At 36.5% G+C, this 144179-nt stretch overlaps 1 protein-coding gene, 3 long non-coding RNA genes, 1 other non-coding gene and 1 pseudogene across 12 annotated transcripts; 3 read left to right on the top strand and 3 right to left on the bottom strand.

Annotated features, from left to right (window-relative positions):
- Window positions 1-33820: 33820 nt before the first annotated feature.
- LOC133876830 (uncharacterized) lies at window positions 33821-122621 on the bottom strand (annotated as a pseudogene).
- LOC133878025 (uncharacterized) lies at window positions 60854-63680 on the bottom strand. Its single transcript, XR_009901832.1, has 3 exons — window positions 63092-63680; window positions 61352-61503; window positions 60854-61132 (listed from the first exon to the last, which is right to left on the bottom strand). It is a non-coding gene; the product is annotated as an uncharacterized LOC133878025 (long non-coding RNA).
- Window positions 73419-75650, top strand: LOC133878024 (uncharacterized). Its single transcript, XR_009901831.1, has 2 exons — window positions 73419-74037; window positions 75422-75650. It is a non-coding gene; the product is annotated as an uncharacterized LOC133878024 (long non-coding RNA).
- Window positions 106015-106476, top strand: LOC133878026 (uncharacterized). Its single transcript, XR_009901833.1, has 3 exons — window positions 106015-106032; window positions 106174-106294; window positions 106403-106476. It is a non-coding gene; the product is annotated as an uncharacterized LOC133878026 (long non-coding RNA).
- Window positions 106937-114659, top strand: LOC133878023 (uncharacterized). Of its 8 annotated transcripts, none has more exons than XR_009901828.1 (4): window positions 106937-107162; window positions 107857-107918; window positions 109667-114269; window positions 114380-114659. XR_009901828.1 is itself a non-coding variant. In XM_062316503.1 (3 exons), the coding sequence occupies exons 1-3, from the start codon at window positions 107002-107004 to the stop codon at window positions 114461-114463; spliced, it is 333 nt and encodes a 110-aa protein (XP_062172487.1). In that variant the 5' UTR covers window positions 106940-107001; the 3' UTR covers window positions 114464-114659. The 8 variants fall into 8 exon arrangements, 2 of the variants coding, with proteins under 2 accessions (XP_062172487.1, XP_062172488.1); XR_009901829.1 differs by having other exon boundaries at window positions 114377-114659; XR_009901827.1 differs by having other exon boundaries at window positions 114366-114659.
- LOC133878723 (small nucleolar RNA Z247) lies at window positions 113378-113516 on the bottom strand. Its single transcript, XR_009901970.1, has one exon. It is a non-coding gene; the product is annotated as a small nucleolar RNA Z247 (small nucleolar RNA).
- Window positions 122622-144179: the final 21558 nt, after the last annotated feature.

The raw sequence follows: 144179 nt of genomic DNA, 5'->3' as shown, positions 1-144179 counted from the left end.
TTAGATGATGACACGTGTATGGAAGAGACTCTTATTTTGGCCACAGAGATATTCACAGAGATTTAAGTTCGGTACCGTTGCTTGAGATGGAAGCGCATTCGCTGAAGAAAATTGAGAATGTGGTAATCCGTCTCTAGGTTATGCTAAGTGTATTTTGATTAATTAGTTGACGGGGCAGGCCTGCGGCCACAATTACTTGTCTTGGTCACAGCAAAGATGGCGCAACCTTAAGTACACAGGGCATAATAGTGTACATGAGTCCTATTATGATAAATCAGTTTTAAGCATATTAGTATCATTATATGTTCCATATAAAAGAATATGCCTTAACTTAGTTTTATTGAGAATTGAATCGCATTTAATTAACGATATGACACAAAAAGTTTGGAAGGGTTTTTAAGAGAGTCAATGTTTTAAGAAAGGATTTTAATAAGAATGTTATATTGTGTAAACAGTGATATGTGTTAATTGTGCCTTAAACTGCGACAGGAAATAAATTGTTTTCGAGGTTTTAAAGAAAATGAATTTAACTCAACTGTTTTATGGTTGAGGACTACCTTACTGAGCATTTCTCGCTCACCCTTACTTTGTTTTGTTTTCAAGTTTTGAGCAATGAGACCTAGGCGGCTAAAAATGGGAATTTAAGCTAGCAGTAGGAGCATTGCATGACCCTTTTGTTGTCACAAGTGCACTAACACGAACTTATGCCCTTTGGGCTTTTATCTATGTTGTCAGACTTAACTGTTATTTTGATAATCATTTCCGCTTGTAATGAAGTTTATGAATTAAATAATGTATGTTCACTTTATAAATCATGAATCCTAGTTGAGTGCTTTGGCAGACCTTATAATTTTTGCGTCTCTGAGTTTATATAAGGACGACCCTAACCCTAGCCAGTTTGGAGACATTACATATGGTGTGTGCTTCTTCAATCCATCATATTTGTGATAAGGTATGCAATTTATATACATGTTAGACTAAAAATTGGCTTAGTGACTACTCAATGGGTATCGTCAAATGTTGCTTGAGATGCATCGTCTTGGGTCACACTTACCTCGAGAGTTTTTTTTTTTTTTTTTTTTTTTTTAATTCACACGTGATGTTTCATGTTCAAGCCTAACCCCCTCACTAAAATTAGGTCTTAATCTTGCCAATGGAAAGTTTCACACACCTCATAGTGTCAAAGATTTTCAATATATATGTATGGTGTATGCTTCTTCAATCCATCATATTTGTGATAAGTTATGCAATTGATACACATGTTAGGCTAAATTGGCTTAGTGACTACTCAATGGGTATCAAATGGATTGTTTTTTTTTTTTTGGTACATATGCATTTTGCATGTTGGCATGTTTCATGTCCCTTTTTCCTTCATTACAAAAAGGGGGAGAACATTTTCTTACTACATGGGTGATTAAATATATGTTACCTATTTTAAATCCCCATGCATTTTATGAGTTTGTGGATGATTTCAAGAAATAAAATTGGAAGAATTCAAATCTAACCTCGTTATGTGGTTTGTTAGATTTAGGTTGAGTCATTGGCTTAGATATTGTAAATCTTCTTCATTTGGGTTGTATATGGTTTTGTCACCGAATAGCCAAATGGAGATTTTGATGGGTTTTTGTTTTTTGGGCCAAATTGCTACTCAAAACAAGTTCCTTAATGTAATTTGTCTTCAAGAAATTCAAGTACAAAGAGTTGTGTTCTCAAGCTCGGCCGTAGATGTTCGAACTGTTTGGTCAGGCAATTTGTCTCGTTTGTTGTTTCCAAGTTGTTCGAATAGATTGTTCTGACAGAAGGTTTCGTTCGCATGTTCGTTTCCACCTATCCGAAAGTTTTGGAGAAACAAATGTTTTATCTGCTGAGGCGTTCGCACATGTCCAGACACTTCAGGGATACATAAACTCTTGTCCACAAATGTCCGAACGGCTCACGCTTTAAAGGCTTGTAAACCTAAAAATGTGCATACAACTAACTTACATGCCTAGAGATACTATACATTGAGCGCTTAGCCATTTATTCTGTTATAAGAGAAACTTATTGTGTGATCTAAAATTTTCCATTTTCTTAGAGTTGATCAAACCACGGTGCTCATAATCAACAAACAATTGGAGTCTACTGATGGGTTGGTAAGCGAGACCGAGGAGAAGAATTTCTCGGACAGGATCTAGAGCTGTTGCAGTTGGAGGCAAGTCAGATCTAGAGCTGTTGCAATTAGAGGCAAGTTGATATGTGTCTCAACGACACGATACATGGATTTTAAATTTATAAGTTTTTACCACTCGCAATAGTACGAATCAATTTTACTCTAGTAAGAGTTATCGAACCACAAAGATTAGGTGGTTATTTTGCGTAACGAGATACTTAAAGAGCATATTTAACTTAACTTAAAACAAGAAAAAGATAAAGGTTGTAAAATTGAAGCTACAACAAGTAAATGATAAAAACAAGAAAATGAAAACAAACTTAAAGGAAAAGTATTTTGGGTAATGATCTTATCAAATCCTCAACCAATAGAATGCTTAAAGTCTAAATGGATCTTCCTAACATACATGATATGAGCGCGTAATGGGTGTCAACCATTACGACAACATCGACATGAAAATACTTTAGTTAAGATGTAATGATAAAGTACCTAGTTTCACATCAAACACTTACCATGTAAAGATTTAAACTACAATTAAAAAGCAATTATACTACCAAAGGTGTGGGGGATTGATGCTCCCTAACTTATTACTCTATAAAACATCCTAATAAGCATACACAATACATGAAAATCCTAGTTAGGCTAAATGATAAGGTATCTTAGTTTTACACCGATCTATTCCATATAAATATTAAACTAAAATAGAAAGACGTTTTACACTACCAAATGTATGAAATGACCGATGCTTCCTGTCATACCCTATAAGGTAACTCTAATAAGTAACACATATCATGTCAAATAGAACCATTGCAAAAAAACATTGTTCTCTTTCAAGAACGTTGATTTTACTCAAGAAAGCAAGAAAACTCATAGACAAGTATAACTCTTTTTCATGAATAAATGGATTAGAATATTGAAAACAAAACTTTTTAGCATGAGTTTTAAGATCCTCTAACCTTACACAATCATCAAACATATCAAGAAAAACTCAAGAACATCAAGAACACTCTATAGTTTTCGGAAAAGATTTGATCAAAACTCTAAGAACGGATTAACTACACATAAAGAAAACTAATCTAAGCATGAATTGTAATGAAAACAGTAAAGAAACAAAAAAGAAATGAAGAACACCAATTATATTAAACTTCTAAAATTCGGATTACAAGAAAAGAAAGGAAAAGAAAAGCAAACTAAGTTAGAAAATGAAGAACAAGCTAAACTATTGATGCTTTGGAAAATAAAGCCAGAAAAACATCCTATAAACTAATGATGCCATTGGAAAAGAGAAACCAAGTAATGCATGAAAATAACTCTCTCTACAGCCTCCTATTTATAGAGAAGAGAGTTTACAAATATCTAAGGAAGAGATAACATAAGAGATATTTTATAAATTTTCTTACAAATCGATTTGTATGAAATTTCTGTCTTTTAAAAAATGTTTGCATTTATAGTAAAACTGACTATCAGCAAGAATATTATTTGATTTCTTCAAAACATAAAAGCCATACTAAAAAAATTCAAAATTCAAAATAAGAATTTTTTATTTTTATTTTTTATAAACTACATATTTGTACATAATTGGATTTTTTGTTTTTTGTTTTATATTTTTGCCTAAAGAAGAGGAGTAGAAATAATAAATTAATAATTGGAGTTACGAAAGGAGCTCCCAGGAAAAAGAAAAAGAAATAAAGGTAAGAAAATGATTTCCAATTGAGGAGGGGCGTTTCTGATTGGGGTAGCATTTACAGCAGCTTCCTTAAAAGGGATATGTTCCTTAAGTTTTAGAAAAAATTTTAAAAAAGTTACAAAAACCTATCTACAGTAGCTTCTCAAAAATTTTCGTTTCCCTGGGAAGCACTATTCACTTCCCGATGCATTGAGAAATACTATTCACTTTTCATTTAATTATTTATTCCAAAAATATATTATCTCTCTTCTATTTTATCTTCTTTTTCCTACTTTTAATTAAAGTAAAAGTAAAAGTAAAAAAATAATATTTTAATGATATAAAAAAAAATGAAGAGAAACTATTATGGAGTGTTTTTTGATTGAAAAGTAAAAAGTAGTTTTATTTCTTATATTTATGCTCCGTTTGTTTCGATGTAAAATAATTTCTGCATTTTTCGATGTTTGGCAAGGCGAAATATGACGCATTCGACCCATTTTAAACAATACAGTCGACCTTCACGTTCAAGCAGTTAACCATCACCGAAATCTTGCCTGTACCAAAATCCGACAATATCAGGTCAATGTCGCAGGAATTCAGCGACGAAATCTGGCCATTTTCGCAAGAATTCGGTCGGCCCAGATTCCGACGACCAAAGTGGTCACACTCCGGCCATCTGGCCATCTTTGTGCCAATGAGCTGTCGCTTCGTGCTCACGCGGGTCATAGCTTGCCACGCTTTGATGGCTACTATTTTGTCACGCGCTCTTCCACGGTCCAATCCGTGCGGAATCTCATACCGCTTGTCGCACCACAACCTTCCTTCTCGGCCTTTCTATTTTCGGTACCCCAACCCATGTTTGTTTTTTTTTTCCTTTCACATCTTGGATAAAGAGGCTAGTGGACCGCACTTACCTTCTCTGTCAAAAGAGGGGTGTTACACATGTACTCCTCATCCACTCTTCATCCTCCATTTACAATAAAAAAATCATAGACCGAATGAGAAGACCGAAGAGACAATCACTTTTATCTACTCCAAAATCCAACATAGATCCTTTGAAACATGCGCAATGAGACACTGAGACAAATCAAAGAATTATCTTTTCCCTTGTTTGGTTCGTTTATTATTGTTTTTAAAAAATATTGTTTTTACAAGGATATACTCTGGATACTAGAGAAATCCATAAATTACAAAGAACCTGCAACAAAATCTTAATTTACAGCATAGTCATGGTTTTTACCTCACAGAAGAAGAAAACCCAGTTGGTATGAACCATCATCACATTTACAGAAATTATTTGGTAATTTTCAGAAATTCTATTGACAGAGAAACATAAACAAGAACTAAAATGAGCTTAAGGTGACAAAATAATAAGAAACAATCACTATAAAATTGATTAAAAGATAATTACAAATGCCCATTTCACAATATTCCCATCTCGAACCCCTTCAATTCAACCCTTCCTTCCCCACACCTTTTTCTTCTGAAGGAAAAACTAAAAATGAAAGGAAAAAAAAAAAAAAATTACAAGAATATATAATTAGTGGAACGAGCCGGAAATCAGAGCCTCAGAAGTTGGGCTTCTTGTATGCCTGGACCTTAGTGATCAAGAATCAGGTGGGTTGTAGAATTTGAGTTGAGAAAGCCTCCACTTCAGGGCTGATTTCGTCCAAACCCACCCAACAGGTACCCGATTGTGACCGCCAGCCCTCTGAAAATTTCACGTTTGATCCTCCCTCTCCTCGGCGGCGACGGGAGGCTCTCTTCGTATGTGTTCTTGGGTTTCGATTCTGTGATTGTGGAATTTGAGTTGAGAAAGCCTCCACTTTCAGGCTGATTTCGTCCAAACCCACCCAACAGGTAACTGATTGTGACCGCCAGCCCTTTGAAAATTTCACGTTGGATCCGCCCTCTCCTCGGCGGCGACGGGAGTCTCTCTTCGTATGCGTTCTTGGGTTTCGATTCTGTGATTGTCAGTTTTGGGAAGTGGGTATCCATAATTTTGAAGCTAAAGATGGAAAGTCAGAGAGGGTTTGAGAAACAGAGGAAAATCGCTAAGAAAAACAGTGTATGAAGAGAGAACGAAACTGTGGAGTATCAATGGCGAGTAACCGAAAGGTGTTTTTTATAGTGGAGGATGTACCTAGTCATATTTCTTTACTTAGAGAGTAAGTTTATTCCTAAACCCTTATTCCTAAACCCTTTTAGGGGTTGGTTTCTTATCAATATATATGGAATATTTGTTAAAAAAAAAATAAAAATAAATGATAACTCCAAATAATTTGTGTAAAATGATGATTGAATGCCGCGTTCAATGATGTAATAACTCTTCTTGTAGGGTGCAAAATGCACTTTATATATATATATATATATGGATAAAAGGATTAATTTCATTCATCCACATAAAGATATAACATGATGTTCCAATAAGAGAACAATGTTACAAATACAATTATAAATTTCTTTCATCCTGACTTAAACTATGACTTGTTTATCTGTTGTTTTGACAAGTTCATGGATAGATAGAAAGATTTTCATTTCTTCTTGACATGACCAATTTGACAGTTGTGCATGAAAGTAAGCACCTTTCATGTATTTTCTACTAATTGATCATATTTACTCTAATTACGGCCTGCGAATTTCACTGGTCACTTTCTTAGTATAATTTTTAAGAATATTTGTGGCTTTTTAGGTCTTAGACTCGTGATCTCTCATCCTCCATTTTATATTTGTGGTGAAAGGAAATGTTGTTTTAGTGAGTTCATTTTCCATGTAAGACTATAATTACCTTTTACCAAAAAGTTCATTGAAATTTGAAGGTGCAGTTTCTAGCTCTAATAAAAAGTGAACGATAATTGTAAATGTTATTATATATTTTTCATTAAGAAAAAAAAAAAAAAAAAACTAAAGCATGTAATTGCTCCTGGTTGGATTATCAAACATCCTCCCAATTTCACGCGTTAACGGTATCTTCCATGTTCTCCAATCCCACTCCGCCACGCGTTTGGATTTAGATTAGGTTTCTGGTCTGGCAACCCACTTGGCCACTTGGAGTGGAGGTAAGCGGTGAGTCATGGGGATAAGGAGGGGATTAGGATGTCCAAAAATTTCAAAAAATAAATAAATTACGGTATTTAAACCGTTTCTTTATATCAAAATACTTGAAAAATGTCATATATTAAAATTGTGTATGTTATAGTTAAGAATTGAGTATATTTTTATCATGTTCTTTCTCTCTATATTTGTAAAAAACCTTTAAGCAAAAAATTATTTTTTGATTTTTTAAATAAGAAGCATCTTTACAAAAGTAAAAAAAAAAAAAAAAAAGAGAATTTTCTGATAACATGCCACAATTTTAATAGGTAACATTTTTCAAGCGTTTCGATGTAAAGAAACGGCATAAATTTCATAAGTTGAGAATCTACAATTTCTTGAAAATTATAAGAAATCTTAATTCGTAAAGAAGAGAAGACTAAGTGAGATAATTCCAACACGGAATTAAAACAAAAAAAAAAAACATTAAAAGGGTAAAAATTTGATTTTAAAACAATTATAAAAATATTTTGAAAAAAAAAAATTTGAAAATTTTTTTGAAGCCCCAAAGACTTTTCGTAGTTCCGTCCTTATCCCGGGGACATGAATCAAGATTTCTTAATTAGGGAGGTCAAAACATGAGTAAAGTGTCAAATCTAATTTTGATAGGGCAAAGGTCCCATTTTCAGATGATTACTAAACCATTTAGTGCATGTTTTTTTCGCTAATCCCTTAGGAGCTAGCTTACTTTTATTTGATGGATCTAGCATGCATTTATACGTACTAAACTCGAAAAAGAGAGCTAACCTAATCGGATTAAGATTCTCTTAAATTATTCATCTGAATTTAAAAAAATTTAGACAAATAATTATAAGAGATCACTTATAAACCAATTCATCCAAATAGTTGATATCCATCGAAATTAGGACTTGTTTATATCGAAATGAAAAGTTTGATTACAAGTAACGCTAATATCATGGCATTAAAAACAAGAGTTTAGTATTATTAAGTTAGAGAGTTGACTTTAAGCGGTAGTAGAATAGCAGTTGCTCAGTTTCTAGAAGTTCAAATATATCTATGAATTTTCAAACGTGCATTACTTAATTTTGCCACTTAGCACGTTTAGCCCCTATAATAGCCCCCTAATTGGGTTAATTATGAAACTTTATAACTCAAAAAATATCAATTTGTTTTGGTAAGATTCATGGAAAAGTAATTTGAATATAGTCTCCAAGGGGTAGCTCAATTGGCTGGGGATCACGCCTCATGAAGCGGAGGTCACTAGTTCGAATCCTTCCTCCCTCTCTTGTGTGAACATGTTAAAAAAAAAAAGAAAAAAGTACTTTGAATATAGGGATTGGAAAACTACAATTTACCCCCTTAAAGTTTTACCCAAATTGCAATGTTGCCTCCAAAGTGAAAAAAACTTGCAATGCACCCCAATCAAGTTTCCTAATTTTGCAATGTAAGAGCATTCATGGCAGCTTTTCTAAAGGGGGTCTGTTCCTTAAGTTTTAGGAAAAATTTCAAAAAAATTACAAAAACTCCTCCACAGCAGCTTTCCTAAATTTTTTTTTTTCCTAGAAGTGAGTAATGCTTCCCAATCACTTCTCATTCAATTGTTTATTCACAAAATATATTACCTCTCTTCTACTTTATTTCTCTTTCCTACTTTTAATTAAGGTAAAGGTAAAAAGTGTATTATTTCTCTCCTACTTTATTTTATTTTTTTATTTTTAATTAAAGTAAAAGTAAAAAAATAATATTTTAATAATATAAAAAAAAAAAAAAAAAAATGAAGGGAAGCTGTTGTGGAGTGTTTTTTTTAAGGGAAAAAAAAGTAGTTTTTGTTCTCTACGTATAGGGAAAATGGTTAAGAAGCTATTGTAAATGTTCTAACTAAAAAGTTTATATATATATATATATATATATATATATATATATATATATATATATATATATATATATATATATGTATATATATATATATATATATATATATATATATATATATATATATATATATATATATATATATATATACATATATATATATATATATATATACATATATATATATATATAAAAAAAAACGACTAAAAAAAAAACAATATTTTTTGGGAAGCATTTGGCGGTGGCCGGCCATCCTCATTTGCACATGGGAGTGGCTCGACCACCCTCATTCGGCCGGCCTAGGGGTGACAAACCACCCTCATGGCCCATGAGAGTAGTTCAACCAGCCTCAAGTGGCCACCCCCAATAGGCCATGGAGGTGGCTCTTGAGCCATCCCCATTCGGCTAGCCTAAGGTGGCGAACCACCCCCATGGAGCCACCCAGAACCACCCCCATGGAGCCACCCAGCTCCATGTTGCCACCCCCATTTGGCCATGAGCGGCCACCCCCATTCGGCTGGCGTACGGGTGGCGAACCACCCCCATAGCCCATAGGGGTGGCTTCGAATCGTTAGGGTTGGCTAACTCCCAAAATTTTTTTAACTCATTTTTTTTTAAAAAAAAAATTGATTTTTTAAGGGATATTTTCAAAAGAATTGACTACATTGCAAATTTTTAAAATTGGGTTACTGTGCATTGAGTTAGACGAAAAAGGGTGCAAACTCAAGTGTAGGTTTTCGCAAGTAATAATTCTCGGTAAGTACGAGGTCAATCCACAGGGAGTGATAGATACTAAGTAAAATTCTTATTATTGTGCATAAAAGTAAATTGAATTAATTTTTCTACTAAAAGTGGAGCAATGGATAGATGATAAACTCAAATAAATTTAACTAAACTAAATTAATAAAAAGAAAAATTAAAAGAAAACACCAAGACTTCAGGGATCTGGCTAGCAATTTATTACATATTCTTGAGACATATATTTTTAATTCAACTAGGTAGAGAATCAACTCTCCTAATCGAAAAATAAAACAATTAAGCGCAAGGTAAATATAAAATAAATTAAACATAGGTTGATTGAAAATTTGATTTCAAAAACAGGACATAATAAATTAAGCATTCAATATATTTTCAAATCATTACAAATCAAATAAAGTAAGCATTTGATATAAACAAAAATCATAATAAATCAAAATAAACTTGTTTCATTAGATTACTCTCAAATAAAAATCATCCCTAAATTTAATCTTTAATCTATGAAGAACAAATAACATAGTCTTAAGAACACCTAATAAAAATACTAGGCTTCACCCCTATCCTTAGCTAAAGATTTAGCCACTCATGTTTATGAAAAATATAAATAACGAACAACAAAATCGGTTGAGAGCCTCTATAACTGCCCCTTTCTCTGTGTCTCCTCTTCTCCTCTCCTCTGGCTTACCCCCCTTTTGCATAAGCAAAGCACGATATATATAGACTGATTTGCTAGGTCTTTCGATGCCGCACACAAGTTTGGCCCTTCATGGAAAACAAATAACGTATCTCGACAATTAATGCAGCGTGATGAGTGCCAAAAAGTGTATATTTGGACCCCTTAATTTACATTAGTTAAACCTTTAACTTTAATATTTTATGATGTTTTGGTTAGTTTTGGTGTTTTTGCAAGACATTAAGAGAAAAAATGGTAATTTTCAAGTGAAAATACATAAGAAGCTGGAAATTCGGAATTGCTGGGAAGTCGATCGATTGAATCTCAAGTCGATCGATCGAAAATTGCCCGAAGTCGATCGATCGATTATAAAATCGATCGATCGAAATTATGCGGAGCTGGAATTTCAGAAACCCTAGTTAACTCTATAAATACCATTCTTTTCTCATTTTTAAAAAGAGGAGGCCGCTTGGGAGCGCCCTAGGCGCCGTTCTCACTGTAGTTTAGGGTTTTTGGGTTGATTTTGACATAGAACTTCAATTCTTTGTAAGTTTCTTTGATTTTTAATGCATTCTTGTTGTTTATTTATGCTTTCTTTAGTTATGTGTAGCTGAAATTTCGTCTAAGGTTGAGGATGAAACCTCACCATTGAAGAGAAACTGAGTTTCCATGCTTGTTTATACTATTTGAGTTTATGGGTTTTGATTTCTCATTGTTCTACTTCAATTATTGAGATTATTGTTGGATATCTCTTGTGATTTTCGGATACAAGTGATGATTTGATATAGTTTCATTAAATTGATGGCTTGGGTTTTCATTTATCAAAATGTTGGATATTCGTTGTGTTTCATTCCATGGATACATTTGATGATTTAGTCAAAACTAGATATTTTTTGTGATTTGTGCAAGTATAAATTCATCGAATGATTTAAACAACTTTTGAAGCAAAGTAGAGCATACCTAAGATTTGTATAAGAGAATTCGAAATATGTGTGATGAGCATGAGACTATGTTGTTGTGATTTGGTGGGTGTGGACTCCAAAACCCTAGACCCCTTTATTTTCATTATTTTTGTTTATGTTTTCTTTTGTTAAAAATCACTAAATTTGGAACTAGGTTAAAATAGAATTAGTTTAAATAGAGATTAATTTTTGCAACACAATTCCCTGTGGGATCGACCTCGCACTTGCAAAACGCTATATTGCAAACGATTCGTGCACTTGCGAGTACATTAAAATTTTCACAACAAGTTTTTGGCGCCGTTGCCGGGGAATTGTTTAGTTTGTGAAAATTGATTTTTTTTTTTTGAATTGATTTTATTTTTCTACTAGTTTAGTTAGATTTTTGTTATGTAAATTTGATGTTTTGTTTTTGTTTTATATTCTAACAAAAAAAAAATTATATAGAAAATTGTTTGTGTTTCCAGTTCTGTTTCTGCAGCTCTTGCACTTTCTGAGTGCCTTGTAAAATCGATCGATCTAACCAAAAGTCGATCGATCGAAAATAGATCGATCGAGTTAACAGTCGATCGATCGATCGAACTTAATTTCGATCGAGCGAATGTCTGAAGTCAGCAGGAAACCAAAAGTAGCTAAGTAAAAAAAAAAAAAAAAAAATCAGTTTGTTTTTAGTTTACTTTGTTAATATTTTGTTTCTGTTTACCTTATTTTATTGTTTGTTTTTCTTTGTTAGTTTATTTTAATTTTCAAAAAAAAAAAATTGGTTTATTTCTTTTGTGGGATATTTGCATGCAATATGGTGCAAGTGAAGCATGGATTTTTATTTTGATAATTATAGTGATTTTTCTCCATAACATGCTTCGCCTAGTGGTAGGACACCCGCTCCAACCAACTACCCTCACAGTTTCAACCCACACGAACCATGTTCATATTGCTTCGATCCTTATCATAGTGCCAGTAATTGTCCATCTTGGGGAGGACAATTCTGCAATCTTACTTGTGAGCAAATAAACACCAATTTCTCCAGCCCTAAGTTTGATTCAAATTCCAATTTTTACAACTCGGACTGGAGCAACCATCCTGATTTCTCGTGGCAAGCTCAAGCCATTGGAAATTGTGCTCCCCAGTTTCAGGAACTGCACTATCTTGATTATCCACAATTCGATAATCAATCTTCCCATCCTTCATCCTACAATTATCCAGCTTCTCCTTCACAGTCCATTTTGGAAGACACTCTCAAGGTCTTCATGGAGCTCACTGGCCAGGCTATTAGTGACGTGAAGAATGTTGTTATGGAAAACACTCAAGCGATTGCCAAGATAGAAGGACAGCTCGAATATCTGGTTGTTGAAGTCACCAGAATAGAGGAAGAAGAGCTTCAGAGTCAGCTGATGGCTGGGCACTACATGATTGATGAGGATGATGCTAGCCATTCTCGTCATGAGCATGTCCCTACCATCACTATGTTTGAGAATGAGGAAATTGTGGATAGCAATGAGGAGAAAGAAAAAGAGGAGCACTTGGAGCACACAGCGTCCCCGCCAAATCCAAATACGTCCAATGACAAGGAAATGAATACTGAAGTTCATTCCTTTATCACCATCCCTCTTGAGACATTTCTTGAGCCCCAAACTTCAATTCTTAAATGTCTCAAAGAGCCATCTTATGCCAAAACTGTCAAGGATCTATGCACACAACCGCGCAAATCTAGGCACCATTGTGCTAAGAAGATCCTTCGAAGCAAGCAAGTTGGCTACATAAAATGGCGAAAAATTCCACCAGAGGGATACTAAATTTTCAAGAGGAAATGGTGGAAGGGATTGGTTGGACATCCACATGATCGGGGAAGGCGCTGTAAATTTTCTTTTCCCTTTTTACTTTCTGTACATTTAATTTCTTTCATTTTTCATTTAATTTCTTGTTATGTTATTTTTACTTCTGACAACAATTAACCTTTTGATGTGTGTTTCTTGTGAGAAAATATTGCTGTTAGTTTTTTTCGGCAGGTGTTTTGGTGTTTAAGTTTGGGGGACGCCTTGACCTTTTTCACACCTTGATGTTTCCTTACTTCTGGTAATGTATTTCTACACTACACATTGGGGACAATGTGTAATTCAAGTTTGGGGGTATGAAAAAACACTTGTCTGTTTGTTTGTTTATTTATTTTTTCTGTTTGTTTAGTTATTTTTAGTTGTCTTTTTGTTCTAAAAAAAAAAAAAAAAATTTGTTGTCAAGTTTGGGTTAAGCCATAGCTGTGGTTCGCATTTCATTGACTTGCTTAAAGTTTTAAACACATCATGTCATTAAGAATCTGAGTCTTTTGATTTATTTTTGAGCTAGAGAAACTTCACTTATTTTGAGTTAAATTATCACGAGCACATTAGCATGTAATCTATGGGGTATGAATTTGTGTTTAATTGTGTATTTTGAGTGTTGTTGGATAACCTATTGATAAATAACCTTGGCTTGTAAGATATATATATATATATATATATATATATATATATATATATATATATATATATATATATATATATATATATATATATATATATATATATATATATATAACAGAAAAAGAAATAAAATAAGATCATTTTGAGTTTTTCACTGAGTAACTGGGCCTCTTGCCTCACTAAGCATTGAGTGTTCGCGTCAAAAGGTGAGAATTTCAATTTGGTTAATTGTATCGCTAGTTTGGCTTCATAGCTTTTTTAACTTGAGTAATTAAGCCCTTAGGGATGTTTCTACATCTAGTGCCTTAAGACCATCAAGTTTGGGAGTCACTGGCCCAACACTCGTTACATGGGTCAATTAGAAAGCTTAAGGGAGCCGAGCATTGCACATCCTACACAAAAAAAAAAAAAACAAAATATATATATATAAATAAAATAATTTGCAAATCTTGCCTTGGTTGTTTTATTTGATAGGGAGTCCAATGATTTTTGAGGTACTTATATTGAGATTAAAATGAAACCTCATGATTGCATGTTAATTTCACTCTACACTTTTGAGAAAATATGATGTCTTAATTGTCCATTTATGAGTGATTTGATGTTGGATCCTCTGTTGATGTTGATGATGGGTTTGTCTTTTTAAGCATGCTAATGACATATGAACCATGGTTTGCGTACAAATTCTTTCTTATTAACAATATAGTGTTTCAATGTTTGTGGGTATCATTTCTGACAAACTCTCACAAGACTTCACTCGTCCACTAGGGAATCCTATGGGTTTAAAAGGCTTGTTGCATACGCTAAATGCAATCGTGTCTCCCACGAAAGAGGACTTATGTTTCATGCTTTGATTTTGTTTTGCTAAGGGACTAGCAAAATGTAAGTTTGAGGGTATTTGATGAGTGCCAAAAAGTGTATATTGGGACCCCTTAATTTACATTTGTTAAACCTTTAACTTTGTTATTTTCTGATGTTTTGGTTAGTTTTGGTGTTTTTGCGTTTTTGTAGGACATTAAGAGAAAATGGTAATTTTCAAGTGAAAATACATAAAAAGCTGGAAATTCGAAATTGCTGGGAAGTCGATCGATCGATTATAAAATCGATTGATCGAAATTATGCGGAGCTGGAATTTCAAAAACTCTAGCTAACTCTATAAATACCATTCTTTTCTCATTTTTAAAAAGAGGAGGGCGCTTGGGAGCGCCCTAGGCGCCGTTCTCATTGTAGTTTAGGGTTTTTGGGTTGATTTTGACATAGAACTTCAATTCTTTGTAAGTTTCTTTGATTTTTAATGCATTCTTGTTGTTTATTTATGCTTTCTTTAGTTATGTGTAGCTGAAATTTCGTCTAGGATTGAGGATGAAACCTCACCATTGAAAAAACTGAGTTTCCATGCTTGTTTATACTATTTGAGTTTATGGGTTTTGATTTCTCATTGTTCTACTTCAATTATTGAGATTATTGTTGGATATCTTTTGTGATTTCCGAATACAAGTGATGATTTGATATAGTTTCATTAAATTGATGGCTTGAGTTTTCATTTATCAAAATGTTGGATATTCGTTGTGTTTTCATTCCATGGATACATTTGATGATTTAGTCAAAACTAGATATCTTTTGTGATTTGTGCAAGTATGGATTCATCGAATGATTTAAACAACTTTTAAAGCAAAGTAGAGCATACCTAAGATTTGTATAAGAGAATTCGAAATATGTGTGATGAGCACGAGACTATGTTGTTGTGATTTGGTGGGTGTAGACTCCAAAATCCTAGACCCCTTTATTTTCATTATTTTTGTTTATGTTTTCTTTTGTTAAAAATCACTAAATTTGGAACTAGGTTAAAGTAGGATTAGTTTGAAAAGAGATTATTTTTGCAACACAATTCCATGTGGGATCGACCTCGCACTTGCAAAACGCTATATTGCAAACGATTCGTGCACTTGCGAGTACATTAAAATTTTCACAAGTTTTTGCGCATGACTTCTCCATGTCTCAAAACATGTGTTAGTGAGTTATGCATGGAAAGTGTTGATTCGGCGCTGATCCTTTCATGGAATGATATATGTGTAAGTTAGGTCCCCACAAATCTATTAGGTAACGAAAGAAAATCAATTTGCCTTGTTATGGAAAGAGATCATGCTTCTTCTTATTTTTCATGTTTTGTTTTCTTCTACGTGGGCCCCACGAATTTATTCTTTATTTTATTAGTCTTCCACGCGTCTTTCTCCTTTCTTTCCTTCTTCATTTTGCTTTAACTTCCATTTATTTGCTTGGCTTGGCTTGGCTAGGCTACTTTTTGTCCACTTCTTTCCTTTTATTTCTTCTTTTATTTTGGTCTTCTCTTTGGTCCCACCAAATGGTCCAGCCGCTTGAAAGCCACAACAATTCTTACAAAAAGAAATACAATTTATTTGCATTTATATCAATTTAAGCTCAAATTTAATAATTAAATAATATTCCACAATTAAATATTAAATGCCAAAATTAAGAATCACATTGCAAGTTTTTTCCCTTTTTTGAGATAAGATTTCAATTTAAGTGAAACATTAGGAAGGTATAAACTATAGACATGAGAATCTGAGATTCTTGACACTCACAAAGGGGACCCAAATTTCATCTACTCACGTCTTTAAACATTTTGAGGACAACAAATGCTACCGACCAAAAAACAAGGATAACTATGTACATATGTACAAAGAAAATAAAAAAATGTATATATATATATATATATAATCTTTGTACTATATAAAATTAATTTACTGTATACATGTTTGATGTTTCTGTAAAATTATCAAAATATGATTATGAATGATTGAAACGAACAGTATACAAACTAAAAATAGTTCGACTTTGGATTAGTTTTGTTTTAGGAACGGTTAGTATCAGATTAATTATATCAGTACGTTCTACCGTCTGTCAAATACCCTTTTTACGTAATTATGGACAAAATGAATAGTGTAATTGATTGTATATTTTTTGTACCTATCAAATTTTGTAAAATATAAAATTGATTCTTAATTAATTTGTTATTTTTGCATTTAAAATAGTGCATACATATTTTCATAAGAATTAAAAACGTACATGATATTTTTTTTAGAACTTAGACATATATATTGTATATAAAGAAGAATTAATTAGTTCAAAATCAAACCACTATTTATTTAGGATTTGTTGCAAAACCTTATTGGAAATTTCAATTTACCATATGTTTGGGTATTAACTGGAGACACTATAGATGATTTATAATCCTATTTTTTACTGAAAAATCAGCCGCTAGCTCACTCCTATGGCGACACACAGTCAAAACATGTAAATTTTCTGGGTATTATTTTCTTTACCTTTTCATTAATCACATTTTAAGAGACTTTTGATTGTCATTCTTAAAAGAGTCAAAATACTTGAAAATATTTATTCTCTCTCAAACAACTGTTTAAACTCTTCTGAAGATAGGTTTTTTTCTTCTTTTAGCTGCAATCTACATCAACTTAATTAGTTTGGAAGGTAAGAAATGCAGTGGTTAAACACTCTTGTCCAGAGTAGAACTGATACTCTCCAATTGTCCGCGCAAGCCTGTACTGTTGGATTTCCAGGAAAGCCTTAAACCAAGATCTTATGCCAAACCATTGAAGCAAATAATGAAAGAGAAGTATATGTAGCCAATGAAAACAAAGAGTACAACAGTTGCTCATCTTTCACGTACAGAATCCTCTCACTACAAAAATTGCAGAAATTTGCCACGTGCATTTCGGCACGTGTACGGACATTGTACATGTGTCGACCAGTTTGCCACGTATAAATAGCCACGCGTGCGACTCGTGTTAGAACTGGAAGTCACTAACTACACATTTTGACACGTGTATCTTAATAACTACACATTTCTTCTTTTATCATTATTGAGAAAAGGCATCCAAACTTTAAAAATTGTCAATTTTTAATTAGAATTTTTCGTTAAATTTTGTCAAAATTTTCAAAAGACTTCTTCGTCTTCTTCTTCTTTTTTGTTTTTAGGAAAAAAAATTGTTAGAATTTAAGTATTGATCAGAATTTAACAGAATTTACAAAAATACTCATGTTTGAATCTATGAATTAAAAAACAAAACACAGGGGTGTAGTATTTTAAGAATTTTGATAAGATTTAACAAAAAATTCTAACGGATAGTTAAAATTGATAGAATTTTAGGCATTTTGACCCTATTAATTAATGATAATTTTGAAAAGTGAAAAAATGATGTATAGCACGTCTCTTCTAAGATATTTAAATAGTCAATACAACAAATTATTATCCAGCATATCCGACCTAAAGTCAATTACCAAGAATCTCCCATGACTTTATTTCCCCACATGGTTTCATTTTACAATCTGACATTTAACAAATGTCAATGTATGACCCATTAAATCCATTGTTCTTCCTTTCCTTTGGCCCTTTTTTTTTTTTTTTTTTTATTATAATAGTAAAAGTTGTAATACCCTTAATAGAACACATATTATTAGATTTTGTAGTAAAAATTATAGTAACTTAAACACTTTGATGTTTAATTATTTTACCAACTATAAATTATGATGCAAGTTTGTAAAACATTTTGTAGTAAAGGTTTTCGTTTAATATATATATATTCTTTTTATTTTTTCTTTTTAAAACAAAAACATTCACATAAACTCCAAAAATTAAAAACCAAGACGTTTTCAAACAAAAAATAAAAAACACCGTCTTTAAAGCCGCAATTAAGGAAGCCAATTTCAATATATATATATATATACACACAAAAACGAAGGCGTACGTACATGTACATGACCAATTAAGGGGGAGGTAAGCTGAGAGAGTCAAAAGCTACGCAGCTTCCACGGCATTGCGTTGCTTTTACGATATATATATATATATATATATATATATATAATGCCGTAGCTTTTACGGTATATATATATATATATATATATAACCAGTGCCGGCGTGCCGCCTTCTTCGCCATATATATATCCGCGTCTCCCTGGAAAAAAACACTTGGAATATTGTCTCCTTTATAGAAGACAAGACAAATCTCACTGACGTCTTTTTTTTTTGGATGAATAATCTCACTGGCATATTTCGCCGCAAAAGGTGGACATCGAAAGCTATAACGATCAAACGGTCTGTTTAAGTGCTACCGACACAATCCAGAAGCTTCTTCAGGTTTTCTTATATTAATAAATAAAAAAAATAAAAAAGTGTGAGGATAAGCACAAAAGGCAGGCAGGCAGGCAGGCCGGGTGTGATCAATGATCATCAGTTTGTCAAAAAAGGTTAGTGTAGTAGTAGTGTTGGATACGTTTGTTGTTGGGCTAATTGGAACAAAATGATTACGCCAGTTGCGCATGATGAAAGGAGTGATATAATATTTAGCTATATATATGTGTGTGTATGAAACTACGACCAAATTATATCACTAATCTGATCAGGATAGTCAAAACCTAGGAAACTTCGGCTGCATTTTGCACTAAAGATGAGCCGCCTCCAAAGTCCACGAGTTGGATTGTGTTCTTGGAAAAAGAAGTTGGAATATAATATATGTATATATGTCGTCCCATTTATAAACGACAGACAAATTACCTTGTTCAGTGATGTTGTTCTTTCGGCGTCAAAAAGCTTAGGGACGTTACGTTACGTTACGTTGAAATTAGAGAAGCATATCGAGCCGCCCTTGAGAAAAAAAAAGAAAAAAAAGAAAAAGAAAAATAAAAAGAAGAGAGGTGTTTGAGGAGGAAGGAGACGCCTCCGATGGTACTTTCTTCCTAGTTTTTTTAGGGCTATGAAGGCTTTTTGTTTTTCCCTTGGCTTAGATCCGTGGAGTTTTTGTTCTCCTAGTTCTTATAGGGTTATGAAACTTTGTGTCTCCTAGTCATTCTAGGGCAATGGAACTTTGTTTTTTTTCTTGTTTTTAGTTTCTTTAGGCAGGAAGGCTAATACAAGACATCTCGTAGGGAAGTAGCCTCTCCATCTGTGTCGCCAGTGAAAGTTTGGCTAAGCTTTCTTCTTCTATATCTACTTTTGAGGCCAGATTTATATTTTTCCGCCGGTTCCTGTAAGACACGCACAGTTTTCTCTTTCGATGTTGGCTTGTGTTGGGTGCTTTCTGTAGTTTTTTTTTTTTTTAGAATAGTTTTTGAAAGTCTGTTTGTTAAATTTGCAAATTTTACTAGACTTTTTATGGCTTGTTAGCTAGATCAACCATCTTTTTATAATTTATAAAAAAAAATTATAAATTTTCCTCCCTCCGTTTATTCATTTTTTTGAAAAAAAAAAAAAGGTTTGTGTTTTTTTTTAGAATTTTTATTTATTTATTTATTAAGGATATTTTAGTCATTGAGTGACATTTTCAATTTTTGGTAGTTTGGGAGAGACATTGTTCCAATTGAAAGTTTGGAAAAAGGTCATTATCAATTAGATGGTTATTTGAGGGAATATATGAACTTTCCCCTATAATTTAAGTTCTAACAATTTTACCCACTTATTATATGGGAAAGTAGTTTAGTTTCCTATTTTTATTATTATTATAAAAAGAAGAGATGTGTTTAATATATATAGTATTCTCTTTGTCCATCTTTTTACTTAATGTATATGTTGAATTTGCACGTTCTTTTACGACATGTGCAAAAGAATAAAACCAAACAATTCTCTAATAAGAATAACAAAGTAAAAATATAGTTTGCGGAGATCATCTGCAGCTATTTTCAAATTCAACATATAGATTAAGTAAAAAAAGTAATTCTACATATACATTAAGTGTCTATAAAAAAAAGATGTGGCTTTTAAAATCATCATTTGATCAAAATCATCATTTGATCAATTACACGCTCAATAGTAATTTTAAAAGCAACCTCATTTTTTGATAGACACTTAATGTACATATAGAATTAATCCAAGTAAAAGCATAAAATAGTTATATTTAGATTAACTCTTAATTCAAGTTTGTTTTTCTGTGTATTATGTACAATGAATTAGGTACATACCTAATGTGCACGTATAAAGCATGCTTGCAATTCAATTTACATACATAATTACATGATACATTGCACACACATGACCATTATGCATTGTAGTCCATGAACGCAGAGTGCAAAATAGCTGTCAGGAGCAGGCCATTCTAAGCCAAAGATGTTTTGAAGGATAAGGTTAGGTGGAGATAACCCAAATGGTCAGACCATCCAGCCTTGCAAAAGCTGGCCGCCTACGCCTTCTTTCCCATGTCAAGTTTCTAACTCCATATATATCTTGCACATTTTTCTTTTCCTTTTTCTTTTTCTTTTTTCTTTTTTTTTTTTATTCTTTTTTTTTTTTTTACAAATTTATTATTAAATCTCTCAAATTCACATGTGATCCCACACATTCAATGGTAGATTTGTACCTCTTTTATACGGAAATGAGCAAAAAAATAAAACCAAACATTTTTCTTTAACAAAGAGATACATACAATCGAGTCGAATGTCTCATTGGAGGATAATATTAGAATGACAGAAATTAGCTACAAACTGATTTGTAGAAATTAAGATGTGAGAAGCACATATTTTTTAAATACCATATTCTTTTCACATGTTTTTTAATAACATTGATAAGAAAACATGTGAGAATCATATATTAGGTTGTAGCTAATTGCTACAAACCATTTTGTAGCCAATTTCTGTTCATATTAGAAATCACATTTTTATCTCATAAATATCTTAGAATGTTGATATGGCAGTTCTATCAATCTTTTGAACTTTTTTTAGTAACGTTTTACTTATATTTTTATCTCATAATGTTGCTGTCTGAACTAAACTTGAATCAATTCTTGTTAGCATTGTGGAAGTGTCACGTTAACATTGAAAAATAATTATTAAATAATAAAAATATGATATATAGCATTATAGAATAGTTGTAGAACATTGACAATGGGTATGTGTATTTTTTTTAAAAAAAAAAATTGGAAGAGAATTAATTTGAGTGTCTACCTCCTAAAAAAAATATATATATTTTTAATAGATTTTTTAAATTTTTAAATTTTCTTATTTCCGACCACAAATAACGCAATATTTATTTTACCCAAAAATATCACAAAATCAAATTACACAAACTAATAATTAGTAACGTATTTGTTAGCTATGCAAATCTTTACAAACAAAAGATAATTACACAAAATATCTACAAATCCGAAGGGTGTCCCTGCGAAGCACGAGGTATCGTCCCAGGCGTGTTCTCGCCAACTGGCGATTGCTGCGCAAGGGATGGTGTAGCGGGCAAAGGTGTAGCGACAGGGGAGTGCTGGCTCAGCCGTCGTCCAATAGGCGACAACGTACCAACCGTTGTCGCATTACCTGCAAGTAATATAGACAATTAAAGTATATAATACTACTTGCATAATTAAAGGGGTAATGAAAATAAATTGAAATTAATTTTGTCCTATACACAATATAAATCATACCTGCAGATACACTACTAACTGATGACGTACTACCTACGTTTGCAGGTGAAGACTGAGCACCAAGACATGGTTGTGATACTCCCATTGAGGACATGAAGACCTCGAACTGTCGCATGCGCTGCTCCAACGCGTCAAACGATCTCGCTCAGCCCGTAGCTCTGCTTGGATTTCTTCCATCTTCCGGGCGTGTTCGGCCCAATCCCGAGACGTGCCCTCAGATGGTCCCCCCTGTGAGCGAGGCCTGTATGAGAAACATGTCCCCCGAACAGGTGTAACGTTCGGCCCAACCTGCCGAACCCTCCCCGCGTACTCAGGCCTCCCAACCGCCTGTTCGTACGCGTCGTTTGGTGCCCAACGCACCGTATCTACTGAGACGCTCTGCGTGGCGGCTGGATCACTGGATAAACTCTGCGTCATCCTCTCTTGTACGTCGTCAACATGAAATACTCATATACTGAATAATGACATATCACACACATAATTTAGAAATATTAGTAAAATAGATCAGTAGCATACGCATAGGACCCGTGTACGTTCATTCAAGTAAGTGCCGTCCTTCCTTGTGTGAGTCTTCACGAACGACGCGGCGTGAGTTGGGGGCGTGCCAGATGTACATGTCTGTCGTCATTCAGTTGAAATATATAACAAACTGAGAGCGAGAAAATAGTGTAAGGAAAAAGAAAAACAATTAGCAACAAATATTAAAAACATAAACATATATTTGTTCATACCTCATCGTGATTAAATCTGACATAACTTTTGGATCTCGTACAATAGGGAAGGTTATTCTGCTCCCGCAACCTCTTCATCCGTTCAGAGGTCGCCTACGCATTGAACATGAAGATAAAAATGTAAGCATTGACATACTTAAAGTAGTAATAAAATTAAATGAACTATTATAAAAAAACCACAACATTTTTTTGTCACACAATAAAAGACCTACATACCCTTTTTTGCTCAGTGCACCAATCGCTCAGCAGGAACTCTACATCTTCTGCGTCATACTTCGCAAAAATATCGTCCGGCACTCTCGCACGTATAATCTCGGGCGTGTCACTGTCTTGAATATCTAGCTTGGTTTTGAACCTCGACTTCCACAAGCGGTGCTTACGGCCAATATCATTCCACGATTCCTGTTGTGCCTTGCGCTTGTCTATTGATACAGGTAGATAGAACTCCTCCTACACATTCAATTTAAGCATTATAGGTTTAATTCGAATAAATAAATAAATTAGATTCATAAACATACCATCAGCGCGTCCCACATAGCTTGCTTAATCTGCTTATCTTCCTTCGCCCATTCATCCCGCATATGTATGTAGGACCCACTTCTGATAAGCATGCCCTCAGCCTGCCTAAAACGATTGTAGGCTCGTCCTACAGGTTGTAGAACAGTATTGTACTGCAACACAACCTTTTTCCCCCTCGGGAGCACCCAATTTCTCTCTGGGTCCCTAATCACCTCATAATATATGGTTCCGTCTGGGTTGTACCCTAATGAAAAAAAATATACAACATTTAATTGGTTAACACTAAAAAACATAATTATATCAACAAATTGTAAATTCAATTTATTTTTCTTTCAAACTTAATATTTATTTTTGGTAACATAATATGAGTTTTAAGGATGTCTAAATATGTACTTACCCATCAACCGAATCTGGTCAATTTGTATGTGCTGAGTCGCCTGCGACCTCCTCGCCAACCCCTCCCGTTGGTGGAGGCTGCTGATCATCATTTGAAAGCATATCCTGGGGGCTATCGGGGGCCAACAGATCGGTACCCAACATCGCAACGTCCCCCTCATGGAGAATCTGGCTCCCCCAGATCTGGCATCTGACTCTCACCGGAAAGTTGTACCTGGATCTCTCCAGATATCGGCCCCTGGCTCTCCCCAGATAAAGGCACCTGGCTCTCTCTAGGCCCCAGGCCCTGACTCGCTGCCGATGCTGGCATCTGTCTCAACCCCATAATCTGGCCCTGCATCGCTGCCTGTGTCGGCATTTGTCCCAACCCCACAGCCGGCATTTGCATCTCCCTGGTATGTGGCAGAGGAAAGCTATCATCCTGTGTCTCACTATCAGATCCACATGGCATAGGTCCAGTATATGTATACGGAAAGTAAGGCGCATAACCATGTGGCCCCATCCCTTCTCGCACCCACCATTGAGCCACGTTTATCTGAGATAATGTCGGCAGCTCCGAATATGGAGAACTGGAACATCCAGCTGTGCTGGTCTGCCCGTGATCTGACGTGGGCACGGCCACTGTACCCGGCAACAATGGTCTATAAGCAACATCTGGGTGGTGTGGCCACGCCGCAGTATATAATGCCATCGAATCTGTGAGCGTGGTCATGGGGGGCACGGGTGGGCGGGGTGCTTGATATGCACAAGGAGGGGGTCTCTGGTCCATCGATACCTGCGAACAAATGTAGACAAATTAATTAAAATTTGTATTTTATATATTATTAATGAATATACAAATTATATAATGAAATTTATGCAAATAAAAAAAAGTGTATTGAGTTCAAGCGAATTGTACCAACAATAAATATATCAATCATTGTATCACTGGAGATTCAACCAGATCAATGTCGGGCCTGTCTTACTCGAATTCATCATTTGTTTCGGGTAGGTCATTAGTGGCTAGTACGAGCGGTACACACTCATGATAGGTTGTACCTGCCTCATTACTCCCTCCCCCTGCCCAACGTCGTACACGTTGCGCGGTTTGGTCCTAACTGCACAAACCTAATTTGGGTTCCTTCCATCTTCAATGTAGAATACTTGATCTACCTAAGATGTAAGCACGTACGGCCCTTCCTTAATCAGTTCTCCCCTGTGGACGAGGTGATTGAAGTTGACAAACACTAGGTCATACTCGTCTATTCTGAATCCTTTGTCCATCGTAGGGTCTGTCCAATTGCACTTAAATAGGACGTATGTAGTCCTGTCATAGTACTCGACCTCAACTATATCAGTTAACTGCCCGTAGTACGTTTCACCTTCAACGGTTGTAACACATACGCTGCTGTTCTATGTCCTCCTTCCTACATCATGGGCAAGCGTGCAAAACAATTTCTCATTTACCACGTACCTGTTGTACTTGACTGCTGTCTCCTTTAGCCTTCTACAACGCATAACCAATTTATGGCCCAATTCCTCCCTACGTTGATCGTCCAGGCCATCGACCTATGTTATAATTACAATTATTAAATATCACATTGGTTAATTACACTGAACACGCATAAATTTTGCCAATTTCAAAATTATCACTATTTCCTTACATATGCACGGTACCATTCGCAGAACTGCTCATGATGTTGTGCTTCAATAAGAGCCTCCGTAATGCGACCCCTAGTGCATGATTGCCTATGCGCGTCTTTGTGCATCCTACAATCAGCGTATACAATTATGTAATAATTGTTATTAATAATTTTATTCGAATTCTGTTAAATATATAGATAATACTTACATCCGCAAATTGTGAAACTCTTCTGAGTTGAACACAATATAACGATGAATCTGGTGCATTGTCAACTGGTTCAGGGTAACTCGCGTGCCCGCCTCCTTGGATCCATCAGGATTTCTCTGAGGTCTGTTGTGGAATGTTGGTGCGTTATCCAGATACCTTGAACAGAACGCTACCAACTCAGTCGCTATGTTCCCCTCTGCAATGCACCCCTCAGGAGCCGCTTTATTGCGCACATTAGACTTGAAACTCCCAAGACTCCTGGTGTACACACATACACGACATTTTTATTGTCGTCAATTAGGGAACCAATTAAATCAAAATATATATGTATATATTACGCGAAATTTTACCTCTCTGCCGGGTACATCCACCTATACTGCACGGGTCCGCCGAGTCTACACTCGCGCACAAGATGCACAACCAAGTGGACTATGCTGGTAAAAAACCCTGGTGGAAATACCTGTTCTAGCTTGCACAAAGTGATACAGACGTCATCCTACAGTCGGTCCATCTCTTCTTGTGATAGCTTGGTTGTGCATATGCCTCTAAAAAATGCAGAAATCTCCACAAGAGGTCTAACAACTTTATCTGGCAATGACTGACGCAATGCAATTGGGAGAAGCTGTTGCATCAGTATGTGGCTATCATGGCTCTTCAACCCGGAAATTGTATGGTCCTTGAGCCGAACACACCGTGAAATGTTCGAGGCGTATCCGTCCGGGACCTTCACATTTCGAAGAACCTTCAGAAAATTTTCTTTGTCCTCCCTAGACATCGTGTGACAGGCAGCGGGAATATACATCTTACCATTTGCGGCTGTGAACATATGCAACTTAGGTCTCAACCCCATTTCCTGCAAGTCCAATCTAGCTGCCAGATTGTCCTTTCTTTTCCCTTTGATATCCAAAATAGTGCCAAGTATATTATCCATGACCTTTTTTTTCTATGTGCATAACATCAAGATTGTGCCGAAGCAAATTGTCTTTCTAATACGGCAATCTGAAAAAAAACACTTTTTTTCTTCCACATAACATCATCAGAGCTCCCTGCACCCTTCTTTCGCTTCTTCCATTTCTTCTTCTTACCCTCGTTCTCATCCCCAAACGAAACTCCGTCTAACTGTTGGAGGATCTCGTCTCCGCATGGCACATTTGGCGCGCTGTCAAATTCTTCAGTATCGTCAAATGTTCTTCTGTTCATCCGCCACAGATGTTCATTTGGCAAGTATCTCATGTGCCCCATATAGCAAAATTTACATTCGTTCTTTAAATGTTTGGAACGTGTCGATTGCATAAAGCAAGGACATGCCTTCACACCCCTGTTAGGACAACCAGATAAATCTGCATACGCTGGCAAGTCGTTTATTGTCCACATCAACTGGGATCGCATATTAAAATTTTCCTTCTTTGAAGCATCAAATGTTTATACCCCTACATTCCATAGTTCCAGCAACTCATCAATCAATGGCTGAAGGTAAACATCAATATCCATACTTGGTGAGCTCGGTCCAGGGATAACCAGTGACAGGATGAACGACGTTTGTTTCATACACATCCAAGGTGGCAAATTGTACGGCACAAGCATTACGGGCCATGTGCTGTGGGATGTGCTCATGTTCCCAAAAAGATTAAATCCATTTGTTGTCAAACCAAGCCGGATGTTCCTACTGTCTGCCATAAAGTCTAGATGTAAAATGTCAAACGATCTCCATGCCTCACCGTCGGCCGGGTGCCTCAATACGCCATCCCTAGTGCGGCCTTCTACATGCCATCTCATATGGGGCGCAGTATGCTCAGACATGAATAACCTCTGTAACCATGCATTTTTTCCTCGCTAATATGACCTCACCATCCTCATCTATATGTGTATCAACCCTTCACTTAGATTCTCCACATACGGTACATGAATATAATTTTTTATTGTCTTTCCAGAATAACATACAATCATTACGGCACGCCGGAATCTTCTCATACCCTAGACCCATGAAACTTAGGAACTTCTTCGCCTCATATGTATTAATTGGCAATGTCTCATCACAAGGAGGCAACAACTGATTGATAAACTCGAGAATGTCTGAAAATTTTTTGTTACTAATACCTACAACGTACTTCAAATTGTACATGTGTACAGTAGCACTCAATTTACTATGCCTGGTACCAGGGTGAAGTGGCTTCTCGGCAGTCTTTAACAACTCTTGGTACTTCAATGCGTCCCCGCAAGAGGTTCCTTCGTCAACTTGTTGCGGATCTATACTGACGGCTTCAGCAACATCATGCATGCCGAAGGCGTCACGAAACATGGCGTGCATGTCATCATCCTGTTCCAGGCCCCCTGTTCTATGAATTCACCCTGTTCAGTGCTACAGGCAGCGGAATCTGTGCCACTGTGATGACTCGAACACTGACTACGAACAGCAGACCCGCTTGTGGTCTCACCGTGCATATACTACAAATTGTATCCCGGATTCATCCCCCTACCTCTTGTCAGGTGGGCAAGAACATAATCTGGAGTGTGACGCTAGTTATTTCGACAATACTTGCATGGGCAGTAAATTATGCCATCTACAGCCGTACAGTTACTAACGGCAAATGCCACAAACGCCTTACACCCGTCGTTATACTGTGTCCTACCCCTACGTGCTGACATCCAAGACTTGTCCATATTTCTCTGTATAGGGTTAAGAGACCGAGACAAATCATACTTTTTACAATGTGAACTTGTAAAAAAAGAAAGAACATGGGTTACAATTTTACGGTTATGGTTTTAGGGTTTACGGTTTAGGGTTTTGGTTTTTGTAAACTTTTTTTTTAAAGGGTTTAGGGTTTAAGGTTTATGGTTAGGATTTTTGTTTGTGTTTTAAGGGTTTAGGTTTTATTTTTTTATTTATATTTTTGGAAGGGTTTAGGGTTAGGGTTTAGGGTTTACTTTTTTATTTATATTTTTTTTAAGGGTTTAGGGTTTTTTTTTTCTTAAGGGTTAGGGTTTAAGGTTAGGGTTTGCGTGTGTTTTTTTTAAGGGTTTAGGGTTAGGTATTTTTTTTTTTCTTGAGGATTTAGGGTTAGGGTTTTTGTTTTTTCTTAAGGGTTTAGGGTTTTGTTTTTAAGGGTTTAGGGTTTAGGATTAGGGTTTTTTTTTCTTAAGGGTTTAGAGTGTTTGATTATAAGGGTTTAGGGTTTAGGGTTAGGGTTTAGGTTTTTTTCTTAAGGATTTAGGGTTAGGGTTTTTGTTTTTTCTTAAGGGTTTATGGTTCTTGTAATTCTTTTTTTTTTTTAAGGGTTTATAGTTTTTTGGGTTTTTTTTTAGTGTTTAGGGTTTAGGGTTAAGGTTTTTGTTTTTCCTTATAGGTTTAGGGTTTTTGTATTTTTTTTAGGGTTTAGGGTTAGGATTTTTGTTTTTTCTTACGGGGTTTAGGGTTTTTGATTTTATTTTTATTTTTTGAAGGGTTTAGGGTTAATTTTTTTTATTTATATTTTTTGAAGGGTTTAGGGTTTTTGAATTTTTATTTTAGGGTTTAGGGTTAGGGTTTTTGTCTTTTCTTAAGGGTTTATGGTTTTTGTAATTTTTTTTTTAAGGGTTTATAGTTTTTGGGTTTTTTTTTTTTTGTAGGGTTTAGGGTTTAGGATTTTTTTGGTTTTTTTTTAGTGTTTACGGTTTAGGGTTAAGGGGTTTTTTTTTTTTTTTTTTTTTTTTTTTTTTTTTTTTATAGGTTTAGGGTTTTTGTATTTTTTTAGGGTTTAGGGTTAGGTTTTTTGTTTTTTCTTACGGGTTTAGGGTTTAGAGTTTAGGGTTTAGACCTTTGTTATGAATTGCTCAATAACATATATTATTGTAAATGGTAGACGGTGGCAAATTTGTTTCAAATTTGTTTTTGTTTTATTGATTATAATTATTGAGGTTAATTTTCGTTGAAATCGTTGGGTACGATCATTTTATTATTAAATGAGGGAAAGTTTGTTTGAAAATCATTTTTGTAAAAATTTGTCAAAAAGGATAATAGCAACACAAATGTACAATTAAACTATGTTATTATTTTTGTAGAAAAAAATGCTGAAATAGAGTGTACAACATGGTTGTTGAAATTTGATTTTAAACAATTCCACAATTTATTTTAAGGTGATTTTGTATATGTGAACCATTTTTAGAATTCATTTTTTCATATTTGGATTTTTTATGAATTTGTATATGTCAACCATATGTGAAATGCATATATTGATTTTATGTTGCTTTTTTAAATTTTGTTGTTAAGGCGAATTGTACTGAATGCTTAGAAAAAATAGGTCTTCTCCTCACACCAATGTTTAAAGTGACAAAATGATATTATAAATTTTATAATACGAATAATGAAGTAAAAGTGGACGGTCAATTTGTAATCGTCGGTTTCCCATGCAAAACCATATTCGTAGTACAGTAAAATATATCAAAAAAAAAAAAAGATAAAAAAAAATGTACGCATATTTCACATGCAAAACCACAAAAAAACTCAAAAAAAAAACACAACAATATATATACAAACCCAACAAAATCAATAGCATTGCATGGGGAAAAAAAACTGTCTAGTATTAATTGCTAAATCCACGTTTATTATTAAAAAATATTAAAACAAATAGAAACATATTTTAAACAAATACATTTAAATGTACCATGTTTATTATAGCAAAAAATCGATGACAAAAATAAGGGAGAATTACTCACAATTTATGCTCATATTTGTTGTGGTGTAATTTATGCTTCTTAAGGATTTTGTACCTGCATTGTTGGAAAAAAAAAATTAATAAAACAAAAGAAAAACACAAGTCAGAGAGAGAGAGAGACAGAGACAGAGAGATATTTAGATAGAGAGGTCCGGACCTGAAGCTCACCGGAGTGTTTGGAGCCGGCTGGAGTTCAGAGAGAGAGAGAGAGCGACAAATATAGAGAGAGATAGAGACAGAGAGAGAGAGAGAGGGAGAGAGAGGGAGACTTTGTTATAATGTATGGAGAGAGGTCACAGCCGGAGTGATTAAATCGCCGGTCAGAGTTAAGGGCCGGTACTGTTTGGGTTAGAGAGAGAGAGAGAGAGAGTGAGCTGGCCGAAGGTGCTTTGATGGAGAGGGAGCTGGCCGGAGGAACGGCCGGACGCGCGGAGGTCGGTGAGGTGGCCGGTGACGTCGACGGAGAGGGAGAGAGAGAGTGAGGTTGAGAGAGAGACAGTAAGAGTAAGAGAGAGAGATATGATTGATGGGTAGCTTCCTCTGGAAGCTAACCATTTAAATATATATATATATATATATATATATATATATATATATATATTTAAAAGAAATGGCCAGGTGGCGCGCGGGAATTGTCCTGTGCTATGCACCTGGCCAAATGTTGGCCACGTGGCCAATTAGGAACGTGTACTAAAAATTATACATATAAATATATAAACCCTAACCCGACCCTAAGTTTACGTATATACTATACTATATATGTACATAAACCCTAACCCTAGGTATATTTAATATATATGTACATAAACCCTAACCCTAAGTGTATGTACTATATATAGCTATAAACCCTAATCGTAAGTGTATGTACTATATATGTACATAAACCTTAATGATGTGTGTTTTAAATAGTACTCGCAAGTGCACGAATCGTTTTGCAATATAATGTTATGCAAGTGCGAGGTTGATCCCACAGGGAAATGGTCAAATATTGGTATCTTGCTTAATCAACCTCATCTTAACCTAGTTCCAAAGGTTTGAGACTTGATTCAAGAACAAAAGACTAAATGAAAGAGATGTAATGAAATATGTAAAATAAAAGGAACTAAGGTTAAGGAATTCACCAAACCAAATCCTACAACTCACACTCTTGGTTCCCACTTGAACACCCAAAGAACATTAAGCTTAGGGTGTTATTCAAGTTTCTTAACCATAAACCCAAGGACCATTAAATGAATCCAACACATTGACAAATCACAAAGAGTACCGATTGAAATCAAAACATCCAATGTATCATTCAATCACAATGGATATCATCATTCAAACCGATAAAACAATGTATTGGTCGGTTGAAACACATAAAATGTCCTCTATCCACCACTAACCACATTCATTGCAAAAGATAAAGCTTTAAATGATTGGAACTTGAACAACTAAAATGATATATCATTAAATGTGCAAGTGGTACAGCAAGGTTGTGAGTGTTATCAATGGAAAGGTTTCATCCTCAACCCTAGTTGAGGTTACTAGCCTTTTATGACTAAGAACACCACAAGAAAATGATGAACAACCATGGAAATGAAAGAAAAGCTCTACAAAGAGAAAGTATCTGAAAATAAACTACTACAATAAGCACGAAATTAAAACTAACTACAAAGTTTCTGCTCTATCCTACTCTCCATTCATCTTTTTCAACAAGGGGAGGGCTATGGCTTTTATAGAAGCAAGCCATGGCAAGAAATGACTCATTTACCCTCCTCTAGGGTTCCTCTGCAGCTAGAGACAACCACAAACACGAAACCAGCGTGTTCTGCAGCGGAAATCAGAGGGAGGACTGCTTTTTGGCTTTTGATTGGGCGTTCTGGCGCGCTCTGCAAAAGCAGTTTCTGGGAAAATTTGATCGATCGACTTCGGGCAAATATTCGATCGATCGAATTTTAAGTTCGATCGATCGACTTGTCAGGGTCTCCGAATTTCCAGCTATTTCCTTATGAAATTTGTCATTCCTCTCTTATTGTCTTGCAGAAACAGAAAACACAAAAACTAACCAAAACATTAGAAAATAACAAGGCTAAAGGTCTAACTAGTGCAAATCAAGGGGTCTAAATACACAATATTTGGCACTCATCAAATACCCCCAAACTTACATTTTGCTAGTCCCTTAGCAAAAAACAAAATGAAAAACAAAATCAAAGCATGAAACATAAGTCCTCTTTCGTGGGAGAAACGATTGCATTTAGCATATGCAACAAGCCTTTTAAACCCCTAGGACTCCCTAGTGGACGAGTGAAGTCTCGTGAGAGTTTGCCAGAAGTGGTACCCACAAACACTGAAATGCCGTATTATCAATTGAGCGAAAATCATCATTCAAACACATGGTTCACACATCATGAGTATGTTTAACAAAATGAATATCACATTATCATGTTATCAAAAATCGATCAACTCATAGATGGAAAATTGAGACAACACATGTTCAAAAGTGTAAAGTGTGAATAACATAGAATCATGGGGTTTCAATTTTCCTCAAAGCATATATATCCAAAAATTCGCAGGACTTCCGTCAAATAACCAAGGCTTATCTTACATTTATTATCATTTATTATTATTTTGTGTTGGCTGTGCAATGTTTGACTCCTTTAAGCTTTCTAATTGACCCATGTAACGAGTGTTGGGCCAGTGACTCCCAAACCAGATGGTTTTAGGGCACTAGATGTAAAAACATCCCTAAGGGCTTAATTACTCAAGTCAAAAAGGCTACGAAGTTAAACTAGCCAAACAATCATCCAAACTGAAATTCTTATCTTTTTACGCGAACACCCAATGCTTAATGAGGCAAGGGGCCCGGTTACTCAATGGAAAGTCAAATTGGTGATATTATTCTAAGCATTTTTTTTTTTTTTGAACAATAAGCCAAGGATTCATCAACAAGTCATCCTACAAATCTCAAGACATATAAATTTTAATTCAAATCTCATACCCCACAGAAACAAATGCTAATGTGCTTGTGATGAACAGTTTAAACATGTCAAGTCTCTCTAATCCAAAGATGAGTCAAAAGATCTCAGATTTTCATGATATGCAAAATTCAACATTTTAATCAAACCAATGAGATGCAAACCATAGTAAGATGTAACCATGCTCAACTAACAATGAGGTAAAATATATATATATATATATATATATATATATATATATATATATATATATATATATATATATATATATATTTTATAAATAAATATTAACAAGGCAACAAAGCAAGAATTAAATGAAAACAGACAGAAATGTCTACCCCACCCCCAAACTAGAATAACACATTGTCCCCAATGTGGCTAGAGATACAATACCGAAGGGTGATGCAAGTTGGGCACACTGTAAGAGAAGCGCTCCCCCAAACTTGAACGGCAGACACTGTCCTGAAAATAACAACTAAAACACAAAAAAGAAAATCAAATGATAGGGAAAAAATGATGAGGGTTGCCTCCCACAAGCGCTAAGTTTTCAGTCTTCAGCCAGACTCTCCATCCTGACGACAATCACTCCGAGTAACTCGGGTCCTCTAAAAGGGTCGTTTCAACCTCCGAGCTCTGTAAATCCAAAAATGGCTTCAGTCGTTGCCCGTTCACCTTGAACGTGCTGCCATTTTTTGGATCCTCAATCTCAATGGCCCTATAAGAAAACACTGATCGAACTATGAAAGGGCCTGTCCATCGAGATCGGAGCTTCCCTGGGAACAGATGCAGACGGGAATTGTAAAGAAGGACTTTCTGACCGGGCTCAAAAAATCGTCTCAATATGTTCTGGTCGTGAGTCTTCTTCATCCGTGCTTTGGACATCCTAGCACAGTCATAGGCATCGTTCCTCAGCTCTTCCAATTCATTGAGTTGGAGCTTCCTCTGTGAGCCAGCCTTTGTGAGATCAAAATTCAGCTGCTTAATGGCCCAGTAGGCTCTGTGCTCCAACTCCACAGGCAGATGGCATGCTTTCCCGTACACGATACGGTAAGGTGACATGCCAATCGGTGTCTTGAACGCTGTCCGATATGCCCATAATGCATCGTTCAACCGGAGAGACCAATCTTTCCTTGACGGGTTCACCGTCTTCTCCAAAATCCTCTTGATCTCTCTGTTTGAAACCTCCACTTGTCCACTCGTCTGAGGGTGATAGGGAGTGGCAACCTTGTGCGTGATGCAATATTTCTTCATCAGCTGTTCAAAGACCCGGTTGCAGAAGTGCTTTCCTCCATCACTAATAATTGCTCGAGGAGTACCAAAGCGAGCAAATATAGTGTCTTTTAGAAACTGGACCACAACTCTGTGGTCGTTGGTCTTGCAGGCAACTGCCTCTACCCATTTGGACACGTAGTCCACAGCAACCAAAATGTACAGATAGCCGAAGGAGTTTGGGAAAGGTCCCACGAAATCAATGCCCCATACATCGAAAATCTCAACAATAAGAATCGGGTTGAGGGGCCTCATATTTCGACGTGAAATACTCCCTAGCTTCTGACAGCGCTCGCATGAAACACAATAAGTGTGAGCGTCTTGAAAGATGGTAGGCCAGTAGAATCCGCACTGCAAAATCTTTGCAGCGGTCTTCTTCGCACTGAAGTGGCCTCCACAGGCATGATCATGATAGAAGGAGATGACACTGGATTGGTCAGGCTCGGGAATGCATCTCCTAATGATCTGATCGGGACAATACTTGAACAAGTAAGGATCGTCCCAGAAAAAATTCTTCACCATGGACATAAATTTGGACTTATCTTGCCCTCCCCAATGCGAAGGCATTTGACCGGTGACAAGATAGTTCACTATGTCAGCAAACCATGGTGAGTGAGTATGAGCAATATGCATCAATTGCTCATCGGGGAAGGTCTCAGAGATGGGGGCGGCTTCTTCCGTGAAGTCCACGGTAATCCTCGAGAGATGATCAGCCACCACGTTTTCGGACCCCTTCTTGTCCCGAATCTCAATGTCGAACTCTTGTAAGAGCAAGATCCACCGGATGAGGCGAGATTTAGCATCCTTTTTGGAAAAAAGATACTTCAATGCCGCGTGATCTGAGTAGATGATGACTTTCGATCCTAATAGGTAGGATCGAAACTTATCCAGAGAAAAAACGACTGCCAGCAGCTCCTTCTCAGTGGTCGAATAATTCAGCTGGGCGTCGTTCAGAGTCCGACTTGCATAGTAAATGACGTGGGGAAGTTTGTCAATGCGCTGCCCCAACACAGCTCCAACGGCGTAATCGGACGCGTCACACATGATCTCAAAAGGTGTACCCCAGCTCGGGGGCCGAATGATGGGTGTGGACGTCAGAATTGCCTTCAAGGCCCCAAATGCCTTCTTACAGTCCTCGTCAAAAATAAAAGGGGCCTCCTTCACCAATAGTTTGCACAAGGGCCGGGCGATCTTGCTGAAATCCTGAATGAATCGCCGATAGAATCCTGCATGGCCCAGAAAAGAGCGAACCTCTTTCACCGTCCGTGGGGGAGGAAGGTTGGATATCAGATCTATCTTTGCCTTGTCGACTTCAATCCCCCGACGAGAGATGACGTGCCCGAGCACAATTCCTTGTTGTACCATAAAATGGCACTTCTCCCAATTGAGCACTAGGTTCTTCTGTTTACACCTCTCCAAAACCAATGTGAGGTGGTGCAAACATTCCTCAAAAGATGACCCAAAAACCGAGAAGTCGTCCATAAACACCTCCAGAAAACGCTCCACCATATCAGAAAAGATGCTAATCATGCACCGCTGAAATGTAGCGGGTGCATTGCATAAGCCAAAGGGCATGCGTCGGTAGGCGAACGTTCCGAACGGACAAGTGAAGGTCGTCTTCTCTTGGTCTTCAGGGTCCACAGGGACCTGGTTATATCCAGAATAACCGTCCAAAAAGCAATAATATTCGTGCCCAGCCAACCGCTCCACCATTTGATCGATGAACGGAAGAGGAAAGTGATCTTTCCTGGTGGCGGTGTTCAGCTTGCGGTAGTCGATGCAGACTCTCCATCCAGACTGTACTCGAGTTGGAACCAACTCGCCTTCCTTGTTCTGCACGACTGTAACTCCAGCTCGCTTGGGCACGACATGAATGGGGCTCACCCATTTGCTGTCAGAGATAGGGTAGATGATGCCAGCATCCAACAGCTTGATGACTTCTCCTCTGACGACTTCTTGCATGGTCGGGTTGAGCCTTCTCTGTGGCTCCCTCGATGGTTTGGTGTCTTCCTCCAAGTGTATCCTATGCATCACCACCGAGGGGTTGATTCCCTTAATGTCTTCAATGGTCCAGCCTATAGCCTCCTTATGCTCCCTCAAGACATCTAACAACCTCTCCTCCTGAGCGGTGTGAAGATCTGAAGCTATGATTACAGGCAAAGTCTCTGCTGGACCGAGGAACTTATACTTGAGATTGTCCGGTAGGGGCTTAAGTTCCTTCTTTGGAGGCTCAGGTACTGCTGCCTCCTCTTCCTTCTTGCTCTTCAGAGGAGCAAACTCCAAAACAGCATTTGCTTGCTCAAGCAGGACATCCAAGTCCAGATCCTCTCCAAATTGAGCAAGGCATGCTTCCAGGGGGTCTTGTATGCTTGACTCTTCAATGCTTTCCTCCAGGATTTCCTCTATCAAGCAGACATTGTTGATCTCATCGCACTCCCTCGGCTGTTTGCTGATGGTGAAAATGTTCAGCTCTATCGTCATATTGCCGAATGAGATCTTCATGACTCCCGTCCTACAGTTGATCAGGGCGTTAGCCGTATCTAAGAATGGTCGCCCTAGGATTACCGGTATCTGAACTCCAACGTTCTGTACCGGCTCGGTGTCAAGCACTATGAAATCCACGGGGAAGTAAAACTTATCCACTTTAATCAAAACATCCTCCACTTTCCACTATTCCCCGTGGTATCTTAACTGACCGATCAGCCAATTGCAATGTCATGGAGGTGGGCTTCAATTCTCCTAATCCTAATTGCAGGTAAACTGAATAGGGTAGGAGATTGACACTGGCTCCAAGGTCAAGCAGGGCCTTCTCAATGTGGCTGACTCCTATCGTGCAAGAGATGGTAGGACATCCAGGGTCCTTGTATTTGATGGGCAGCCTGTATTGGAGGATTGAGCTGACTTGCTCGGTCAAACAAACTTTTCTCGGGACATTGTTCCTCCGCTTGACGGTGATTAAGTCCTTCAAGAACTTGGCGTAAGACGGCACTTGCTGGATGGCATCCAAGAATGGAATGTTGATCTGCACTTGTTTGAATACCTCCCGAATGTCCTCGAATGTTCCTCCTTTCTTGGGCGCGAGAAGTCTATCAGGGTAAGGCGCCCTAGGTATAAACGGCCTAGGAGGAGGAGTCTCTACGGTCGGAGCTAATGTAGATGGCTCGGCATCTTTCTTCTCGACGCTCCTGCTTCCTTGTTCTCCTTATGCAGCAGGGTTCTCTTCTGGATGAACCACTTGGTTGTCCACTTGTTTCCCTGATCTAAGTGTGACAACGGCTTGCACATGCTCCTGTCCATGCACTGCATTTGATGATCCTCCCTCGTGAAATTGCAACTTCGGATTCGGCACAGGCTGACTAGGGAGCTTTCCCTTCTCTCTCTCCCCCAGGTGACTAGCAATTTGCCCGATCTGGGTCTCCATCTTGGCAATAGCTTGAGTGTTCACCATGGTAGCATTCTTCACGTCACTGATGGATTGGCCGGTAATCTGGATGAAGGCCTTAAGAGTGTCTTCCAACGATGATTGTGAAGAAGAGGCAGGGGCTTGAGTGGGGGACTGGTATGATGGTGCTGGCTGGGCTGGACGGCTTTGATGGTGAACCGGCTGATGAAAACCAGGGGGGTATTGAGTATGAGATTGGTGAGGAGCTCCCCCTTGAGCCAAAGGCTGGTTCTGCTTCCAAGAAAAGTTAGGGTGGTTCCGCCACCCTGGATTATACGACTCGGAGAAAGGTCCACTGGCTTGCTTTCGATAATCGTTGAAAAGCGTTCACTTGCTCCATTGGTGATTCGACAAAAGTTGGCAATGATGGGCAAGTCTGTGCTAAGTGCAAGGGACTAGCACAGATGGAACAGCAGTCAACATGGAATGGGTTGGCAGCATTCATGGATTTGCTAACAACTAGGGCTTCGACCTTTTTGGTAAGGGCATCTATCTTCATTTTTAATTCTACATCCTCCTTAACCTCATAGATGCCTCCCTTTTTCTGAATGCGAGCAGCTCTATCTCGACAGCTTGAAAAATCCCACTGTTGGGAATTGTCGGATAACTGATCTAAGGTCCTATATGCTTCCTCTCCCGTCAAACTCAGAAATGCGCCTCCGTTCATCGACTCGATCATGCTACGATTGGATTGAGTTAATCCTTGATAGAAAAATTGCACCAGTCTCCATTTCTCGTATCCATGTGGGGGGCACTTAATTAGCATATCTTGAAATCTCTCCCAACTCTCTGAAAATTTCTCATCTTCTTCTTGAGTAAATGAGCTTATCTCCTTCCTACACTCATTGACTTTTGACATGGGGAAGAATTTGTTGTAAAACTTGTTTAACAAGTTCTCCCAAGAAGTGATGGAACCAGGCATGTTTGAATCTAACCATGCTTTGGCCCTATCATGGAGTGAGAAAGGAAATAGCCTAAGATGCACAGACTCTTCAGAAAAATTTTGAAATTTGAAGGTGGCACAGATGTCCTTGAATTTCTTCACATGGCTATAAGGATTTTCGAGGTCTAAGCCATGGAATGCGGGTAGGAGTTGAATGACATGAGGCTTGAGGTCAAAATGAGTGGCATTGGTTGGGGGTAACACGATACATGAAGGAGAATTTGTTGCAACGGGTGCAAACAAATCCCTAAGTGTTCTAGTATGATCCACGTTTTCTCCCCGATTCCTCTCATTTTCATTTGCTTGCATGTTATCTCCCATCTCAACAGAATTTCTAAGATTTCTCCTAAGAGTTCTTTCAATTTCGGGATCTAACGATGTCAAGTCTAAGTTCAATAATCTTCTACCAAGCATACACCAAACATACACAAATGTTTAACCAAAAGACAAAGAAATAAACAAACCAAAAATAAAGAAAACAATTTGCTAATAGGGAACAAAGTTCTCCAAAGTACAATCTAGGCTAATTCCCAGGTAGGTGAGGGGGGTCACAATGGACACACTTAAATCCCAAGACCAATCCTTGCCAGAATTTACCTTGTCATTGCCCTTAGATTGCTAAGTAAACCCTTACTAGCAAAATATTTTCTCTTTTCTTTTTTTTTTTTTTATCTTTTTATCAAGGAAAAATAACACAACTAAGATACAATATAAAGACTAACACAAATGCAAACAATTTACACTAAGATAGCAGTAAAAGTAAAGATAAGAATACTTACAAGTTGGGACCAAAAAGAATTTTTGGTAAAAAAATTTTCTGCTACTGATCTTATCCAGGAGCTGCCTTCTGAGTTGAGGTCGATCGATCGAATTTAATGGTCGATCGATCGAATGTCGATCGATCGAACTAATATTCGATCGGTCGAATATTCGAATTTTTGCAGGGCCAGGAACAGAAATAGAACATAAAATCTTCTCCTTTTTTTTTTTTTTTTTTTTTTTTTTTTTTTATGTTAGAACAAAATAACACAAATCTAGGATAATATAAAACACAAACTAAACAGAATTTGAACTAAATTATAATGAACTAAAAGAAAATTTAAACAAACAGCAAAATACTATTAAACAAAAACAAATTATGAACAAAAAAAGCACAAAATGGACTAAAAAAAAGGTACTGGAACAGTGATACTCACCTAGTTTCGAGCTGCTGCTGTGCAGGAAATTGTTCGATCGAAGTATATTTCGATCGATCGAAAGTCGATCGATCGAATATAATGTCGATCGATCTTCTTTTTATAGTGCAGATTCTAAGTCGACCGATCGAAAGTCGATCGATCGAATTTATTTTCGATCGATCGATTCTTCAGGGCACCCAGTAAGTTGCAGAAGCTGCAGAACAGATCCGGGAAAAACAAAGAAAAGACTTAGAATGCAGAACAGAAGCTAAACAACAGCAAAAATGAAACAAAAATCTATCTAACTAGTAGAAAAACAAAATCAATCAAACAAAAACCAATTTTTGAACCGATTTCCCCGGCAACGGCGCCAAAAACTTGATGTGTGTTTTAAATAGTACTCGCAAGTGCACGAATCGTTTTGCAATATAATGTTATGCAAGTGCGAGGTCGATCCCACAGGGAAATGGTCAAATATTGGTATCTTGCTTAATCAACCTCATCTTAACCTAGTTCCAAAGGTTTGAGACTTGATTCAAGAACAAAAGACTAAATGAAAGAGATGTAATGAAATATGTAAAATAAAAGGAACTAAGGTTAAGGAATTCACCAAACCAAATCCTACAACTCACACTCTTGGTTCCCACTTGAACACCCAAAGAACATTAAGCTTAGGGTGTTATTCAAGTTTCTTAACCATAAACCCAAGGACCATTAAATGAATCCAACACATTGACAAATCACAAAGAGTACCGATTGAAATCAAAACATCCAATGTATCATTCAATCACAATGGATATCATCATTCAAACCGATAAAACAATGTATTGGTCGGTTGAAACACATAAAATGTCCTCTATCCACCACTAACCACATTCATTGCAAAAGATAAAGCTTTAAATGAATGGAACTTGAACAACTAAAATGATATATCATTAAATGTGCAAGTGGTACAGCAAGGTTGTGAGTGTTATCAATGGAAAGGTTTCATCCTCAACCCTAGTTGAGGTTACTAGCCTTCCATGACTAAGAACACCACAAGAAAATGATGAACAACCATGGAAATGAAAGAAAAGCTCTACAAAGAGAAAGTATCTGAAAATAAACTACTACAATAAGCACGAAATTAAAACTAACTACAAAGTTTCTGCTCTATCCTACTCTCCATTCATCTTTTTCAACAAGGGGAGGGCTATGGCTTTTATAGAAGCAAGCCATGGCAAGAAATGACTCATCTACCCTCCTCTAGGGTTCCTCTGCAGCTAGAGACAACCACAAACACGAAACCAGCGTGTTCTGCAGCGGAAATCAGAGGGAGGACTGCTTTTTGGCTTCTGATTGGGCGTTCTGGCGCTCTCTGCAAAAGCAGTTTCTGGGAAAATTCGATCAATCGACTTTTAATTCGATCGATCGATCGACTTCGGGCAAATATTCGATCGATCGAATTTTAAGTTCGATCGATCGACTTGTCAGGGTCTCCGAATTTCCAGCTATTTCCTTATGAAATTTGTCATTCCTCTCTTATTGTCATGCAGAAACAGAAAACACAAAAACTAACCAAAACATTAGAAAATAACAAGGCTAAAGGTCTAACTAGTGCAAATCAAGGGGTCCAAATACACAATATTTGGCACTCATCACTTAACCCTAGGTGTATGTATTATATATGTACATAAACCTTAAGTGTATATACTATATATAACTATAAACTCTAACCCTAAGTGTATGTACTATATATAGCCAGGAATAATAAACGTAAGTGTATGTAGTATATATAGCCATAAACTCTAACCCTAAGTGTATGTACTATATATAGCTATAAACCCTAACCGTAAGTGTATGTACTATATATGTACATAAACCCTAACCCTAGGTGTATGTATTATATATGTATATAAACCCTAAGTGTATGTACTATATATAACTATAAACTATAACCGTAAGTGTATGTACTATATATGTACATAAACCCTAACCCTAGATATATTTAATATATATGTACATAAACCCTAACCGTAAGTGTATGTACTATATATAGCTATAAACCCTAATCCTAAGTGTATGTACTATATATAACTATAAACCCTAACCCTAAGTGTATGTACTATATATAGTTATAAACCCTAACCGTAAGTGTATGTACTATATATGTACATGATCGCCTAACCCTAGGTATATGTACTATATATGTACATAAACCCTAACCCTAAGTGTATGTACTATATATAGCTATAAACCTTAACCCAAAGTGTATGTACTATATATATCTATAAACCCTAACCATAAGCGTATGTATTATATATAGTCATAAACCCTAACCCTAAATGCATATACTTGATATAGCCATAAACTCTAATCCTAAGTGTATATGGCTATATATATATATATCATTTTTATTCCCCTTTTTTTTGTTGGAAAATTTAATATTGTATTTATAAAACCCACATATAGTACATAAATTTAATGATCGATTTACACATCTCTTGTACAAACATGGATAAGAGATGTGTAAGAGAATGAAATTAAACATTTCTCTTTAAAGAATGAGAAAAATCAACATTTAGCTTTTTAATTTTTAATTTTTTAATTGTTTGAGGAGATTCTCTTTTTAACTTGATTGAATAAAATTCGACTTAAACGCCTTAAAAAAACTATAAGATATACGCTATAGTTTTTTTCATTTTTCCAACTGTTTAGATTTAATATCACAATCTTTCTCATACAAATTTAGAGTAAATATACTGTAGTTTTTTTTAACAACACATAAGCCAAATTCATTCGAATTTCTATAATATCGGAACAATCTAATTATAATCAATCTAGGATTTAATGTTATATTTAAGAGTGTACAATAATGACACGTGAAGATTATATTGACATTATTATTCATAAAATGTAAAATCAATTAAATTATAACCCATAGCCCTAAGTGTATATATATATTATATATACCTATAAACCCTAAAACCCATAACCCTAAGTGTATATACTATATATAGCGATAAACCCTAACCATAAGTATATATATTATATATAGCTATAAACCCTAACCCTAAGTGTATATACTATATATATCGATAAACCCTAACCCTAAGTATATATATTATATATAGCTATAAACCCTAACCCTAAGTATATATACTATATATAGCTCTAAACCGTTTACATGCATGCATATCTATATATATAGTATTAATTATAGGTTTTTTAACTTTGTTATGTTTTAATTTTAAATTTTTTTTTTTTTTTTTTTTTTTTTTTTTTTTTTTTTTTTTGTGTTTCTAAACGTAGATGGTGTACAAAACTAAACCCTAATTTGAACTATTTGGTTTAATTATATATATATAGCACCAAATTTGGTTTAATTATGCATATAGTACAATATGTAAATTAGGTTAGGGTTTACGTACTTATCAGTATACCATATTTATATAAATAAGGAACTCAACATGTAAACTCCAAGTATAGAATTTACATATAGCATATAGCCTTAAAACCTAACCTTATGTGTATATGCCATGTACACCATAATTTCACAAATTTATATAGTTAATAAGATAAGGAGTTTTTTTTTTTTTTTTTTTTTTTTTTTTTTTTTTTTTTTTTTTTAAAATGAACACAAAACAATTTTTTTTTTTTTAATATATATTTGGAAAAAAATAACAGTTGGCCACGTGTATTTATTACACGTGGCAACAGTTGAACACGTGTATTTTATACACGCGGCCAATTGGGGTGTTTATACAACTAGCCACGTTGTCAAAAAGACACGTGGCTAATTGGACGCGTGTCTACAGTAACCGGTACTGTAGACACGCGTCCAATTGTAGGATTTTTTGTAGTGTCTCTCAGTGTCTCACACAGTGATGTGATATGTATGAGTGGGTGCTAGAGTTTGGAGTAAAGACCTCAACCACATATTTACAAAGCCCAAATTCCATATTGGCCCATCATAATAAAATATAATTAAAAGAGCCTTTAAATTGGTCTCTACACATAAGAAAAATATTATTGCACAACAATATTGAACAACTTGTTTACAACACAAGATACATGGGTAGAACCCATGTGAGTTGGACACACCACATGAGTCCCACTTCATATGTCTTGTATTGTGCATAAATTGTGCAATGTTGTTGTGCACCAATCACTGCTCCTACACATAGGATTTAGCCCGCACCACTTTAATGCACTGTGACATAGCAAAAAATTGTGCTTTTGGAGATGTGTTAATGACATATTACTATGTATATATATATATATACACACACAAATGAAGTCCTTTGAGACTCGATTATATGTAAAGGTTTAGTTTGGATCTTTTATACCAGTGATTTGTTTAGAATGATTTTAGTTAGTATGAAAATTCTTATTAAATACTCTAGTTGTAATGATTAATGTTGATAGAAATATATTATGTTTTCGCTGTGTAGTATTCTCTTTTTGAGGAGTAGAGACTCCTAAGTCTTATTCCTTGTAGAATGGGACTCGAATGCGAACTGTGAAGTCAATTACCAGTTAATTAATTTCTCGGGGCATTACATTTTCAATGGCCACTCCTATATCAATAGGTTCCTCCATTAGCTCGTCAACTACCCCACCCACCAACCCTTCTCTAGTCATTTTCACGAACCAAATATGAACCCATCTCTTCACGTTAAGCTCTCCAATGGAAACTTCCTCTCATGGAAGACTAAAATTGTTGCTTATCTCCGTGGTTAGGAAGCTCATCCCGTCCTCCACCTCATACCATTCCCAACGTACCCCATATTTGAAGATGGTGCCCCTACGTTTGTGTCAACCCTGCCTTTCTTAGCTGGTGCCAACGGGATCGAATGATCGATAGTATAATGATTTCCACCCTTTCTGGACACTTGGTAGCCAATGCCATTTATACACAAGGTTCGATTTTTGATCATAGGTTTTTCTTTTTCTTTTTTAATTCACACCTGATGTTTCATGTTCAATCCTGACCACTCACTAAAATTAGGTCTTAATCCTTCTCGTGGAAAGTTTCACACACCTCATAGTGTCAATAATTTTCAATATATATGTATGGTGTGTGCTTCTTCAATCCATCATATTTGTGATAAGGTATGCAATTGATACACATGTTAGACTAAAAATTGGCTTAGTGACTACTCAATGGATATCGTCAAATGTTGCTTGAGATGCATTGTCTCGGGTCACACTTATCTCCAAAGGTTTTTTTTTTTAAAAAAAAAAAAAAAAAAAAAATCTAGACGTGATGTTTCATGTTCAAGCCTGACCCCTCACTAAAATTAGGTCTTAATCTTGCCTGTGGAAAGTTTCACACACCTCATAGTGTTAATGATTTTCAATATATATGTATGGTGTGTGCTTCTTCAATCCATCATATTGTGATAAGTTATGCAATTGATACACATGTCAAGCTAAATTCGTTTAGTGACTACTCAATGGGTATCATATGTTTTTTTTTTTTTTTTGGTACATATGCATTTTGCATGTTGGCATGTTTCATGTCCCTTTTTCCTTCATTACAAAAAGGGGGAGAACATTTTCTTACTACATGGGTGATTAAATATATGTTACCTATTTTATGAGTTTGTGGATGATTTCAAGAAATAAAATTGAAAGAATTCAAATCTAACCTAGTTTTGTGGTTTGTTATATTTAGATTGAGTCATTGGGTTAGATATTGTAAATCTTGTTCATTTGGGTTGAATATGGTTTCGTCACCGAATAACCAAATGGAGATTTTGATGGGTTTTTTATTGGCCAAATTGCTACTCAAAACAAGTTCATTAATGTAATTTGTGTTTTCAAGAAATTTTAGTACAAAAAGTTGTGCTCTTAAGCCCAGCCGTAGATATCCGGACTGTTTGATCAGGCAGTGCGTCTCGTCTGTTGTTTCCTTCTAAGTTGTCCGAATAGATTGTTCTGACAGAAGGTTTTGTTCGCATGTTCGTTTCCTCCTATCCGAAAGTTTTGGAGAAACAAATGTTTTGTTTGCTAAGGCGTTTGCACATGTCCAGACACTTCAGGGATACAAAAACTCTCGTCCACAAATGTTTGAACGGCTCACATGTTAAAGGCTTGTAAACCTAAAAATGTGCATACAAATAACTTACTTGCCCGGAGATATTATACGTTGAGCGCTTAGCCATTTATTCTGTTATAAGAGAAACTTATTGTGTGATTTGAATTTTTCCATTTTCTTAGAGTTGATCAAACCGCGGTGCTCATAATCAACAAACAATTGGAGTCTACTGATGGGTCGGTAAAGGAGACCAAGGAGAAGAATTTCTTAGACAGGATCTAGAGCTGTTGCAGTTGGAGGCAAGTCAGGGTGCTTGTCTGCGTACAAATGTCTAAACCGTTACAAGGGTTATAAGTGTGTTTTGCTTATACATCGAATTCTACTTAATGGTTGGTTTTCTGAATTTGGCTGTTCTGGAGTGGTTTTACCTTTGGTTTATTATTCAAAGGGTTTTCACTTCGCCAACAAAATTGTGTGTTGATGTGTGCTTGATTGGTTTATATTTTTGTGGTTTGATATACTATTTTAATTGCCTTTGTTGCTTCATAATTATTGGCATATTGTGTTGGGTTCTAAACACTAATTCTTTAGTTCCTATGTTGTAAAGGAAGATAGTGTGGCATTTATTATTTTTGGATTAAGACCTTGTATTGTTATGTTAATGAAATGATACTGAGGATTCTTGATTGTTATAATAATATTTGTGCTTGTTATATAGTGAAAATAATAATAAAAAAAATCGGCTACAGTCTCCCCAATCGCTTTGTTTTCTGAAAGAGGCGTTAGGCTGGGGCGCAACAAGAGTATTATTTCCAGTCAAAACATTTTTTCATCTATTTTACATGAAAAATGTTTTTCTGTTCTTCCGAAGTTATATTTCAAAATCATATTGTTAAACTATCTAGATCGCATTCTACCCATTCTTATCGATTAAGTTTGTTTTGCTGAATACGCTTTTTGATTCTATAGAGATGCGGGTTTTACCGAGCACTTGCTTTTGCACCTTTTGTTGAAGATGAAACTATAGTTACTGAAATGAAATTATCCATGTAGCCTATGAAACATGTGCTTTCATTTAAAATATTTTGGCTTTTTCATAGGTTGTTCACTTGTTCATACAAACACTAACCTTTCAAGTTTTGGTGATTTTTTATGCAAGTTACTTATTAATGCAATAATAACTTTCTTCGAAGCTCATAACCCAAGCCACGGAAAATTTTTGTTTTTTCCTTTCAAAAAATAAAAAATAAAAAGAATGCCACTTAACTATGATCTAAAGTTTTTATTATTATTTATTTTTAAACAACATTCCATTTGGTCTATTTAGATAAACTTTTTTTATGCAATGACCTATGACCTAGTATTTTGCATTGCTTTAAGTATTGAGTCACTATATTTATTCATATCCTTGATCAAGTTTATTTACTATATTTACTTCAAATGTCTCTTTATCTCTCACAAAAATCCTTCTTCTTTTTTTTTTTTCGTAAAATTCTTCATTTCCATGAAAATACGTGCTTTTTAGTAGAAACTTCATATATTGTATCTTCATATATTAATAGTTTAATGATTGCATTTTAAATATACAAATATACATATTTATCATACTTTTCAAATCAATATATATATATATATATATATATATATATATATATATATATATATATATATATATATATATATTTTAATTTTTTTTGTATTGGTGTCTTGATGTAATATATCATGACAAGGGGATTATCGACTTCACTTGTCCATTTGAAACTAATTATGTTCTTACTAGTACACATGCTTTTCTACAGAGACGGAGCCAGACATTTTAATGGGAGGGGGCTAAATAATTTTTTTTCTTAAGTAGGGATTAAAGTATATGTATAAAGGCAAATTTTAAGTAAATTAAACATAACTTAGTTTTGATATTTTTATTATTCCATTCAAATTAAAAATCAATAAGCAAAAGTAAAAAGAGATTTTAGAAAGAAAAAAAAGTAAAGAAAACCACTGTCCAAAGATTCAGAAAATAAAAAATAAAAATAAAAATAAGAAATGTCTCAGTTATTTTTTCCACACATTCTTAGGAAATTGAGCTTGGTTAAGCTTGTGACTCCTCAAATCTACACCTGTCTTCTTCCAATGCACTACTTTACTAAACCCTTTTTCGTTTACTTTGAACACAGTTTCTACAACTTTGTAAAGATATTTCCATTGTTAGATTCTTAGGCATGTCCCTTGTTACCCGTGAAATATTAAAGAAAAAAGTTTTGACAATAGTTGAAGAGATAATAAAAGGAAAGGGGGCAAGGAAAAAAAAAATCTTGCTAGGGGCTAATAAGCAAAAAAAAACCTTAATTTGATTCATCTAAAAAAAAAAAAAAAAAAAAACCTTAATTTAATTTTTTTTTTTGTTTTACCTTAATTATTTTTAACTTTTTAATTTTTTAATTTTTTTTTAATTATTTTTTTCTCTTTAGAGTTGAGGGGGCCCATGGCACCACCGCCCCGCCCCCCCCCCCCCCCCCCCCCCGCGTCATTGCTTTTCTAAAAACTACAAGTTAACATATAAAAATATTTCAAAATGAATTTTGAAATCCTAGCAAAAATAATTACTTAACCGAAAAGGCACTTTACTTAAAATCAGTTATAGTTCTCAAAGTCACAATTATTAAACAAGACTTATTGGAATCAAATTACTTTAAGAATAAATCTTTTTTTTATTACTTATTTTACTTTAAGAATAGAACAATAATCAAAATCAAAACATTCTCACTTTTTTTTTTTTTTACTTTTTTCTATCACATTAATAATTTTTTTATTAATATTCAAATAAAAAAATTCACTACAATGCAAAATCTTTTCACTTTTCTATATAAATTCTTTTTATTTTATATTACATCATCACTTTTTACTAATTCTAAAATTAACAATTCACTATTATGTTCTGCACATGTATTTGCCAAACAAACAAGCCCTTAATCTCAATGCGCAAACCAATAATATGTAAAGAAAAAAGTACAATTCTAGAAGCCAATTAATTACTTACAAAAAAAAAAAAAAAAAAAAAAAAACCATTGAAGCCAATTAATGCAACAAAAGTTTCACCGACAAAAGATTGTTTCTTTATGATACTAGCAACCTAGATACTTTATAGGTGGAGCCCTTCTTTAAATATAAATATAAAAATTTTAAAAAAAATTTAAAAATCACAAAAAATATTTACTTCAGTTTCTTTATATAAAAAACGATAAAAAGTAAAAAAAATTAAGAAAAAAATAAAATAAGAATAAAGAAAGAGTATTTAATTGATATAAGAAAATATAAGAAAATCTATTTGATTTTTTTTTTTAATTTTTTTATGGAAAAGCATAAGATAATTTTATTTCTTAAATTTTAAAAAATAATTAAATATCTGCAGCTAATACTCTTAAAAAAATTATCAATAAAGAATAAGAAAATGATTAGAGCACACCTTCTACGTAGCATTGTCATTATCAATCACAATTACATTTGATTATTTGGTAGTTATAAGGGGTTAAATATCACATCAACTTATAATTTGACGTGTCAGATCATTTAAAACTATTACGTTAATTATAATTAAATTAAATTATTTATTAATTAACGTAGTATCTGATGAATTGGTAATAGTTAAAATTATCCAACAGTCTTCTGCAGATGTGATTGTTTCAGGGTTTTTTTTTTTTTTTTTTTTCTTTTTTTTGGGGTGTAAGGTAAACCCATGACTGTTGTGAATTATATAATTTTGTTGTGTTCTTTTTATTTTTTTTCATTTTCTTTTTCAATTGTTGGATTAATCAATTAACGAAAGTTATATCCTTGTTGGATAAACTTTGAGTAATAATGTTTAAGATTTTTATTGATCAAGATATAAAACGTCGAACATAATGATCTAACATAACAGATTCATAAATATAATTTGGAATAACCTCCCTTCATGTCTCATCAATAACTTGTCAAACAGTCTCATTACCAAAGCAATAGTTACAGAGTTACCTTCTCATTTAACATGGCCAATCTCTCCTAACATTCTTCACTATTTGTCCAAATATTTTCCAAACTCGCCCCGAGGAAAAAAAAATATTTTTCTTAATGGAAGAAAAGATTATCGTATAAGAAAATAAAGGAAAATGCGGAATGAATAAATATACACAAGAATTTACGTGGTTCAATTTATGACTTACATCCACAAAATAAAGTCATAATGACTACATTATTGCTCTTATTCACTTGATGAGCTGATTCAACATTGTTGTTTACTCTGATCCGGTTGAGGTGGTTTTCATTTCCTAGCATGTAGGTGGTCTAAGTTCCTATGACCGAGTCTTCACTGCAAAAAAAAAGGACAATTATGAACGGCTTTTTTCTCGACGGTTTCTAAAACCGTCTAGAATTAAAATTTTACAGAAGGCTTTTAAACAACCGTCTCTAAACAAAAAAAATATGGACGGTTTGAGTAAACCGTCCATAAATGTATAGACGGTTTTGATCAAACCGTTTGGAATTATTGATATTAAAAAAAAATGGTGACAAAAATCGCATGGATTAAAAAAAAAAATTTATTAATTATGGACGGTTTGAAAAAAAACCATCAAAAAATGTAAAATTTTCAGACGGTTTTTCCCAAACCGTCTATAAATTTACAGATAGTTTGAAAATTTACATTTCTGGACAGTTTGTTTTAAACCGTGTGAAAATTCATAAGTAATCAAATGACACAGCTCAACACCCTCAGCCGTAGATTGGAACACTATCAACGACTTAAACACGTTTAAAGAAAATGACGCGGATCTGAACCCCACATTGCATATTCCCCAAGCAAAGATGGCGTACAACCCCTCTGAAGCCCCCGTTGAAAATGTGAACCCCAGCCGGCCGAACGACAGCCCTACGGCTGACTTTTGCATTTGTTTTGGATCAAAATGGTCTTTCCTTTTTGAGTTCGTTGATTCACACGAGTGACAGGATCTCGACAGAACGGCGGGATCTGGACGACGGGAGAGAGTGTCAAAGATGGAATGCCGGAGATGGAGTGCCGGATTTGTGAAACCCATGAAGTTCCGTCCAGATCTGGCGAGGTCGTTTTCGGCCGAATCTAGCGAAGTTGTCTGGGTTTCCGACCAGATCAGGCCGAAACCCACGCTCGGTATCTCTCTCTGGCTGGATACAAAGAGAGACCGGCCGGAATACCACGTATTCCTGCCGGTTCACTCTTCCTCTCTATTTCTTTGTCGCCAACCGGTGTGCATGGGTGACGGATCTCTTTTCCTCTCTCTCTTTCTCTGTTGCCGTTCGGATCTCTCTTCCTCTCTCCTTCTCTGTTGCCAGTCGGCATATGAACGAATCAGACCATTTTTTTTTTGTGAAAGGTATCAGGCCATCAAAAAACTAATTAATATAAAAAATAATCGAAACAGAAAAAAAAAAAAAAAATAAAATAAAATAAAATAAAGAGAAAAGAAAAGAAAAAAAAAAAAAAGTCTGGACGGTTTTGGGCCAAATTGTATCGAATTCCGAACAGTTTTACCCAAACCGTCCAAAAATTCATTTAGTGATATTATATACTGGACGATTTTAAACTGTCCAGAAAAAACCGTATGAAATTAATTCTAGACGGTTTTTCTGCATTTCTGAACGGTTTTAAATCGTCGAGAATTTACTTTTTTTTTTGTAGTGCTTTCTAGCCCGGCCCCTGTAAGTAATACAAACAGTTTTGATGTCTTTTATTATAGATCATGTGATTTTATCTTTAACACTAAACACTTTAGCAAAGGCTTTTTATGTGTTGTTTTTTAGGAAAAAGAGAAATACAAAAAGAAGAAAATTAAAGCCACAAAGACAACAAGTTGATCAAACATCTGCAGATCCATGAAAAAGAGACATGACGCGGAGCGGCGGAAGGAGACGAGAAGTTATCAGAGCGTTCAATCTTGTGGTTTTGGCTTCCACGGCAGGCGACAAGATGAGGGCCCCAGAGAGTGACAACCATTTCGTAATGTTGGACGTTAAATAAAAGGTTTTGCGTTGGTTGAAAAAATGTTTCTTAACGTGTTTTAGGGATATTTTTATTTATTTATTTTCAGTTTGAAAAAATGTTCTAATGTAATAAAAAGTTAAAAATAATTTTTAATATTTTAGGTTTTTATTATTTGTTAATGTTTTCATTTTGAAAGGGAAAAAATATACATAACCTCCTCAAACTACCACATCATTATTAATGTTTCCTCCAAACTACTAATTGTGATAATCTCCCCCTTAAACTACCAAAAAATGTCAATGTTTTCCTTAATGACAAAAATGCCCTTCATAAAATTATTAAATTTTTAGAAAAAAAACTAAAAAAAAATATTTTAAAAAATCTAACATAATAAAAAGTTATTTAAAAATAGAAACTAAAAAAAAAAAAAATACGGGCTTTTTTCTCGTTTGTTTTTTAATTATTATTATTATTCTTTTAATTTTCAATTATTTTTTCGTTTGTTTTTTAATAAAAAAAATCGTTCTTTTTCATTTTTTATTTTTTGTTTTTTATTTTTTTTGTTTTTATTTTCGAATTTATAAGGACATTGTTATCTTATTGAAAAAAAATTTGTGGTCATTTTTGTCTTTTGTTGGTCTTAGGGGGAACATTGATATGTTTTGCTTGTTTAATATGGAACATTGAAACAATTAGTAGTTTGTGGGGATATTGACAATTGAGTAGTAGTTTGAGGAGGATATGCGTATTTTTCCCTTTTAAAAATACAACAAATGGTGTGTTAGTTCTTTTTCGTTTTTAATTTTTTTTTAATTTCATTTTTTAGTTTTTTTTTTTTTTTTTTTAGTTTTTTAAAAAGTTTCTTTTTAGTTTTTTTTTTTTTTTTCAAATTTATAAGGACATTTTTGTCTTATTGAAAAAAAAATGTATGGTCATTTTTATCTTTTTGTTGGTCTTAGGGGGGACATTGACATGTTTTGATACTTTGAGGAGGAACATTGGAGCAATTGGCGGTTTGGAAGGAACATTGACAATTAATGGGTAATTTGAGGGGGATATGTATATTTTTTCCCTTTTAAAAAACATAAAACAAAAAACAAATGGTGTTTTAGGGAAAGCTTTTTGGATTTGTGTGTTTTTTTTTTTTTTATTAGTAATAAGAATTAATTGATATAAATTATAAAGATTTTTTTTTTTTTTTTTTTTTTTGAGAGAAATGGAAACAAAGACGGAGATGGTTGATTCAATAGTTGATATAAAAAATTAAGAGATATATATTATATAAATAAGAGATATAAAAAAATCATTTATCTTTACGAAATACATTTATAAGTAATTACGTAAAAACATGGTTACGGTAAAAAATATTTCGTCAGTTCTCGTTTACATTTTATAGATTTAATTGACATGGTTAGTAATAAAAAAGATAATAATATTTATAAAATGTTTCTATTTATGTTAAAACTGATGTGACTTTCATTATGAATATTATTTATTTTCTTTAAAACAAAAAAAAATATAAATATAAAAATAAAAATAAAGAATTTTTTTTAAAAAACTTGGCACAGCTAGTCTAAATAGAAACATTTTCAGTATGAAAATGCAGACTGTCCACACTGAATGAGAAAGTAAATTCATTGCAAGTTTTATAATAATGAATGTGTCATTATTTGTTTATATATATTGGTTACTTGCTTATCTTTTAATTAGCATTGATATTGTGCATGGAGCTAAAAGATCTCTTGCATATAATTTTGATATAAAATAAATAGGTAGAACTAATGTCATATTGGACATTAAAGTTCTTAGAGATAATGATTGCATTATTTTATCTCAGACATATTATGTTGAAAAGATATTTAAAAGATTTGAGCACTTTGATTATCTGTCTATGTCTACACCATATGATTCAAAAATTACATTTGGTAAAGAATCACGGTGATGGTGTATTGCAAGAAAAATATGCACAATTCCTTGGTAGCTTGATATTTTGACAAACTGTATATGCCTGATATTGCATATATTGTTGGCATGTTGAGTAGATATACTCATAATCCTGGTGTTGAGTATTGGGATGCTATTTTTAAATTGTTGAGATATTTAAATGGCACAATTAATTCTGGTTTGTCATATTGTGATTATTCTCCTTTATTGAAAGGATATTGTGATACTAATTGAATTTCTGATTCAGATGAGCTAAAGTCTATATATGACTTTATATGTTTATTCTGGCTGGATGGACTATTTCTTAGAGGTCCTCAAAATAGACTTGCATAGCAAGGTTTACTATAGAGTCAGAGTTAGTTGTCTTGGAGAAGGCAGGAACTGAAGATGAATGGCTAAGGAGCTTATTAATCAATTGATTTGCCTTTATATACTAATTCAGTTCCATTTGTGTTTTGATTGTGATTGACAGGCTGCCATAGCTCGAGCAAGGAGCAAGATCTATAATGAGAAAAGTGCACAATATTGTGAGGCAGCTTATTGAGACCGGTATAATGTCCATGGACTTTGTGAGGTCAAAAAGGAATTTGCAAATCCTTTGACCAAGCCACTAGCAAGAAGGCTGGTGAGTAAAGCATCGAAGGGGATAGGACTAATACCCAAATTATGATGACACTGTGATTGATACCCAACCTTTGTGATTGGAGATCCCATGAATGAGGTTTAATGGGAAACGAAGTCACAAGGGATCATGTTGAGGTACTGTCATTCTATGTTTATTCATTATTTTATTGAGAAGATAGTGATGAGTCCATCCCTATGGTGTACGACAGTACAAGATGCAGAGTGATTAAGGATGAGTTTAAAAACTCTTAATGGATCCATAGTCCCTACATGTTGGGATGGGGTATTCCCTGCACACACTCTTGATGGATGCCACCTATGTGAGTGTGGAGGTGGTGCCGCCTCCTATGAGACTAGGGTAGGTCTCTAGAGCGCTCATGAAACCCAGGGGCGCATGGCCTGTATAAGGCGCCAACCCGCTATAGAACAATCCAAATTTTTTTTTTTGGAGAAAGTTATGTGGGTGATAAGTTTGGTCAACTTATGAATCTGGTTAAAAGAGTTTAACTCTACTACGATTCATTAAGTTCCTTCTTATTTATCCTAGGTGCGGTTAACCACATTGATGCATGCTTTCAATCTCCTTATATTATAGTGTTTGTAACATGTGGGGGATTGTTGTATTTGTTACAAACATTATTTCTTTTTTGAAGTATTTAAAACATATTACCGTTTCTCAAAATGTTTATGAGTTTTTATGAGGAAGAAAAATCAGTTTTATAATTTGGTCTTAAAGTGTTTTTGTTGGAAATAATTTTGGATGGTACACAAAATTCTTGTTGAAATATATAAAATAATACCAATATGAAAATTTACAATTAAATAAATAATTGTTACACAAATAATTTATTGAAAATATTATTGTTGATGCTAGACCATATTAATCCAAAGTTATAATATTAAAATAAATACAAGACAAGAGATTAAAAATAAAGTAAGGAAAGATTTCACAATGCTATAGAATCACGCAAGAGCGTTGTCCTTAAAGGTTGATTCGTGCCTCCCGGAGTGTATTACTCGGTGTGATCGGATCTCTTGACACGCAACCTCCCAGGATTAGACTATAGGGTCTATCTTCGTTAATGACACACTTCCAAGAACGAAGATCAAATAGAACAACCCTTTGATCAAAGTGGATGGGGGACTTCAAAATATTTTTTCTTGTAGAAAAAATATTAATATAACTAATAGCTTCTTGGCTTAAAATAAATTCACTCTGGAATAAACTACACGCTGGAAAATATGTTGGAAGCCAAAGAAGAAGTAAGTTCTCAAATACTCATTGGGAACTTAATATATATAAAAAAAAAATGAGCATAAGTTTTTTCTTTCTCTTTAATGACCAAGACAAGAGTTTTAATCACCAACGGTAAAAAACGTTTAAAATATTAATAGTCAAAACCGTTTAAAATGTTAATGCATCTTAATGACCAAACGGTTAAAATAAGATTTAATGATTTGTAAACACCCAACGGTTATATTTTGAGATTTTATGACTAACCGTCATAATTCTTTAAGAAAAAATAAACGGTCAAAACTGTTGTATTTGTTTTTTTTTTTTTAAGGGAACATGTAGTCATTCCATTAATTCACTAAAGGGTAACAACATTACAGACAGAGTCACAACTTGACTCAATACCATTACAGGGACTCACAGAAGAACACCCCATAACAATTACCCTATGACACAGATTATATCCACAGTTGCTACAAATATGCCTAGCCAACAGAAAGGTGCCTCTGCGTTGACATAAAACCTCTACTTGCACTATGGAGTCAGTCACAAACAATCTGCGCTAAAAGCAATGACTAGGCTAAATCCAACCCAAAGCACACTGTCAAATACAATCTGACTAAATACAAGAAAAACATCCAACACAGAAGTTGCCGGCAGAAAAAGCACTACCGGTGACAGCGCGTGTACTACACGCGCCGCCACCTGCCCTTCCCCTACAACAGCCTAACACAAAGAAACCCCCGAGCACCACCAGGAACGGCAAAAGATGCAGAACGTGCCCATCACGCGCGGCCTAAAGTGTAGAACCCCCTGGCGCGTGATGACCACGCGCCGACTCCCAATGAGCCTTCCGTCCGCAGCGAACAACGGCAGCACCAGAGGCCGAAGACGTGCATGGCTGGGGGGCGCGTGTCAACTAAAAGGCGGTGGATCAGCACAGATCTAGCTTCAAAGAATGATACAAACTGAGGCACAACCAAATCTCTCCACCAGAACACGAGCGGCGAGCTCTCCTCCGCTGGAGCTCCTTTGGAGTGTTTTCCTGCCACGAACAAACAACTAAAAGAAACTAGAAAACTATACAAACTTCCATAGACCAACCGGACTAAGAAGACTAAAAACCACCACCGGAAAAGTCCGGGGGACTCAAAACTCCACAGTCCTAGTGACTAGGAGACTCTAGCCTCCACTGGAACAACCAGGGAGGAACCAAAAAACCTCTCTTAGCCCTTTGAGGGCTAAGAGAAGAAGAAAAAACCGGGAGGAGGGAGGTTTGGAACCTCCCTCCCCCGGCCAAGGACACCACTGTAAGGGAGAAGGTTCTGGAGAAAAGGAAAACAGAGAGAGAGAGAGAGAGAGAGAGAGAGGATCTTTGCTGTCTGTCTCCTGTTGTATTTGTTACAAACATTATTTCTTTTTCAAAGTATTTAAAAATATTACCGTTTCTCAAAATGTTTATGAGTTTTTATTAAGAAGAAAAATCAGTTTTAATAATTTGGTTTTGACCGTTTATTTTTTTTCTTCTTAAAAAATTATGACGGTTAGTCATAAAATCTCAAAATATAACCGTTGGGTGTTTACAAATCATTAAATCTTGTTTTAACCATTTGGTCATTAAGATGCATTAACATTTTAAACGGTTTTGACTATTAATATTTTAAACGTTTTTTACCGTTGGTGATTAAAACTCTTGTCTTGGTCATTAAAGAGAAAGAAGAAACTTATGCTCATTTTTTTATATATATATTAAGTTACCAATGAGTATTTGAGAACTTACTTCTTCTTTGGCTTCCAACATATTTTCCAGTGTGTAGTTTATTCCGGAGTGAATTTATTTTAAGCCAAGAAGCTATTTGTTATATTAATATTTTTTCTACAAGAACAAATATTTTGAAGTCCCCCATCCACTTTGATCAAAGGGTTGTTTTATTTGATCTTCGTTCTTGGAAGTGTGTCATTAACGAAGATAGACGCTATAGTCTAATCCTGGGAGGTTGCGTATCAAGAGATCCGATCACACCGAGTAAAATACTCCGGGAGGCACAAATCAATCTTTAAGGACAACGCTCTTCTTGCGTGATTCTATAGCATTGTGAGATCTTTCCTTAATTTAATTTTAATATCTTGTACAGTATTTATTTTATTGTTATTATTATTTCGGATCAATATGGTCTAGTATCAACAATAATTTTTCAACCAATTATTTGTTTAACAATTATTTATTTAATTGTTAATTTTCAGATTGATATTATTTTATTTCAATAAGAATTTTGTGCACCATCCAAAATTATTTCCAACAATATTTGCCTCAAGTGTAAAACACAAAAATTCATCTGTTTGATACCTGATAGTCTTCACCTAGTTATAGACGAGGCTTTAACTGTCATTCGTGAATGGGTAGGACCGTAGGAGTTGATTCTAAGATTTCTAGGATCAAAAGCTAAATATCGGGATTCAGAGCGTTTCGGGATGTTCCGGTAATCTCGAAACTGATTCATCCCATAACTTCCTTCATACATATTGGGATATGATATTATATCAGTTGAGATCTTCTGCAAAGTACCTGTCTCCCGCATAAGGTGATGAGCAAATTTTTCCGAGTACTCTCGAGATACACCATTCTTAAGTGGTTGGAGGAATATTTCCCAACAACCGAAATCGGTGAGTCCCTATCAAAATTAAATTGGACCTCTCGTTCATGTTTTGACGTCCATGACTCCCCACTTAACTGCAGTACTCCAAATGGGTTGGCTGAGTAGAAAGTTTATCTCAATCTCCAAACGCGTGGCGGAGTGGACTTGGCCCACTTGGAGAATTTGAAACATATCATTAACGCGGTATTGGCAGGGAGGACGTTTCATGATTCCCTCAGGTTCAATTATATGCTTTAGTTTACGATTATATATATATATATATATATATGGAAAATAGACTCACTCAAATAACATTTCCTTTCACCACAAAATATAAAATGAAGGATGAGATCATGAGTCTAACACCTACTGTCTGTATGTTTAATTATATATATATATATATATATATATATATATATATAATCACGCAACACTTATCCTCCCCAAACTAGGGAAAGAAATTAATAATTGTCATGTCAATATGATTCTAGGTTTCCGTGCATGAATGGCTTCCCTTACTCTCATTCTCATTTTAAGTACATATTTTTTTTTTAAGTAGTATTAATAATAATAAAAAAAATGTTTGAAGAACACTTACTTTATTTGTCCTATTTCTTTAGTGGTCTATTAATCTATGGAACCTTAAAGTCGGATCCTAATCCCCTCAGATTTTTGAAAATATGAGAATCTTAGATTTTCAAATCCTCACTGTCACTTGCATCTAACGGACCAAAATATGTTCTAGATGTTTGTACCATCAGCAATCTCTTTAAAATTAAAATTAAAAAAAAAAAAAAAAAATCAAAAATCAAAATGCAAAACCATTTCAAAACAAGCGTTCTCTTCTATTCTACACCAAATGAAATTTCATACCCAAAATTTCCCCACATCTTTAGAGCTCATCCCTCCCCTCCATCCCCCCAAGATCGACCATATCTAGGCGAATCGATATATCAACCACCCAATAGAAGTCGAGTCAGGAACCACCGTGCATCGCCGAGTTTTGAGCGACCCCAAATCGTGGATGAAGATCACCATACGACGCCAGGTTGTGACTCGTATGCCCTAAGCTCCCAAGAATTGTACATCCTCGAGCCCACAACTACTGTACATCCCTGAAGAACCACCACACGCTCATTGGCGACAAACCACTACGGTTATGTTGAAAAATGTTACATTGCTGAAGAGCTTAGTAATTATGTAAAAAAGTGGTTATGTTGAAAAATATTTCTTTGGTCCCTTCCAATTTGCAAATTATAGTTTTAAATGATATTGTTACTACTAAAAAGAATGGAAATTTCATTACTGCCTTCAATTCATCACACAAGTTACAATGTCTCCCAATATTTCATTTAGTTATGGAATTTCACCTTATCGATCTATTATTAGAATTGCAATGTTCTCATTCTATCTTAAGAAAACAAAAATACCCATAAAAATCTGAGAAGAAAAAATATTAAAAAAAAATTAAAAATATATAAAAAAAAATACCTGTCTAGTGACCTACGACCGCCGCATGGATTTTAATTTTTGATAATTTTTTTAAAGAATTTTTTATATTATGAAAGTTATTGTTTTCGGTTTTACTTGTGAAAATGGGACATTGCGACTCTAATGGTAGATTAATAAGGTACGTTAACCAAATTGAAAGATCATGAAACATTACAAATTAGGTGATAGCTAGATTAAAGATGATAAGTATAATTTTTTGTGAAGAAAGTATAGTAATATAGAACATAAATTTCTTACAAACTGGTTTGTAAGAAAAATTTTACAATACACATAAAAATGACATGTCTTTTAAGCATGTGAGAAGCATATATTTTTTATTAGAGTAGTGATTCACTACCATCTAAATATACAACTTTTCACCACCTTGTCTATGTGGCAAGGTGGTCCCCCACTTTAATTTATTTTTAAAAAATAAAAAAACTCAAAAAGTAGTGAGGGACCACCTTGCCACATAGGCAAGGTGGTGAAAAGTTGTATATTTAGGTGATATTGAATCATTATTCTTTTTATTAATGCTATTTAAGCATATGTTTTTTATCCCCTTTTGAGTAGTACTTAATTTTTCGAAGTGTCTTCATTTGTTTCTATACATGAAGAACATTGATGCGATTTAAGGTATAAAAAAGGAAGCACGATTTCAAGGAGATTTTTTGAAATAGGAGTGACAATTATTACAAGAGGTGATAGCTAAAGGGGGGCAATTATTATCCCTAGTGATATGAGTAGGATAGTTAAATTAAATTTATTAAATTGACATATATCCTTAAAGTATATGATTTCTGAAAGTAATTTTAATAAAGCATGTAATTTTTCATTATGAATCCGCCATGCAATATCAGAATTCAATCCACATATAATATATACAAGAAACTTCCTTGCATTCATGCCACAACTGGAATTAATAAAGAAGCATAACAGTAAACAAAAATGTGATTCTAATGCAAATCTTTCCACTTCAATTTGACTACATACATACAGTATGATACTGCAATCAATTTACAAGAGCAAATGCATTGCCACAGGATGCCAATCTCACGCATCTGATGATGCAAAATTAAGACCATATAGTAAGAGACATTGGGGAATATTTCAACAGCTATTGAGGATCACCTTGAGATTTTCCAATATTGAAGACAGTTTCAAACCAGTGATTTGTAGGTTTGGATTTGAGTGACCATCCACAAAAATGTTTGTTATCTGCAAAGTGCAAACAAAGCACCATTACTTAATATACAGCATAAGATCTTATTTCCATACTATGTAGCATTTTGTAGGTCAATTTCGTGCAGCCTAAACTTTAGCAGAGGCATTAGATGTTTGCTTTTAAAACGATCACGATCACTGTTTCAAGAATAGACATAATTCTGATCATGATAATGAAAATTTACTAGGAGGAGAGTGACAAGGGATACAAACCTGAGTGCATCCAAAAGCTCACCCTCAGTGATAAACAACCATCCACAATCAAACCCAAATTCTCTCCTGTTAAATTCCGGCACCAAGATAGATCCAAATTTATCAAATTTTTTATGCTGTGTAGCAAGTGACATGGCTGTCTTGTGGCCAACCTGGAAAATGTCGTATGTCATTAACAAAGAAAGAATTAATTATCAATCATCTAGAGGATTAACTAGGCCTGATCCCCGCAGACCCTTCAACCCAAGGACTAGTACTAAACATAAAATGAGTGCATTTGTTAGCCTAAAAGTGATCAAGAACTGGCATACAAGCAGAATATACAAGTAGATGTTGCATTCTTGCAACGCGAGGCTATGGCTAAAAGCGTATGATGCAATTTTAAGTAGCAATGAGGTGAAAAAAAAAAACTTTTAGACAAACAATTACTTATAGAGAGAGGGATTATTAAGGTACCTTGGTCAATTAAAATTCAAGTGTTGATCTAATGGCTAATCTTTATTGTCTATCATCCAGTTGTATGAGAGTTATACAAGAGTCTACTAAATAGAATTAGGCTTAAAAGTTTAGCAGTCATTGCAACTTGCGTAATAATTTGACGGGAGTACGTGTACTTTTGCTCGACTTTTTTTTTTGGTTTTTTTGGATATTTTTAATTTGAGGTGGATCTAATGTGAGATTAAGGTAATAGCAAGTATATATATATATATATGGTGGTGAGGCAAGAGGCGTGGGGCTTGGGTGATGGGCATTAGGGATGATGAAGTTGTGGACCAGAGTGTAGACTATATGGCTCATTAATATTATTTTTCTTTCCGCTGGACATCAAAAATGAATTCGTTATCCCAGTTGCTTAACAAATCACCTCTCAACTCTTCATCTTTTTTCCTTTTTCAACAAAAACCTTGTATCTTGATTGAGTTTTGAAAAATCCTCTGTAATCTAGTCTAAATTTCTGTTTGGTTTATTATATACATATTGCCTTTCATTGTTTTACTTAACACATGAGACTTCTGATTTCATCAATTAAAATCCTAAACGTTCATATCTACTCCTACTGCAATATGTCATATGATCAACGGCAAAGAAATCCTCGAATTCAACCCTATAATTCAACCCTCTTGTATTCCTGGCTGGCCCACTTTTTTGTTTACCTAGCTTGTCAGGGCAAAAGCCCACTGCCAATATTCATTCAAAACTCAAATTAACACCTACCCATACCGAGAAATCAAGAAAAACCCATGGATAAATCACGCGCAAAGAGACACTGAGACAAATCAAAGAATATTCTCTTTTCCCTTGTTTGGTTCGTTTATTAATGTTTTTGTTTTTTGTTTTTACAAGAATATACTCTGGATACTAGAGGAATCCACAAAGCCCAAAGAACCTGGAACAAAATCTTAATTTACAGCATTGTCATGGTTTTTACCTCACAGAAGAAGAAAACCCAGCTGGTATGAACCATCATCACATTTACAGAAATTATTTGGTAATTTTCAGAAATTCTATTGACAGAGAAACATAAACAAAAACTAAAATGAGCTTAAGGTGACAAAATAATAAGAAACAATCACTATAATATTGATTAAAAGATAATTACAGATACCCATTTCACAATATTCCCATCTTGAACCCCTTCAATTCAACCCTTCCCCACACCATTTTCTTCTGAAGGAAAAACTAAAAATGAAAGGAAAAAAAAATAAAAAATTACAAGAATATATAATTAGTGGAACGAACCGGAAATCACAGCTTCAGAAGTTGGGCTTCTTGTATGCCTGGACCTTAGTGATCAAGAATCAGGTGGGTTGTGGAATTTGAGTTGAGAAAGCCTCCACTTCAGGGCTGATTTCGTCCAAACCCACCCAACAGGTACCCGATTGTGACCGCCAGCCCTCTGAAAATTTCACGTTTGATCCGCCCTCTCCTCGGCAGCGACGGGAGGCTCTCTTCGTATGTGTTCTTGGGTTTCGATTCTGTGATTGTGGAATTTGAGTTGAGAAAGCCTCCACTTTCGGGCTGATTTCGTCCAAACCCACCCAACAGGTACCTGATTGTGACCGCCAGCCCTCTGAAAATTTCACGTTGGATCCGCCCTCTCCTCGGCGGCGACGGGAGGCTCTCTTCGTATGCGTTCTTGGGTTTCGATTCTGTGATTGTCAGTTTTGGGAAGTGGGTATCCATAATTTTGAAGCTAAAGATGGAGAGTCAGAGAGGGTTTGAGAAACAGAGGAAAATCGCTAAGAAAAACAGTGTATGAAGAGAGAACGAAACTGTGGAGTCTCTCTCTGCACACAGAGAGAGAGAGAGAGAGAGTATCAATGGCGAGTAACCGAAAGGTGTTTTTTTATAGTGGAGGATGTACCTAGTCATATTTCTTTACTTAGAGAGTAAGTTTATTCCTAAACCCTTTTAGGGGTTGGTTTCTTATCAATATATATGGAATATTTGTTAAAAATAAATAAAAATAAATGATAACTCCAAATAATTTGTGTAAAATGATGATTGAATGCCGCGTTCGATGATGTAATAACTCTTCTTGTAGGGTGCAAAATGCACTTTATATATATATATATATTTGGATAAAAGGAATTCATCCACATAAAGATATAACATGATGTTCCAATAAGAGAACAATGTTACAAATACAATTATAAATTTCTTTCGTCCTGACTTAAACTATGACTTGTTTAACTGTTGTTTTGACAAGTTCATAAATAGATAGAAAGATTTTCATTTCTTTTAACATGACTAATTTGGCAGTTGTGCATGAAAGTAAGCACCTTTCATGTATTTTCTACTAATTGATCATATCTATTCTAATTACGCCTGCGAATTTCAATGGTCAATTTCTTAGTATAATTTTTAAGAATATTTGTGGCTTTTTAGGTCTTAGACTCGTGATCTCTCATCCTCCATTTTATATTTGTGGTGAAAGGAAATGTTGTTTTAGTGAGTTCATTTTCCATGTAAGACTATAATTACCTTTTACCGGAAAGTTCATTGAAGGTGCAGTTTTAGCTCTAATAAAAAGTTAATGATAATTGTAAATGTTATTATATATTTTTCATTAAGAAAAAAAAAAAAAAAAAAAAAAAAAAAAAAAAAAACTAAAGCATGGAATTGCTCCTGGTTGGATTATCAAACATCCTCCCAATTTCACGCGTTAACGGTATCTTCCATGTTCTCCAATCCCACTCCGCCACGCGTTTGGATTTAGATTAGGTTTTTGGTCTGGCAACCCACTTGGCCACTTGGAGTGGAGGTAAGTGGTGAGTCATGGGGATAAGGAGGGGATTAGGATGTCCAAAAATTTCAAAAAATAAATAAATTACGGTATTTAAACCGGTTCTTTATATCAAAATACTTGAAAAATGACATATATTAAAATTGTGCATGTTATAGTTAAGAATTGAGTATATTTTTATCATGTTCTTTCTCTCTATATTTGTAAAAAACCTTTAAGTAAAAAATTATTTTTTGATTTTCTAAATAAGAAGCATCTTTACAAAAGTAAAAAAAAAAAAAAAAAGAGAATTTTCTGATAACATGCCACAATTTTAATAGGTAACATTTTTCAAGCGTTTCGATATAAAGAAACGGCATAAATTTCATAAGTTGAGAATCTACAATTTCTTGAAAATTATAAGAAATCTTAATTCGTAAAGAAGAGAAGACTAAGTGAGATAATTCCAACAGGGAATTAAAAAAATAAAATAAAATAAAATAAACATTAAAAGGGTAAAAATTTGATTTTAAAACAATTATAAAAATATTTTGAAAAAAAAAAAATTTGAAAATTTTATTTTAGCCCCAAAGACTTTTAGTAGTTCCGTCCCTATCCCAGGGACATGAATCAAGATTTCTTAATTAGGGAGGTCAAAACATGAGTAAAGTGTCAAATCTAATTTTGATAGGGCAAAGGTCCCATTTTCAGATGATTACTAAACCATTTAGTGCATGTTTTTTTCGCTAATCCCTTAGGAGCTAGCTTACTTTTATTTGATGGATCTAGCATGCATTTATACGTACTAAACTCGAAAAAGAGAGCTAACCTAATCGGATTAAGATTCTCTTAAATTATTCATCTGAATTTAAAAAAATTTAGACAAATAATTATAAGAGATCACTTATAAACCAATTCATCCAAATAGTTGATATCCATCGAAATTAGGACTTGTTTATATCAAAATGAAAAGTTTGCTTACAAGTAACGCTAATATCATGGCATTAAAAACAAGAGTTTAGTATTATTAAGTTATAGAGTTGACTTTAAGCGGCAGTAGAATAGCAGTTGCTCAGTTTCTAGAACTTCAAATATAATCTATGAATTTTCAAACGTGCATTACTTAATTTTGCCACTTAGCACCTTTAGCCCCTATAATAGCCCCCTAATTGGGTTAATTATGAAACTTTATAACTCAAAAAATATCAATTTGTTTTGGTAAGATTCATGGAAAAGTAATTTGAATATGGTTCCAAGGGGTAGCTTAATTAGCTGGGGACCACGCCTCATGAAGCGGAGGTCACTAGTTCGAATCCTCCATTCCCCTCTTGTGTGGACATGTCAAAAAAAAAAAAAAAAAGTAATTTGAATATGGGGATTGGAAAACTACAATTTATCTCCTTTGAAGTTTCACCCAAATTGTAATGTTGCCTCCAAAGTGAAAAAACTTGTAATGCGCCCCAACCAAGTTTCCTAATTTTGCAATGTAAGAGCATTCACAACAGCTTCCCTAAAAGGAGTCTGTTCCTTAAGTTTTAGGAAAAATTTCAAAAAAGTTACAGAAACCCCTCCACAGCAATTTTCCTAAAATTTTTATTTTCCTAAGAAGTAAATAATGCTTCCCAATCACTTCTCATTCAATTGTTTATTCACAAAATATATTACATTTCTCCTACTTTATTTCTCTTTCCTACTTTTAATTAAGGTAAAGATAAAAAAATGTATTATCTCTCTCCTACTTTATTTTCTTTTTCCTATTTTTAATTGAAGTAAAAGTAAAAAAAATAATATTTTAATAATATAGGAAAAAATGAAGGGAAGCTGTTGTGAAGTTTTTTTTTTAAGGGAAAAAAAATGGTTTTTGATCTCTACGTATAGGGAAAATGGTTAGGAAGCTGGCCACCCCCAATTGGCCATGGAGGTGGCTCTTGAGCCATCCTCATTCGGCTGGCCTGGGGTGGCGAACCACCCCCATGGAGCCACCCAGCTCCATGTTGCCACCCCCATTTGGCCATGAGCAGCCACCCCCATTCGGCTGGCGTAGGGGTGGCGAACCACCCCCATAGCCCATAGGAGTGGCTTCGAATCATTAGGGTTGGCTAACTCCCAAAAAAAATTTTTAACTCATTTTTTTTTTTTTTGTAAAAATAAAATAAAATTGATTTTTTTAGGGATATTTTCAAAAGAATTGACTAGATTGCAAATTTTTAAAATTGGGTTACTGTGCATTGAGTTGGACCAAAAAGGGTGCAAACTCAAGTGTAAGTTTTCGCAAGTAATAATTCTCGGTAAGTACGAGGTCAATCCACATGGAGTGATAAATACTAATTAAGTAAAATTCCTATTATTGTGCATAAAAGTAAATTGAATTAATTTTTCTACTAAAAAGTGGAGCAATGGATAGATGATAAACTCAAATAAATTTAATTAAACTAAATTAATAAAAAGAAAAATTAAAAGAAAACACCAAAGCTTCAGGGATCTACCTAGCAATTTATTACATATTCTTGAGACATATATTTTTAACTCAACTAGGTAGAGAATTAACTCTGCTAATCGAAAAATAAAAAAATTAAGCACAAGGTAAATATAAAATAAATTAAACATAGGTTGATTGAAAATTTGATTTCAAAAACATGACATAATAAATTAAGCATTCAATATATTTTCGAATCATAACAAATCAAACAAAGTAAGCATTTGATATAAACAAAAATCATAATAAATCAAAAAAAAATTGTTTCATTAGATTACTCTCAAATAAAAATCATCCCTAAATTTAATCTTTAATCTATGAAGAACAAATAACATAGTCTTAAGAACACATAATAAAAATACTAGACTTCACCCTTATCCTTAGCTAGAGGCCACTCATGTTTATGAAAAACATAAATAATGAACAACAAAACTGGTTGAGAGCCTCTATAACTGCCTCCTTCTCTGTGTCTCCTCTTCTCCTCTCCTCTGGCTTACCCCCCTTTTGCACAAGCAAAGCACGATATATATAGACTGATTTGCTAGGTCTTTCGATGCCGCATACAAGCTTTCTTGATTCTTTTCTTGTTTAGGAATTATTGCAAGTTTGGCCCTTCATGGAAAACAAATAACATATCTCGACAATTAATGCAACGTGATGAGTGTCAAAAAGTGTATATTTAGACCCCTTAATTTACATTAGTTAAACCTTTAGCTTTGTTATATTCTGATGTTTTGGTTAGTTTTGGTGTTTTGGCATTTTTGCAGGACATTAAGAGAAAAAATGGTAATTTTCAAGTGAAAATACATAAAAAGCTGGAAATTCGGAATTGCTGGGAAGTCGATCGATCGAATCTCAAGTCAATCAATCGAAAATTGCCCGAAGTCGATCGATCGATTATAAAATCGATCGATCGAATTTATGCAGAGTTGAAATTTCAGAAACCCTAACTAACTCTATAAATACCATTCTTTTCTCATTTTTAAAAGAGGAGGCCGCTTGGGAGCGCCCTAGGCGCCGTTCTCACTGTAGTTTAGGGTTTTTGGGTCGATTTTGACATAGAACTTCAATTCTTTGTAAGTTTCTTTGATTTTTAATGCATTCTTGTTGTTTATTTATGCTTTATTTTGTTATGTGTAGCTGAAATTTCGTCTAGAGTTGAGGATGAAACCTCACCATTGAAGAGAAACTGAGTTTCCATGCTTGTTTATGCTATTTGAGTTTATGAGTTTTGATTTCTCATTGTTCTACTTCAATTATTGAGATTATTGTTGGATATCTCTTGTGATTTCCAGATACAAGTGATGATTTGATATAGTTTCATTAAATTGATGGTTTGGGTTTTCATTTATCAAAATGTTGGATATTCGTTGTGTTTCATTCCATGGATACGTTTGATGATTTAGTCAAAACCAAATATCTTTTGTGATTTGTGCAAGTATGGATTCATCCAATGATTTAAACAACTTTTGAAGCAAATTAGAGCATACCTAAGATTTGTATGAGAGAATTCGAAATATGTGTGATGAGCATGAGACTATGTTGTTGTGATTTGGTGGGTGTGGACTCCAAAACCCTAGACCCCTTTATTTTCATTATTTTTGTTTATGTTTTCTTTTGTTAAAAATCATTAAATTTGGAACTAGGTTAAAATAGGATTAGTTTGAATAGAGATTAATTTTTGCAACACAATTCCCTGTGGGATCGACCTCGCACTTGCAAAACGCTATATTACAAACGATTCGTGCACTTGCGAATACATTAAAATTTTCACAACAAGTTTTTGCGCATGACTTCTCCATGTCTCAAAACATGTGTTGGTGAGTTATGCATGGAAAGTGTTGATTCGGCGCTGATCCTTTCATGGAATGATATATGTGTAAGTTAGGTCCTCACAAATCTATCAGGTAACGAAAGAAAATCAATTTGCCTTGTTATGGAAAGAGATCATGCTTCTTCTTATTTTTCATGTTTTGTTTTCTTCTACGTGGGCCCCACGAATTCATTCTTTATTTTGTTAGTCCTCCACGCGTCTTTCTCCTTTCTTTCCTTCTTCATTTTGCTTTAACTTCCATTTATTTGCTTGGCTTGGCTTGGCTTGGCTTGGCTAGTTTTTGTCCACTTCTTTCCTTTTATTTCTTCTTTTATTTTGGTCTTCTCTTTGGTCCCACCAAGTGGTCCAACCGCTTGAAAGCCGCAACAATTCTTACAAAAAGAAATACAATTTATTTGCATTTATATCAATTTAAGCTCAAATTTAATAATTAAATAATATTCCACAATTAAATATTAAATGCAAAAATTAAGAATCACATCGCAAGTTTTTTCCCTTTGGAGATAAGATTTCAATTTAAGTGAATCATTAGGGAGGTATAAACTAGAGACATGAGAATCTGAGATGCTCGTGGAAAACGTTGAGATTGTAAAATATTATTGCACAACAATATTGAACAACTTGTGCACAACACAAGATAAATGGGTAGAACCCATGTGAGTTGGACACACCACATGAGTCCCACTTCATATGTCTTGTATTGTGCATAAATTGTGCAATGTTGTTGTGCACCAATTACTTCTCCTACACATAGGATTTAGCCCGCACCACTTTAATGCACTGTGACATAGCAAAAAATTGTGCTTTTGGAGATGTGTTAATGACATATTACTATGTATATATATACACACACACAAATGAAGTCCTTTGAGACTCGATCATATGTAAAGGTTTAGTTTGGATCTTTTATACCAGTGATTTGTTTAGAATGATTTTAGTTAATATGACAATTCTTATTAAATACTCTAGTTGTAATGATTAATGTTGATAGAAATATATTATATTTTCGCTGCGTAGTATTCTCTTTTTGAGGAGTAGAGACCCCTAAGTCTTATTCTCTGTAGAATAGGACTCGAATGCGAACCGTGAAGTCAATTACCAGTTAATTAATTTCTCGGGGCATTACATTTTCAATGGCCACTCCTATATCAATAGGTTCCTCCATTAGCTCGTCAACTACCCCACCCACCAACCCTTCTCCAGTCATTTTCACGAACCAAATATGAACCCATCTCTTCACGTTAAGCTCTCCAATAGAAACTTCCTCTCATGGAAGACTAAAATTGTTGCTTATCTCTGTGGTTAGGAAGCTCATCCCGTCCTCCACCTCATACCATTCCCAACCCCATCTTTGAAGATGGTGCGCCTACGTTTGTTGTCAACCCAGCCTTTCTTAGCTGGTGCCAACGGGATCGAATGATCCATAGTATAATGATTTCCACCCTTTCTGGACACTTGGTAGCCAATGCCATTTATACACAAGGTTCGATTTTTTATCATAGGTTTTTCTTTTTTCTTTTTTAATTCACACGTGATGTTTCATGTTCAATCCTGACCACTCACTAAAATTAGGTCTTAATCCTTCTCGTGGAAAGTTTCACACACCTAATAGTGTTAATGATTTTCAATATATATGTATGGTGTGTGCTTCTTCAATCCATCATATTTGTGATAAGGTATGCAATTGATACACATGTTAGACTAAAAATTGGCTTAGTGACTACTCAATGGATATCGTCAAATATTGCTTGAGATGCATTGTCACGGGTCACACTTATCTCCAGAGGTGTTTTTTTTTTTTTTTTTTTTTTTTTTTTTTTTTTTTAAAAAAAAAATTTCAGACGTGATGTTTCATGTTCAAGCCTAACCCTCTCACTAAAATTAGGTCTTAATCTTGCCTGTGGAAAGTTTCACACACCTCATAGTGTTAATGATTTTCAATATATATGTATGGTGTTTGCTTCTTCAATCCATCATATTTGTAATAAGTTATGCAATTGATACACATGTCAGGCTAAATTAGCTTAGTGACTACTCAATGGGTATCATATGTTTTTTTTTTTTTTTTTTTTTTTTGTACATATGCATTTTGCATGTTGGCATGTTTCATGTCCCTTTTTCCTTCATTACAAAAAGGGGGAGAACATTTTCTTACTACATGGGTGATTAAATATATGTTACCTATTTTAAATCCCATGCATTTTATGAGTTTGTGGATGATTTCAAGAAATAAAATTGAAAGAATTCAAATCTAACCTAGTTTTGTGGTTTGTTAGATTTAGGTTGAGTCATTGGGTTAGATATTGTAAATCTTGTTCATTTGGGTTGAATATGGTTTCGTCACCGAATAACCAAATGGAGATTTTGATGGGTTTTTTATTGGCCAAATTGCTGCTCAAAACAAGTTCATTAATGTAATTTGTGTTTTCAAGAAATTCTAGTACAAAAAGTTGTGCTCTTAAGCCCGGCCGTAGATGTCCGGACTGTTTGATCAAGCAGTGTGTCTCGTCTGTTGTTTCCTTCTAAGTTGTCCGAATAGATTGTTCTGACAGAAGGTTTTGTTCGCATGTTCGTTTCCTCCTATCCGAAAGTTTTGGAGAAACAAATGTTTTGTCTGCTGAGGCGTTTGCACATGTCCAGACACTTCAGGGATACAAAAACTCTCGTCCACAAATGTTCGAACAGCTCACGTGTTAAAGGCTTGTAAACCTAAAAATGTGCATACAACTAACTTACATGCCCGGAGATACTATACATTGAGCGCTTAGCCATTTATTCTGTTATAAGAGAAACTTATTGTGTGATTTGATTTTTTCCATTTTCTTAGAGTTGATCAAACCGCGGTGCTCATAATCAACAAACAATTGGAGTCTACTGATGGGTCGGTAAGGGAGACCAAGGAGAAGAATTTCTCAGACAGGACCTAGAGCTGTTGCAGTTGGAGGCAAGTTAGAGTGCTTGTCTGCGTACAAATGTCTAAACCGTTACAAGGGTTATAAGTGTGTTTTGCTTATACATCGAATTCTTCTTAATGGTTGGTTTTCTGAGTGTGGCTGTTCCGGAGTGGTTTTACCTTTGGTTTATTATTCAAAGGGTTTTCACTTCGCCAACAAAATTGTGTGTTGATGTGTGCTTGATTGGTTTATATTTTTGTGGTTTGATATACTATTTTAATTGCCTTTGTTGGTTCATAATTATTGGCATATTGTGTTGGGTTCTAAACACTAATTCTTCAGTTCCTATGTTGTAAAGGAAGATAGTGTGGCATGCATTATTTTTGGATTAAGACCTTGTATTGTTATGTTAATGAAATGACACTGAGGATTCTTGATTGTTATAATAATATTTGTGCTTGTTATATAGTAAAAAAAAAAAAAATTCCGCTACAGTCTCCCCAATCGCTTTGTTTTCCGAAAGAGGCGTTAGGCTGGGGCGCGACAAGAGTATTATTTCCAGTCAAAACATTTTTTCATCTATTGTACATGAAAAATGTTTTTCTGTTCTTCCGATGTTATATTTCAAAATCATATTGTTAAACTATCTAGATCGCATTCTACCCATTCTTATTGATTAAGTTTGTTTTGTTGAATACGCTTTTTGATTCTATAGAGATGCGGGTTTAAACGAGCACTTGCTTTTGCACCTTTTGTTAAGATGAAACTATAGTTACTGAAATGAAATTATCCATGTAGCCTATGAAACATGTGCTTTCATTTAAAATATTTTGGCTTTTTCATAGGTTGTTCACTTGTTCATACGAACACTAACCTTTCGAGTTTTGGTATTTTTTACGCAAGTTACTTATTAATGCAATAATAACTTTCTTGGAAGCTCATAACCCAAGCCACGGAAAAAATATTGTTTTTACCTTTCAAAAAATAAAAAATAAAAAGAAGGCCACTTAACTATGATCTAAAAGTTTTTATTATTATTTATTTTTAAACAACATTCCGTTTAGCCTGTTTAGATAAACTTTCTTTAAGTTTTGAGTCACCATATTTATTCCTATCCTAGATCAAGTTTATTTACTATATTTACTTCAAATGTCTCTTTATCTCTTACAAAAATCCTTTTTCTTTTTCTTTTTTGTTTTAGTAAAATTCTTCATTTCCATGAAAGTACGTGCTTTTTAGTAGAAAATTTCATATATTGTCTTTTCATAAATTAACAGTATAATGATTGCATTTTAAATATACAAATATACATATTTATCATACTTTTCAAATCAATAATTTTTTTTAAATTTTTTTTTGTATTGGTGTCTTGATATAATATATCATGACAAGGGGATTATCCCCTTTCACTTGTTCATTTGAAACTAATTAAGTTCTTACTGGTACACATGTTTTTCTAAAAACTACAAGTTAACATATAAAAATATTTCAAAATGAATTTTGAAATCCTAGCAAAAATAATTACTTAACCGAAAAGGCACTCTACTTAAAAATAGTTATGGTTCTCAAAGTCACAATTATTAAATAAGACTTATTGGAATCAAATTACTTTAAGAATAAATCATATATTTTTTTTTTTACAATATATATAAGGGCAAAGCCTTAATCATCTTTTTCTTTATGCATCAAACTAAAAAGTTTCTAAAAATCAAAAGAAAATCCATGGCTTGCAAATGTATTAAAAATCTTATGCTTGTGATGATAAAGTTATTTATCATTATTCTCCTAAAAGTGCAAGCTAATGACCTTGCCAATATCCCTTTCCATACCTCTGCACCTCTCACACTGGTATTACATTTTCCTAAACTTGATAAAGTTCAAACTAATGACCTTGCCTCTACCACTTGTTGTCCTTCTCCAATGCCCATCCCACATACTCAATCCTCTGAACATGATGAAGTCCAACGAACAATACATACATGCTTCGACAATGAAATTAAAGTTTGTGAAAAAAAATGGCCACTTCACGAGTTTTTTGAAAATCACTTGAAAAATTTTATAGAATGTAGTATTGTAGGTCATGCAAAATGTTGGTCGAATCGGCATACCAAAGAGGTGATGACTCCCAAGCATTTATCATGTGTAATTGACTGTGTAAAATATCGAACGGATGTTGCGACCTGTTTCAAAGAATGTTATGAAAGGCATATCGAGAAGCATTCAGATGTCGTCTATACACAGAATCCCTAACATAAGGTCTGGTAAAGATTTCTTCACTAGTCTTTAGTCAATCTCTCTCTCTCTCTCTCTCTAGCTAGCCATTTGTTGGCTGCCAAATTGATTGCCTACAGTGCACAGATGAAATCTATGTTTTCGCTTGTTTCTTAGAATGCTTATCAATCTTCATATACGGTAAAAGTAGACCTTTCAACTTTTATATATTTCTTGGATATCAATAGAAGGTTTATCATGTATTATTTATTTTCATTCATTATGAAATGTTGAACATTGTTTCTTCTTAATGAATCCTAACTCGTACTAAAAGTTGAAATATGTACGTATTTTTAACTTATTAAGTATTTAATAATTAACTTTAATGCTGAAAGCTAGTGGCGTCAAACAAAATTTTATCACCTTTTTTTTTTTTTTTTTTTTTTTTTTTTTTTTTTTTCTACTTAACAAAATGCGGTTGTTATAATTTTGTATTTATCTAGTTTTCTATGATAAATATGTATGGATTGCCAAGTAGTTACCAAATAGACTAATCTAATTTGAATTTGTGTCATAAAGATCTCATGTTAATAAATTATAGCTATAAAAGTCTTGAATATTATGAATCACCTTGTATAAGGTATTGAAAAATGAAATTGCACAATATTTTTTACAATCACATAAGTTTGCTAGAAGTTTTATAATGTAATAACTACAATACAATGATCTTTGTTTCCAAAAAATTACAATCCTTTTTGTTTTCCCGACCTTACTAAAAAATAAATGTTACAAAATTCATTTTATCTCTACCTCATCCGTCAACTACTATTTTTTCTCACCCTTAATCAATAAAAAGATTTTATTTATTTATTTATTTATTTTTAACTTAATTTGTTTTTAGTTTCTCACCAGTTTTCTTTGACAAGATTTTCCTTAACATTAGTCCTTCGAGTATAACAATTTTTCTTTGTTGTACATCCTAATTATGATTTAGCTATTTAATTTAATTTTTTTTTAAAAAAATAATTGAAATTAAACCTCCTTGTTGTTCCATTCTAAAGTGAAAACTTTTATTTTTCTCGTTAAAAAAAGTATACAAGAAGAGAAACATGCAAGTCACATATCTTGTTATCTCAATCATATAATGCAACATTTTCAAGCAGTTTTGGCATCAATATAGAGAATATTTTTCTCAAAGATATGCTATATAAAGAAACACTTGATTATGAAATTCTGAAATGAAAACTTAAGAAATTATAAATCAAATGCTTGAGCTGGATGGGTGAGATGATGATTACTTGATGACTTTGGCTATTGAGTAGCTATGCCTAGTGGTACCATATTGTTAATAAGATTTCATGTCATGTTCTTCACTATTCACTTTATTTATTAAGACGCATTTAACACATAAAGTGTACTATGGTTACAGATTCATATGGAGGCTTCTAAGAGAATGTGCGGGAGCAAGACTTGTTTGATAGCCCTCAATTGTCCATCCTTTCAAATAATATTGTTTTGAGTTGTAGATTACTGTTTAATTGATATGTTGTACTACCTAATTTGATACTGTTTGTTTTCAGTTTTTAAACTGGAACATTTTGGACCCAAAAATATTTCATTGGGGAGTTGAATTTTATATGGGATTTGTTGTCTTGTTTTATGTTTGGAGAATTTGGAGTTACCAGTAGGTGCATTGAGACTTGAAAAATAATATAAAGTTTGTATAAGATGTTATATAAATACTTGTTATTATTACTAAATACAATGTTATATATGAATAAATATTTATACGTAATATTATATTTAATTGCTCATTTTCTCTAACATATATTTTACATATTAAAAAATAATATACTTTTATCGAATAAGCTAAATAGGCTCATTATGGGTGTCAATTTGGGTTGGGTTCATTAGAACTCAAAGTCTAACATCTCTCACATAGATGTTTCGAAAATTTCACACAAAACTTCGTTTAGAGTTTTAAAAAGACCATTGTCATTTGGTGACAAAAACGTAGAGAATTTTGGGGAATCCAATTTGTAGGGTTGGATATTTTAATGATATAACAAGTACGAAAGTTGTGTTATTGTCTAATCCAATATTGATATATGTTTTGTCTTGATAGGTCTTGTCATGATATTTATTTTTGTATTGCTAATTGTGAAATGTTATGATCTTCAATTTTCATGTTGTCAACATCTTTACTTTCCTCAATGGTAGTAACTTTAATCCTAAACCTTTCAGGTAAAGATCTTAAAACCTTTTTGATGAGTTTAGCATCAGAAACTTTCTGACCAAGGTTAATCGTAGAATTACTCAAATCACTAAATTTAGTATAAAACTCTTTAAATAACTCTTCTTCCAACATCTTAATTCTTTCAAATTGAAAAATCAACATTTAAAGTTTTGCAGATTTTACAAGCTTAGTTCTTTCATATGTGGTTTCTAGGATCTCTCATGCTTCCTGAGTCGTCTCACAATGAAAAAGTCATGAGAATTCCAATGGTGAAAGTGTTTGGCATATAACATTCATAGCTTTGTCATTCACAATATGAGAGTGTCTTTGAGGAATAATCCATTCAGCTATTGGCGTCACTGGTGGAGTCCATCCAGTTTCGACAATAGACCAAACGTATATTGATTTTAGAAAAAATCTCATGCGTGCTTTCCAATAGTCATAAATTGATCCATCAAAGGAAGGAACATAATTTAGAGGAAGAGACATAATAAAAGGTGTCTAGGATCACACTCAGGAAATTAATAAAAAAACGAGTGAACCCGCTCTGATACCAATTGAAAATCAATCTAAACTCGTAGATAACAGCAACCAAACAAATAACCAAAAAATACAGAAAGCCGTAAAGAGATATAACACAGATATTTGGTTACAAAGTGAAAACTCTTTGCACCAAAGAGAAAAACCATTCCGAGGCAGTCAAACCAAGGAAATCAACTAACAGAAGAAATAGCTAGTTACAAGAAGTTCGTACTCACAACCTTTTGCAGTAGTCGCTCTCTTGAACTCTAACAAGCGCCTACTTATCTGCCTCTCTCCAAGACCCGTTTGGAGAGTTCTTCAACTGACTTCTTTAACTAGAGCTCATCTCTAGTTCGACATCAATGGTTGAACAGTTACAACACAAATAAAACTTTAAGAGAAATACATAAGAACGTTTATGCCTAAATAATCTTCTCTTAGCACACTAAAATTCTCTAAAGGAATTCTTACAATAACACTGCCTAGAAGCTCCTTTAAAGAGGCTTTGGAAATTCTAAAACAAGTCAAGAATAGATTTCTAGGCGGCGGCGTCCGAACAGGTCATCGCGCGTTCGGACAAATCTATCAGGAATATCATATTTTACTGAAGCGCGTCCAGACAGGCTGACTTAGCGTCCAGACATCTACATTGAAAAGCTTCTCTGTTCGCAGTTTTTACTTTTGTGTTAGGACATCCTTGCAGACAGGGACTCTCTGTGGCTCACGTCCGCTGGGCTGTCCGGACAAGCATTGAACATGAACTCTCAGTGGCTTACGTCCGATAGGCCATTCGGACATGTATCGAACAAACACTCTCTGTGGCTTCTGTCAGGAAATTGATCTTCGCCGTTCAGACGGTCTGTAGGGAAACCGACTTTCTGATTCTTTAAAGTCTTTCGAATATTTCCTTCACCAAATTCTTTCCTTCTTTGAGAATCACATTGCACATCTTCCTTGTTCAGCCATTTCATTTCTTGATCAATATTCTTGCAATATTATTTCTGAAGTCTTCTAAAAATACGGAGTTTCTGATATGGTAACATTTTTGTCGACAGAATATAGCCAATAAATAAAAACCAACAGTATATATAACACATTAAAGTTGACAAAAACATTTATGTGATTAAGGCTTATACAGTGTATCATTTACATGACAAAAGAATAGCTGTACCAAAGGTGTCCTAAGCACATATTTTAAGCGCACATTCGTGTAAAATATTAATTTGCACCTATTATTGTTATTATTATTATTTTTTGTAATTGAATATAGGAAAAGGGTTACAAAGAATGATCATTCACACTCTTGATGCAGAAGAAAGACTGTGGAGGATCCTAAAACCGAAAAAAATGTGTGAGTTCTCCAATAACAGATCTAAAACGAAATAAAATAGTGCATAAATACATATAAAGTGTAGGAAACTGGTCAAACAAGTGACCCAGTCTTTTCAAATGGCTGCACAAAAAGCTTACAGAAGCAAAAAATGTACGGATTAAGGCAAACCTATTTGAACTCCCACATAGAAACAACAATAGTCACAGGAATGAAGTTGAAGTGGTAAATGCACTGTCTAAGTCAGAATCAGGGACTGAAGAAAAGAGATGGACCAATACAAAGATCGAATCAAAAGTCTCCACAATTGGATCTGACCAAGAAAATACATGGAGACATACACCTAAAACAAAAAAAAAATAACAGAAACACAGCAAAACAACCAGCAACAGCGGCTGGGGCACGGGAGGCGGAGAGTGTTGACCGGTGTGTGGTGGTCGAAATGAAGCGAGGCGGACAGCATTGGGATGCTGGGAAGGCGAGGAGAATGGTGGATTGACGCGTGAGGGAGTGAGACTGGTAGAAGGGAGTTGATCTAGCATTGAAGAAACGGAATCTACAAACCCAATCAGCTCCGGGAATGAGATGCACTGCACGACACAGTGGAGAGGTGGTAAAGATAGGGTGGCGAAGGTCGACCGTTGGGTATGGAGAAGGTCGAAGCTTCTAATCTAGTCGGAAATAGCAAAAACATAACAAAAACAACAAAAAAGCGAGAGAGAGAGAACAGAGAAGGAAAAAGAAAAGGAGGAGAGGGGGAGAGGAAAAGAGTCAATTCCACCTCCTCCTAAAAGCTTGACAAGGAGTGTAAGTTTTCTTCTCTAGAGATAAATTAGAGCCTTTCTCTAGAAAAATAGAGAAGCCGAAAAAGTGATAGTGGCAGTTGTATGGGATAGACTCAACTAGGTCTCTGTGCTCTCGTCCAAGGGCAGAGGAAAGAGAATGTATAAATAAAGTTCCCACCTCCAACATATATCATCCCCTGGACGGGCGGCAATGCGTTTCTTGATTAGGACGCACATGTTCTGATCATACACTCGAGCATTATGAGTCTACTCATAATTCAATTTGCACCATGAGACCTCTCCATGTACAAATTCAATTTGCTCAATCAAAACTGGTCTAGTCACATGTTCATCGATTTATTATAATTTTTATTTTTTTTTAATTATAACTGAGGTCCTATTTGTTTCGGCGTAAAATATTTTTTGATGTAAAATGTTTTAAACTAAAATTATTTTTCAGGAAAATAACTTCAGCTAAAAATATTTTCTGGCGTTTGACTCGTACATAAAAATAGTAAGTATTTTTTGTATTTTCATATCATCTGAAGAGCTGGGAGAAAGTGTGAGAGATGATGAATAGGAGTTGTGGAGGAAGAGAGTGTGATAATAGAAGGCTTTCGAAAGTAGGATAGAGATCCAATACATTTGTTTGCTCATATTACTTACAATTCGGGCAGACAATTGTGAGAAGACCCACCTACTTAGACAAGTAGGCCCTTTCACAATTGCCCACCCTGAAGTATGGGAGAGTGATGAAAAATGATTTATGTTGATGTGAAGTGTAAACCATTTTACGCCTCATAAATGTTATTTTCCATGGCCAATTGAAACATTTTCGGGTTGACCAATGTTTTACACTACATCAAACACTAAAAAATAGAAAGAAAGAAAAAGAAAAAAAAAAAAAAGAAAAAAGATAGGACTTTTAAAATCATCATTAGACTTGTGATTGATCATTATTGAATTTTGATTAAATGGTGATTTTAAAAGTCATATCATTATTAGAAAGACACAAAAAGAACATGAGTATGACGTCTAGAATTACTCGCAACAGCACATGTGGAGAAATTGTAAGAAAATTGGCACAACTCACTCAATGACCAAACACGCACACACCAACTTTGGAGTACTCTTGTCCATTCCAATTAAAATGCTATGTAAAGATAAAGAGATTAATAGAGATAAGACAGAGGTCAACAACAATTTTGCTAATTAATTTGATAGACTATGAAACTGATAGATAACTAAAGGAACTAAGAAATAAAAAATATAGGACAACAACTAGAAAGATAACAATAGAGATAACGTAATAACTTGTAACAATCTTGAAGGACTCGAATATTCTAGCGGGCCAATATTGCCATGTAGGCATGAAAATGTGCTGGCTTCGTCATATATATCCTGTGGAGCCAGAATTTTGGTCCAAGGAGGTCAAGATTAAAAATTAAAGTTAAACAAAAAAAAAATAAAAAATAAAAAATTATATATATATATAATTATCAAAATAAATAGATAATTCAACAAAAATTTAATTTTACAAATTATTTTGTCACACCTAACAATAATTTAGTCAATTGTCCTTAACAAGTCTTTATATTTTGAAATCGCTACATATATAATGTCTTCATTGGTGATGGTCTTGAATATATCTCTCATTTGGTTATATAAATGATTTTTAACAATATTTATTGCTGAAGAAAAGGCTATTTCAAAAGTAGCTATTGCAGCGGGCAAAATCAATGACAATATCACCCATGAATAAACCCTTTTTAATAAGTAGTATTTTCTATGCATTTCGATTTAAATAAATGGCCAAAATTCTATAATTTGAGAATCTACAATTTTATTAAAATTATAATGGATCCTGATTCACAGCGTAGACATAGTCCAAAGGAAAAGAAAAAACAGATAATAAGAAAAAAGAAAAGGACTAAAGACATATCACATGAAAATGAATAGTCAAAATACAGCCAAAGGAAACCTGAATACTCAGAACTAGTGCTGGTTCAACAGCCATTGTTTCAGGATCAATGCCAGATAACATCTCACCAGATGCCTGCCATGGCTCACTGGCTCAGGTTCTAGAGCTGAAGGATTTATCAAAGCTGATTCACTTGCTTGCATATCAAGAACCATTGCCCTAACTTCTTGGGCATTTGTACGTACCTTGCAGCAACCTACATTTATCAACAAAACCAGTCAATAAAAATTAGGAATCAAACAAGTGAACTTAATGAGCATCTAAATAAACGAACAAACCATGCACCCTCCCTTTCCCCTCTCCAACCCCAACTCCGAGCCAACTTTAAATTTTCAGCATGAGACTTCGTTAATTAAACAGATAGTATTTGGAGAACTGCAACATCATTCAGCTAAAATTTGCTGTGACTTTATCATAACGTACCTCGCCATGCATCACTTGCATAGAAATTAGAGGAACATACCGTATTAGATCATATTAAATAATTTTCTTGTCAAATTCCTTTAATTTATAAACTATAAACTATTCGTACCTTCTTTATTTTTTTTATTATTATTATTGTTTTTTGTGGTAAAGAACAGGACAATTACAAGATAATAATTAAAGAACCACAAAATGAGATACAAAGTACCCACAATCCCTAAGATGACACATAATTATCCAGAAAAATTATATTTTTGGAATAGGAAAAAGGTAAGAGGAACCTAAAATAGCAAGCAACTTCTATGTTCATAAATGTAAGTATGAAGTAAGCAGATACACAAATTTCAAAAGGTTTTATCATGTCCTTGCTACAATAAGATAATGTAATAACTTCTAATTCATTTTGTATCTAAATATCTTTAGACAGAAACTATCACCATTATACGTTCATTTATGTGAATGATTTCTTTTTCGTTTCCCTTTTCTTTTTTAATATTTTCTTTTCAAAAAATGGTTGTTAGACCCTTACAATAGCTTTATAGATGCTTTGTTTTGATGTAGTCTAGTTACCCCCTCAATATCCAATATTGCTATAAAATTCATTGAGATTTATTAATCACACCATTCACCATTATCTTTCAGAATTATAAGAAAAATTAGTTGTTTGATTTATACCACAATTGGTACATTTAACCAACTATAAAATTAGTCACATTACAATACTAAGGGGCAAAACCGGCATAGATAAAGAGATTCATGAGTGTAGGGGCAAAACCAGCATAGAGGAAAATGTAATGAAAATCATGAGTGCATGTGATATGAAAAGGACGGGAAGTTAGTTAATTGTGATAACACTTGTCTCTTTGTTTTTAGTGTTTCAGTGAGTGACATGCTAGCAACCCGGCCATAGCTATGCATAGACTGATAGCTATTATTGTCCCTTCGCACTCCTTTTCGTGGTGTTGCCTTGGTATATAACGCTAAAACCACAAATCCTCCGCAAACCATCACTACACAAAAAACCGGTATTTTATTTCTCTTTTTTTTTTTTCTTTTTTTTATGTGTCATTTAAAGCGAGCGACATTATTTTTTCGGTTTACTTCGTCTAAAAATAAACGACGTTATTTTTGCGTCCCTAACATTTAAAGGACACAAATTTTATAAATATAACGTCCTTTACCAATAAATGACGTTAAATTAATGGTTTATGTTGTTTGATTAATAAAGGGCGTCCTTTTGCCTGCAAAATAAATAAATAAATAAAGGGCGTCATTTATTCACATGGCTTATAGAAAGGACGTGAGTTAACATCCTTTCTAACTGGAAATGACGTGAATAGATATATTTGTTTTATTCACGTCGTTTACACAGTAAAAAACGACGTGAATATTCACGTCCTTTCTAAAAACAGACACTACCCAAATTTTTCTTAACTCGCGCTCTATCTTTTGCTCTTCCAGCTTTACTTCCGCTTTTTTTTTCATCACTTACTCACTCCTTGGTCTGTCTCACACATAGGGATATAAACGAAGCATAGTTACATGTAAACTCGCTTAGACTCGGATCGGTAAAGTTTAATTCATGTGTAACTCGATTATTAAATGAGCAATTTGTGGACACGAAACTATACTTGATTATTAAAATATATATACCCGTATAAAACTCGATTCGCTCGTTTAAAGTTTGCGAACATACTCGTAAAAAAGTTCGGCTCGCTTATTAGCGCGACTTGTATATCTTTATTAATATACATATTTATTAATAAATATATGCATATATATTAATTATTAAAAATAACTTATGGAAAAATACAATTTAGCTCTCCAAACTACTAGTAATTCTCCGGATAGCCCCCCGAACTACCAAATCTTGAACTCTGGCCCCCCAAACTACCGAAACCTTTGAAAATGCCCATTTTTGATGAAATATGCTCATAATACCGCTGCCACGTGTCATTTTTCAATTAAAAAAATTATTAAAAAACTAAAAAAATTAAAAAAAAAAAAAAAAACTAAAACTTTCTTTTTCCTTTTTTTTTTTAAAAAAAATATTGCGATCGACCGGATGACGTACTACTTCTTTCCAGCATCATCGTTGGGCAAAGATCGACTGGATGCACGCTTGCAGCTCGGTGAACTCATCCCCGCCTCTCCAAACACGGACATTGCTAATTTCCTATCCTTTGATGTCTATGATATTGATCTTTCGAAGGTTATGAACGATTCTAATTTGAATTTTGTTTGTTACAAATGACGAGCAAGTCTATCATTGTTATGGAAGATCTCGATCGATTTCTGACTGAGAAATCATCGATCGTGAACTTGTTTGTCGATGTTCATATCCATTTTCCTCTCTGTGATTTTTTGGTATTCAAAACGTTACCTAGGGCTCAAGGAACACAAGCTTTTCTCTCAGGTGGAGGATATTTTCCAGAGCGGGACGAGCTTGAGCCTGGCTGAGATCAATGAGTTGGTGATTGCGAACCGAAACATGTTGAGTTGGGCTATAAAATCGGTCATCATGGTGTTGCAAACGGATGGTGATCGAAGGGGTGTCGAGAAGATCGGGTCGCGGTTGGGAAATAACACCACCCCAAACATCCATCTTTTTTAAAAATAAATAAATAAATAAATAAGAAATAAAACTTTAGTTTATTTATTTTTAAAATTTTTTTTTTAAATTGTTTTATTTTTTTAATTAAAAAATGACACATGGCAAGGGTATTATGGGGATATTTCGCCAAAATGGACATTTTTCAACGGTTTTGATAGTTTTGGGGGCCAGAGTCCAAGCCTTAGTAGTCGGGGGGCTATCCAAAAAAATGGCTGGTAATTTGGGGGGCTAAATTGTATTTTTTCCAATAACTTATATAGTATATTACTTATTAAGTAACAATTTAACAATAGTGAGAGAATATTATTTTTTTTGTATACATTGAATATTAATTATTAAGTAACAATAATTGATTGGTATACAACATATAATTATATCTATAAAGTATAAATTTATAATTAAATAATTATAGCTATAAGTATCTATATAATATATAATTTAATGATAAAATTTAATCAAATGGTAATGCCATCTAATTATTAAGTAACTAATAGACTATAGCAGTTGAATTGGCATATGATATAAGTTATATAATAATTTTATGATACTAAATCTTTTAAGTTAGGACCGTTAGGTGATATAGTGATATGGCACAATGTATCTTCATTATATAATGTAAATTATGTAATAATCATATGGTTCTTAAACTTCATATCAACAAATTAACAACACTTATTTTGTATGAATTTTGACTAAGTATGATCTTACACGCATAATGTGAATATGTGTGTGTGTGTGTGTAATTATGTATGTATATAAGCTTATAAGGCTAAAACTATAAATTATAGTCACATAGTGTCACATAATTCCTAAATCATAACTCATAAGTATACGTTCCCAAGTGGTAGCTCAATCAGCTAGGGACCATGCCTCATGAAACGGAGGTCACTAGTTCGAATCCCCCTACCCCCCTTCTTGTGTGGACATGGCAAAAAAAAAAAGTCATAAGTATACAATTCATAGTATTATGAATGGAGATGATGGAAGTAAATTGAATAGTTTCCTCCAAAAGGAAATGGTGGTTTTAGGCGACGACGAGAATTTGAATGGAATGTTTTTTAAACATAATGTTCCAGCTGGAGGTATTATTGGAGCAGAGTCGGATACATGCTTGGCTAATGGGCCTTCACCCCGTTATGTGGGGAGCTGGGACTCAACATCGAGCCAAATGAAATGGCAACCTATAGGGGATGGGGTGCATGAGGTACAGCTGGATTGGGACCCCAATGCCACGTCCTACTTCCCCAAAGTTGTAACTAGCAACACCCCTGTATCAAACACGTGTAAATAAAGTCAACTGCATACTATCTTATCTCTAATAGTGCCGGTGAACAGGTCAAAAGCTTATACAAAACAACCACAGGCTGAGCCCAGTTTCTCAGCTAGTGAGGCTCGCTCACAAAGGTCAACCGGAAACCACTCAAAAGGGGGAAATAAGCGAGGTAAGCAAGGTAGTTTCTCTGGAACCCTATCTGTTAAGGAGAAAGAGAAAGTGCATGTGGAAGGGCAGGCTGGAAAACGAAAGCTGACTCGTGAGGGGGGGTCATCAAACAAGGAGAGGAAGTATGTTGGGCGCACTAATCCTAACAGGGCGATTCCGGTGGAGGCTGTGGAGAAGCCCTGCCGAACTCCATGATTGCCCTAAGTTGGAACTACCGGGGGCTTGGGAACCCCCGGACAGTTCGGTCCCTTTGCCGTCTGGTGAAGGATAAGAAGCCTACTTTGGTCTTCCTCATGGAAACCAAAGTGACACGACAGAAGGTTAATTTTCTACCTTCTAAAACTGGTTTGGATAATATGTTCGTAGTGGACTACCGTGGGAAGAGTGGAGGTTTGATTCTTCTTTGGAAGTCTATTGTTGTGGTTGAGATATAGAATTTTAGCAGTAATCATATAAATGCAGTGATTAAGGATTTCCCTTTTAGAGCTTCCTGGAAGCTAACTAGTTTTTATGGTCAACCTGAGGTCTCTAAGCAGCAATTTTCTTAGGCGTTGCTTTGGTACCTGGCAACACTATCACCAACCCCATGGCTCTACCTAAGAGATTTTAATGAAATTGTTTCCCTGTGCGAAAAATCAAGCAGCACCTCTCGACCCCGAGCCCAAATGGAGTCTTTCCAAAATGCCTTATCCGATTGCAACCTTTGGGACTTGGGTTTTGCAAGACCAAGATACACATGGTGTAATGATCGCATGGGTGGAGGCATCACAAGAGAAAGGCTAGACAGGGCAGTTGCCAACCATGAATGGAGCCCCTTTTTTGATGTGGTTAGTGTTGATGTTTTGCCCAAAAATTGCTCAGATCACAACCCTCTCCTTGTTTTTTTCTCCAAACACCATGATATGGCTTGGCGTAAGCAATGACAATTCAGGTATGAAGCAAGCTGGGAAAAGCATAAGGACTATGGGAAGCTGGTTAAACAAGTGTGGAGGGTTCGTGACTCCGAGGAGACTGCATGGACCAAAGTGAGGAATAATCTAAAAGGGTGCCAAAGGGTGTTCCATAAGTGGGTGAGAAAGGAAGGTGGTAATTTGGAGGAAAAAATAAGAGTGAAGGAGCAGGAACTGCAACTTCTTCAAATGCAGAACTCTGATTGTGAATTGGAGGAGTGTCAAGTTAAAGATGAAATACACTCTCTCCTTGAACAAGAAGAGATCAAATGGAAGCAACGGGCGAAGGAGAATTGGCTGAAATTTGATGATAAAAATACCAAGTTTTTTCATGTTGGTGCTAATCAAAAGCACAAAAGCCATCATATAGAAAATATTGTTGACCATGAAGGAAAACAGTGCTCTAATCAGGAGGAGATTGAAGGGGCATTTGTACATTATTTTCAGACCTTGTTTGTAGCAGGGACTAGCCTGGAGGTTAAAGCCAGTGCCAGATTTGTCCAGAGAAAGGTTACTCAGGCAATGAATAGTAGACTTCTGGCTGATTTCACCTTGGAGGAGATTAGTACAACACTGAATCAAATGGCAGCTTTGAAGGCCCCGGGTCCGGATGGGTTCACCGCCAGTTTCTTTCAGCAGAATTGGGCTACAATTCACCAAGAGGTTCGCAATGCAATTATGTTTTTCTTCAGTACTGGTTATCTGGATCCAATGATTAATGTAACAAATATTGCTTTGATCCCAAAAATTGCATCTCCACGTAGTGTCATTGACTTTAGACCCATTAGTTTATGTAATGTTATTTACCCCTTTGGCCAACCGGCTAAAGGCAGTGCTGCCAGATATTATTTCCCCATCCTAGCGTGCTTTTATTCCTTTGCGTACTATGCAGACCCAGATGTGGAGCAAGGTAGGCTATATGGGGTTGAAGATAGATATGAGTAAAGCCTATGACGGAGTGGAATGGAATTTTTTGGAATCTGTTATGCGGAAGCTTGGATTTGAGGATAGATGGATTCAGTTGGTGATGAGTTGCGTACGAACGGTCTCATACTCCGTGGTGGTAAATGGTCATCCAGTGGGGAATATCTGGCCTACGAGGGGTATCCGGCAGGGAGATCCTATTTCTCCTTATCTGTTTCTGTTATGTGCTGAAGCTTTCAGTGCATTGATCTCTCAGGCTGCGGATACAGGAGTAATCACTGGGGTTCCTATATCCCCTCAAGGACCAAGGCTTAGTCACTTACTGTTTGCGGATGATAGCCTGCTTTTCTGCAAAGCAAACTCGATCGAATGGAGGCACTTAATGAGAATCCTAGAAGTCTATGAAGCTGGGTCGGGACAAAAGGTGAATATCCAGAAGACTTCTATCATATTCAATCGGAACACTAGTGCAGCCAAAAGACAGGAGATTCTTACCTTATCTGGATTTTCTGAGACTCAACGGATAGATACCTACCTTGGATTGCCTTCCATTATTGGCAAATCCAAAATCCAATCTTTTAATAAAATTAAAGATCGGGTTCAGCAGAGGTTAAACAATTGGAAGGTCAAATCTCTATCCCAAGCAAGTAAGGAAATTCTTCTCAAGGCTGTTGTGCAGGTAATTCCCACCTATAGTATGAGTGTGTTTCTACTTCCTGTTACCCTTTGTAAAGATTTACAAAGCATGATGCAGTGGTTTTGGTGGGGGCATATGGCGAAAGAGACAAATGTTCACTGGATGTGTTAGGAAAACATGGGAAAATCAAAGGCGGCAGGGGGACTTGGATTTCGGGAGCTCACCATTTTTAATAAGGCCTTGTTGGCTAAGAAAGGGTGGAGGCTTGTACAGGATCCCAACTCTCTTGTTGCTCAAGTACTCAAGGCTAAATATTTCCCACTTGGTTCTTTTTTTTGCTCTGAGTTGGGTAACAAACCTTCCTATGTGCGGAGGAGTTTGCTGTCGGCCAAGGAACTGTTACAAGAAGGGCTGGTATGGCAAATTGGTGATGGAAGGAGCATTAAAATTTGGCAAGACTGGTGGTTCCCAACGCCTACTTCTTATACAGTACAGTCCCCTCCTACAGTTTCAATACTTATTGACCATGAGGTGCGTGGGTGGAATTCTGGGTTCATCACGGAGATCTTCAACCCGGAAGAGGCCAAGGTTATTGAAAAATAGAAATTGACTTCTAAAATAAACAACAAGTGTGTGCACACAATGTGTTAACAAAATAATACAGAAAATAAATAACACAAGATTTTTGTTAATGAAGTGGAAACTCAAGATGAGAAAAACCACTTCGGGGCAGCCAAACCCAGGATATCCACTATTCAGAAGACAAGACTAGATACAAGATAGTAACACTCACATACCCCTGATGCAGTGGTCGTACCTTGCTCTCTAACTTATAACCCAACATGAACGCCTCCCAACCATGTCTCTTACCTAAAGGGGTCTTCAATGGAATCCTTTATCTTAGGGCCGACCCCTAAGATAGACTTCAGTTTAAGTGCAGCAACAGCATACACGATAATGGCTCTAGAGAGAACCAATCAGCTCAATAACCTCACAAATAACTTTTTAAGCTATAGTGGAATTCAATACCAAATTCATGTAGTTCTTAATGCCCAAGGGCCTCTATTTATAGGTTAAGGACTCAAATGAGTGTCTGGCTTGATAAAGCTGGGCGCCGTCCAAACGGTGGACATGGGCCGTCCGGACGGACAACTGTGCGACCAAAATTCTGAAATTTTTGCTGAAAATCTTTCCTGTTTGAGAGTCGCATCCGGACGGTGAGGTACTGTCGTCCGGACGGTCGCATGTCCGCTGTAAGTAATTTCCTTACCAAAGCTTCGCGCGTCCGGACTATAGGGGATGGTCGTCAGGTCGGTTGATCTACTATACGCAATTTTCATATCTGTTGAACGCGCGTCCGGACCATGGCAGACTGACGTCCGAATGGTTGAGTTTGAATTGCGAACTTGCCTTAAGAAGTAGCGCGTCTAGACGGGAATCCACGTCGTCCAGACAGCTGCAACAATCTTCCCATATTTGCTTTTGGAAAGAAAATCTGAAGCTCGATCACTAAGAGTCGTCTAAAGGGGCTGCTGAAACGTCCGGACGGATGCAAGCTGGAACAGAAGCTTCTCGATACAGATGAGTGTTCGGACGGATGATGCTTTGGTCTGTCAGGCGTCCAGACAGTATGGCACATCGTCCGGACGGTTGGAACTATGGACAGATGAGAGTCCAGAAAGGATGACACGTCGTCCAGACGGCTGGCAGGGAATCGATTTTCCTTGACTTGCAAATAGTGCAAAATCTCTGGAACACTTCTGAATAGCAGAATCCCTGTTAATAAACATCTTTACATACAAGTGATTTTGTCCAATCAGAATGAGGCCATTTACAAACTAACAAACTCCCTATTTGGCCATTCAGGGATAAAAATCACTTGACTGGTTTGAAAATGCATTCCCGGTCCAAAAATAAAAATTACTCCTCATTTTTGTCACAAAGGGACAAAGGGTAAAATAGAGTAATGAAAACCAACCATAACAAAAATTCCTCGCCCTAACGGTCTCAGAAGGACCAGGGTAAACAGTGTAATATTAGTCCAAGAGTTTAACAAACATAGCAGAAAATAAACCAAATGTCTCAAACACAAAAAAAGACAACTAAACAAAAGGAAAGTCAAGCATCCTCTGCCATAGGAGCAGTCCTAGGCGCATCATCCTCATCGTCACTGTTGGTAGGATGATGGAACTTGAGACACTTCCGAAGGTCCAGCTGGTTCTACTCTACTCGCAGGTTGATGGAGTGCACCTCCTGCTGCATAGTAGTGATGGACTGCTGCATGGAGGACATAGAGAGCTACATGGTACGCGTCCCTCCCTGAATGGCAGCCATGGCCTCCATTATCTGAGAATAATTAACTTCCGACTCAGAAGGAGAGATAGTCTGAGAGGAGGAATCCATATCCGGAAGGCCTACAAGCATGGCAGCAGGCACATCATCATCATCAGAATCATCTCTCTGTAGCTGTGCATTGGACTTCATCAAAGTCTGCTTGCTGATAGGATTCTAAATCTTCATCTTCAAATCTCCAGCAATACTGATGCCTGACTAAAGAATAATCTGTGTAAGCAGACAACTGAAAGGTAGACCAGTATTGCTCTCATCGCGGGAATCCAGAATAACGCCCAAAATATACTTGCACAGGCAAAAAGGCAAGCGAAGATGGATGGCATAAACAAACTAGGCCTTCTTCAAAATCAGGTCACTGCGCCTGACAACTGGCCAGAGGTTGTGTTGAACAATCTTGGCCAACATGCGGTGTGCGGGGAATAAAGCACCGATCTTGATGGTGGTAGCGCGCTCCTCACCCTGGGGAACAGCGTGGAAGAACTCTCGGAGATCGTCCATAGAGGGAGGAATGACTACCTCATTATATGGGCTGCAGATAGCTGGAGGACAGGAACTCCAATGAAGTGACTGATGATCTGGGGATCAACAGTGATGATATGTCCGGCAATGGTGGACTGAAGTACCAACCCACGGTCATCGTCCTGCACCACCTCTAGGTTGGCATAGAAGAGTCTGACAAGTCTGGTATAGACAACACAGGCACAACTATGAAGATATCCCCAGTGGTATGTCTGGATGATGTCGTGGATACTATCCAGAAGTGCCAACATAATGTCTGACTAGACCACATTTCTTTCAGCAATGACTATGCGGTCCATAATTTTGGCTCTTGGAGCTGTTCTGTCTCCCTCTATCTTTTGGCGAACTCTGCACTGTGGACTACCTGCTGACATGGTTCTGCAAAAGAGACCAACAAGATTTGCCAGGACAAATAATCCAAAAGTATTCTTGTTAGGTCACAAAAATTTGAGCATTATAACAGCAGTAAAAAGGACTTTTTCACAAATATAGACAGAAAAGATCACATTGTAGTCCTAAAAATATCACCACAAATAATCTCAACACATCAGATATATGCATCTCATGATCAAAAACATTCCTAAAAGACATTAAGATTCTAACAGTTTTTTAAAAAAATTGAAAAGAAAAATACTGGAAACATACCTGGAATGTGAGAATAATGCGCAAAAAGACAAGAAGGAGCAAGATTAAGTCCAAAAGCTCACAAGGAATTACTCACAAGATACCAAAAAGAGAGATTTTGGTGGGGTAGGGTAGAAATGCGGCGACCAGGGCCTTTTATAGTGCCAGTGGGGTCCCCGTCCGGAAGGTATATTAATGCCGTCCGGACGCGCGCTGCATTGGAAACAAGCGGACAGGTCGCGCGCGTTCGGACGAGTATCCTTACCGTCCAGCCATTTGGTGCCACGCTCGTCCAAACGACTAAGCTCCACCTGTCTGGACGGTCTCCGTCCGCACGCCAAGAGAGACCGTCCGAATGCTTCACACTAAAAAACCGAAAACTGAAGAAAAATTTGCAAAATTTAATTTTTCTCAAGTCAGTTTCAAAACACGCATGTATAATCCATTGGTAACACAATTAAAAAGCATCTCAAAACTAAGCAGAGATATAAAAGAGAGTTGAGAATTCAATCAGCACAAATATTTTCCTGGACACAGAAAATTTAAATAGATGACTCAACTCATGCAATACTTGTGTGTGTGAAGGCTTAACCCACAAGGTATGACTATCATAGATATGACAAATAGCAACCAGATTTTCTAGACAAGAGAGAAAATTAGTGAAAGATAAGTCAAAAGTCAAACCTTATAACTTACTAGGACCTAGTCACCCTCATCTGATACACTCCCCCTAATAAGATGCAGCACACAATTGTTTTACTTGTACCATGAAGAACAAAGTAAAATTTTTACATGCACCTAAAAGGCAAGGCATATTGCAAATTCAGCACATGAGCAGTGAATATACAATTAGAGCACAGAATACATAAGATTTACTGCTTGATTCTTACGGTGCTGCAACCTAGAGAGAATGCCAGAGTTTTTAAATTCTAGGTTCAATTAGCATGTGGTCAATTTGGCCATCTTATCAAAGACTTCTTCTCTTTACAAAAATTCTAGAAACAAAAAGTCAGAGAAGGAAAGATGTACCTTTAGGGGAGTCGTGAATAGTGTACATTTTTCATCGCATGAGGAAAGAAGCTATCCTACTTTTGCATATACAGGAAAACACTTGGCAAATTATAGTCATAAAATATCAATTATATCTAAGTAGAGTAGAATAATGCACAAAGAATTGAGATATCAGGTGAAAACACATGCGATATCTGATATGCCAAGAAAAAAAATATCCTGCAAATTCTCTCGCAAATTTTTATTATTATTTTTATTATTAAAAAAAATGCAATATGGAAACGACATCATATGCAATGCAAGATCAAACCTGATGATGCCAATACAGAAAAACAGTCTCTCGACCTGCTTTTTCTGTCTTCCCCAACAAGTACCTGCACAGTTCTCTTAAGAGAAATAGGGGGTAAAAACACAACTGGTTCCTAGATTGCATACAAAATATAGCAAGAAGATAAGCAATCAAACCTGATATCGTAGGATTAGGAACCAAATCCTAGGCATGAACACCCGAACCTGCTAGGTGCGTCCGTTCCCCCTCATGGGGTGACTGTCCTTCTTATCACAAGACTGCCTTCCTGAGGGTGGTTGCTGGCAAGACATCATCCACTCCATCATGTTCTGCATCCAAATAGGTGGCTCTCTGTGATATTGATCTTCTTCCACCTTCTGAGGCCTTCTAAACTACTTGGATTTATTCTTGAAGTTGCCACTGTAATTAGCTGGTACAAATCGCTGCTGAGGCTGCTGATGCTAAGATGCCTGGTATCGTGGTGCTTGAGACCAAGGTGCTTGATATCTTGGTGCTTGATGATAAGGAGCCTGATACCATGGAGTTTGAAACTGTGCCATAGGTCTAGTGCCATAATTAGCCTGTCTGGGCACTTCTTTCTTGGCCTTGGCTTTCTGTGCTTTCAGGAGGGAGCACTGAGGACGAACATGCCCACTTAGACAGTAGTGATGGCATATGTGAGATCTTCTGATGGAATGAGGCTTCAAAGTGCCTGGAATATCATCATTGATCTTGTCCTTCCCTTTATCTTCAGCAGTGGGAGGAGGTTCTGGGACTGCAGGTTTCACAAATACAGTCTTTGAAGTAGAGGGAGCATCAGAAGAGGGAGCTACATACCCGAAACCGGTGTTGTCAGTATGACTCTTCTGGATAGACAACATACGAGTCAACTTCTCATCAGTGACTCTTTCTAACTGGAGCTGCGTCTCTAGTAGCTTTTCCTCGAGCTCTTGTATTCTGAGCGGCAATGAACTCTTCTCAGTCTGCAAATTGTTCAGATCATAAAGATCCTGCTTAGGACCTTCCCTTAGCTTCTCATACTCTATGTAGAATGTCTTGTAAGCCTCCTTGAGCTCTTCCCTATTATCACTATGCTCCGAATAATAAGAGTCTTCTTCCTCAGCGTGTGGGGCTACAAAGGCCAGAAATCTCTCAGACTCTGGAGCTTCTTCTTCTGACTCATCACTGAGAGTCACATTGTATGCCTTCCCCTTGCCCTTCTTAAGATTCTCGCAATCGGCTCGGATATGCCCAAAACCTAAGCATTCAAAACATCTGGGCCCTCTGGGATCCTTCTTTTCTTCTTCCTCAGGTTCAGCTTCTCTGGGAGCTTTCTTCACCTTTTCAGAAAATTTCTTTTTGAATTGGTCGTCTCTCATCAGTCTTCTGAAATTCTTGGCTAACATAGCCACATCTTTTTCTTCCTCCTTAGAGTCATCTTCAGATGAAGCTTCTACCTTCTTCTTAGAAGCCTTTAAAGCAATGGTCTTCAGCTTCTTGACCAGGGGTAGAGACAGCGCATACGTTTGAAGAGATCCCACCAACTCTTCAATCTTCATCTCTTCTAGATCTTTGCTTTTTTCAATGGTGGTCACCTTGATCCTTAAACGTTCAGGTAAAGATCTTAGAATTTTTCGGATGAGTTTTACATCCAAGACAGGCTTCCTGAGACTCACCATGGAGTTTCTCAGGTCACTCATCTTGGAGTAAAATTCTCCAAATGTCTCTTATTCCAACATCTTAATTTCTTCAAATTTTGAAATCAACATTTGAAGTTTGGCAGATTTTACAAGTTCAGTGCCTTCATATGTTTCCAAAATTTGCCATGCTTCTTTGGCTGATTCGCAATTTGAAATTTTTGCGAATTCAGATGGTGAAAGTGCTTGGCATAGAGCATGAAGGGCTTTGTCATTGGAAAGTGGTGCATTTTTCTGAGGGACTAGTTCAAGCGTTGTATCCTCTGGTTTATTCCAACCAGTTTCAACAATACTCCAACAGTCAATAGATTTTCAAAAGAACCGCATGCGAGCTTTCCAACAGCCATAGTTCGAGTCATCAAAGGCAGGAACAGAATTAAGAGTTTGAGACATATCAAAGATTAGAAGTCAAAAATAACACTCAGGAAATAAATTTTCTCAGAGTGTACCAAGCTCTGATACCAATTGAAAAATAGAAATTGACTTCTAAAATAAACAATAAGTGTGTGTGCACAATATGTTAACAAAATAATGCGAAAAATAAATAACACAAGATTTTTGTTAACAAAGTGGAAACTCAAGATGAGAAAAACCACTCCAAGGCAGCCAAACCCAAGATATCTACTATTAAGAAGACAAGACCAGATACAAGATAGTAACACTCACATACCCCTGATGCAATGGTCGTACCTTACTCTCTAACGTGTAACCCAACACGAACTCCTCCTAACCAGGTCTTCTACTTGAAGGGGTCTTCAATGGAATCCTTTACCTTAGAACCGACCCCTAAGATAGACTTCAGTTTAAGCGCAGCAACAGCACACACGATAATAGCTCTAGAAAGAACAAATCAGCTCAATAACCTCACAAATAACTCTTTAAGCTCTAGTGGAATTCAATACCGAATTCTTGTAGTTCTCAATGCCCAGGGGACTCTATTTATAGCCTAAGAACTCAAATGAGCGTCTGACTTGATAAAGTTGGGCACCATCCGGACGATGGACATGGGCCGTCCGGATGGACAACTGTTCGACCAAAATTTTGAGATTTTCGCTGAAAATCTTTCCTGTTTGAGAGCTGCGTCCGGACGATGAGGTACTATTGTCCGGACAGTCGTACGTCCGCTGCAAGTCCTTACTAAGGCTTCGTGCGTTTGGACTATGGGGGATGGCCGTCTGGATGGTTGATCTACTATACGCAATTTCCATATCTGTTGAACACGCGTCTGGACCAGGCAGACTGACGTTCGGACTGTTGAGTTTGAATTGTGAACTTGCCTTACGAAGTAGCGCGTCCGGACGGGAATCCATGTCGTCCGGACGGTTGCAGCAATCTTCCCATATTTGCTTTTGGAAAGAAAATCTGAAGCTCAATCACTGAGAGTCGCCCGGACGGGCTGCTGAAACATCCGGACGGATGCAAGCTAGAACAGAAGCTTCTTGATATAGATGAGTGTCCGGACGGAAATCCACGTCGTCTAGACGGATGATGCTTTGGTCTGTCGGGCATCTGGACGGTATGGCACGTCGTCCGGACGGCTGGAACTGTGGACAGATGAGCATCCGGACGGGATGACACATCGTCCGAACGGCTGGCAGGGAACCGATTTCCTTGACTTGCAAACAGTGCAAAATCTCTGGAATACTTCTGAATAGCGAAATCTCTGTTAAAACACATCTTTACATACAAGTGATTTTGTCCAATTAGAATGAGGCCAATTACAAACTAATAGTTATTACTTCTATTCCCTTGTGCCCTACTCTAGCACCAGATAGGCTTGTTTGGAGAGGAACCACAAATGGCATTTTTTCTGTGAGGAGTGCCTATCACATAGGGATGGAAGTGAAGGCGTGGGATAATGGAAGCACTTCTAAGGAAGACGGGGGTCACAGGGTCTGGTCTACCATTTGGAGGTTGGGGTGCCGAATAATGTCAAGATATTCATGTGGCATGCATGTAATGACCTCCTGCCCTAAAAAAAAAAATCTACTCAGAAGGAAAATTGTGGAGAATGAGTTCTGCCCTTCTTGCTGCAGAGATGCTAAATCAGGTCTTCATGCTCTTTGGAACTACCCAGCAGCTCAAGATGTGTGGGGAGGGGGTTCTTTGATTTTTAAGAAAACTGTTTTTGTGGGAGAGTCTTTCATGCAGTTGGTGGAGTTTTGTCTGGACAGGTTTAATACCGAAGACATGAAGCTAATGGCTGTGCTCTCTCGTAGAATTTGGTTAAGGAGAAATAAGTTTATTTTTGAATCCATATTTACCCGTCCTTAGGTGATTTTCACTGAAGCCGTGGCTCTTCTTGATGAGTATCGCAGGTATAATAGAAGAAAAAATGAGCATATCATTAACAATGGGGTGCGACGATCTGTTAGTGCATTGACAGGGTGGAAGCCGCTACTAGATGGTATTATCAGTTAATTGGCATTGGTATTGTGGCTAGAAACAACACTGGCAATGTCTTGGGTGCACGGGTAGTTTCAAAACATGTTATGGCGGCAACCAAAGTTGCCGAAGCTATGGCAGCCTTAGAAGCTATTTTGTTTTGTAAAGCAGTAGATTTTTTTGAGGTGATTTTGGAGGGGAATGCAAAACAAGTGGTTGATGATGTTAATTCTGTCTCTCAAAATATAAATGTTGCAGGCCATTTTGTTGATGGAATTAAGGAAGATATTCTTGGTCTTAGACATGCATCTGTGGTTCATGTGAGTAGAGAGGCCAATAATGTTGCTCATTGTTTAGCTAAGGAGGCCTCTACCTATGTGATTGATAATGTATGGCTTGAAGAGATTTCTAGTTTCATTTTGCATGTTGTACTTAGGGAGTTTTCCTCTCCCTAGATCCTTCTATGGGATCAGTCTTGTTCTTTCAATGAAGAGATTCTACTTTGTTTAAAATAATAATAATAATAATAAATCGTAATATTATAAACTATGAAAATTAGGTTATAACCTATAAGTTATAAGTTATAATTAATATTGACTAAGTATGATCTAAGTTATAACAATCCATATATATATATGTATCTAGATATATATAAAAGCTTATAAGGCTAAAACTATAAATTATTGTCACATAGTATCACATAATTCCTAAATTATAACTCATAAGTATACAATTCATAATATTATAAGCTATAAAGATTAGGTTATAACCTATAAGTTATAAGTTATAATGAATATAACAATTTATATGATAATAATTCATAAAAGTTAGGTGATGTACTGATATAGTGATGGCGGCATGGCGGAATGTATCTTCATTATATAATCTAAATTATGCAATAATCATATGATTCATATCATGATATCAACGACACTTATTTTGTATGAGTATTGGCTAAGTATGATCTAATTATGTAAATTATATAATATGATCTAGTAATTCATATGGATATGATCTAACAATTCATATGTAATATGATTAAGTATATATATATAAGCTTATAAGGCTATAACTATAAATTATAGCCACATAATTCATAAATCACATAGTAATATGTTAGTGTATTACTAATATATGTTAATATATCTGTTGGTACAGTTTTTGGTATGGTGTGAATCTGCACATTCTTTTGATGTTCTTCACGCTTCTCAATAATTCTGCAAAACAACAAAAACTAAGGGACCCTTCCGGGAGTCCCTCCGATGCCTAAATTAGCCTTTGTGAGAAAATAACACTCTGTGCATAAATTTTTTTTGTCTTTGTTTATACCTGAGGTATGAGCCTATTTATAGGCAAAGAGGTAGAGTCAAACCTGGATTAGAATTCATGCTCCTTGTTGATCTAGAACTACTGTCAGAGTTCTAATTGGACTTTGATCCTTTATTAGACTTCTGATTTGATATCTTATTTGACTTCTGATCTAATTGGACCCTAAGTCCTCTCCCAATTCTACCGAGAATAGGACTAATTATCAAACTATATTTGGATCGGGTTGAGTGGAAATTATCCCCAATAGTTACCCCCCAATTCCTTTATCCGAAGCTTGCTTGAATAATGAGAATTCTATGTCTAAGGAAACCTGAGCTTTGTCTCCTTCTGAAAACCTGCTAACCTACAAAACCTGAGGGTTAAATCTTACCCCCCATTACCTTCTTGTTTTTCCTTTTGACTCTCGGCAATGATTGATCTGAGAGGCTTTGCATTTTGCTCTCAGCAAGGACCGATTCGAGTGGCTTTGCTTCTTGCTCTCGGCTAGGACTGATCCGAGATGCTTTGCCTTTTGCTCTCGGCAAGGACCGATCCGAGAGGCTTTCTTCTTGCTCTCTGCTAGGACTGATCCGAGATGCTTTACCTTTTGCTCTCGGCTAGGACTAATTCGAGAGACTTTCTTCTTGCTCTCGGCTAGGACTGATCCGAGATGCTTCTTTCTTGCTCTCAGCAAAGACTGATCCGAGAGGTTTGCTTCTTGCTCTCGGCTAGGATTGATCTGAGAGGCTTTCTTCTTGCTCTCAGCAAGAACTGATCCGAGAGGCTTTCTTCTTGCTCTCGGCAAGGACTAATCCGAGAGGTTTTTCTTTCTCTCGGCAATGACTGATCTGAGAGGTTTTCTTTTTGCTCTCAGCAAGGACTGATCCGAGAGGCTTTGCTTCTTGCTCTTGGCAATGACTAATCCGAGAGGCTTTCTTCTTGCTTTTGGCAAGGACTGATCTGAGAGGCTTTTTTCTTTCTCTTAGCAAGGACTAATCCGAGAGGTTTTCTTTTTACTCTCACCAAGGACTCATCCGAGAGGCTTTCTTCTTGCTTTCGGCTATGACTGATCCGATAGGCTTTCTTCTTACTCTCGGCTAGGACTGATCCGAGACGCTTTGCTTCTTACTCTCGGCAAGGTCCGATCCGAGAGACTTTCTTCTTGCTCTCGGCTAGGACTGATCCAAGATGCTTTACCTACAAAAGAAGTGACATCAACTAGAGACCGGGAATACTCCGATGCTTAAGTCAGCTCTATTCTTTTATTCTAAAAATACTTATTCCCAAATCTGCTGCATTTTCTATCTTAATTATAACTAGTCCGAGTTAAAAATAAAAGTCTAGTTCCTTGTAAACATAAATGCTAAAAATAAAAGTCTAGCCTGAAATTTCCTAGAGTCCTTTCTACATGATCACGGGCAGATTCTGTTGTTGCCTCAGCTCTCTCTCCCGTGGGCTTCTGCTTCCTCGGTCCTCTCTTTTTTCTATGTCATCCAGACGATCATTCTCCTGATCCCTTTCGTCTAGTTGAGGACGGTCTTGGGGATAATAATCTCGGGGCTGATAGTCTAGATGATTTCGGGGCCTGTAATTTCCTGGCTGGTTTCGCTGCTCTCCCAAAAACCGAACTAGCTTGCCATTCTTTATGAATTCTTCTAGTATCTTTTCTAGTTCCCGAAATGCCAGATCTCTTTTGATCTCCATAAGGACTTCTGATATCTCGGCATTGAGAGGTGTAAAGTTGTAACCTTTGAACTTCTTTACCGGCCTCTGCTCTTCCCTATTAGCTTTTCTGAACTCTTTCATTTTCTTTTCTCAAGCTGTCTCTTGGGGTAGCCTAGAACTAACCATAACCTTCAATGTCTCTTCCTGATTGATGAATTCTTCTACCTTATCCATTAGGCCCTGCAAGGTACTCGGTTGCTTTCGTACCAACTTCTTCATCAAAGGCTCATCGGGTAAAATTCCTTGATAAATGGCAGCAAAGATCATATCCTTGGTCGAATCTTCGACCGTAACCTTCTCTCGGTTGAACCGGGCCATAAACTCCTTAAGACTCTCGTTGCTTTGCTGGTGCAACGATAGCAAATATCCCGAAGGCTTCATCTTTATTCGAAAAGCTAGAAACTCCATTAGGAATATCTTGGACAACTCCTTTAACTGATCAACAGAATTCGGGGGCAGCTTCCTGAACAAGTCTCGGGCATTCCCCGAAAGAGTAAGGGGGAAGGCTCGGCACGCTACTTTATCTGGTGTCCCATGAAGGTCTAGATGTGCTCAAAAATTCTCTAGGTGATCTAGAGGATCCCCGTCTTCAGTACAACTTAGAATTTGAGGTACCTTGAACTTCTCGGGTAGCCGATAGTTTGCTACTCGTCTAGTGAAGGGTGAGTCTGTACCCATTAGGAGCTTGTCCACCACTACAGATCTACTTTTGTCCTTCCTTTCCATCTCCATGTATGTGCACCTTCTCTCGGCTAAAACTCTGCTCAGATTTCCATTAAGGTCGGGCCTTCTGTTCCTTAATTTCCGGGGATTGACTTCCCACAAATTATTTTTTTGGTGATCATCCTCTCGATGATCCTCCTCACCACGACCGTGGCCATTGGTATGGTGGTTGCGCTCTTCTTTTTCATGCCCGTCTCGATTCTCCTCGGGATGGGATTGTCTCGGCATGTTATGAAGCAATTCTGCATTCTGTTGTGTTAAGGAATGCGATATGAGCTTCCAACACTATTATGCGGTTTGGTCTCCACCGGGCGGTTGAGGCTATGGATTATTTTGAATAACTGGGTCCAGTGGGGTTCTAGGCCCTCGGTTGATCTAGCTTCCGAAACGTGTGTTTATCATCATGCTAAATCTTCAATTTCTTTTATGCCAAATGGATAATCGTTTCCCACAGACGGCGCCAAACTGTTGGTACAGTTTCTAGTATGGTGTGAATCTGCACCTTCTTATGATGTTCTTCACGCTTCTCAATAATTCTGCAAAACAACAAAAACTAAGGGACCCTTCCGGGGGTCATTTTCGATGCCTAAATTTGTCTCTGTGAGAAAATAATACTCTGTGCATAAAAAATTGAGTCTGCAAAAATTCAATCTTTGTTTATACATGGTGTAACGCCCCCAAACCGCTAAGGGTTAGGTTCGTCCTTTTAAAAACTGCAAAGATTCGTAAGGTCTGCCAAATATCTTAACTAGTATGCTGATTTAAATAAATTAAAAATAATAATGATTTTAAAACTCAGAGCTTTTAATAAATGCGGAAACGGTTATTTCGAAATAAACAATTATGTTTGATTCAATAATTAAAAATCCAAAGAAAAACTAAATTTGTTGTGCAAGTGCACTTATTAAGGTAATTGAGATGCAATGACCTAATGCAAATCCTAGATCCCATTCCGGCCACCTACGTCTCTCTGTTCATAACCTGAAAACAAAAACAAAATAAGGGGTGAGCGAAAAAAATATGCTCAGTAAGGAAATCCTCAACCATAAAACAGTTGAGTTAAATTCTTTTTTTTTAAAACCTCAAAACAATTGTCAAAAACTCATTTTTTATACACAAGATATAATATATGTTTGAAATCAATTATTACTCATAATATGCCCCTGTACACTATTACGCCCTGTGTAAATAGGGTTGCGCGGTCATTGCTGTGACCTCGGGCAGGTAACGCAGTTTACCTGTGGCCACAGGCCCTGCCCCCGTCAGCTAATTAATTAAAGTGCACTTAGACTGACATAGAGACGGATTACCGCTTTCACTAAGTTCATCAGCGGGTGCGCTTCCATCTCGAGCTACGGTACCGAGCTTAATCTCTGCGAATCTCTGCGAATATATATGGGGCCCAAAATAATAGTCTCCTCCACACACGTGCCCTTTTCTCAAAAATTTCTCCTTTATATATATCTCATAAAGTTTTCTCACAAAACTTTCTCATTCTTTTCTTGTATATCTAGGGGCAACGTGTTGGAGGGTTTCACAAATTTTTTTCTTCTTTCATTGTCACTTCCAAAAAGTTGACTTCACATCTCGGTTAAAATAATAAATTCTCAAAAATTGCAAAGTCCTTTAGAACCGAGGTTTTTCTCAAAATCACAAATTCCAAAATATCATTTTTACTCAATAACTTTCACATCAAAAACCAATTTAAGACAAATCCTTCATGTAAACAAAATAATTTGAAATACCGAATCAAAAATAATCAAATCGCAATTATGCAAATAAAGGAATAATTAAAATAACACAACACAACAATTTGAGAAGGGGTAGAGGATTCCCTTACTTGGACTTTCCATTAGCATCGGGATCGAGCTTTTACCAAAATACTTCATTGCACACACTTCAAGCCTTAAACCACACAAAACTACACAAATCCCACAATTTTCTCTCTTGGCCTTAGGTGTGTGTGTGAGTGAAGCTTGATGGGTATTGTGTCTTCCATCTTCTCTATTTATAAGAGAATGAATGGTTAGGATCAAGTAGACACATTTTGATCCAATGGATGGGAATTAACCTTACCTACAACAATGCACTCAAACTTACCTACCACAATGCACTCAAACTTACCCACCAAAATGCACAATGAATGGTTAGGATCAAGTAGACACATTTTGATCCAATGGATGAGAATTAACCTTACCTACCACAATGCACTCAAATTTACCTACCATAATGCACTCAAACCTTAATATATTATTCTAACATTATTATTATTATTATTATTATTATTATTATTATTATTATTATTATTATTATTATTATTTTTTAACCATTCTCATTGCTAGACCAATCTCAAAAGTGGGTTGGGTTTGTAGATAGCAATTGGAATGGGTTGGGTTAAGTTCAAAGATGGCCCATTAATGAATAATGTGAATTTAACATGTGAAATGTGGGTTGGGTTTGTAGATAGAAATTGGAATGGGTTGGGTTAAGTCCAAAGATAGCCCATTAAAGAATAAATGTGAATTTTCGTCCTATTGAGAGGTATAATTTTTCACGGATATTTTCGGGTATCAAATAAAGTCCAAAAATTATGAAATTTGGAGGATAGCTAGAGGACTTCAAGATGAGCGTTAAGGCTTTTGAATCAACCAAAACGGAGTTCGTTTGACCCTGTTTTTGTGATTCCAAAGTTTAAGGTCTGTTTTGAGTTTTTATCAAATTGCAACTATAAACGTTTCTACAATCAAAAATACACATTTATTTTCATAAATAATCGTAGTTATTCTTTTTCCTTATTAAAAATGTTTTAAAATTAATTTAAACCATTATAATTTATGTCTTAAAATCTGGGGCGCTACACATGGGGTATGGGCCTATTTATAGGCAAAGAGGTAGAGTCAAACCTGGATTAGAATTCCCGCTCCTAGTTGATCTATAACCGTTGTCAAAGTTTTAATTGGACTTTGATCCTTTATTATACTTCTGATCTGATTGGACCCTGAGTCCTATCATAATTCTACCAGGAATAGAACTACTTATCAAAGTATACTTAAATCGGGTTGAGTGTAAATTATCCCCAACAATATCAATTAGTAAATATGTTACTATTAGTCTAACATATAACACATTAATTAGTTATTCACTAAACATGCGTTATTAACCTATTGCTCTACTAGTTAATTAGTTAATATTACTTATAGTAATTAATATGTCAATTAGTTATATATATATATGTTAAACTAATTTATTAAATCAAACATTTATTTATTAATATACCATATTAGTCCAAATATGTTATACATTACAAATGATAACTATATATCGTGCCAATACCTAGTACTTTACCATAACATATAAATATATAATAACTAGTTATGATTCATACTTTACTATAAAAATAAGGCCTCGTTTAGTTCGTGAAATAAGTCATTGGAATAGAACGATTATTCAATTGGAATAGTATTTGGTAGGGACTTATTCCTATAAATAGTTATTTCATGGGAATAACTATTCTCTTACGAAGATGAATAGCTATTCTTCTAAAAAATAAGAGGAATAGCTATTCTTGAGGAAATAGACAACATTCTCCAAAAAAAAAAAATCATATTTTTCTTTAATTTTTTGAAACTAAACTTTTTAAATTTTTTTTTTTTAAAAAAAAAAAAAAAATTGGTTAGATATGTGGGGGGTTGCCACCCACAGCAAACCTCGGGGGTGGTCTTACAACCCCAAGGTTTGCTTTGGGTGGTCGGCCACCCTATTTTTTTTTGAAAGATTTGAGTTTTTTTTTTTCTTTTAAAAGAAAAAAGAAATTATGTGTTTTTTTTAGTAATTTTGGTTCAATTCTAATTGTGGTATGTGTGTTGTTACCAAACTTATTGGAATAATTATTCCATTCTACCATTCGTCATTCTCAGTAATAACTATTTATTTTCTTAACAGAATATTAATTTCGCATATCAAACGAGGCCTAAGTATATAAAATAAGCTAATAACTATTTGTAATTTTTGGAACAAAGATAGAAGCTACTAGCTATCATACAATAACTATTTAACTATCTTACTATAATACCCCTCAATATTATTTTTATTAAACCAAAACAATTAATGTAGTTGGGATCCACTATAGTCTTTTACTAACTTTAATAGTTTATCACCAGCTTTCAAAATTTAAAAAAAAAAAAAAAAAAAAAAAAAAAAAAAAAAAGAAAAAAGAAAAAAGAAAAAAGGTTTATCATCCACTTTACCCTTCGGTCCTCATAAACTCTAACTTATATAAGAGTCAAGATCCTATTATTTTGTTACAAAACTCACATTAAGGATTATGTGTCTCTTGAAATGTGAAAAAAAGAAAAAACTTATTATAAAAGTGTAAATTACCAGAAAGCAAAAAAGCAAGAACTAAGAAGTGGTTCCCAAAATTGAACGAGTAATGCTACACATCATCCTCTTGTCCACCTTTCATCCTCCCAAAATTGATGTGGCTCTTAAAATCACCATTGGATCAAAATTCAATAATGATCTATCATAAATTCAATGGTGATTTTAAGAGCCACATCAAATTTGGGAGGACAAAAAGAGGACAAGGGGATGATGTGTAGCATTACTCAAATTGAACACTCAAAGGGCTCATATCCAAATTAAAGAACAAAGTTTTATTTTAAATTGAATCGAAGAAATTAATTAATTAATTTAATCTATCAAATTAATATATGTTTAAGGAGTACCTAATTTTTTCACGTGCAGTTTTTACTCTAACGATAGCGCCATAGCGGTACATATTTTGTTAAATTTGTGTCCATAAAAATCACATATATTTTAAGAAAAGTAGTGGGAATTTATAGTTTGAAGAAAAAACTTTTCCCAAATTAAATGCCATGTTAACTTCCGTACAAAGAAAAGGTGGCCTTGTTTGTTAAAGAGCAGAATAGAACACAATAATGCGTGTTACTGTTTACGTATTTTTTTTTTTACTTTTTTACATTTTTTAATACCAATCAACATCAAAATATTTCCACTTTTTTTACTTTTTATATTACAATAATAATTTTTTATTATTATTTAAATAAAAAAATTCACTACAATACAAATTTTTTTCACTTTTCTATTCAAATTCTTTTTACTTTATATCACATCATCACTTTTTACTCATTTCAAAATTAACAACCCACTATTCTATTTTGTACAAGTCTTTACCAAACATGCCCGTTATAGCTACTGCTTGATCCCTTCAACAATAACATCCAAACGAAAAAAAAGTTCAATTAAGTTCAACCAATAGAAATCTAATATTCAGGCGTCACGATCTGCGTCACCGCTCACTACCTCATCCTCACCGTCCACTTCAGTCGAGAAAACACACAGATAGTGAATTCTATTCGTCCGATCCCCAACCTCGGTCCTGTAAAAATCTTTGGTTCGGAGAAAGAGATACGCTCGTAGGGCACAGTAACTTGTGGTAGGGCACTTGCTGTACAAGTATTTTGAGCATTTCCCTTTTGAGCATCTGCATCAAGCTGGCTATTTCAGACTTTTCTCTGAAATTTGGAGAATTCCGTCTGAAAGTGTGGTGCATCAAGCTCTTTATTCTTTCTCTAATTTATCTCTTGTCAGAGTTCAACTACAAATCTAGCTCACAAATACCTCTTCGCTACTGAGTTTTTTAACATTTTTTTTTTTTTTTCCGTTCGCGCCTTCCCCTTCAGTTCCTCCCGCTCTCTCTCTCTCTCTCTCTCTCTTAGGATCGATCATACACCCTGGAAATGGACTCCAATGCGTGGACCGCTCGCCTCTCCATTGCTTCGCGGGACTACCAGAGTCGATCAGGTTGGTTTAATTTTCTCTATTTCCCATTATGCCCCTCTTACTGTTTGTTTCCCGAGAAAGTGTTGGAAACTTTTTTTAAAAAAAAATTTATCCTTTTTGATGATGCAGATCTGTACCTATGAGGGGGCCACAAGGAAATTGACGGGGACGAGGAGCATCCTGTGGAGGCGAAGAATGGGGTACTCATTTTTTATTTTTGCTTTTGGTTTCTAGTTTGTTGTTCTCTATGTTAGAGTAATAGAGAAGAGAGAGGTTTTGCCGTTGTGGAAAGGAACAAGCAAGGTTGTGGGTCAACGGATTTATGTTGACTGGGTTTGATTTGGTGCTGATTGGGGCTCTGTTGCAACTCTGCTTTTCTCTACTGCGAACTTCTCTGCATTTTTTGCTCTTTGCTCTTATTACTGCATGTTTGAGGTTAAAGACGTATAGGCTTTTTGCGATTTTGTCAAATCTTGTTTAAACCCTTGTTTGAGTTATGGGGTTTTTTGTGCTTTTCTGGACTGAATTTGAGATGGGTTTGTGTGATTTTGGTGTAGGAAATTTGAACTTCATGACAGTTAAAGTGGTTTCTTTCAAAACTAATAAAAAACAATATACGTAATATTTAGAGAGTTTGATGTATCAAGTGTTTCAAAAGTGAGAGATAAAATCAAAAAAGTAGATTGTTTAGGTTAAATTTGGAAAAAATTTTGGAGAGCTTGACGTGGATGCTATCAAGTTTGCCTGCCTTCTTCACCAAAGCGTTCCAGTTTAGAAGCCAAGGTCTTCTCTTGGCAAACCAATCTCTCTCTCTCTCTCTACAGCCAGTACACGATCTCCATGCCAACAAATTGAAGCAGCAACGAATCCCTCATCCCTCTCCCTTAAGGTAACTATCTCGATCTTCTCTCTCGTTGGTCCATAAAATCCTTATTTTGGGGATCTTCTTCCAAACCCGTTATTTTGGTCTGTGTATGAGTCGGGTTTTACTCCTTTTTCTGCTGATTTCTGTGATTTATGGCTTTCTGGAAGTAGATTGGTGAAATCTGATGATATATTCATATCTTCTTCAAAGAAAATAGATGAAGTTTGAACTGGGTCTATTGGTTTTGGATGCTACTATTCTGTTTTGAAAATTAGGGTTTTTGAATGTAGAATAATGATATTGGCTACTCTTGCATCTAAGTAACTGGATTTGTTATTATTTTGTGTTGCTCCTCTTACGTACGGTAAGTAAAGAGCTATTCCCTATCAGCCAGATGTTGAGGATTTTGTGATAGGGTTGACCGGGAATTGGTTGTCGAAAGTTGGGTTTGACGCTAGCTTTGAATCTAAGGTTGAAATGGTAAATCATTTTTATGCTGGGTGGTCTGCTTCAGATTCCTATTCTGTTTTAAGGCTTTTGACCCTAAACCAGAAATTTGATGTTTGTGGTAGCTTGTCAACCATTAATAATTTCATTATTATCCTTTTTCTGGTTTGCTTACAATTACATCTTTGTTTGCCATCCTATATGTTATCTCTTTGTTGACCCACACCCTTTCAAAGCCTTCTAAGCCCCCTTATTTTCTTCGTTTTTTCAGGGAAAACAAGAACCTCACGAGCACAGCTCGCTATGCAAGAGTTAATCCTTACCTTGGAATTGGTGAGTGATGTTATATGCCATTTCGCATGCCTCCACAGATCTGTCACCCTCATCTCCACAATGCATGCCACCTCACCGTGATCTCCACCATATCAGTTATTGACACCTCATCCCCCTTTTTGTTTTGTTCCAAAACCAAAATCTTTGACATCAACTAGTTTACCAATGGTAATTAAAATCCATTAGACCCGGACAGCTTTAATTAAAATTCAAGAAATGGAACCGTTCCAATTGAAAATCATAACATGTATTTAATCAAATATAACTTGCATGTAGTTTGTAGTATAAAATGTCATAACTTCTATCTAACATGCAGTAAGCAAATCAAATTGTAGTAAATTGTTAAAATATAATATTAAAATAATTATTAATTGTAAGGGTCCGTTTGAGTTTGCGATTTCAAAAAGTGCGATTTAAAATAACGATTTTAAAATGTGTGATTTGAAAAAAGTGATTTTTAAAAACGCAGTTAAGCGTTTGGCAAAATCGCAGTTTGGCCTTTAAAATCGCGAATTTACCTTTAAAATTATGCGTTTTCAAAAAAGCACCATCTTATCTGCGATTTGAAAAAGCAGATTTTTTGCGTTTTCAAATCGCAATTTTTAAAAACGCAGTTCGCAAACGATCTATGTTCTGCGATTTGGTTTAAAATCGCACTTATTGTCTACGAAATCGCAATCTCAATCATATCCTAATTCTTCTTCATGTACCAGAATGGAGTGTGCTTTGGATAACTTTCCAATATCCTCAAGCTGAACTTTTCTTTTACCTTATCTTGAACCTTCTGTAAGGCCTTCTGCATCCGAACATCTTCAATTGAAGTTTTCAAATTCATGAAGTAGTGTTTTTTTTTTTTTTGGGTTAGCCATTACGTTGTCCTCTGTTTTCCTCTTTATAAAAATATTTATAACTTTGATGTCTCATAACTGGAAGGCTTCTTTCACTTTGTACAACAATGAGAATGTATTATCGAAGGTGAAGATAGTGCTTGTCTTCAATGGTTGGCCTGTTTATGGTATGATAGATTCTTTGGTCAATACCACAAACTGGGTCACGTTGATTGTGGTGTCTTGAATCCTTTCAGTGAGAATGTTCATCCCATAGAGGTCAGCAGCACGGGCGATCCATTGTCATATCTTGTAGGTTTTTTTGGGAAACGTAGTTGGCCGCTAGGTGGTACTTGTATAAGTCTTCTACATCACTATTGGAGCGGCTAACTATGTTTTTTGGGACAACCTACGAGATATGACCGTGATTGTGAGCGTGCTGTTGACCTTTACGGGATGAATATTTTTACTATAGGAATTCAAGACTTCGCAATCAACTAGACTCGGTTTGTAGTATGGGCCAAAGAGCTTGTCATACCAAATAGATGGCCGGCTGGTAAAGACGAGTATTGTTTTTACTTTCGATAAGACATTTTTCCGTTCAAAATGGAGGAGTCCTTTTAGTTATGGCACATCAAAGTTAGTAATGTCTTTATAGAGGAGAATGTAGATGGCAACGTAACGGCTAGCCAAAAAAAGCACTGCTTCATGGATTTGAACATTTCTATTGAGGATGTTTGTACAATGGAAAACAACTCAGGATTTTGAATAATGTAATTGCCTGAATTTTCATTACATGATGAGGGGTTTATATACATGTAGAAACTGTGATAAATAAGGAATGAATACAACTATTGTGTACACAGTTAATTGGTTTCAGATTTTATGCTTGATTGCTGATATCATGCTTTGCTGATTTAGGTGTTGACGCGTGCTGTGATGATCTGATTTCCATGTGTGCTGCGCAAGTCTTGTTTTGATTTCCATATGTGTATTGCATGGTTGGATGTTTGCTTTTGTTCCCATATAAGTGCTGCATGTCGTGTTGTCCAAGTGAGTGCTTTCCATATGTGAGTTGCGTGTCATCATTTGCTGAATTGTTGCTTTGTGCATGGTTTCCATATGTGTCAACATGAGATGATCCAATACACCCCCGCAATCGCAACGTGCTACTGAAGATGTTGAGATTGGAACACATCCAATGGAAGCGTGTGGAGACCAATGGTTTGGTGAAGACATCAGCGAATTGTTCTTTGCTGGACAAGTATTTGACCTGAAGATTCTTTTCGGCAACCTTGTCTCGCACAAAATGGTAATCAATTTCAACATGTTTTGTGCGAGCATGGTACATGGGGTTGGATGTGAGATAAATGGCACCAATATTGTCACAATACAGCGTGGGTGCAGCAGAGAGGGAAACACCAAGTTCACACAAGAGAGCTTGCATCCAGCAAAGTTCAGCACTAGCATTGGCTAAGGCTTTGTACTCAGCCTCGGTGCTTGATCGGGAGACCGTTGGTTGCTTTTTGGAGCTCCAGGAAATGAGGTTTCTGCCAAGGAATACACAGTAGCCGGAGGTGGACTTGCGGTCGTCCGGGCAACCAGCCCAATCTGCATCTGAGTAGGCAAACAACTGGGAAGAAGAGTGACGACGGATCAGCAGACCATGGGAGATGGTATGTTTCAGATAACGAAGGATGCGCTTCACTGCTGTCCAATGCACATCACGAGGATTTTGCATGAACTGAGCAACTTTATTGACCGAGAAGGCAATGTCCGGTCGAGTTAATGCAAGGTATTCAAGGGAGCCCACAGTGCTTCGATATACAGTGGCATCAGAGAGGGTAATGCCATCAAATTTGCTCAGTTGAGAGGAGGAAGACATGGGAGAGCTGATTGGTTTAGCAAGGTGCATATTGGTTCGATGGAGAAGATCAGAAATGTACCTTTGTTGAGACAGTAGCAGCCCATCAGCAACTCGTTGGACCTCAACGCCTAAGAAGAAGCTTAAATCTCCAAGATCTTTTACAGGAAATTCAGTTGAGAGAGAATTGATGAGATGGTCCAGTGCAGCAATATTAGAACCTGTGAGTAGAATGTCGTCCACATAAACCAGGGCAAAGAGCTGAACAGATGCATTTTTGAACATAAAGAGAGAGCTATCCGACTTGGAACCTTTGAAACCAAGCTCCAACAAAAAAGAACTCAATCTTGAAAACCAAGCACGTGGTGCTTGCTTAAGGCCGTAAATGGCTTTCCTGAGTTTGCAGACTGCATTAGGATGCTGAGGATGTTGAAAGCCTGGGGGCTGAGCCATGTAGACTGTTTCAGACAAAAAACCATGTAAGAAGGCATTGCTAATGTCAATTTGTTTGATAGGCCACTGAGCTGTAGTAGCAATGGAAAGGATGGTTCGAATGGTGATAGGCTTGATCACAGGGCTGTAAGTTTCGTCAAAATCGACTCCAGGTTGTTGATGATAGCCCTTAGCCACTAATCTGGCTTTGTAGCGGTCCACACTGCCATCAGCTTTCCTCTTGATGCGAAAGACCCATTTTGAACCAATAATATTGAATGATGGTGTAGAGGGAACTAATGACCAGGTAACATTTTTAATGAGAGCATTGAACTCTTCGGACATAGCCTGACGCCAAATTGCTGACTTCACAGCTGAGGAAAAACAGGTTGGTTCACTGTCGGGAAAGCCAAGGGTGGCTGTTAAAGCATGAGGGAAAGGATATCGGGTAGTGCCATCAGTGAAAGTTTTTGGTTTGTGAATATTGTTGAGGGACCGGGTGACCATTTGGTGTATCCTAGGAGGTGGGGCTGGAGAGGAGTCAATAGGAGCAGAGGATTGTTCAGATGTGGGGGAAACAGGGGACTCGTGATGTGGTAAGAGAGACGAGGTAGAAGGAGGATCCTCAATGGCAGTGGGGAAACTAGTGTTGGAGGTAGGAGGAGGGGAGGGTACAATTGGAGAAGGGAGGCGGATTGAGTCGGGGAGAGCAACAGGAATGGAGGAGGTAACAGGAGGAGTGGAAGGCCTGGTTTGAAAGGGAAAAGCTGATTCATTGAAGATTACGTGGCGTGCAACGTAGATTCGACCTGAAGGGACATGCAGGCAGCGATAACCCATGTGAGGTTTGCTATAGCCGATGAAGACACAAGATTGGGAGCGAAAGGCCATTTTGTTGGAATTGTATGGCCTTAAGTAGGGCCAGCATTCACATCCAAATGACTTGAGGAAGGTGTAGTCAGGTGGTTTCTGGAACAGGAGTTCAAAAGGAGATTTTGTGGAGTTGAGAGAAGAGGGTAGCCGGTTGATGAGAAAGCAGGCAGTGTCAAAAGCAGCATCCCAATATTGGAGAGGGAGATTAGAATGGGCAAGGAGGGCTAGACCTGTGTCCACGATGTGGCGATGGCGCCTTTCGACTCGACCATTTTGATGGTGAGTGTGGGGACAGGTCTGGCGATATGAGATGCCTTTGGAAGCTAGGAGTTTTTGCACAGGAATGAACTCACCCCCTCCATCAGTTTGCACAGATTTTATGGAAGAGTTGAAATAGTTTTCTACTAATTTTTGGAACTGAGTAAAAATAGATAGCACATCAGATTTTTGTTCCAAGGGATAAATCCAAGAATATTTAGAATAGTCATCAACAATATGCAGGAAATAACGTTTATTCATTGAAGAAAGAAAAGGGGCAGGACCCCATACATCCATAAACAACAGACTGAGAGGTCGAGTAGACACTGAAGTGGAACTAGGAAAGTGCAGCCTATGAGATTTGCCTTGTTGGCAGGCAGAACACACAGATGCAGGTTTATTGGGAAGAACCGGAAGTTGCTTGTTGAGTAAGACACGACGAACAATCTTGAAAGCAGGATGACCAAACCTATGATGCCATTGAGCTAGGGAGACCTTCTCACTAACTAAAGCATGACTGGAAAGCCTTGGAGGCAGAGAGGTTGGCCATGGGTAAAGACCCCCTTTACTCGGGCCTTGAAGAAGTAGAGTTCCTGTGTGGAGGTCCTTCACACGAAAACAGTAAGGATGAAATTCGATGAAAACATGATTATCCTTAGTGAATTGATTTACTGAAATGAGATTTTTCTCAATTTGAGGCACATGTAATAGAGATTGCAAAGTAAAAGTATGATTGGGGGAAGGAAGAGAGGCTAAACCAGTGTGATGAATGTCCAGACCTTGACCATTGCCGACCTTGATTTGTTCAGAACCAGTGTATTCCTCAGCTCTTAAGTTCAGATTGGAGAGTTCAGGTGTCAAGTGGTTGGTGGATCCTGTGTCATGATACCAGTTGGGATCGAAGACAGTGTTGGGGCCAGTAAAGTATGCAGCAGGAGAAGGCTGCTCAACCTGGTATGCATGATCAAAACGAGAGTAGCATTTGTTGGCAGTATGTCCTGGTTTGAGACAAATCTGACAGGTGGGCCGATTGGGATTGGAGAAGGAGAACTGATGAGAGCCACGGCCACGACCCCTGCCACGACCCCGAGTTGCATTATAAGATGGAGCTCGCTGGTGTCTTGGTTGAAAAGAGGATTGTTTGTGAGCTACATTAACAGATGATAAGGAGAGGTCAGGGGCCGCATGATGTTGGTTGATACGTTGCTCATAGGTGAGCAAATAGCCATATAATTCTTCAATGGAGAGTGGATCAACTCTGGTGGTGATGGAGGTCACGAGGGGATCATATTCAGAATTGAGGCCTGCAAGTAGATATGAGACAAACTCAGAGCTCTTGAGAGGCTCGTCACTGGCAGCAAGAGTGTGGGCCAACGTTTGGGCCTTCTGGAAATAATCAGGAATTGAAAGGGCACCCTTTTTTAGAGTTGCTAGCTGATAACGGGATTGCATAACCCGGGACTTGGATTGGGAAGAGAACATCTTTTCCAAGGTGAGCCATACTTCTTGGGAGGTAGTAAGATGTACTACATTTGCCAGGATAGGTTCAGACAGAGATGAAACCAGTGCTGAGAGGATTAGTTTATCTTGGTGATACCAAGATTGAAAAGCTGGATTGATGGAAGATGAGGATGAGTCAGAGGTGGTGGCAGTGAGGAATTTCGGTGGGCAGGGAAGAGAACCATCAATGTATCCAAAAAGCTGCTGTCCTTCAAGGTAGTTGGACATCAAGAAGCGCCAGGAGACATAATTTTCACGATCCAATTTGAGGGTGACATGAGTGTTGAGATTGGGCAGAGGTGTGGTGGCTGAATAATGTAATTGCCTGAATTTTCATTACATGATGAGGGGTTTATATACATGTAGAAACTGTGATAAATAAGGAATGAATACAACTATTGTGTACACAGTTAATTGGTTTCAGATTTTATGCTTGATTGCTGATATCATGCTTTGCTGATTTAGGTGTTGACGCGTGCTGTGATGATCTGATTTCCATGTGTGCTGCGCAAGTCTTGTTTTGATTTCCATATGTGTATTGCATGGTTGGATGTTTGCTTTTGTTCCCATATAAGTGCTGCATGTCGTGTTGTCCAAGTGAGTGCTTTCCATATGTGAGTTGCGTGTCATCATTTGCTGAATTGTTGCTTTGTGCATGGTTTCCATATGTGTCAACATGAGATGATCCAATAGTTTGGACGCAGAAGGCCTTGCAGAGGGCTCGGGATGAGGCGAAAGAAGAGTTCAGCTTGAAGATGTTGGGAAGTTATCCAAAGCACACTTCATTCTGATACATGAAGAAGAATTGCGATTAATAATTATTTTGGTATGATATTTTGACAATTTACTACAAATACTTGTGTATTTGTTTTGCTTATTATAGGTTAGATAGATGTTATAACATTTTATAGTGTAAAGTACATTTAAATTTTATTTGATTATATATATTGATTAGAGTTGTTTGAGTCTAATGGATTTTGATTACCATTGGTGAACTAGTAGATGTCAAAGCTTTTGGTTTTTGGAACAAAAGAAGAAGGGGATATGAGTGTTGATATGTTTTAATTGCAAGTGGTTATTTTGAGATTATTGAGAACGGTTTGTGTTGAGTATTTAATTGGTTAGGTCGAGAGATATGGGCACAAAATTGGGTAGTAATGCAACATGGTTGGTATTTGTACTAGTTTTCATTGGAGGAGGAAACTAATTCACCTCAGTAGTTAGTATAGCTCCTTTGAAACAACACACTCTCTTTAAACTCATTAGAGAGCATACCTGCGTACTAATCTTTATTTTCACGAGCTAAAAGAACTAATGCTCCCACATGACACAGTTGTTCCTTGTATTCTGCATAAGATTATGTTGCATCACTTTCCCTCTTGTAATCAAATTCAAATTCAAATGTAGATAGAATTACGTATGTATTTCAAACTTCAGTTATCCCTTGTATTTCAGTCTATAAATTCATACAATGGTAACAAAGTATTCAATCTCAAAAGTTTTCATGGTAAAAGAACTTCTAGCTCATGCATCTGTCTAAATATATATATTTTTTTCCGATCCTTATTGCTTCCCTTTTCTTCTCTCTGTGGCTTTGTCCTCGGTTTCTTTCATTCCTCTTAATCTTGGTCAGCTTTCCGCTGTCAAACTTGAGGGACCTAATAACTACTTAATGTGGTAAACCAAATTTGTTCCTATTTTAAGACTAATGACTTGATGGGTTTCATGGATGGTTTTGAGCCGCATTCATCAGAGTTCCTTCTCTATATTGAAGGGAAAGTCACTAGTACTGTACTGTTAATCCCGAGTTCCAGATATGGACCAAGAAGGATCAATTCTACCTTGTGCGTATTTGACTCATCCATATGCATCAACAATTTCCTGAAATGAATTTTGTAAATTTGTTGGTTCGGAAATATGTAGGAGGTAATTCCACAGCATCCATCAAATGAAAAAGTATGCCCTGCACGTTGCAGTGCACCCTGAACCTGTTGAATCATTTCAAATATGTGGAAGTAACTGTAAGCTTGTACAAGACTTCAACAAATAAAAAATTAAGAAACCAAAAAAAAGTTACCTGAGTTTTTGCAAATATGGGACAGCAGCTCCTGAACCCTCTCCAACGAGACAATTTATTTTTTGGTAACATTGAAATTTATCATATTCAATGTAATTTATTGAATAAAAACTCATTAAGACTCTGATGGAAATTTCCTTAAGAAGCAGTCCCTCTGCTTTCGAGGAAAAACGGTACACTACCAAATCAACAAAACAAAATCAAGAATATCAGTCCCTCTGCTCCATGACGTGCCTCGCAGAGGGCTACAAATGTAGGCTCTCTTTTGCAGAAAATTGCCATGTGTTACCCTAGGGTAGTTTCTATAAGGCAGCGGCATCACTATGAATTCAAAATGGAGATTTGTACGATCAGTTTCCAGTTCATCATATTAGAGCATGGGGTAGGGCGGTAAGGAAGTGGCTGAGTATTCAAATTTGCAAATTCTTTATCAATATAGCATGAAACAACAACAACAGCCATGTTTATGTTGTCCAACTTCAAAGCCAGAGACTATGTTTTTTTTTTCTAGAATTGTCTTCACGGCAAGAAGCGATACACGAATTTCTCCTTCTGGGGTGCTGCAGAAGGTGTTGCTGGCGTTCAAGGAGATGTTTTTCAGTGTTTGAACAGAAAGAGAGAAGGGAGAATCAAGGTCTGGAGGTAGAAGGAGAGTACTTAACGCTGTTAAGAATGCTAAAAATAACATGCGACTTTCACATGTTAGAGGACAATTGGCATTTATTAGAGTAGGTTGAAGGAAATTTTTGTCTGTTTGGACGCCCGTCCGTAAAAAAATAAAGATCATGAGGGTCTACTCGAATGAAACTGAAGAGGAATGAGAAGTCGTCACTGGTGAAGAAACAATGAGCTGATAATTTTCTTCTAATGCATGGAAAGATAGAGTAAATGTCCCATCAGAATACTTACTTCTCTAGTTAAGTGCTTCTGTTTAGTTATATGTTCAGGAACAGGATAGCAATTTTCCCCAAATGCTTCACAGATAATAAGAATCTTTGTTTTTGCCTGCTCACCAGGAAAAAGACCACAAATGCTGTTTTCTCAACCTGCAAAGGTCAGCTCATATAAATTAGTAGGGTTGCACAAGATGATTCAATCACTTCTTTCTAAAAAAACCGAAATAAACGAGCTCATGTAAAAAGGTACATGGATGAAGAAAGCCAAGGACTAATGGATGGGCACTTATACTAGCCTCTAGGCTCTAATATGCATATATATTATAAGTGAGTTGAATTTACTGTTGAGTGGATATCAAAGATGTTGATTTGATTGGTCGCCGCTTTTTGAAGGGAAGTTCTGAACTAGCTGAAGATTATTTCTCTCTAGGAATTTCATAATTTGTTGGATTTACTTATCATATTAGAGCCTAGAGGCAAGAATTCCAAGTAGTATTATATTGGGGTTGCAAAACTGGTATATGGGGTTTGCTTGAGGGCAATGGCAGGTTAATCTCTTTGCGTTTGAAATGGCCATTCTTGAGTTAATGGAAACAAGCTTAATTTTGGTTATGAGATGTGGGTATGTAGACATCTATTGCACTTCTTCGAGGTGGTTGACACTTGACCCGAAGTACTTAAGGGTTGTTATCAAACATTTTTTGAATTCGATTAAGTTCCGTTTATTTCGGTGTAAAATGATTTTTGGAAAATGATTTCGGCATTTTACGATATTTGGTAGGGGCGAAAATAATGGTCAACGAAAATCATTTTCAGTTTGACCGTAAAAGTTTATTTAATTTTTGGAAAACGATTTAGGGTTTTAAAAACCGTAAATCGTTTTCCGAAATTAAACTCTTCGTCTTTGCACGCACATTTGATATCCGATTGTCGGAATTCTGCAATGGTCGGTATTTGGAATCCAAATGGCGCTGGAATCCGGCAATATCCGGCCACCGGAATACTACCGGAGCTGGAATCCAACGACATCCGGTCACCGTCGCTAGATGATGGCGGACCAGATTCCGGCCGAAACTTGCCGGAATCCGGCCATGGTCAAGAGCTGGCCGGATCTAGCCAAAATGGTCGGGATCCGGCCTGATTTGATCGGGTTTGGAGGAGCCTGGCCGGAATACGGCTAAACATGCTTGCTGGAATTTGGCAACGGCGACCGGACGTTGCCGGATTCCGGCGACAGTTGCATTTTCGCTTTACGTAATTTTTTCATGCGAGCCAAATGCCGAAAAATAAAAATATTTTATAACTGAAACTATTTTACGTCGAAACAAACGGAGCATAAGTATTAACTAAATTTGATGGCCTGCCTTGTTTGGATAGCCTTAGTAACATCGAATTGAAGTTTTTGTTTTCTGATATAAGATTATCACCCTCTTAAAATTGGGCACTTTTAAGCTAGTTTCAGTTTTCTCCACCTAGTTTCGGCCTTATTTCAACATATGACTACTGGTTTCTGCATGGTTTTCCATATTTCCAATTTTGGTATTGTTTAGGATGGTTTTGGCTTATTTGACCCTAGAGAGACTCATATTCTGACTCTCGCCGATTTTCTTGTTTTTCGGCCGGTATAACTTATTTTTTGGCTGATTCCGTCGTTTTCAACCGATTCCAACCGTTTTCTAGCCAATTCAGTGGATTCTTTGCTTGATTCTTGCATATTTTGACCTTCTTAGAGATTTTTTTTTTTTTTTGGATAAACAATTGAAATTCATTAGGGTGCACCACTCAAATACATAGAAAGTATAACAAAGAAAAAAAAATTAAGAAAAAAAATCAAGAATTAAAAAACTAAAAATATGAAAACAATCATTTAGAGTGTTACTCATAGCACCCCAAGTTAAATAACGTGGTTATGATCATGAGTTGCAAAACTAGCACTATTGGGACCTTTAAAATAATAATAATATTTATCATTTCAGAAAGAAGCATATTAAGAAGTACAACACAAGAAAAATAATTTGCAAAATCTGAAATGCGTGTTCAAACTATCCATTCAAGCGATTGATCCACACAAGTAATAGAAAATAATTAATAGCTAGATGTTCATTTCCTTTCTTTGCTACTTTCTTTAGATGGTCGTCAATGCACGGAACAAACTCATAATTATTCTCTATCATGAGAATAGGGTTTTATAGCGTAATACTAAAAAGAAGACTCACGTTTTTATTGAGTCATTCCAAAATAGATCTGGCTTTTAAAATCACTATTAGATGTGTAATAAATCATTACTGAATTTTGAACTAATGAAATCGATGTTAGTTATGGTCATGGTAACAATAATTGGTATCAAAGCTAAATTTGCAATGGCTGGGATTGGCACATCTTCTACGAAATTTGATGTGATGAAATTCGATGGAACAAGTAACTTCGGGTTATAGCAAAGGCGTGTCAATGAATTGTTGGTACAACAAATGATGGTGAAAGCTTTTTATGGGACGAAACTAGAAGATATGCCGGACATAGTTTGGAAAGAGCTTGAGGCGAAAGCGGTGGCTACTATTAGGCTTTGTGTAGGGGATGACGTGATGTATCCTGTTATGGATGAAGATTGCGGTAGTCCGATTCGTGGTATTGGCCAAAGAGCCTGTCATACCACAAACGGGTTAGCTGGTCAACATGAGCATTGTCTTCACCTTCGACAAGGCATTCCCGTTGCTGTACAAAGTGGAGGATGCCTTCAAGTAATGGGACAACGAAGTTAATAATGTCTTTTAAGTTATTTATCATTGTTGTGCATGATAACAACAATCGGTATCAAAGCCAAATCTGTGATGGCTGGGATTGGCACATCTTTTGCAAAATTAGACGTGATGAAATTCGATGGAACAAGTAACTTCAGGTTATGGCAGAGGCGTGTCAATGATTTGTTAGTGCAACAAGGTATAGTGAAGGCTTTATATAGGATGAAACCAGATGGAGGTCAGCAAAGATGGCACGTAACTATCCAGAAAATTTATATTTTTGGAATAGGAAAAAGGTAAGAGGAACCTAAAATAGCAAGCAACTCTTATGTTCATAATTGTAAGTATCAAGTCAGCAGATACAAAAATTTCAAATGGTTTAATCATGTCCTTGTTACAATAAGATAACGTAATAACTTCTAATTCATTTTGTATCTAAATTTATATTTAGACAGAAACTATCACCATTACATATTCATTTTGTTTAGGTTTTACTAAATTTCTTTTGTGTTCCGCTTCTAATATTGATATATCTTCATTGAGATTTATTCATCACACCATTCACCATAATCTTTCAGAATTATAAGAAAAATTAGTTGTTTAATTTATACCACAATTAGTACATTTAACCAACTATAAAATTATTCGCAATACAACACCAAGGGGCAAAACTGGCATACAAGAAAATGTAAAGAGAATCATGGGTGTTAAGGCAAAATTGGCATATAGAAAAATGTAAAGAGAATCATGGGTATAGGGGAAAAACCGGCATAGAGGAAAATGTAAAGAGAATAATGGGTGTGATATGAAAAGGATGGGGAATTAATTATTTGTGCTAGCACTTGCCTTTTATTTTTAGTGCTTCAATGAATGATAGACCAGCAACCCAGACGTAGCTATGCATAGACTGATAGCTATTACTATCTCTTCGCACGCAAATTCATGCTAAGGAAACAAGATTATTTATTTTTTTTAAAACAAAATTGAGACTAAAAAGAAAACACACAAGACACTAAAAAAATCACATTTTTTTTTTGTGGAAAATATATATATATTTTTTGAAAATATAAAATCAACAAAACAACACAAAAACAACGACAAGTTTCAAGCATCAAGCTCTCTCTTCCAACATAAAACTTACATTGTCTCTAATGTAACAAAATAAAGTAAATAAGTAGAGATTAGGAAGAGTACCTTGAAGTGATGAAAACAAACTAAACTTATTACCTGCAAAAATTAGAAAAACAAAACACACAAAAAAAAAAACAAAAACAAAAACAAAAACAACCTAAACTACAACATAGACACTGTGATTAGAACGACAAATTGAGTTCATGTGTTTGGCAGATCCTGGTAAACAGGATCCTCTAAATCACTAGAGCCATCTATAGGCTCAAAATCTTCATAAAATGGTTTAAATATTTTTAAAGCTAAACATTACCATTTTTGAAGTTTTCAATTTTTGGTGCTTTGACACTAGATGGATGAGTTTTAATGGGTGCATGCAAGTCATCAAAACATGAGCTCTATCCATTAGTGTCCATCATTGGATCAGCATCTAGAACAACATGAGTTTTTTTCCAATTCTATATCATTACTCATGGGATTTAGTAAACATGCCTCTATAGGATCAGAAAACATAGAGTGAGAAAACTTATTTTCCACCAAAGTTTGGATCATGTCCACCTTAAGAATCTCCTCCTCATCATCAATGCTAGGTTGCTTACAATTGTTGAAGATGTTCAACTCAACGGTCATATTTCCAAATGTAAGCTTCATGATTTCATTTCTACAATTAATCAAAGCGTTAGAAGTAGCCAAAAATGGTCGTCCCAAAATGACAGGAATGTCAATGCTAGAACGTGAAACATGCTTTTTATCTAAAACAATGAAATTCACAGGAAAGTAAAATTTATCCACTTGCACCAAGACAACCTCTACTATCCCCCTCGGTATAACAACAGATCGGTCGGCAAGTTGAAGAACAACTTTAGTGGGTTTTTACTCTCCAAGGCCCAACTGCTCATAAACTGTGTAGGGTAGTAGATTTACACCTGCTCCCAAATCCATTAATGCTTTATCAATCTTAGAATTGCCAATGATGCATGGGATAGTTGGTGATCCAGGATCTTTCTGCTTCAAGGGGATTTTCTGTTGAATTATAGCACTTACCTGCTCTATTAAAAATGCCTTCTTGTGAACAAAAAGCTTTCGCTTTACCGTGCAAAGATCTTTCAAATTTTTTGCATATGAAGGTATTTGTTTGATGGCATCTAACAAATGAATGTTTATCTTCACTTGCTTAAACACTTCAAAAATATCTTGATTTTCTGTTCCCTTTTTAGGTGCAAGCAACCTTTAGGGAAATGGGGCAACAGGCTCATACACTTTCTCCACAACATCTTCACCCTCACTAGGCTTGTCGTCTTCCTTGGTTTCTAAATCTCCCTTAGGTGGTGAAACTTTTGTTGGGACCTCTTTATTAACCACCTTTCCACTTCTAAGGATAGTGACAGACTTGGCATGTTCCACTTGAGTATTGTCGACTTTATTTACCCCAGCTCGAGTCCTTGGGTTAGGTTCAGTTTGGGCTGAAAACTTTCCTTTCTCTCTCACATTCAACTGAGACTCAATTCCACCAATTGAGTTTTTTACTTCTTGGTTGATCTGATTTTGGCTTTGTATGAAAGCTTGCAATGTTTCCTCCAAGGTTTGCTTATGTGGTGGCACATAAGGAACATGAGAAGAAGATCCTTGAGGTTCATTTGCTGATTGACCATTTCTCCAACTAAAATTCAGGTGATTCCGCCAATTAGGATTATACGTCTCAGAGTAGGGTGAACTGAATGGTCTTTGATTTGCATTGGCCACATTGGCCTGTTCATGCAACACCTCCTTGAAAGCAGGGATTGTGGGACAATCCTTGGTTAAGTGCACATTAGCCTCACAAATCTCGCAACTACTGTCAAGTGCTTTGAGACTCTTACCCACTTTGCTTAGCTCTATGGCCTCCACTTTCCTAGTCAAAAAGGCAATACGAGCACTCATATCCTCATTAAAGCGCTTTAATGTGATATAAACCTCCCCTAGAACTAGGTTCAAGTTTTACCTTATCAGTCCTCTCTGTGGTCTCCCAGCCTTGGGTATTTTCGGCCAAGAGATCAAAATAATCCTAAGCCTTATCAGATGATTTGCTTATAAACTCACCATTACAAATCATTTTCACAAATTGCCTCATGTTGGAAGACAAACCATCATAAAAAAAACTTATCACCCGCTATGTTTCATACCCATGATGTGGGCATGAGAGTAAAAGTTCTTTAAACCGTTCCAGCATTGAAAAAATGTTTCATTTTCTTTCATAGCAAAATTCATGATGTTCCTTCTCAAGGTATTTTTGTCTTATGAGTCGGAAAAAACTTTTCAAAAATTACCTAGTCATCTCTTGACATGTCCCTATTATTCTAGGCCTTAGGGTGTGTAGCCAATATTTGGCTTTCTCAGTCAAAGAAAATGGAAACAATGTCAGCTTAACAACATCATCAAGATTACTAAGATGCATAGTACAAACCATATCAAATTCCTTAAGACGCATGTAAGGATTTTCAGAATCAAGCCCACGAAACTTAGGCAGCAATTGGACTACCCCAGGTTTAATGTCAAAATTTCCTGTATTGGCGAGGACTGCCACGCAGGAAGGGGTACTTGACCTAGTGGGTTGCAAGTAGTCTCTAAGGCTTTTGACTGGTTGGTTAGCTTGGTTTTCAAATTCATCCTCATGGTTACTCATTTCATCATCAGTCATATCTATAGAGTCATTAAAAAACTCTAACTCAGAATTATGCAACTCTATAGGGAAAATATAAAATTCTACCTTACTAAGCCTTTTTGTGTAATTGCGTTGCCAAACACTCATACACAAAATTAACTCAATACGCTACAAAAAAGAACAATATCACCTGGAGAATTTATGATGCTTTTGCACTTTTTCAAAAATAAATCTCCTTTGAATTCCTCAGCTGTAATGATTAGAAAGTTGGTACCTGTTAAAATAAAATAAAACAAAATTATTATTATTTTTTTTTAAAAAAAAAGAATACAAAATAAAATTAAAAATAATAATAATTAAACTCAGTATCTTAAATGTATTCCCCGGAAACGGCGCGAAAAACTTATTGGACCAAAAAGGGTGCGAACCCAAGTGTAGGTTTTCGCAAATAATAAATCCCGGTAAGTCCAAGGTCAATCCACAAGGAATAATTAAATACGAAAGAATAATTTTTATTATTATCCAGAAAAGAAAAAAATAGGAATTTTGCTTTTGGTTTTCACTCGAAAGTAGAGCAAAGGAATATAATTTAAATTAAAAAGTAAACTATGAAACTAAAATAAATAAATTTGCTTTGGAAGATAATATTGGAAAAGGTGTTTCAAAGATCTACCTGTATTTTATTACGTATTCATGAGACATAAAAGATATAAAATAAATCAAACATGGATTGATTGAGAATTTGATTTCAAAAACATGAAATAATAAATTAAGTATTAAATATATTTTCGAATCATATCAAATCAAACAAAGTAAGCATTTGATATAAACAAAAATCATAAGGAATTAAAATAAACTTGTCTCATTAAATTACTCTCAAATAAAAATTATTCCTAAAATTTAATCATTAATCTATGAAAAACAAATAGTCACAGGAAAACATAATAAAAATACTAGGCTTCACCTCTAGCCCTAGGTAAAGGTTTAGCCACTCATGTTTATGAAAATAAATTCCATAATCAAAGTACTAAACATAAATTGAAAACAAAGAAAATCAAAATTCAAACTATGTGCCTCTATGCTCTTTTGTGCTCCTTGGCTCTTCTCTTCTTCCCTCTCTCTCCCAAACTGAAGAAAGGCTTGTATATTTATATCATCACGCAAGGCCACTGGGCAAGGTTGGAAAATAATGCTTGACTGGGCAATTATCTCAATCGACATACAGGTACATTCTTTTGGAAAGACTTGATTTGTTGCCCTTCAGGTCTACCGAATGTGCGCCGCTAGGATTTTGAAGGAGTTGTCTCTTTCTTGCAAGTCTTGTGTCTCCTCTCCCCGTGGATCTTTTCTTGGAAAGAAAATCTTGTCGTTGTTGCCAATTCACGCCCAGCTCTTGCTTGCTTCCTTTTTTTTTTCTTTTTTTTTTTCTTTTGGTTTTCTACAAAATAACAATTTCATGCATTAATATCAATTTAAGCTCAACTTTAATGATTAAACAATTTTCCACAATTAAATATCAAATAGAAGAATTAAAATAAAACGTAGTATGATAATGCTTATTTTAATAAAGAAAATATGCACTTTCCAGCTATTATCACACGCCTTTTTGTGGTGCCGCCTTGATATATATAACTAAAACCACAAATCCTCCACAAACCCTCCACGGACCCTGTCACCCTAACCTTCACCATGCACGCCATGTTTTTCATTCTTTCCTTTTGTCCCTCTCTCGCCCCAAGCTGCCCCAGCCAACTGTCTCACAAATCACTGAGACCTGCCTTCGTCAACTCCGACAAGCCACTGAAAATAAGAGCGAGCTTTTACCCGATTGAGGTGAAACAGATACAGGTGGCTTACCATGGCCTGCCTGGCGCCGACTCTGATGCGGTAGCTGTTGAAACTTATTCCAACTCTATTAGAATGCCTTGTGTAGACTTGGAATCCAATATGATGCGCTCGAATTGCCGCTGGAGGTATGACAGGCTCTTTGGCCAATACCATGAAACGAGTTGCCGCTGGAGATTCTTCGTCCATGACATGATACATCATGTCATCCCCCAGACAAAGCCAAATAGTAGCCACCTCTTTCGCCTCAAGCTCCTTCCAATCTATGTTCGGCATATCATCTGGTTTCATCCATATAAAGCCTTCACCATCCCTTGTTGCACCAACAAATCCTTGACACACCTCTGCCATAACCCGAAGTAACTTGCTCCATCGAATTTCATCATGGTAGCAATATGATGCACTCAAGCACATTCCCTGCACAGCGCAGAGCATCGAACGCCCGAGTGCGCTCGAGCGCACCATAAGTGCGATCAAGAGCATTTATACTGACCTGGAATCGCATAAACCCTAATTTTTTGTATAAATACCCATCTTTCTCATTTGTTTCGGGAGAGGTCGCTCGGAGAGCGCCTTAGGCATCGTTTTCAGTAGATTTTAGGGTTCTTAGGTGATTTTCACCTAGAACTTCCATATTTTGTAAGTTCCTTTGATTTTTAATGGATTATTGTTGTTTATTTATGCTTTCCTTAGTCATGTATACCTAAACTCTCATCTAGGGTTGAGGATGGAGCCTCACCATTGAAGAGAAACTATGTTTTCATACTTGCTTATGCTATTTGAGTTTATAAGCTTTTGATTTCTCATTATTCTACTTCTATTTGATTTTTGAGGTGATTTTTGGGTATTTCTTGTGATTTCCGGATACAAGTGATGATTTAAGGTTGTCTCATTTAATTGATTGCTTGAGTTTTATTTATCAAAACGTTGGGTATTCATTGTGTTTTGTTTAACGGGTACATTTGAGGATTTGGTGAAAAATCGAGTATCCATTGTGATTTGTTCTTTGAATGAGTACAATGGATGATTTAGGGAACACCGAGTATCTTTTGTGATTTGTGTAAAGAACGGATTCATTGAATGACTTAAACGATTTTTTAAGCAAAGTAGAGCATACCTAAGATTTGTATGTGAAAACTTAAAATATGTGTTGATGAGCTCATGAATATGTTGCTATGATTTGGTAGGTGTGGATTATAAAACCTTAGAACCCTATCTTTTGATTTGTTAAGTTTAAGTTTTATTTTGTTTAAAAACCCTAAATTTGAAACTAGGTTAAACTAGGATTAGTTTGAATAGAGATTGATTTTTCGCAACACCAAACTTGCAATGCCTAACTACATTAGTACATGGTAAACACACAATTAAATACTAACCACAACTCTACTTTACTGTAGACAATCACACTTGAAAATCACATGGGTCACACAAACTTGGTAACAATAGCAATCGAGGGTTCCATTCACACCCAACTAACTTAGAATATTAACCCATAGAGGAATTCTAGGCTTGAATACCAAAAACCCCCAAATTGCATTACTAAATGAAAACTTAGGGTTTTGCTCTTACCATGAACCACACAGTAAAATCGAAGTCCCGATCCACAAAACTCCAACCCGTGACCTAGCACTCCACAACCAACCAACCAACCAAAGTCCTAGAAAAATGGACAAGATAAAGCATCACATTGTGAATTGTAGCCCAACATGGTGAAAACTAGGGTTATGAATTTTACGTCAAGTAGATCGGTCAAAATGACACTAACACCAAGGATCGAGTTTAACCCAAAAGATCATTGATATAAAGTTTGAGTAAAATCCTAGGGGAGCAAAAGAGGGTATATGGCGTGCAAGAGAAGAGAAATGAGGAAACTAGTTTTAAAATTCAAGTTTTATCTATTTATAGTGCAATCCTACACACTGTCATTCGAACCCCCAAAAATGCATGGTTTGAACGCCCTTGAATGAAAATGCTCCAGAAATCCAAAAATTTGCCGGCAGTTCGAACTATTAATTATACCGTCGAACCGTGCACCAGAAAGCAAGTTATTTGAACCATCATGGCCCTGTTCGAACGCCCATGAAGAAAATCCAACAATTGAACCAACTTGGGACGAGAATGGAACGACACTTTTTGGTATAAATTCTACTTTTCAAATTAGAGGCATGTTTGAATAATGCCAGAAACTTTTATGAACAGGGGCAAAGGCAAAAAAAATTTGTTGATAGGGAGAGTAGGCTAATATAATATATATATTCCCACCACCTGTTGCTCCATTTTTTTTTTTTAAAAAAAAACTCATATCTCACCTACCCTCCATTAATTCTGCACGACTTTTCACCCCAAGCATTTGGCTTGCACACTTCACACAAGCACTCATGTTTCTCTGCAATTCGTCCCTTTCCCAGGCAACCAACGAACCAGCGCTCCGCCATTAATTTCTTTTTCCAACTTCTTATGCCTACAAGCCCACTCTTCAGCTTCCTTGAACCCGCGTCATAGCAGAAGCTGCCCACTCTTCAGCTTCCAATAGTTTTTTTTTTTCTTCATTTTCTCGGGAATCAAATGTTGTTTACTATTTTCATTTCTTTTATATTGTTGAGAAGGGTAATAGGCTAAAAATATACTCCGTTTTAGAATTTTATGATTTTTTAACCTTATAATTTTTAATTTTTTTTCTTTCAAGAAATTGAGGGGGGGCCATGGCCCCTACGCCCCCCCCCCCCCCCCCCCCCCCCCCTCCGTCTCTGGTTCCAACCAGTATCAAAAACTGACTTTTTACTAAAACATTTTTTAGTGTTTTCACTTGAGTGTTAATTCCACTTGCTTATTCACTTAATTCAATTATTGCAAGTGCTTTAATCATTTCTCGGGTGTTACACTGTGTAACTAACAGTTCGTATATTAAAGGTTGTGTTGGTTACAAACGAACGTGAGTTGGCTTAATGGTTGAGGCGCATTGGTTCAACACCCAACAGTTGCTCCCACAAACTTGAATTTTTATTAAGCGAACAACTAACATGAGCCGCGTACCCAAGCCCGTGCGCTCGCATGGGCTGAGTGAGCGCGCGAACTGAGCCTCTTTCCTCACTCCTGCTTTGTAAGGACTTGTCTTTACCATGAGCCACTAAACCACATGTTTGATATCACATGCAATCTAACAAAATTTATAACAAATAATAATAATACTCTTTTTTTTAATGCCATGATCATGTACGTCCTACTATTAGTGTTACTTGTAAGCAAATGTATCATATATATAAACAAGTCCTAATTTCAAAGGATATCAACCAATGGGATGCTCTCGTTTGGTCCTCCCCTCCCTACCCCCCATGACACACTACTCCAAATAGGTTGCCATAGTAGAAACTTTCTCTCAATCCAAACGCGTGGTGGACTACTGGACTTGGAGATCGAACATTATTCTAACCATAAAATATTTGCACAATTAAGAAGGGTTAACATCATCAAACGCGGCATTGAAATTAGCATTTTAATTGCACAAATCATTTGGAGTTATATATCATATATATATATCAAAATATGATAACAAGAAGTGTAAGCAAACATCATCCAAGCACAGAGTACGTGAAGAAGGAAAAAAATATGATAAAGCTTCCGGGAAGAAACACCACCAACCCCAGGAATGTTCGTATAAGAGAGAACCCACCAAAAGCTGAGGTGAGGGTGATGCATGGGTCCGATCGAGTGTAGACGCAGCCAATATCAGTGAACACATGCTTCACTTTTATAAGGCTTTATTATTATTATTATTATTATTATTATAAGATAACACCCCTCACATGCATGCTCTTGGTGGTGGAAGACTCCTTTCTTCACTGCCCATCCACCGTCTATGGGAAGTCAAGCCCGCCTCTCTTTATGGGATTTCGGAGATATCATTTTCCAATATAAAAGTGAGAATGAGACTGCAGCCTTAGCCACTTAACTAAGGTTAATAGCATTAAATTTTAGATTAGAGAGAACAACTAAAAAAAAAACATATAATTTTAAGAAAAGCATTCAAATTTGCCCGGGGTACTATTAGCCCCGCCGTTGGCTATAGTTCTAACCATGAAAGTATGAACCACCCTTCAGGACGGAGGAAGGGGGACCAGTATAGGCATGGCCACCCCTAATTTTTAAGAAAAAAAAAATTAAGGTAAAAAAAAAATAAAAAATTAGTCTATTAGTTCCTAGCTAGCAATAAAAAATTTTAAACGCGTAATTTCTATCTATAAGAATTTCTTGCTCCGTCTCTGACCGCTCTTAATTAATACTTAACGCGGCAAAAGTGACAATGCCTTAGGCCAACAGTGATGATAATAATGACAATAACAATGTCCTAAGCAGACAACGCAAATAACTTTCTTGGTCTTGAATTCTCCTTCTTGGATCCGGCTTGCATGCGGTAGTTTAAAACTACCACATGCATGCTGTAGTGGAAAACGGTATCGTTTTCCACTAAACGGTACCGTTTCCCACTTTAAGAAATTTGCTTTAAATATTTAATAATAAAAAAATTATTAAAACTTAAAAATTATAAAAGAAATAATAATTAAAAAGTAAAAAATAACAAAAGGGCATAGGGGTGGCCGGCCACCCCATTTTTGGCCAAGTGGCCGATTTGGGGTGGACAAACCACCCCAGATCGGCTTTGGGGGTGGTCCGGCCACCCCCAAAAAGCCAAAAAAAAAAAAAGATCACTCCGGCCGGCCAATCTGGGGTCAAGGCCGTAATTTTCTTGCTGTATAACGCGCCATTCATCCCTGGGCTCTCCACCACCCGATCGACGCATCGTCCAAAGGCGCGACTATCGTCTTATTGACGACTAAGGACTGCGATTTCTTAATAGATAAATCCCCAAATTGAGGCTTGAAGGGGAGCCTAAAGCTAGGGTTTCCTCAACCAATCAGATTGAACTCAGCGCTCATGAACATGGAGCTCGAGATGGGCGAGCCACGGTCCCGTCCCAGTCTTGACCACGAGCGAGAATGGGTTCCACGCGTCTTTCGGGCTGTAAGCGATCTTAAAGGACGGCTCGGAGTTGAAGAAGGTGCCGAGATTGAGGGTGAGCTCTTTGGACTCGCCGGCGACGTTTTCTCTCAGGAACTTTCGCTTTGAGAAGTTTTTTCTTTTTTGTTTTTTGGCTTTTTGGGGGTGGCTGGACCACCCCCAAAGCCGATCTAGGGTGGTTCGTCCACCCCAGATCGGCCCCTTGGCCAAAAATAGGGTGGCCGGCCACCCCCTTGGCCAACGCCGGCCACCCCTATGCCCTTTTGTTATTTTTTACTTTTTAATTATTATTTCTTTTATAATTTTTAAGTTTTAATCATTTTTTTATTATTAAATATTTAAAGCAAATTTCTTAAAGTGGGAAACGGTACCGTTTAGTGGGTACCGTTTCCCACTACAGCATGCATGCGGTAGTTTTAAACTACCGCATGCAAGCCGGATCCCTCCTCTTAAACTTTGGTGGCAGGATTCAAAAAATGTTTGAAAATTTCCTTAACTTTTAGACGGATTTAGCACATGGCATTATCTTGATCTTTTTTGGAGAGTGTAGTCATGAATTTCATTTTCAGCAACTATTAATCATACTAATTTTATGTCCAACCACATCTTTACTTACACATGCTAAACTTTGATTTACCAACTATGCCACACAGCAACATCCACGGCTACAAAATATTATTATATTTTATTCAAATTTAAATGGCAGAAAATCTTTGCATCAACTATATATAAAAGCAGGCTTAAATTAGGGACAGTAAATCATGTATGCGTGTCGAGTTTGGGCTGTGTTAATATATGTATATAAAATTCTATAGGTCAATTCTAACTCAATCCATTCAATTAAACAAGTCAAACCCCTTAACTCTAATCCTGTAATTTTGTTTTGAATTCGTGTCAAGTTCGGGTCGTGTCGAATGAATGAATGATATAAGACTATATAAGTCAATCTAATCCAACTCATTTAATTAAACGGGTCTAACTCCTCAACTCTAACCCTTTAGTTTTGTGTTAGAATCGTGTCGAATTCACGAATCGTGTAAAAAATTGTCAATCCTAATTTAAATAGTCAAAATCATATGCGGGCAGCTAAGAGCGCTAGTCACCACAATACAATAAAATAAAATAAAAAGTTAATTCGCCCAAATTCAGTGTGATGCAATGTAAACGTGTGGGAACAGCAGTATATATGTGAGGTACATGGGTACTCTATCATATATAAATGTAAGAGCACTAGTAGCAGATGCCTTATAAGTGGTTCTATTCCCTAAAATAGGAAAAATTTCAAAAAAGTTACAAAAAATGGCACTACAGCAGGTGCCCTATTATTCATGAACCTCCTTGGGTAGCTACAGTGCTACCCAATGTATTGGGTAGCACTGTAGCTACCCAATCCCTTATTTTAATAATAAAAAAAAAAAAATATCTCTTCTCTCAAGCTTCTTCAAACCTTCATCTTTGGGAGCAGGAGCCATTGTTGGAAGATAGAGAAGCAATGGAGCGAGAGAGATTTGTGAGGGTAGCTACAGTGCTACCCAATGTATTGGGTAACACTGTAGCTACCCAATCCCTTATTTTAATAAAATAATAAAAAAAAAAAATCTCTCTTCTCTCCTCACCGGCTCTATCCTTTACGCATGCGTAAATCACAAATCTCTCTCGCTCCATTGCTTATCTATCTTCCAACAATGGCTACTGCTCCTAAAGATGAAGGTTTGAAGAAGCTCGAGTTCGTCTCCCTCGTCTCCAAGGTCTGCACAAAATTGGAAACGCATATTGGGTTCGGTGAAAAAATCCTTGCCGAGTTCAAATCCTGCTATTTAATTTGGGTATACGTTGTTTCATCAATTAGAAGCATTTTCCTCATCTGGGTCTTTCTTGTTTTTTGGTTTAGAAGCTTTTTCCTCTACCAAATTTTGCTTTTTTGGAGATATGAGGAAAAGGGAGAAAGAGAACCCTTGTGGGGTTTGTGGCCACTATCATAAATATGAAGAAAGAGAGGTATGTGGGAATTGTGGTCATCGGATTCCGGCTACATTGGAGAAAACTTCGATTCAAGTCAGCGCTTTTCCATCGGAGATCTTGCCCGAGCTCTAGACCGATTTGGGAAGTGGGTTGTGTGTGTGTGGGGGGGGGGGGGGGGGGAGAGAGATCAGGTGGAAAAGAAAGGGGGTGCATTGGGGGGGATCATTTAAGTTGCAGAGGAGGCCGAAATGCAGTGAGATTTCTGAAATAACGTTTAAAGGAAAAAGAAAAAAGAAAAAAAAAAAAAAAAAGGATAAAAAAATATTATTTTAATATATAGGGAAAGATAAAAGAGAAGTTGTTGTGAGGTGTTTTTGTATAGGAAAAAAAAATGTGATTTGATTCCCTAAATTTTTCCTAAATTAAAGAAAACAATAAAGAATCTGCTACTTCTGCTTTAAGAAATCTTATTATGAATAACATGAAAACTACAATTTTCACAATTAGAAAACGACAATCATTAAATATAAAAGCACACGCAAAGAACATGGGGTTTGTATGGTAAAAGAAGGAGAATTCTCATTCCTCCTCTTTCTCATTTATCTTAAAAATAACTAATTTCAAAATATTTTAATTTTATATTATATAAATAATTTTTTATTATTATTTACATAAAAAAAAAATTCACTACAATACAAATTTTTTTTTAATTTTTATATAAATTCTTTTTACTTTATATCACATCCATCAATTCTAACTACCATTACCAATTCTTTTTCCATTCTACTCTTACCAAACAAACCCATGATGAAGAGAGAATCGTTTGTGGCCTCTAACCCCAATGAAAGGATAAAACCAACAGATAACGAGGATCAATTGACAACATATCAATTTCAGGTTGTAGTTTTCTGATGGCACCTATCGAAAGTGACAACTGACAAGCGCAGAAATTGACAGGAAAAGTTCAGATGCAACGGATCAATTGCCAACGTTTGGTGGGTGTGGCCTTTTAAAGAGAGCTGTGTCAAATTGTACTCAGCTTTTGGGTGATTGCGAATTAATGCTCAGAATCTGAGTATTTTTTTTTTTTTTTTGTTGAATTCGTATTAGATTAATTTATAGGTTAATTTGATATAAGTTAATTTAAATTTAACTTATTTAATTAAAAGAGTTATACTTTTCAACTTTGTTACCTACCTATCTAAACGAGCGAGTGACATAGCATGATTTGTTAACCCATTTAATAAATAAGATGTTTGGGTTAACCTAATTAAACACGATATGTTTGTCTCCTTTCGACCTTTATTGAATTTAAATGTTAAGAAAAATAAATTTAAATTTATATGAATTAATACGAATTTTAAAAATGAATTTAAATAAATTTTAGCATTTTAGGATTTTTTTTAAAAAAAATTAATAATTTATATAAATTATGCGGATCGCCCGTAGCTTAAGTAAGTTGACTCGAAATTGACCTATTTATTAAACGAGTTAAGTCAAGTCCGAGCTTTGTATAATTGGATTCGGGTTGAATGAATGATTCTAATCTCCCGCCCCTCCCCCAACCCACCCCACCCCCCCCCCCCCCCCCAGCTGAGGTGGACAGAATGTTAATCCCTTTCCACGACGCTTTGGAATCTTCCATCTCTGTGTTCGCCGGCCAAGGCCAAGAGTGAATGATTGTAATTAGAAAAGAAAGAAAAAAGACCGCCCTTTTCTCATGTCAGGCTAGTTGCCCAATTGGCAAGGTGGACCCTATACTCAACCCCTTTGTTGGGGCAGCTGATAGAGATGAGACTAGGGGTTAGATAATAGATAGGTATTATATGTGTATTTAGTTTGGTATTTCAATCATATTCTGCCGTACTTTTCGGACTTAAAAGTAAAATGCATCACAAAAATAATTTATTTTCTATTTATATTGTGCTTAAGAAAATGAATTGTTTTATATGATATTTTGACAATGTCAAGAACTTAATTTGTATCAACTTGAGGAAAGGAGCAGAAGATTTATTATCAGTTAATTCCCCTTGATTGTCATATATACGAAGATGCTCTCAGCTCTCATCTTCCATTGGGGCTTGGAATGTGGTTTATTTATAATCTCTCTTGGGGCTAACTCCACCTATAGAAGCAAAATTAAGCCATTAATTAATTTTTTTTTTTTTAAATTAAGAATATAGTTTCTTTATTCATCTTAAATTTAATTATTCTCACCAATAACTGATTCCCACCGTCTTCCTTTTCATCTTATGTCATTTCTTTCTTTCATTTATTTGAGATCCAATAAATACATTGATTAAGCAATCGAAGTTATGTAAACTTATTCTATGAAATAAATGGGGTTTAATTCCGTTTGGGGCAACGCAACAGTTATTGGTTGGGGATAAACGCCTCCAATGAGCCATATCACCGGAATCCCTCTTGCGCTCGGCATTTCAATTAAGAAGCGGGACTAAAAGGGGCTACATTTACTTATCGTTTGTTTTAAATAGATTCTGCAAAATAAATAAATAAAATCTGTAAAATATTTCTTGTTGAGATGAAAATGTCAACAACACTACTGCAGCTTAATTAACCTCAAAGGAATAAGTCAAAAATTGAGTCACAAATCTATAGGATCGTGGATGGGTGACAAGACTGAGTTAAGAGGGGGACACAAGTTGGCCCATTTCCTGACAAACGGTGCTAGTAATTTTTTTTATTTTTTTTACTAACCGGTTGAAAAGCAAAATTGGCCAAGCAAATTAGCTCGGAAAAGGAACCAAATCAAACCACTGGAGAATATTGCAGATACATGGGACCAACAAGCCGACAATTTTCCAAGAAAAATGCTACACTCACACCCAAATTCCTACACCTTGATGGGTGTGGGGAGTTGGGTGTACGTGAGTGTAGCAGCTCTCATTTTCTAAACATGGATTCCCCTAAGTTTGAACTATGAATGAACAAACATAAGAAATCGTGATAAATCTCCAATGAAAACAAGCAGCCAATGCATGATCTAACATCAAATGCCATCAGAACCAACAAATTTACAGGAAAACATAAAGATAATTGTTGATGGCATTTTTGAGCCGGGTGACGTGGCATGATCAGAGACGTCCCTTCTTCTATGTGCTGGCCTGCAAAACAAGAAAGACCCGCCGGGGGTTGGCCGGCGAAGCCTCCTCCGACGATCAAGTCAGTCCAGTGTCTAAAGAAGAGGAAGAAGGAGGGAGAGGGAGAGGGAGAGTAATCAATTCTGCTTTAATAATTTTGATACTCCCTTTTTATACTCATGTATGCCATATGCCTATTTTACCCTTGTCAAGCTCAAGGCACCACGTGGACGTTTTCTAAGGTGGGGAGGAATATTCCTTAACACTTACCCCCCAATTCTCCTATCTTTGGTATAAAGGTATGGAGAATTTACCTAATGAAATCTTTGCTACTCGACTGACTCATCGAATATTCCTCATCCAACTTGCATAATGCCCTCCTTTGGCCCCGTGAAAACTTGAACATTTATTTGGCTGTCGTTCCACGCAACTCCAGGCCATTTATGGCAAGTAATCAGGAATTTATTTCCATCATAAATTCGCCATTAGTTAGGCTCACCTAACACCCTGTAAATCATGTGTGCATTGATTGTCATTATCTTCCTATTTATTCGTCACTTCCTTTGCTAGAAGGTCATTGGTCTCCAGATTGCCCATTTGAGTAGATCCTCCTTTCTTCTTATCCCTTTCCCGGAGATCGGACTTTCCCCTTCTTTCTTTTTGGACTCCCCAGATCTTCTCACAATGTTCTTCATTCCCAGTGCGGTCTTCACGACCGAGCATATTCACAAATCCATTAAGGATGGTTTTGGTCTAGAAGTTCACCGCCGTGAAGCATCGGCTCTCCACGGCGGTTCTATCGAATGTGCGATCTCCGGCTTTAGGCGTAGAGGGGTGCGTGTCTTCGGGCTTCACACCAACCTGTTCCTGTCCAGCCTACAGGAACTGTGCAGCACCCAAATTTTGCCTCAACGGCTCGCAGGAGCCCAGCTGTTCAAGCCGCGCTTGGAATTTGCGCGGATGATCCCTTTAAGGTTTCCAGGCAATTCCTCTTTACAATGTCAGGATTATTTGCAATCAGATGACTACCATGCATAGTATTCCTTCGGGGTTGTCTGTCCTCTCCGTCTTCATGTACGTGTGTACTTTGAGTAAATCTAATAAAATCTTCTTCTTTGACGAAAGTTACGCCCTTATGACGTGAATTCCAAGGTAATCTCTAATAATTTCCTTGGGTTACCACCGAAATGGATGTCTCATAAATCATAAATTTACGCCCGCACAACATCATGCCAAGCATTAGCATTATGCTTCCCCGGACAATGATTCCGACGGCATTTTAACATATCCACCGTTCCCAATAGTCGGAAACCTTTCGTCGGACCATTAATTTCTTTTGGTAGATGGATGCCCGTTAACCGGCGCGCCTGAAGTTCGGGGACTGCCAGAGGCGCAGTTGCCCTTTCCATTTCTTCAAAGAAGAGGTGATCACCCCAATTTCCCTATTCGACTTCTGGGTTGTTAGACTGGAAAATTCTCGTCCTTTTCTCGTCACCCCCCTGTCCTCTACCGAGAGGGGTGGTTCTTTGTCCAAAATTGGACTTTTCTCCTCACCCCCCTGGTCCTCTACCAGGAGGGGAGATCCTTTGTCCGAGATCGGACTTTCCTCATCACCCCCCTGTCCTCTACCGAGAGGGGTGGTTCTTTGTCTGAAATTGGACTTTCCTCATCACCCCCCCTGTCCTCTACCAGGAGGGGAGGTCCTTTGTCCGAGAACGGACCTTTTTCATCACCCCCCTGTCCTCAACCAAGAGGGGTGGTCTTTTGTCCGAAAAGGGTTTTCTAGCTTCCTCATCCGAGGAGGACCCCCTTATTCAAGGAGGAACAGTCTGTGAAACATCCCATTCCCTTTTTCGTGTTATTCTATCATAGGAGTCCGAAAATCACTGGCGTCCCGGGAGCAAAGTCCGCTGCAGGGACGTTTCCCCAGCCCAAGGGTTTCCGAGCACAACAAATGGTCTTGAAGATGGGAAATCATAATTTCTCACGCCGAATTTGTTATTGTCAATCTACGGCACTCGGTAGATCAGCTTTTCTGGCATTCCCAGCAATCATTCCGATGTGCTTCGGTGATCAGTGGGATTTCACAAGGGAAAATGGAGAAACAATCGTTCTGGTGTCGTCCGTGGACAGATTTGCTTCTGTCTAAGTTCCCAGTCTCGTTAGAGCCATCCGAAGGCCGGGATGTAGGCATTCCGGCCTCATCCAATAAAAGATGTCCTCAACCGGGACTAAGCTATCTCTCCCATTAGCTCATTGAAATTTCCCGAGATTAAGAAATCTAAGGGAGTCCTGCTAGCGGAGACAAGCTGTCTCCCCTTGATGATTCGTCATAAGGGTTATATTCCTTATCTTGATTTTTTGACGAGGTTGTGTTCCCCGTAATATTGCAATTGCAATTTTATCGAAAATTTCTATCTGTCAAAATTTCTTTCTCAATTTTCGATCTGCCCCGGAAATGCACTCCATGAACATTCAATAATCAATTCCCCAATCTCTTCCCCCCCAAAGCACTCCGGTCTGAGGATAGCTAGCCGGAGTGATTTGTCCTGGGAGCACAGAGCCTATAAAAATGAATCAAGGCCGAAAAGCCAAAAGCCGAAAGCCGATTTTCTTGTTCGGTGTCCTGATTCTCTCAAAGCCTTATCCTCGTCTTCTTCCCTGTTTTTAACGAGGTCACCTCCTCGGGTTCGTTGTTTTTTACCGAGGCCCTTATTCCTCTCTTGATTTTTACCGAGGTTATGCTCCTCATTGTGATTTTTTATCGAGGTTATGCTCCTCATTGTCTTCATTGTGATTTTTTACCGAGGTTATGCTCCTCATTGTCTTCATTGTGATTTTTTACCGAGGTTATGCTCCTCATTGTGATTTTTTACCGAGGTTATGCTCCTCATAATTCCTCTGCCCGGAGGCAGGGGTCCACCCGTTACTCCCCTCGAGGGGGCGGGCTCCCTTCAATCGTTTGCATAATAAGAACAAAAGCTCCTGCAAAAGTGCTGTAGAAAGAGATCAATAAATCCAAAGGGGGAGATTACCAAGATTAAACCGAGGTTGAATCAACTCCCAGCTCTATAGTGTGAGCTCAAAAACCGACTCCCTATATTTGGTTCCAGTAAAATAACATTTGTTGCTAAAAGATTGAAGTTACCATAACCCCTCTCTTTTTCTTTATTTCTAGAAATAAATTTAGCCAAGCATTTTCTAGTACTTTCTTCCACGAGCTCAAATATTTGCCTTGTAAAAATATCAGAAGCTAACAAGCATCAGAAGGGAAATTCTAGGCTTCTTGCATAAGAGCGTACCTTTGTTAACTATCAGACAGTTACCCATAGCACAAACTTTAACACCCAAACTTTAACCGAATAGAAATAAGATAGAGAGGTAGAAACTTATCTCGTTCTTGCCAAGGGAGCGAGTATCGATTCGGGGTGGCTTGAAGTGGGACTTGTCCCAATTGTCTACGATTCTGCTAGCCATGAGTGTAAGCCTTTGCAATGGTGTTCCAGAAGTCACTTCCCATGGCCCAATTGTCCAGCAGCACCATCAGCATACCTATTTCCGAAATTCCCAGTGCACCGGACCGCCCGGCCTTCTCTTCTCTTTTCGAAGAGCTCGGTCTGTTCCGTGGCCTCCAAGGCCAGAGGCAGAAGAGCACATAGGTCTGACCATTTCCTTTCGAATATCCAATCTCAAGCCTTTAATAGCCACTCACACGTGGCTGTTTTTGGGGTCCGAGGTTCAGATCCAATTCGTGGTCTGAGGTTGGTATTTGAAGTGTTCATATGTCCCCAAAGAAGTTTCATACCACTTATTAAGGGCAAAGCGGGCCCGCTTGGATATAAATCCCACCTCTGACCTCGGACTTTCATCGCCGGTAGTTCTGTAGAGGAAATAATTTTCTTTTAATCTAAAACATGGCCACTTCTTAGCCTTTTACGCTTCTCTAATAATTTTTGTGAAAGCCACATCTAGACAGGCTCATACAAAATCACCAATCTGATACAGGTTTGGAGAGTATTATAATAATTATAGCCCCCGGACACCGGACACGTCCTCGGACACGGTCTCAGAAGTAACAAAGAGGGGCCACAGTGAGAGAATCTTACCACTCTAAGCAAGCTTTAACAAGACGAAAGCCCATTTGCAATGCTTTTAGCTCACAGGGCGTGTCTAGGAAGTAAATTAGCTTCATAACTATCTCTTTTATAATGAAATTCAAAAATGAGCTCAGGTGAGGCTCCTGGCTCGTCCCAAGCTTACCCACAGGCCTCAAAGATTCTGCCATGAACCACGCTTGAGTTACGTGGACAATTAAGACTCCAATCCATAAACCCGAGATGACCCTCCGACCTCCCTTGTATTCCCGCTCAGGGAGAATATACCCCCCAGACTGAGCTCGTAGCTAGATGGGCGTTGGGCCGCTAAGTAGTTTAGATCAGGGCTTCTCGGACATCGGAACAGAAGGTTGGGTTAATAGGAGCCCTCTGGGAGAGGTCGATTGAAATTTCTCGTCTACCATGCCGGAGTCCGGGGACACCCCCATAAGTCCTTGGCCACCCTTCCCAAAATGGGACTGTTGGATGCTCATGAAGTGTAGCTAAACATGATGCAGAGAAAACTTCTTCTGCAACTAGGGCTAAGAGTGCCACTCATCCATCGTGCTATCCGGTAGTCGTAGCCCAAGATGCGGTGACAGCCTTTCATGGAGGTCTTCTCCTACGGGACGATCTGCCCATCACAAATGTGAGTCTTTACATAGGTGTCTCATGGTCTCGGAAGTGATCCCGAAAACAACCTCGGACCATCTAACACTCACCTTCTGCTTTGTTTTTCTTCCATGAACGGTATTCCTTCATTTTTTTTTTTGAAAGAAAAAAAAAAAAAAAAAAAAAAATGAAGGAATACCGTTCATGGAAGAAAAACAAAGCAGAAGGTATTCCTTCATGAATTCTACTGTTGTGCTCCTTCGGACCCTCGACTGCTATAAAAGCAACCGCATTAAGCTACTTCTCATTCTCGTCCAAGCACGTGTAGCTTGAAGATTGGGTGGCCAGATTCTGCCCACAAAATTCAGGTCTATTATCTCAAGATCTGCATTCTTCCACTATTGTCAGATGCGGGTCTGGGGACCCACTAGCTAAATTAATCCTTAAGCGTGTCGTGGGCTTGCCCAACCGAATGGGTCGGACCCATACTTTCCTTTTAAGTTCTGAACTCATCTCCATGCACGCTGTATAACATAGTCACGGACAGGTCCGACCACCAAAGAGCGCATTAAACTGAACTTCCTTCCCGCACTATGAAAAACATTTCGGAACCATGCAGGGAAATGGGTCTTGGTCTTAAACATAATCTCGGACAGGTTCTTGGAAATAACCCCAGAACTACTTTCTCGGATGGAAGGGGTGCACATAAACAGAATTCCTCGGAAAATTTTTCCAAGGTTGCTGAAATTTAAAGACAACGTTGCCCAGGACAGACCGATGTGACTGAGGAGAGCTGATTTATGGTCCACCTCATTTATAAACTGGCTTCACTAGAACTTCAACACGTATAGTAGACCCCGACGAATGATCTTGTCTCCCGGAAATGGAGCCTGAAAGAATATATTGTCGTCACGAAGACGGACGACCCCGGAAAAGCTTGGCCATGAAATCCGGGCAGCTAGGATCACGATGGGGACTCAAGCGTGATGGCTCAGCTCTGAAGACCGAAGACAAGCTTCTAAGGGAACTAGAGCCAAGTTGCACGCGATTCAACTCCCGCCGAACGTTTGAGACCTGCCCATGTGTGCTCTCTGCCCCTCAACAAAAATCTGTGGATCAGCTGGAATTATCCTGTTCAGTCCTTCGGCAATTGCGTTAGTTCTAGATGTTTGGCATTTTTGGCAGTGCTGCCAGACAAGCTCCAAGCCTTTAACAGCTGCTCACACGTAACTATCTTTGGGGTCCGGGGTCTCAAAGATCTTTCTTTTCCCCAACTTCACCGAGGAGGTCGTCATTTTTGCTCGTGTGAGTTTGGGCAGAGACTGCTTGTTCGATCTTGACATGAGGGACACTTCTTTCTCCGAGACATGGTCTCTTCTCAACCTTTCTAGACTGCCTGATGGATGGCCCTCGGTTCCCCGATTAATCTAAGCCACCAAGAGGCATAAACTGTTTACTAGTATGACGCAACAAGCTCTTTGGTCAAAGAAAATATACAATTTCTGACAGCCCGTTCCTTGCTACAGTGAAAAGTGCTCGGTCCTATTTGAAATGTCCAGAGTGAAACGTTGCCTCAAGCCCGTCTCCTTTCAGTCGCAATAAATGATGTTGTCAGAAAAACATCATCTCCCATAAAAACCAATAAAGCAAGACCCACTCTTCTCCACGATTTTTCCTTTCTCAGTAATACTGAATAGCAAAACCCGTGTAATCAGGTAACAACAAGGGTAATACAAGAATTTCATCCTCATTAGTTTCTAATCACAATTAATTGTATTGTCAGAAAAGCCAATAAAGTCAAGCCTACATGCTTCTCACGACTTTCTTTCAATTTCTCAACCTTGGACCTGTTTGGTAAGTTGTGGAAAATGAGATGTTTTATTTGAATAGTAGTAATAAATGATTGATGTGATATAGAATTTGAGAATGTTTTATAGAAAAGTGAAAAAGTTTTGTTTTGTAGTGAGTTTTTTTATTTGAATAGTAATAAAAAATTATTGATGTGATGTAAAAAGTGTAAAAAAGTTGGAATGTTTTTTATTTGATTTTTTTGGGAGAAGTAAAATGGAAATTGAAATGGGATGGATTGGTTACCAAACAGCTCCCTTATGTTTCCTTAGAAAGTCACTTTCAAGGCAAATAAACAAAATACAAAGTGCCCCTTTCTTTTTCTTTTTTTTTTCTTTTTTTTTTTTTTTTTTTTTTTTTTGTAGAGCTAAGCATCAATGGCACTCAGTACATAATTCATGTGAATTAAAGAGAGTTTCTCATCCCTTTTCCAGGAAGTTGCTTCTTTCTGCAACGGTTATCGAGAATTTAAATGCCAATTTCTACATTCAAACCATAATGGAATATAGAAGACTCATCTCCCATCATATGCGGTCGACCGTCGGCTTGATGCTGATGAATCTATCCTGCACAAGCTCGGATTTGTTGCACTCTCCCTTTCTTGGCAAAGGGTGCTCCAGATCACCCGTCACCATCTTGAGTTTTCGTTTTTTGCAAGAACGACGACGTCGTTCCCACATACGGCGCCAAATGTTGATGGCATTTTTGAGCCGGGTGACGTAGCATGATCAGAGACGTCCCTTCTTCTATGTGCTGGCCTGCAAAACAAGAAAGACTCGCCGAGGGTTGGCCGGTGAAGCCTCCTCCGACGATCAAGTCAGTCCAGTGTCTAAAGAAGAGGAAGAAGGAGGGAGAGGGAGAGGGAGAGGGAGAGGGAGAGTAATCAATTCTGCTTTAATAATTTTGATACTCCCTTTTTATACTCATGTATGCCATATGCCTATTTTACCCTTGTCAAGCTCAAGGCACCACGTGGACGTTTTCTAAGGTGGGGAGGAATATTCCTTAACAATAATAATATTTTATAACCAAAGATACAAAGCAAATGAACATACACCTTCATACATAGACTACCTCTTTCCATTTACATCATCTTCTTTCTAAAACTCAGAAAACAATATGCAAATTGGAATTAAGAGGGTAATTAAGAGCTAATAATTTAACCTAAAAATCACACTGAAATACAAGTGGGTCCGGCAGAAACTCGGTAAAAGATGAGTCTTGCAGGCCCATCCCCCATCTTATTCCTATACATCTACAAACAAGACTACCTAAGTCAACACATACCGTACGGACAACACGACCGATCGAAGCGAATAGTTTCTGATCACTGATGAGGCAGAGGGACCGCCTTCTCCGAGTAGGCCAGGAAAAGGCTGCAAAGGCATGGACAAAAGCACGGACAGTATCATCTCTAGGAGATATCGGAGTTCCCATCGGAATTGTAGGAGCTTGGAGGCGGGGTTGTAGCGGCGGAGTTCCCACCACTACCGGCTGCTCTTCCCAGCGCTTTGCCCACCGTGGATGCGGCGGAGACCAACGTCTTGGCCAAGCTGTCAAACACCTGAGCTTTGATCTGGCCTCTCTTGGGAATAGCAAAGCTACCGTTACTCTTCTTCTCCGTGTTGGCGGAAGCGGAAGCCATTGTTATTAGTATAGAACTGGAGATTTGAGTACGGAAGGGGAAGAAGAAGCTGGAGGTCGAGGAGGATGAGCAGGAGATGTTGAACAAAGTGAGTAGAGAGATCGAAGCAGGTCTAAATTATCTCCTTTTTGCTTCTTTTTTTTTTCCTAAGCAACAAAGGAGAAGGGGATTCTCCTCTTTGCTTAGCTAAGAAGAAAAAAAGGACACTTGAGGAGATTTTTTTTTGTGTAGGGCGCGTAGCATTGTAATCTCTACAAGTTCTGTTCTATTTATAGAAACGAGGAATGTTAGGGTATATTTTGGTGCACCGGTGTATATTTGAAATGTAATTTCTTTTATTAAAAAATTGTATTTATTCAGAGGCGGAAGATAGGGAGGCTGGCAGGGGCGATGACACCCCCAAAATTTTTCTCTTTTTTTTTATATATTTTTATTTATATATTTATTATTCTTATTCTATTTTTTATTATTATATTTATATTACTTTATATATATTATGTACTCACATATACGCACTTAGTTTAGCTATACTTAGTATAATTATATATAAATTATAATGATTATACGAGACCTTTATAACAATAACAGGTACAAATATTAAATTCAGGTATTCATTTTATGACAACTCTCAATACCTTACCCTCTATTTTGGTGCCTTTAGTGGGCCTAGTATTTCCGGCAATTGCGATGGCTTCTTTATTTCTTCATGTTCAAAAAAACAAGATTTTTTAGATATAGATATGATGGGGCCAAATCTCATCTATTTTTTTTTTCAAGACTTAGACTTAGACCATAACACAGATACCTTTTTATTAGAATAAAATATTTGATGTGGTTTCCCCCGAGCATAACCTATTATGCGCCAAATTTCCAAAAAAAAAAAAAAATCTTAAGTTGGGAAAAA

Source organism: Alnus glutinosa, chromosome 9, assembly GCF_958979055.1.
Source record: "Alnus glutinosa chromosome 9, dhAlnGlut1.1, whole genome shotgun sequence".
NCBI classification, from domain to species: domain Eukaryota; kingdom Viridiplantae; phylum Streptophyta; class Magnoliopsida; order Fagales; family Betulaceae; genus Alnus; species Alnus glutinosa.
Note: the sequence above shows the minus strand (reverse complement) of the source record. Positions and strands in the feature narration are given on the sequence as shown.

Bases quoted from the DNA above. Each gene is read 5' to 3' on its own strand.
- LOC133878023 (XM_062316503.1), top strand. From the start codon at position 107,002: ATGCTATCAAGTTTGCCTGCCTTCTTCACCAAAGCGTTCCAGTTTAGA. The intron at 107,163-107,856 runs GTAACTATCTCG...TCGTTTTTTCAG, and splicing joins CCTCATCCCTCTCCCTTAAG to GGAAAACAAGAACCTCACGA. The intron at 107,919-114,353 runs GTGAGTGATGTT...TGTCAACATGAG, and splicing joins TAATCCTTACCTTGGAATTG to ATGATCCAATAGTTTGGACG.